Below are 104571 nucleotides of genomic sequence, written 5' to 3'. Positions count from 1 at the left end.
AATTACCAAATGGGTCAAATCCTTCCTGTCAAACCGATCCCAGAAAGTCGCTGTTGATGGTCATTTTTCCAGCGAACTTCCTGTACTGTCTGGAGTTCCCAAGGGGTCTGTTCTTGGACCATGTCTCTTCTTGGTACATATCAGTGACTTGCCAGACTCGGTCAAATGTAATGCAAGATGATACCATAATATACCTTACCATCAACCCCATTTCAGATAGTATATCTCTGCAACAAGACCTTATTAGCTTAGAAACCTGGGAGAAGACATGGTCCATGGATTTCAACCCTGACAAATGTGAAATCCTTAGAATTTTTAGAAAGAAACATCCTGTGGTCTACCCCTACAAACTTCATAACATAGAGCTAAAAACACGTGAGGCAGCTAAATACCTAGGCATAACCATCTCCAAAGATTTAAACTGGTCTAAGCACATTGATAATATTACTTTCAAGCAACTTCCATTCTTCGCTTCATACAACGAAATGCCAAAACAAAACTGACAATTAAAAGGTCAAAATTGCTGCCTACAACACCTATGTTCGCTCACAATTGGAGTACTGTTCAGGTGTCTGGCATCCATGGCAAAAAAACTCTTACTAGCAAAGCGGAAAATGTTCAAAGGTCAGCTGCTAGGTACGTCATGTACGACTACAGTTACACCAGTGGCTTTACACAAATGTTGAAAACCTTAGAATGGAATACACTCCAATACAGAAGGTCATACAACTCACTAGTAATGTTTTACAAAATAAGGGCCCAGACAGTTGCAGTCGACCAATCTCATCTTATCCCAACTAGAAACCTAAATTACTTAATCCCCATGTCTCACACTCAGTACTTTTCTAACTCCTACTTCCCAAGGACCATCCGACTCTGGAACTCCCTACCAACTTATGTCAAATCTAGCCCCAGTCTCAGTATCTTTAGAGAGAGGCTGGCGGTGGTCAATATGTAATTGCATTGCTTCTGTCCTATTTTAACTGTAGCATACTGTCTTTTTTAGCTTTTATTCTCTTAACATTTGTAACATATCATTTCTTTAACAACTGACAGCGCCGCCCAGTGATAGTTGGAAATCGACGGTTGGGTGAAAGATGTAGATGTAGATGCATACTAGAGACACTTGTACATGCATTCAGTCATTTGGGATTTTGTAGACTATTCGCTTGTAATATATATAATTATATAGGTATATTAGGAACGATAACTGTGTATATTTGGTCCGTGTTATTTTTATTTCAGATCTGATTGGAGAATCACTATAATAACCAGAGATAGAATGTACAAGAAAACGAAACAGAGAGGAAATTTGTCACCTTTTAGAAAGTTATAATGATTTTGTTTATAAATGTGGCTACACAAAATATTTGCTCGATGATCACTTTCGTATTTCTTAATAACTAGTTCGACATTAGATTAACTGATCTGGATATTTGATGGACAAGCTTTATCTGTTGTTCCTTTTATGCAGTGACTATGCAAAATATAATATACAACTTTAGGATGTAGATCTAGTATTTAATATATGTTTTACATTACATATAAAGACAATGTTATACAAGTTATGTTTAAGATACTGTTTATGAAATAATATATCTCATTTTGTGATTTGTCGCTGAATAAAATAATTGTTTAGAGTTCAGATGCGAAGGAATTATATCACGAGGGCGCAGTCCTAGTGATATCTAATAATACACATCTGAACGACAATTATTTTATTCAAGAACAAATTACTAAGTGAAATATAGTATTTCGATTCTAACACGTTGCAAAGTACATCCACGACGACATCCTTTAGATATTTGCCAGTTTTCTGCTGTTTTTTTTTCTAGCGTGCCGCTATGCCGTTTGACGCTATGACGTTATAATTGTGACGTCAGAAAAATGAATTGTTGTATAATAACACACAATTTTCAGCCTTCTTTGTTTAATAGGAAAATGAATCTGGTCGTGTTAGAATATTATTTCTTCTACAGATTTAATAGAAGATAAACATACATCTTTGTGTAATATGCCAGTATAAGATGAAAATATTTGTTAATAACGTATGTTTGTCGAAAACAATCATACATAGAGCAAACGTTGTGGTTTAGGAAACAATGAAAAAATTAAGAAGAAGTTTAATTGTTGTTTTCATGAAATTAACATAAATGTTTAATGTTATAACTGATATTATCATAGGCGGTATGATGGTTATTTACACTAAGGCATTATTTAAAGGATACATATGTTGTTTTTTTTTCATTAAAGGAGATTACAATTAGTTTGTGAAATTTTGATTTTTGTGTGCAACTTGTTACATTAAACATAAATTTTGTTTTCCTGTGTTAGTCATACTTGGTATCTTAAACACTAATTACAAAGTTGATGATTTTGTTTAAATTTGTTTTTATTGTTCTTGCAAATGTAGATAGGAATTGGTCTAAAGGGTGGAAAATACTTCTTTTTGCAATAAATGCATATGTACAAAGTCAAAGAAAACATCTGTATATGGGACACAGAGATATAGACATATTTAATATTGTAGACAATAAAAAGAAACGTAGTTATACATGATTAAGTAAAAAATATCCGCCTAACCTCAGTACCAGTGGCGTTGAACTCAAAACAAACAAACAAATATGCACGGTGTACCGCGCTTTATAAAACCTTTATCAATATACCTAAAATCTGTTCGTGAATATTTGGCAGCAGAAAATATTCTTTCTACAGGCACACTGCTGACAATGTATAATTCTTGTTTTTCTAGATGGTATTTCCCTTAATTTTATTTCCATTAATTTTAACTTACGGAAGATCGGTGGTTCTACCCAGGTGCCCGCTCGTGATGAAATAATGCACGGAGGGGCACCTGGGATCTTCCTCCACTATCAAAGCTGGAAAGTCGCCATATGACCTAAAATGTGTCGGTGAGACGTTAAACCCAACCAAAAAAAAAAAAAAAAAATAATAATAATAATTTTAATTAAATTAAATTATAAAGATGATCTTAGTATCTGAAAAGACACGCAGATATAACTATTCCAATAGTTTTGTGAAGTTTAGAATTTATCTCCCTTTCACTGTGAATAAAACCTCTGCATGTTTTCTCGAATGCATAGTGGACGAACTTAGACACGAATGACATTCACAGCAATATCGGATAAAATTAGTCATCAGGTCTCGTTAGCATTATTTGTGTAAAAGGTTTTCCGTCACTATTAATGCTTATATGGATCCTAGCTACAGCTATATTTTTCAACAAAAGTCAAGTTGGAGTAGATAGAAACGAATACACGTACAGATAAGTATGAAATACTATATTACACAGCATGGTGGGTTTTCATTTCATAATATATTGGCTTTCGCTACTATACGTACATTTACATGTATTTGACTGACACTGTTCAAGAGAGTGAATTTAAAATAATAAATCTCACGTTCTAAATTTATATTTTTTGTTATTAAATTACGTTAAATTGACTCTATGATTGACAAGAACCAGAACAACATGGGACATTCAAACCTAGGACGACATTGGGCATTCAAATTCAGAACGACATTGAATATTAGGACCCAGAACGACATTGGACATTCAAATCCAGAACGACATTGGAAATTCAAACCCAGAACGACTTTGGACATTCGAATCCGGAACGACATTAGACATTCAATCCAGAACAACCTTGGATATTCAAATCCAGAACGATAGTGGACGTTCGAAACCAAACCGATATTGGACATTAAAATCCTAAACGACATTGAACATTCGAAACCAAAACGACACTGGACATAAAATTGAGCTGGTTAACCAAAAACCTTCAATCAATACAACTCAAAACTTTCACATGCGAAATTGAAATTAGGATTGTAAAATTATCCGCTTTCCATCTAAGTAATGTTAAATAAATTTGAACCGTTAGCGCTAAAAATTGCCTGTGGCACAAATGAAAGTATACATGTACATATATGTAAGCATGTATGTATTCTGTATTCTCTATTACTGGATTTACTAAAATTTGAATCAATTGTTGCCGTCCCAAAAGTAAATGAAATCAAAACTACTGGACACTAATTTTTGCAAGGGATGGGTATGTTCGCGGAATATAAAAAGGCAGATACATTGATTCATAGCGACAGACAGATTCCAAAATCATAAAAAAACTACAGCGTCCCGGACGTCAACATGTTGGGTATTAAGAATTTACAGCTGTATCAGGTAACTTGGGAATATTTAGTATGAAATAATGATAACAGGTTGTTAGATTACATAATTAAATACACTTTATCTTCTTCTATCACTTGGCGTTGTTTTTAATACTAAAACCTTGCTTACCAACTGGTCCTCCGACGAAACCGTCGGCGGTAAAATTATACAAGTTATATATCTGTTTAGACAATGTTTGAATTTAATTTATAAAAGTTATTTCATTACAATATCTTGTGTTTGGAACATTCTACAATTATTTGAAGTTAATGAAAAACACGGACATTTTCCGTATGGAAAAGTACGGAAATACAGCTTTTATCTTTAATTACGTACAGACGGACGAACAGATGTTGTCTCTTTTGTCACAAACATTCAGATTTTGTCATTTTCTATCAAAACAAGTTTTTATTTGCAGTTATTTACCCAAAATAAATATTTCATATTAAGCACTTTTTCCTTATTTTACTGCTAATAATTTAAGCCAAAAATGACAAAGTTCAGCAAATGTTCCCGACGGCGTGCCCGTCGGGGAAGAACATTGTTTTTAATATTCGATTAGGCAATACTACTTATTAAAGAAATTTCACTTAGATACCTTACTTTTAACGCTTTTAATAATAAAATGAAATTGATGAATTGTTCGAAAAAATGCGACCAAGATTAACCGGTATTTATTCAAGTGAACACCGGTCGACGCATGACAATGCGATACGATATTATGAAAATGTCGCTTCGTATTGTCAAGTGTCACTTCGCGTGTCGTGTATCGTTTGGGATTGTCGCGCGTCGACCCTCACCCAAACCCGCGACACGCGACATACGATACGACATTTGGAAAATGTCGCTTCGCGTTGTAGAGCATCGTTTGTGATTATCGCATGTTGTTTGATAATGTCGCCGTCGCGTTTGCAGGGTCGACACACGACAACGCGAAGTGACATCGCGACATTACGAAGTGACATAGCGACAATGCGATATGACGCTCGACAACGCGAAGTGACATCGCGATAGATCGTGCTTTCGAAAGGCGACATTTCAAAATGGGTATCGCGACATTGTCGTTTGGGATTGTCGCCGTCGTTTGCGATTGTCGGGTGTCACTTCGTAATGTCGCTATGTCACTTGCGCTGTCGTGTGTCGACCCCACAAACGCGACGGCGACATTATAAACGGCCCCAACAGGATTCCGTAGTTAGACCGACAGGAAGGCTACGACAGAGATTGCGTTTTTGCCATAAGCATGTTTTTTTTAGCTCACCTGTCACGTAGTGACAGGGTGAGCTTTTGTGATCGCCCTTCGTCCGTCGTCCGTCCACAATTTCTTGTCTGCACGATAGAGGTTTCATTTATGATTTTATTTTAACCAAACTTGCACACAACTTGTATCACCATAAGATCTCGGTTGCTTTCTTGAACTGGCCAGATCCCATTATGGGTTCCAGAGTTATGGCCGCTGAAAGGGCCAAAATTAGCACTTTTGACCTTGTCTGCACAATAGCAGCTTCATTTATGATTTGATTTTTACCAAACTTGCGCACAACTTGTATCACCATAAGATCTCGGTTCCTTTCTTGAACTGGCCAGATTCCTTTATGGGTTCCAGAGTTATAGCCCCTGAAAGGGCCAAAATTAGCTATTTTGACCTTGTCTGCACAGTAGTGCTCAGCTTTATTTATGATTTTATTTTAACTAAACTGGCATACAACTTGTATCACTATAAGATCTTGGTTCCTTTCTTGAACTGGCGAGATTCCATTATGGGTTCCAGAGTTATGGCCCCTGAAAGGGCCAAAATTAGCTATTTTGACCTTGTCTGCATAGTAGCAGCTTTATTTATGATTTGAATTTTACCAAACTGGAACACAACTTGTATCACCATAAAATCTCAGTTCCTTTCTTGAACTGGCCAGATCCCATTATGGGTTCCAGAGTTATGGCCCCTGAAATGGCCAAAATTGGCTATTTTGACCTTGTCTGCACAATAGCAGCTTCATTTATGATTCGATTTTAACCAAACTTGCACACAGCTTGTATCACCACAAGATCTTGGTTCCTTTTTTGAACTGGCCAGATTTCTTCATGGGTTCCAGAATTATGGCCCCTCAAAGGTCCAAAATTGGCTATTTTGGCTTTTGCAGCCATATAGAGACTTCATTTATGGTTTTATTTGATACAAACTTCCAAAATAACTTCAACAACAATAATTCTTGGATTCCATGACAAATCAGATCCAAGCGTAGGTTCAGAGTTATTTTATATCTGATTACCTCCCCTGATTGTAATCAAAATGGATTTATATCAGTAAGTACTTATAGTACTTATTTGAAATTTCATTATTGTCATTAGTTGGACTGAGCCAATCAGGGTAGATAACTATGGACTGATTTTATGTCAAATTACCTCCCTTTATTTCAAATTAAAATGGATATATCTCCGTAACTAATGAAGATACTGATCTGAAATTTCATTTATGTCAACAGATTTATTTGGCAGATCCTTCTTTTCTTCACTTACAATAATTATTTTTTTAATTACTTCCCTTTTACGTTACTATAAATAGCTTACTTTTAGTAACTTTTTTATTATTGGCCGTAGGGAAAAACCGAGAGCACTTTTCTGTGGTACAACATGGATGGTACCTCCAATTTGTAGGTGTATTTTGACGTATCTGTACCTTGTAAGAATTTATTTTTTCTTTTTGGTTAAATTTCTTCCCTTTGTTGTTACTATCCTTTGGACTTAGATATTTTTTCTGAGGACCTTCTTGTCCTCAAGTGCAATGATAACAGGTGAGCGATATAGGGCCATCATGGCCCTCTTGTTAAAAAAAAACGAACCAGAAACATTACAACTATTGTCAAAATCAAGTGTGAATAGTTCAGCGAAAGCGTATATCCCCTGTATACACCGTTTGTTCTACAATGTGGTATTCAATGGATCTATGGATTTTTAAAATCTCTGTTTAATGTGAAAAAAAACAAAAACAAAGTCATAGAATAGAGTTTCTTATTTATGTTGGTATATGTTAAATGTAAAGGTTATTCTTTCAGGTCAACTGTTTTCATTGATATCCAGTAACCTAGGGCGCTTTTACAATATCATTTTAGATTGTAGCAAATTTATCTTCCAGTCATATGCTTTTATGAGATGTCTGCTTTAGCCTTTAAAAACAAATAGACAACTATATGCCGTGTCCATACGATTTATACAATCGAAACACTGGGTAGCGATTTGTGATTAACAAAAGCAAAACGCAAAAATACTGCACATCCAAACGTTTAGCCCTCGGATTCTGAACAAAATCATTTTCGGCATGTGAAAAATTCAAGTACAAGTATTTGATCAGTAGTAATTACAACAGACAAAAACAATGCCATATGATTGAAAATTCTCAACAAACATATGTGTTACTTGCTAATTTTGTAATGTATATTTCGAAAGACTACTACCACAAGATAGATGTAACATTTTATTAGTAATCACATAACATATGTTGCAGAACAAAGAACTTTAGGCCGACTATGCATTTTCAAAATTATTAAATAATGCTTATATATATATATATATATATATATATATATATATATATATATATATATATATATATATATATATATATATATATATATATATGTCAGTATCTTTGTATCAGGCCAGTGTAGTTGTTTCCATGTGGTATGTCAATACCTAATGGTCTTGCATTGTCCAATTACTATCTTTAAAACGAGATGAAGAGTTTGTTTAGTTATGACAAACAGTCTTAAGTTACCCAGAAATCCCGAAAATAAGCCGCGGCTTATTTTAATTTTTCGTAAGGATTTGGTGGCTTATTAGCGAGACCGGCTTATTTTTGAGTCCGGCGAACTTTTGAGTATATATATTCATTAACGGTTTCAAAACTGGCGTGTTTTCGATTACCGAAAAAATGAAGATACGGATGTCATATTTTGCTTTTTAGTAAAAACATCGACGTCGGTAAATACGTAAATTATATTTCTGACATATCTGTTTTGTTACAATTTGTTACTATTTCTTATTGAAAATAATCCAATGCTAACAGATAATTACCCGTTAAAAACTTTTGTCTGGCCTAACAAACATTATACACCTATGATTTAATCACCCATCAAGTATGAATAACTTACACAATACGTGATAAACACTGCATTGTGTTATAAAGACCGATCATTTTAATTAATAGAACTGACGTGACAAAAATGTGTTTGAGACAGGAATTTTATTGCTTTCAAAGTTTCAATCTGTCCAGGGCTTTAAAAACATTTTTATTCCAAAGTATGTTTTATTGCTATTACATTCGAAAATAAATCTGCTATGTATACGTTGGTAACTTTTGCTATCTTATATGGTGTCCTGACAAAGTCATTGATACTATTACTGATGCAAGAAAAAATTGTACGGCTTATTTTTGAATGCGGCTAATTTACGAGCCCGTTTTGCCTGCAGTTAAATGGTGGCTTATTTTCGAAACCGGCTTATTTTCGGGATTTCAGGGTATTTCAATTAATAGGCTGTATATTTCTTCTTTCATTCTCCTCGAAATATCTTCTACCAGGTCACGGCATCTTAACAAATTTTGAAGCAATAGCTATAAAAAAGTTTTCACGTGCATATTGTAACTATGTGCATTTTACATTATGATAAGATAATTAAAATGTGTATTTCTAATACAGAAAGCTTTAATCTGCATCCACTTCTTCTTGCATCATAAATCAATTTTCTCCATTACACGTTTGCAACCAGTAGTAGACAACAGACGTGTATCGTTTGGAAAGTACAAAAGCTCATTTGCAATAGCCCCAACTGTTTCTTGGTCTACCTGATATTCATACTCATAAAAGCCCTTTGCAAATAGTCCGTCCACGATGCATCTTTCCACGTGCACTCTTTCTAATGGTAAGAAAGGAACATACGCAGTGATGAGGCTGTTCTTTACAATGCTGCTGTGCATCAATCCATCTGAAAAAATATTTGTAAAGAAGTATAAACTTAAAAATAGCAACAAAACACTATAATATATAGGTAATAATTCTCACTCATAATTCTTATCCTTATCTTTTATGATATCATTTTTTCCTACATTGTTGCTTAGGTAATATTGTATAATTATAATTGTTAATATTAAATATATTGATACACATAGAATATTTTTTGTCTGCAAATTCTGATGTGCAATGTCAAATAACAACATGACTTGATTGATGAATTAAAGCTACTTGGGTAAAATATATTGTTTCTATCGAAATTTCTTAACCCTGCGTCACTGCTGTAGTTTTAGAATACATTAAAATATCACAAATAAGTTTGTTTATATTTGAGTTTTTTAAATTCTTATTATTCTATGCATTTCAAAATTAACGAAGAAATTTATGATTTTACTTTCTCTCAGCACTTAAACTTACGGTTCATTGTTTTGTATCACGATGTTGTTTTAATGCCCGAAACGCGTTTAAATCCCAGGTTTACTTCATGCTGATTACTGATTTGCCCCTATATCTTTACTCAAAAAACAATAAATTAAAATATGAATGTCAGTGAAACTGGTTCTTACTTGTGTCATTAAACGAAGCCATCCGAACAACTTCTTCCATTTCCTTCAGGCTTAATTTCCTTCTATCTTTCCCTTGGTCACTGTTTAACAAAACATGTTCTGCAATAGCGTCTCCACCTGTGTTGCTGATATATTTAAAAATTCTCTGTGACTGCTTCTGCTTCATAAAGTCTTGATATTTCAACTGCTGATACAGCTAATACTAACACTACTGTAGCTTGAGTGTTTATGCTATTGCTAATTCTTCTGCTGTTGTTAATACTACCATTACTAGCAACACCATCAGCAGTAATAAGTACTCATGATGATTGTTGAAATGCTACTTGTGCTACTACAACTACTACAAACACTCTATTTCTGCTACCCCAACTACTACACATTCTCTATTGCGGCTATTACAGCTGCTATATATACCCTTATTCTGCTACAACTACTTCTACACGTTATGTATTTCAGCTACTTCAACCTTTACACATAGTTAACATCTATTACTACATCTACTATATACACTCTCTCACTACAATATTACACATAAATTATTTCTGCTACATGTACTACAACTTCTACAAATATTCTTCTTCTGCCACTACACATGCTTTATTCACTCTATTCCTCCTACTACAACTTCTACACGTACTCTACTTCTGCCACTACACATGCTTTATGCACTATAACTCTACTCCTCCTACTACAACTTCTACTCATACTCCACTTCTGCCACTACACTTGCTTTATGCACACTATTTCTCCTACTATAACTTCTACACATATTCTGCTTCTGCCACTACAAATGCTTTATGCACTCTATTCCTCCTACTACAACGTCTACACATATTCTGCTTCTGCAACTACACTTGCTTTATGCACTCTATTTCTCCTACTACAACTTCTATACATACTCTGCTTCTGCCACTACACTTGCTTTATGCACTCTATTCCTCCTACTACAACTTCTACATATACTCAACTTCTGCCATTACAATTGCTTTATGCACTCTATTCCTCCTACTAAAACTTATACACATATTCTACTTCTGCTACTACAACAACTACATACACTATAATGCTGCTACTATAAGTTCTACACCTACCCTGCGTCTGCAACTACAACTGCTACGTACACATTATTTCTGCTTCTGCAGCAGCTACACATACTCTTTCTGCTACTACAACTGTTAAACATAATCAACTAGTGCTACTTCAACTGTTACATATGGTCTACTTCTGCTATTATTACAGCTACAGCCTTTCACTCTACTCCTGTTGCTTCAACTGCACAGCAGCACTGCTACTACAATATACTACACATTACCACTGCTTCTACAATCATTTCTCCCAGCTGACACGAAGCGGGTACAATCATATTCGATTAGCCTCTATATCACGGCTTTTAGTGTAACAAAGGCTTTTGCTGCTTCCTTTACTGCAATCGCTACTATATATCATCTGCTGATGCTACAACAAATCTTTCTTACTGCTTCTTCTCTAAATGATCCAAAACTCGTTTTTCTGAGGCTAGATCATGCTATATTTACATAAAGATTAGATTATTGAGTTTTAAGATACCTTTATATATAAAATGAAAATAATAAAATAATTTATTATGTAAATTACGTTAACATGTCGTTTTTCTTCATAAGATATTGAACATAGTTCACAAACAATCATTCTGTATATACGTACCTCAACAAGAAATACAACACTTGTCTGTAATCTATTCCATCCACATGGTTATAATAGTCAATGTATGGACGGATGGTATCAATTAAACCCGGAAGTAATTTGTCCATTTCATCGACAATGAATAAAGATCTAGGACACTCTTTACCCGCTGTTTCGATCTCTAGTTTTAGTTTTTCCTGTAAAAAATTAAATCGTTTCGAGAGATTACTAGTCATGATATCAGAGAATTCACCTTATTATATGTGAATATATAGAACATTTAGTCTAATCTTGTCCTGTTATATGTACTTTATACGACATAATTTTTTTTATGACTGAAAATTTGAGTCAATTTTCTTTGTCATAGTTATTCAAACGTATTATGTACTCAGAAAGCTGACTCAGTGTTACACAAGCTATCCTGATGAAGCTCTTCAAAATACTTTGAAAGAAAAATGAACAGTGTAAATTATCCTTGTTATATTGAAATGAAATAACAGTTCAGATATATCCTTGTTTCAACATGTCTTGAGAAACATGGAAACTCAAAAATTTGCCACGACATTGTGAATGAACGCTACTTTTTAATATCATACTATTCGGCCGTGCTGATATTTAAACTGTTATTTAATAATAATATTAAACGTATGTTATAAGAGTTTACCAGGCTTTAATATAAACCTACTTTGTATTCTTCAAGCATATTTTCATGAGGAAAGTCTTTTGTTGCTGACAGAATGTGAACATATTTACTGTCCATTCCTTTGACATACATATTTTCTGCCACCATTCTACTCAAGAGGTTTTTCCCGGTTCCCGGAAGTCCGTGTAACGATAACACTGTTGCCTTCTGTGGATGACCTTCAACATGACCTCTAAGGTGTTTCACAACAGGACCAATAACAAGATGTTGACCATACAGTTTCTTATTCAGTTGCAAAGCTAGACCTAAAATTGAAATCTAATTAAACCATTGCTTTTGAAGTTTTATGGTTTACTCTTGCTACAGAAGTTGAAATAAGGATGGGAAATGACAAATAGAGCAAAGTATACTAAACTATTATAATAGTTCTCAATATGCTTTAGTATGGTGGCTGGTGCAATAGATGTGCTGCAGACTCCACATGCATAATTCTTTTTTCCACATTTACAAGATCACTATTTAATGGAATTATTCATAATGGAAATAAAAGAGATTGTGGTTCTACGCAAAATTTGTTGTAGTGATCTAACGTTTAGTAAATTCGAGGCCTATATGACAGAACTTCTCTTACTGAGTAATAACTTCACGTTATCCCATATTAAAGCCCATCTACATTGAGAACACTAATATTTTGGGCTAGTTATTTCGTATTGACCAACTGTGTTTCATACTGTTCAGTTTTCACCATTTATTTAAGACTGTGACGTCGAACAACTCTTGTAGTTCCGTCATGTCGTCTCATTAATATTGCAAAATGTATTAGTAATAAACTTGTATTAATCAAATCACTTCATAGTTGCCAAGATATTGTATCTGAGGACCACCGCCTCGGTAGCCTAGTGGTAGAGCACACGCTTCGGGTGCGGGAGGTCGTAGGTTCGGTCCCTGGCCACGTCATACCAAAGACGTAAAAATGGTACTAGTAGCCTCCTCGCTTGGCACTCAGCATTAAGAGAATAGTGCTAAGGCTGGTCAGCACAGTGTCAGTATAATGTGACTGGGTGGGGTATCATGTCACATGTCTACGGCGTGAACTGATATTCCAGTGAGGCAGCACTATAAAGTTGGGCATTGTGCTCACTGCTACAAGTAGACACCGTCGTGTATATGACTGAAAAAATGTTGAAAAATACGTTAAACCCGAACACACATTTGTCTTTGTATTGGCCAGAGCAAAAGTATGAGGGCCAATACAATTGCCCGAGAACAAATAAGTAGTCCAATATAAAGTTACTTTATTTATCATAAGTTATGCTAGAATACCGCCGCAAGAACACCTTACGGCATTTATGCAATATTAGATCAAATTATTTTAGTAAAAAGTTAAACCAAGATTTTATGCAAAACTAAATGGCGTCATTTAAAAATCTATCGGAAGTAAATTCTCCGTATTGGCACTCTCATTAGAACCAATTAAAATGCTTGAATCCCGTATTGACTCCGTTTTCACGTATTGGCCCTGATTTTCTCACATTGGCTCAGTTGAGATTGGTATTAGCTCAGCCTGTTTCATATTATGTGTATAATTTACTTATATCGTGTCCAACATTTCACTGATGAGTAGTAATACATGTTATTAGCTTTGCATATATATTGCTCATTGCCTTTTGGGTGCACTTGAACTATTATGACAATCTTAATCAAAAGCCAACACATCCCATTAAAATGGATGTATACCGTTCATCTGTAATGTCGCGGTACTTGATATTCGACGTAACGACATTAAACAAGAAACAACACAACAGTGTAGTTCTTGTCTTTACCACAATATTTCTTGTCATATGCATCAATAACTGTTTGAAAATGAATAAGATATCATTCAAGAAACATCCATTTGTACTTCGAACAACAATAGTCAGCCATTGTTATCATGTGACGTCACATCACTAATGTCGCGGTATAGGTCAACAATTGTGTCAATCAAACTATCATAGATTAAAAAACACTAAATATAATTCAAACATTGAAAAGCTATCTAAGTCAAACTAACAGGAACACTCAAAAGTCATTAAACGCCAGTTTAAACGTTTCATATTATCTGTTTACATTGGCACTATCGAAAATATTCACCTCTGGGCAGCGGACACACCAGATAATTTGCAAGTAAATCACAAGGTCGCGGGCGTGGTCATGATGTAGCGGAGCCTAAGAATCGTACTATTACTTAATATTTTCTATTTGATAGTTATCTAACATGTTAAAAATCACTGTTCAGTATCATGGGTGTATTTTGAGGAGATGGTCAGGGGCCCCCATCCCTTCCTCCCCCTTAAACTCCGTCGAGTTAAGACGTTTTGATGTTTCGCCTGATACCGATATTTCATTCATTTTTGTGTAGCTGGGGGTGTTACTTAAAATTTTGTGTCCTCTAACCTATAGGTGGGACTTAATTTGCATAATTAATGAGTACAAATGCCGATCAGCTGGTAGACGAACTTATAAACATTGCAAATATTTGCTTAATTCATGGATTTTTGCAATAGATATATGAAAAATACGATTTTAATAAATATTGACAGATATTTAGCAATGTAACTGCAGGTAGGAACATTTTTCGCCAGCATGAGTAAAATAGGTCACGAACTTCCCCGGTAAACACCACGTAGGTGGCGCAACTCAAATACCGCGAAATTAGTGATGACGCGAGATTAGTGATGTTGAGTATACATTTATCCACAACAAAAACATCATAGAATTAATCAATATTACATGGTTACCAGTGATATTTGGTGATATCCAATTATAATCACAGCACTCGTTGAAATAACATGTTGAAGTAGTGTATCCATATTGTAAACCTGTTGCAATCGCACCAAAAGCAAGCGCACCCGCAGCAGCCAAACAAGAACCGAAAAGCCCACGCCTTAAACAATAGTTGTCATGGCTCGAGTTATCACATATAAAGATAAACAAAAATACAAGAAGTAATCCAGATGAGAGTGTGCACACAAATATTGATGTAAACTTATACAATAAAAACACCATACAGAAGCTGGTTAGCGTCCAGAGTGTATTACAGATACAAATTTCAGCCATTTTGCTATGATATTTTATCAGCTTTAAAACACTAAACGCCCGATAAGAAATCCCACGCTTAAACATTTATTGATAACAATAAGTTCAGGTCGTTCAAATACATTTTTTTTTGAAAATTCTAAATCTCTTCCTTAAAGAGCTAACTTATTCCTAGTTTCACTTTATCGTGTTATAAATACACTTTCCGAAAATGTAAGTTGTATCAGCTTTTTTAGCCTTTGAAGTTTGGAGTATATACTTGTGCATGGAAAAGCGTTTAGACTTGTTATACAACGTACAAAACGGAAATCGATAGTTTTAGTAAACATTTTATAAAATAATTATTTAAAATTTTATATATCGTATTAGAATCTACCAAATCTTTGATAAATATTTTTCAGTTCAATAAGTGTGCATACTAGACACATTTGTACTTAACAGGCATTCATTCATTGGGAATTTTGTAGTTTATTCGCTTGTAATATATATAATTATATCGATATATTAGGAACGATATAACTGTGTATGATTCGTGTACGTTTATCATTCCTGATCTGATTGGAGAATCCCTATAATAACTGGAGATAGGATGTATAAGGAAACGAAACAGAAAGGCAATTTGTCGTTCAATGCATATGTGCACTTCCGTTAGTTTAGATATTTTGTGATTGTAACTGTACTGTAAATTGTAGAGATAGACCATAACATTTTCAGCGATAGAAATACATTAAATAAATTCTAGAAATTGATTTCTAAGTCCTCGAAATAAGCAAACATGATTTTACAAATGAAAAGTTTATGATAATTTTGTTAATATCAATAACAGTTTTAATATTTAATAAAGTTGTGACCCACAAAGAATGACAACTCTTGCCTTAGGCCAGTACTTATAAGCAGAAATATCTATTAGTTTACTTCTCTTGCAATTACACAATTGAGTGAAAAAATGAAAACGGTTTAAGACTAAACGACATACCTTTTTGCACAACACAAACATTTAGAATTGATTCATATGTGTTTGATTTACCATTCAAGGCCTGCATCGTACGATTTTGTCAGCTTACTTACGGTAAAAAATCAACTTTTAATTAGCTGATAATAAAATGAAATACCAGTAAGTATTTTATTGTGAAGATAATACAGTTTTGCTTTTACCAAAATGTCACAATAGAAGCACTTTTGTAATACAGAACAGGTACGATTAGTAATGGTGCAATTATATTGTTCTCTATTTCCTATGCCTATAAATTGCACTAAATTAGTGTAATAAAAATATCAGCAAGGTAATAAGGTGTTGACAAAACTTAAAACATTCAAAATTGCGTTTATTTTTTTTCTGCCCAGAATGGATCCCGATTTGGCTGAACCAATCGGAAGCTGAAATGTTTTCTCCCGAGTCGATTGAATGTAAATGGGAAACTGGTCCAGACATCTCCTTATAACGAAAAAAAAAAAAACAAACAAAAAAAGAAAAAAAACAACAAAAAACGAAAAGAGTACAGAAAAACAGTGTCGTAGAAGTGTATTTACTTTAGAGGAATTCATTCAGCAAAAGCAATTTTGTGCACATTGAAATGTGGTGAATAGCCATTTTGGTCAACATTTATACAAACATAGGCATACATTTTTTGCCATGTTATCTTATAAATAACGAAACATTTCATTTCGTGTTGGCGTGTGCACCATCAACATTAGTTTAGTGTTGGCGCGTTGGCGCACAAACCAAGACGAAATAAAATGTTTCCTTGTCTCACTTTGGCACGTTCACCATAACGACACCACGAATTTTGCTACGTAGCCACGCGCGCACGAGCGCAATATAGCAAAAATACATTTCGTCCTGGCGCGCGCGCAAACACGTCAAAACGAAATCTTTGTTAATGATGCACACGCACAAGTGTAAAATGTTTCGTTCTGTCGCGTTATATGTTCTGTTTTTGTTGCATTGTTAGTTTCGTTCTCTAGCGTTGACGCACAGGCCACATCGACACACAAAAATGTCAAAATTTCATTATGGCGCGTTGGCGCGGGCGCCAGGAGAACACAACGAAATGTGCTACAAAAGCCGCTCATGTGCCAACGCAACATGACGAAATGTTCTTAATCAGTCACCATAGTATTATCATGTATAACAGCTAACATCGGTAGACCACTTTTCCGTTTTGTTGATATAACCTTGACAGGATTCAGATTGAGTTTACTTGAGTAAATTGGGTTTAGTGCAAGTGTCTTAAATATGCACGGAAGCCCGCCCGCTTATATAGCTCTGTGGGGAGAGCGCAGATCTACGGATCACGGGGTAATGAGTTCGATTCCAGGGCGAGGCGTATGTTCTCCGTGACGATTTGATAGATTGTGTTTGAAATCATTCGGCATCCACCTCTGATTCATGTGGAGAAGTTGGCAATTACTTGCGGAGATCAGGTTTGTACTGGTACAGAATCCAGGAACACTTGTTAGGTTAACTGCCCGCCGTTACATAACTGAAATACTGTTGAAAAAACGGCGTTGAACCCAAAACAAACAAACAAATATGCACTGTTGGTAGACGTTTAGCCCTCGCATTCTGAACAAAATCATTTTCGGCATATGAAAAATTCACACTTACTTCTAGATATTTTAAACAAATGCAGAAAAAGTATTTGATCAGTAGTAATTACAACAGGCAAAAACAATGCCATATGACTAAAAACTCTCAGCAAACATATGTGTTACTTGCTAATTCTGCAATGTATATTTCGAAAGATTACTACCACCTGAATATCACACCAGATAGATGTAACATTTTATTAATAATCACATTACATAAGTTGCAGAACAAAGAACTTAAGTCAGACTATGCATTTTCAAAATAAATAATTTTATATATATCAATATCTTTGTATCAGGCCAGTGTAGTTGTTTCAATGTGATATGTCAATACCTAATGGTATTGCATTTTCCAATTGCTATCTTTAAAACAAGATGAAGAGAGCTTGTTAAGGTAGTTCTGCACATTTGGATCGATTTTTTTTCTACAATGTAGAATTTGATTAAACTCTGATTTTTCAAAACTTCAGAATGTTCAGCAAATAAAAACAATAGGGTCGTGTACTTGATTTTTTGCTAGACTGATTAGAAAAATTTGGACCTCACGCAACCTTCATAATGGGAGTCTTTGGGAAAACAGCAACTTTCATAATATTTTCGCGAATAGAAAATTTTCCACAATGTAGATTTTAATGAAACTTATCACAGTCGTATATAAACGTATGGCCTATAATATAGTAAAATAAAATGAATAGGTCCTGTCCTCATTTCTGAGATATTTAGCCATGTTTAAAGTGAACTGTCTATTTGAAGCTAATTTTAAAACATTTTTTTTAATTATTCCACGTGTCAGATGTTTTAATATCATATTTTAACTTTAGAAAGATAGTAACTGTTACAATTTGATATTTTTTTTTCACAGGTTGCCATTAATTCATAAACTGATTTTCATTTCCGTACGCCAAATCCAGGCTTTATTCTACGTTTTCCGGATAAATGACGTTACGCCATCACTTCCGGTTTATCAAACGTGCAGAACTACCTTAAGTTATGACGAACCGTCTTATTTCAATTAATAGGCTGTACGTTTCTTCTTTCGAAATATCTTCTACCATTGCAATGTCAGTATAAAGTTTTCACGTGCATATTTTACAACGTGCGTTTTACATTATGATAAGTTAATCAAAGCGTGTATTCCTTATACAGAAAGCTTCAATCTGCATCCACTTGAAGTCTTATACATCTTCTTGCATTATTAAATCAATTTTCTCCATTACACGTTTGCAACCAGTAGTAGAAAACAGACGTGATTCGTTTGGAAAGTACAAAAGCTCATTTGCAATAGCCCCAACTGTTTCTTGGTCTACCTGATATTCATTTTTATAAAACCCCTTTGCAAATAGTCCGTCCACGATGCATTTTTCTATGTGCACTCTTTCGAGAGGTAAGAACGGAACATATGCGGTTATGAGGCTGTTTTTGCCAATGCTGCTGTGCATTAATCCATCTGAAAAAAGATTTGTAAAATAATATAAACTTAAGAATAGCGACAAAACGCTATATATAGGTAATAATTCTTCCTCATAATTCCTAAGGTTTTCTTGTATTATTTTTTATACATTGTGGCTTAGATCATATTGCATAATTATAATTGTTAATAAATGTATTGATACACATAAAAAAGAAATTTCTGCACATTCTGATGTGCGATGTGACATCGAAATGATATCAATACACAAGCTGCAAGAAAAGTTCTTACTGAATGACATATAAACATTTACAGTTGTCACATAACAACTGGATTGATGAATTAATGTAATGAAGCTACTTGGGTAAAAGATATTGTTTCTATCGAAATTAATTAACCGGCCTGCGTTACTGCTGTAGTTTTATAACATATTAAAATAGGACAAATATGTTTGTTTATATTTGAGCTTTATAAGCTACATATACCACCATTTTTATTATTCTATGCATTTCAAAATTAACGAAGATATTTATTATTTTATTTTCTCTCAGCACTTAAACTTACGGTTCATTGTTTTGTATCACGATGTTGTTTTAATGCCCATAAACGCGTTTAAATCCCCTGTTTACTTTATGTAGATTACTGATTGTGCCCCTATTTTGTTACTCAAATAGAAATAAATTAATATTTGAATGTCAGTGAAACTGGTTCTTACTTGTGTCATTAAACGAAGCCACTCGAACAACATCTTCTACTTTCTTCAGGCTTAATTCCCTTCGATCTTTCCCTTGTTCACTGTTTAACAAAACATGTTCTGCAATAGCGTCTCCACCCGTGTTGCTGATATACAAAGAATGCTCTGTAACTGCTACTGCTTCATCGGTTCTTGATATTTCAACTGCTGATATAACTTATACTTAGTCTAATAGATCTACTACTGTAGCTGTGACTGTTTATGCTATTGCTACTTCTTCTACTGTTGTTAAATACTACCGTTGCTAATGTTTCTGCTGTAACAACATAAATATTTCTGATGTCATTACTATTGGCAATTCTACTTCTGCTACTTCAACTACATATGTACTACAAACACTCTATTTCTGCTAATCCAACTATTACACATTCTCTATTGCTGTATTACAGCTGCTACATATACCCTGAGTCTGCTACTACTACTTCTACACATCATTTATTTCTACTACATTAACGTCTACACATAGTTTATATCTGTTACAGTTAACTACATCCGCTATATACACTCTATTTCTGCCACTACAATCTTTATACAGACATTATTTCTGCTACATGTACTAGCTTCTACACATACTCCCCTTCTGACACTACATATGCTTCATGCACTCTATACCTCCGACTGAAACTTCAACATATACTCTACTTCTGTTACTATGTTACTACAACTACTACATACATTATATTTCTGCCACTACAACTTCTACACATACATTTGTACTCTACTTCTGCAACTACAACTGCTACAGACCCTGTATTACTGCCTCTGTAGCTGCTACACATATTCTTTTGCTACTACAGCTGTTACACATTGCAAATTACTGCTTCAACAACAGTTACTGCTAAACATACTCAGCTTCTTCTACTTTAACTGTTACAAATGTTCTACTTCTGCTATAACACATACAGCCATTCACTCTACTCCTGTTACTTCTGTTGCTACACGTACTCTAGCACTGCTACTACAACATACTACATATTAACACTGCTTCTACAATCATTTCTTCCAGCTGACACAAAGCGAGTACAATAATGTACGATTACCCACTATATCACTGTTGTTAGTGTAACAAAGGCTTTGGCTGCTTCCTTTACTGCAGTCGCTACTATATATCATCTGCTGATGCTAAAACAAATCTTTCTTACTACTACTTCTCTAAATTAATCAAAACTGGTATTTCTGACGCTTCATAAGATATTAAAAAAGTTCACAAACGCTCATTCTGTATATACGTACCTCAAAAAGAAAAACAACAATTTTCTATAATCTATTCCATCCACGTGGTCATAATAGTCAATGAATGGACGGATGGTATCAATTAACCCGGATGTAATTTGTCCATTTCATCGACAATGAATAAATATCGAGGACACTCTTTACCCGCTGTTTCAATCTCTAGTTTTAGTTTTTCCTGTTAAACATTAAGTCGTTTGGAGAGATTACTAGTCTCTTTCCAAGTCATGATAACAGTGCATTCAGCTTATTACATGAGAATACATTGAATATACTTATTGCGCTATAAATGTACTGTGTTTTGCCTGAAAATCTGAGTAAATTTTCTTTGTCACAGTAAGTCAAACTTATTATGTACACATACAACTGAGTGTTATAAAATCTATCCTGTTGGAACTCTTCAAAACCCTTAATCGCATAAATGATATTTCTGAAAAGTTGTCATACTGAAATTTAATATAAGTGCAGGCATCCTTTTGTTTTAACATGTCGCGTGATACTCGGAAACTATAAAACTTGCCACGACATTGTGAATGAACGTTATCTTTTGATATCATGCTGTTCGGCCGTGCTGAAATTTGACCTTTTATTAAAAAGCTTTGATAACCTTTTTGTGCATAAAAATATGTACCACGGGAAGACGTAGCTATATACCCTTGCTTTTGTATCGTTACATTTGTGTTATCAGTTGTCACAAGTCCAAACGAAGATGGAATGTAGACGGAGGGTACCAGTTCGGATGAACATAGTGCGATGTTTATGAAACTTAATGCGACTTTCGTTGAATGTAGCAAGTATCTAGTACGGTAACCATAGATGAGAAGTTATTCATCCAATCTTCTTTGTAAATACATTTTATTTGTTATTTTCATCATATATCATAAAAAAACTCCCTACTTCTGATTTTGTTAATGCACGGGATCCCTCTCGGTCGGTGCAATTTTGCTCCACAGGATCCCTCTTGACTCTTTGCACCCGGCACAGGAACCGTCTCGGACAAAATTTTCTATCGACCCCAGCATCCAGTGTGTTAGAATTTTGAGATGGTTATCTTATTGAAAACAACATCTTTTTCTAAGGGAAATAACTCATGGTGTTTTACCTCCCTTGATATGCCTTTAAATTGAAAATAAATTAGCAGTTTCACATAAAATACATATTCAAATTTTATTACCAAATTTACCTATACCTTAGTGTTACTTAAATCACTTTTAAACTAGAATTCTAGAATTTGTATAATTTGATTTGATACAAAGAGAGGCTATTCATGTATGGCTGGTCTGAAAAGGGGGCATTTCGGCGACACATCTACAGGAACTCCCGTCCGCCTGGGCACACAAGTCTGTACTTTGCTGCTTTTAAATACGAATACCATCTCATAATTCTAACACTGAAGATAAATTGAGAGGGCACCGGTACCGATAGAAAATTGTCCGAGAGGGTTCCTGTGCCGGGTGCAGTCAAGAGGGATCCTTTGAGGCAAAATTGCACCGCCTGAGAGGGATCCCGTGCATTGACGAAATCGAAAGTAGGGCGTTTTTAAGGAAACATGATGAAAATAACCACATAAAGTGTATTTAACAGTCTCCGGATTTAGTTTGCAAATCCGGAATTTTCGCAAACTCAGCTACCTTTTGCCTTTGACTTTTCTCTGATTTCTTTACATTAAACGATAGTTCTAATCCCATAGAGTAAAAATTGGTCGTTTTCTTCTTTATATGTTAAAGAATGAATTCATGGGAGGTTTTCAAAGTCGGTCCTCCCATGGGAGTATTTTTCCTCCCATGGGGTTTTTGCTAACCCATGGGAGTCCCACGGTGGATTTCTCCCACTTAACCAATTACGGGAGAAAAAAACCGTGGGTTTTTTCTAAAATTTTCAAATCAAAATATTTTAACTCAAATTAATAATTTATACAATAAAAAACTGTTGTGACATGATTTCGCGTTGAAAACCGACTTTTGAAAAAAACTCCCATTTTCATTATGGGAGGAAACCCCCCACTGGCGACTCGATGAATTTTTGAAATTGCATTTAATGTTTCACTTTTTGCTTATTAATTATAATTTTATCAATATCAACTCAAATTTAACTTAAAGATGTATTACTGTGCGAAATAAAAAATAATCGTAAACCCCACGGGTGAAAACCTCCCATTGTTTTAAATGGGAGCACAATCCCGTGGGATGTTAGAAAATAAATAACAAAATAAATATTGTGACATTATGACAGAAAACAAGATCAGTTTTTTTATTTTCATACTAAAATTCCATCATAAAGTAACATCTGATTTCTCCTAGCGAAAATATTATACACTGTATCAATATTTAACAATGCCCCCACCGACACGATTAAACACGAGGCCGCTTTGCTGATTCTGACCGTAGCATTGCCGATCTCAACGAATGTCAAACGGGGGTCATAAGAACTTACTGAAGCATATACGATAGTATTTGACCTGACAAATACACCGCGGGGACTTTTTTTATTTAATCCAAAATAAAGGAAACTCTCCTTTTAAATGAAGTTTCCACAAAGAAAAACATATCCAAATCAAACCCGATCTATCCCCTCTGTCATAATGCTAGTGTCCAAAGACTTAAATCATTATTAAGTCTTCCTTTTCTTATTTGAAATGCCTAATATATCTCCATCAAATGTACTAGTAATTGTTTCATATTATTGTTTAAAAATACGATGCAAAGAAATCAATAATTACAATATAATGACATTATTAACAAATAAACCTCTAATTCAAAAGTATAATGACCATCCTCCAACAACCTAAAACATAACCGCAAACCTTCTGGAAAAATTCTCCTCCGTAATTTGACCAGACAAGAACCATTATAGAAATTAAATCAACAGAAAGACGATTAATGAATCAACCGAGAAAATGCACACCCCGTTTTGATAAGAAATTTGAAAAATTAATACTGTAACTTTAACTGTTAAAAACTTACCGAGATCATGAACTGTTTTAATTACTAGTAGTAAAAAACTTAAATCAAGTCCAGAATCAGTTACTAAAATAAACATTTTAAGAAGCAATGTTTCACTTACTTAAGTAAAGCAGGAAAACGCCACTATCTTCTTCTTAAGCAACCGTACATAAAAAGATAACATACTGGGTGGGTGGGGTATAAAGAAATTTCTTAATAGCTACGATTTGCTGTAAAATGAAATTGAAGTAACCACATTGAATGGTTTTTAACCAAGAAACAACTGCATTCGGCGATTATTTTCATTTGATAGTGTTTAAGGCGGCATTTTTCAAAAAAAAAAAATGTTTGGTTCCTCAAATGTTAAAAAGGCATGAAGAACCTCTGAGTCACCGCAACTACTAAAAAATTAATAATTTGTTTTATGTAAGAATTATTTTCTGCTTTGAGACGCGATTCGGGTACGCTCGGCAGCTCAGTGGCATTTGAGGTCAAGATCCTAAAGGCATTATTCTGTCCATTACGAACAATCAAACTCTTAGATGGATTAAAAACACTAGACTTTCGTACCATATTTTGGATTTTAATATCGATTTATATATACCGAACCATTTTATATAGGCTATTTTCTTTCATTTACTATATGTCCGTTTACGATGTTATAAAAAGTGTATTGTACTAATGTTGCAGAAAGCCTACAATATCTGTAAATGTACTAACGTACCATTCGATAAGTGCTTTTATTCCATTAATTGTAGAATAAATGCCATGTTTACTAGCCGATTAAAATATTTTCTTAGTATGACTTTCCAATACATAAGCGGTCGGAGATTGAACCCACGACCTCACATATAAGAAGTGGGTGCGGTTTAGGCTGTCTGCTCTGTAGTGAATACTTTTTTGAAATAAATATTCATCAATCCGAAAATGGAGGGATAAAACTTTAGAGGTGTTTATGTCGTTTTTCGTTTCTAAAATAACAGTACCAAAATTAAATAATCGGGGAAACTAGTGTTTGTTTTACGGTGCAGCAGAGGTCACATAATATAAATATCATAATGGCAGCGGTACGTGTATTGTGTGACGCGTGGTGAATATTGTCAACCCGCAGGCAGAATGTTTACCGCGAGGAGAAATATAGATTATAGTATTTCATACAAATACGTGAGCACATAATAATTAATCGCGGGCGTAATTAGATCTTAAACATCGCACATACTGTAATGAAATACTGCGCACATATCAATAAAAAATATATATGAGCGCGCGCCATGAGAATAAACCAACATAGTGGCTTTTGCGACCATATGATCCAACCGAGCTTGCGCATCCCAACGACTGTGCCAGAGTCTATGCAGTTTCGATTACAAACCCTATAGCATATTAAGAGAAACCATAAGCGAACAACATGGATCCGACCAACTGCGAGTATGCGCAGGCTGGTCTGGATCCAAGCTGTTCGAAAGCCACTAATTTGTTTCTCATGACGCGGCTCAATATATCCTCGCACTATGAAAAATGTATCCCCTCGCCATGTTGGAAAGTACCTTTGTTTTGCATACTGTTGTGGTACGCACTTACCAGCTAATAACATTTACGGGATTAAATTCCTACGTGGACTAGTGAACACCACTGACCGATCGATTTTTCAGGGACCGCGCCAACATGAATAATTTTTAATTTATGTTGGTAGGAAAACATTCAATAATGATGGTAAGGGTCTGGCTTAATATGTCACTGCACAGGATAAAATTTGGAATTTGTCTTTCCGTCCGTCTAGGGTCGCCAAGACATGGTTTGTTATACATATTCTCAAGAAGTAATTTGATCTAGCGTCATAACACTTTCCTGAATGTTCTTCCAATATTATAAGTTGCCGCAAAGATCTGCGACAAAGTTTGAAAAGATGAGCTAGTCTGATCGCAATGTATCCGTAATCCATCGTCGTCGTCGTCCAACATGAAAAAAGCTAAAACTGTGTCAGTTTGGATCAAAATGTAGGACAGCGAGCAAGGTAAAACATTGTGAAAACTGTAGAAAACGTAATATCTTTGCGTCTCCTCTCCATTCCTTTGTTGTTATTATACGCCCAAGGACGTATTTTGGATACCACAGGGTTCATACTGGCTGTCTGTCTGTTGTTTGTCTGTCTGTCCGTCTGTCCGTTAACATTTCGTGTCGACTCCGCTCCTTAAAGGATTATAAACAAACTTGAAACAATTGTTTATCCACATCATGAGGACGTGCAGAGCGCTGTATCAGGTGGTTTGCTTAATGTCTAGGTCACACTTAGGGTCAAGGTCATATGACTTTGTTTCGTGTCCGCCTCTGTAACTCTTGCTCTGTTTGAGGGATTTAAAGAAAACAAGCACAACTGTTCCACCCCATCGATCGACGTGCAGAGCGCATGTTTTGGATGGCTAGATACACGGTTCAATGTCACACCCAAAACTAAGGGTTCAAAATATTACATAGTAACTTTGTGTTCGAGTGCGATGTGTAACTCTTGAACTAGCTTGAAGGTTTTAAAGAACTTGGCACAAATGTTCACTCACATGAGACGACGTGCAAGAGCGCATGGCTCGCTTTCCAGGACCAGGTCACGCTTAGGGGGTCAATGTCCTCATGACTTTGTTTTATGTTTATGTTGCATTCAATGCGTGCTCTTGTTAATTTGGCAAAAGCTCCCAATTTATTGTTCACTTACAATACTTTTTTAATTGAATTACTTCCCTTTATATGTTACATAAAAATAGGATATTTTGTAACATTTTAATTATAGGCCGTAGGAAAAAGCCGATTACCACTTATCTGTGGTACAACATGGATGGTACCTGCAAAGTTAAGGTGTATTTTGACATAACACTGTACTTGGTAATGATTTAAGTGGACATAGAGTATTTTCGGGAATTTCTTCCCTTTGTTGTCCTTTTTCGTTTTGGCCTTCAACAGTAAAGTTCTTTCAAATTTAACTCCCATCCCCTGATATAATCCATCGGGCGTATATTGCCCCGCTTGGCGGAGCACTGTTATTATCTGTATTTATCCGCGTTAAAGACTTTGTATTCGTATAACTTTATTGTTTTAATTTTGTCAGTAGTAGATGGACGAAGAAGATGGGACCCATTTTATCTAGATAAATAACGGAAGATAGAACTTAATTAAAATAAAAAATCTACCGATTTATACGAATTATGGCAATAAACATGAATTAAAAGAAATACATTTCTTGTGACAGTTTTCCATTTATTACACTCAATCCGTTATTTTCTTCTACACCCAAGGATCACAGACATATCGAAAAACTAGGCTTCAACTGTTGAAAAGGTATTTCTATGATATGACCGATCGACTGACTTTTAAATCCCAGATACTGTAATTTAATTTTTTATACATTTAAAAAGAGAAATGTTTGTCTTTTGGACTAAACTTCATAAAGAAAATGTGGCATCTAAGAGTAATATAAAGTTTTTCAAAAAAGGTAGATAATTAAAAAATGGACGACCTAGAGTAATGGTTTCCTTGTCCCTACACTCCTTCTCACTGACTTTCTATCAGTTGAAGTACGTAGTGAAAACTTAACTTGCATAGTATCGAGTTATGCCCCTAAAGTAAGGTTTAAAAATGAGATTATTAAAAATGGGACCACCAACAGTTATGGGTCCTTGCCCAGATTTCCTATCAAATGAGGTCTAACAGTGTAATAAAGTTTCGACTTGATGTAACTTCAATACTTATTTATTTATCACCGGTCAAGAAGTGATTCAAAAGGAGATATATTAAAAGGTGTGACCACATAGAGTTATAATTTTTTGTCAAATCGAGTTATGGGGATTGGTTTTCCTTGTGTAGACTTCGATAGTAAATAACTATTTTAAGTTCAAGTCAAAAGCTTTAATATAACAGAGATGTTTGAAATTTTCAAAAATTTTAACAAAAGATCTAAGTTACAAAAAGGGCATAATTTCTGTCAAATCAATCAGAGTTATGGGATTTGCTTCCTTGGTTGTAGATTTCGATAGTAATAACTAGATTAAAGTTTCAAAATCAAGAGCGTTCGACAGTAAACAAGATTTATGCCTTTTATCAAACATTTTAAACCAAAAATTCTAAGATAAAAAGGGACTATAATTCCCTAACAAAATTCAAACAGAGTTGTGGGGATTGTTTCTTACGCGTGTAGACTTAAATAGTAAATTAGTTTTTTAAGTTACAAGTCACTAATTTTTTATGATAGTAACAAAGATATTTGACCTTTTTTTTTTTGGAACAAAAATTAAACAGAAAAATCTTACTAAAGAAAGGGGCATAAATCTGTCAAATTCCAAATCAGATTATGGGGATGCTTTTCTTGTTGTAGATTCGATAGTAAATTAACTATTTAAAGTTTGCAAGTCAATAGCTTTGATAGTAACAGAGATATTTGACTTTATCCAAAACTTCAACCAAAAATTCTAAAGTTAAAAAGGGGCATAATTATATCAAAATTCAATCAGAGTTTATGCGGATAGTTTCTCCTGGTGAAGCCTTTGAATGTAACACAACTATTTTAAGTTTCAAGTCCAAATGCTTCGATAGTAACAGAGATATTGCCTTTAGCAAAAACTTTAACCAAAAATTCAAGTTAAAAAGGGACATAGTTCTAACAAATTCAAATCAAGTTATCGTGATTGGTTTCTACGCATGTAGACCTTAAATAGTAGCTTATATTTAAGATTCAGTCAATAGGATTGATAGTAACAAAGATAATTGTCTTGATCAAAAAAAAAATTAACAGAAATTCTTAATTAAAAAGGGGCATAATTCTGTAAAAAAAATTCAATCACAGTTATGGGGATATGATTTTCCTTGTGTAGGACTTCGACCAGTAAATAAAGTATTTTAAGTTTCAAGTCCAATTGCATTGATAGTAACAGAGATATTTGACTTCATCAAAAACTTTTTAACCAAAATTCTAAGTTAAAAGGGGACATAATTCTATCAAAATTCAAACAGAGTAACGCAACCTGATTTTTTCCTGGTGTAGACTTCGATAGTAAATCATATATTAAGTTTCAAGTCAGTACTTTGATAGAAACAGAGATATTTGTCTTTATAATAAAATTTAACAGAAGAATCTTAATTAAAAAGGGCATAATTTGTAAAAATTCCAAACAGAGTTATGGGATTGTTCTTCCCTCGTGTAGACTTGGATAGTAAATAACTAGTTAATTTTCAAGTCAATAGCTTTGATAGTAACAGGCAAGATAATGTGACTTTTCACAAACATTAATCAAAAAATTCTAATTAAAAGGGGCAATAATTCTCACAAATTCAATCAGAGTTATGGGGATTATTTCTCCAGTGTAGACTTCGATATAAATAATATTATAAGTTTCAAGGTCAATAGCTTTCATTGATAGTAACAGAGAACATTTAGACTTTATCAAAACTATAACCAAAACAATGCTAAATTAAAAAGTGGCCTAATTCTGTAAAAAAATCAATCAGAGTTACGGTGAAAGTACTTCCTTGTGTAGACATTGATAATGAATAAGTATTTTAAGTTTTTCAAGTCAATAACTTTGACAGTAACAGAGATATTGACTTATCAAAATATTTTAACCCAACGAGACGGCCGACGCCGAGAGAGTGCACTAGCTCTACTATTTCTTCGAAAAGGTCGAGCTAAAAACAGGCACATAGATACCAAATTTATATCACCTACCGTAACAAAAACAACATAGTGATGATATAATACCTCAAACCTATTAAACCGTTATAAAACACTTTTCAATATCGCGCATAAGATAATTTAAACTATGTTGAGACGGTCCCCTTGAAAAATCTATCGCCTTAGGTGTCCACAGTCCACGTAGACTTAATCCGTAAATGTCTATTACCTGCGAACATATTGCTTAATACGTGCGCAGATGCTATCTTTATATCAATACGCGCAGGTATTAGATGGCATGTGAGCACGAAACAAATAAAAACATAAACAGGTAATAAGACATCTATGCCACATCTGTGCTACAGTAGGTAGTACTAGCCTCGCAGTGTATATGTGGTTCCTTCAATGTGAATTATATATACGTCATGAGCATAAACAACACATAGGTTTTGTTTTATGCAAACTTTTAAGTTAATCTTCCAGCAAAGAACCTTAAAAACTATTAACTTAATGTTGTTTACTGTAGCTGTACCTTCTCAATCTGTGTAGAATGTTTAACTTGACTTTTGAGTATGGAAAAGTGGATTCTAGTCAAGTGCAAAGCGGTCGTCTGCTTTTCATTATGAAACCTTGGCCTTTATTTATCATACAAACAATTTATCAATTCCGTCCCGCTGAATGTAATATTCAGTATCATTTTTAGACAAGCTCATAGACTATGATATCTTTCTGCATTTTTTGACAATGTAGTGAATATATCCTATGTTCAATATCCTCTGCAAAATCTCTCAAACAGACTGGCTTTTGTCTATATGGAATTAAATTCGAAAAAAGGGGAATGTAGAAATATATCTATCATCAATCTAGTGGCTAGTCTATATCATTTTAAGAACATAAAGTGATCTATCGTCTTGTGCATATGAAAATATCATTACTTTGGTATATCCCAGGCGGCCTTATAAAACGTATTACCGTCTGAAGGCTATTTAACGCTTCCATAGAATCAACAGGAAATTTCCCTTAATATAAGTTCCAAGTGCATGTATATTAATTCTTACTGATTTTAAAGTACTAGATATCGCGTGAAATGTTTATTTTTTATTTAAAAAGATCAGCTCCGCCACGTGATATATGAGCCGTGCCATGAGAAAATCAACATAGTGGCTTTGCGAGCAGCATGGATCCGGACCAGCCTGCACATCCGCGCAGTCTGGTCAGGATCAACGCTGTTCGATTTTAAAGCCTATTGCAATGAGAGAAACCATTAGTGAACAGCATGTATCCTGACCAGACTGCGCGAATGTTCCATGCTGGTCGAAAAGCCACTGTGTTGGTTTTCTCATGGTGCGGCTCATTTATTTTAGGATATTTCTGAAATATGTAGGTATGCAGCGTTCAAAATATAAAGTATCTGACATCAGAGGTATATGCTAACACTTTTAGACAATATCAGAAAAGATCTTTGGAATGATTTGATGAAGTTTGTGTTATTTCCGAGTGCAAACATTTTTTTCGTAGATGAAAAACTGGCATGTCTTACTAAAGCCCAGTATTTTCAAATCGTTAGAAGAAAAATGAACATTGACCCCATATAATTTAGCAAATAAAAAGAAGTCCACGCTGATACATTTAGACGGCGTAGTAGCCCCTGCGCAAGACAAATGCGACTTACTTTTCCGAGTTTAACCTATGTACTTTCATTTTCACTGCTTCCGCGAAAAGCTGAAGGTCGTCAGACGTCATTTCTTTTGTTGTCAAAGACGTATGTATACCTGGCGAGATTGTTTTAAATAAAAATATGTCGGTCGTCCTAGGATAAAAAGCCGTGAATATTGGAGGAGGTTGTATTGTAACGTTATACTGTTGTTAAAACTTGTTTACAAACAATAACCTCCAAAAGTCAATAATTAAAAATCTCAAAACACTGAAAGTGGCCTTTTATACACCAAACTTATTAAAAACTGTTATCTGATTTTATCAAAAATATGCAACCGCTGAAGTTGAAATATAACAAAATGGGATGAAATCAAATTGTTATGTTTATAAATAGTCAGATTCTTTGCAAGAAAATACCAAATAAAATGAAATTGCTCTTTGTTTCATATAGAATTCTGCTACTTCAGATCCATTTTTTTTTTTTTTGATTTAACGTTGCACCGACACATCATAGGTCATATGGCGACTTCAGATCCAATTTGATACAGTTTCTAGAAAGACGTATTTTCAACAAAATATCGATCAAAGCATTTGCTACATGAAAAACGAAAGAAAAAGGGTAGTGGTAATACGCAGTGAGGAAGTCAGATATCTTCATATTGCCGCTGTCCGCATAATAAAAACCTTTTTGTTTTCAAACAAACAACCGAACGCATGCAAAGTTTCTTATTTATTTAAAATACATTGAATTTCCACGTGTGAAATAATACCCATTTGGCTCCCGGTTTACGCACCAATGCGCTAAAAATGGAACAAATAGATCTATATTATCATAAGGGTCTACTTTCGAACTACAACCACGGAAGTATATATTTGAACGAATTACTTCTTTATAACCTGCAGGAAATAGGGAGCATTTAAGTTTCATGCTAGTCTGGCTACCGGCTAGATAACCATCTTTTTAGAAAAGATTCTGTTGAATATTCTGACTTCATCAGTCTTGTCTCTGATTATCTAGCGTTTTTGAGAAGAAAAGGGACATAATTATAAAAATTTTGAGCAAACTCAGGAGTTATCTCCTGTGAACAAAACACAGGGTCTGAAAACAAACTGTAGTTTCATACAAGCATTTTCGTGGAAAAAACTGAACGCGCCTTTCTTGTCAGTCATTTCATAATAATGTAACAAACGTGCATGTGTTTTTAATAATTCATATTTATGTTATAGAAACGGTTTCGAGTTTAGTCCAGTCAGGTGTACACGAAATCACTATCGAGTCATCGAACTGCTGCGTGCACCTAATGCTCTCACGCTTCCTGTGTATTATCTGCGTAACAAAGGAAATACCATAACCCTCCGTAGTTAATACATTGTTGTTTTTCTTCTTTTTTTTCCTTTTTTTAAGCATGTCCGACAGGAAGGCAATAATAAGATAGATTTATGGCCACCGATCTATCGCTATCAAATAAGGGGCATGCAATGTTCACGACACTTAACTGACGCAACTGGACGGTGAGGGTACGAGTCTAAAATGTGGTGGAATGACCTGTCCATGAAGTATTAACAAAACACTTCAAAACTCTAATTCATGATGAAGCATAAATTATTCTCCAGGAAAATTCTGAAAAAAATCATCCTCAAAATGTTCCTGTTACGTCAGTACTTGCACGAAACGAGCTTAATGATGTTTAAGGTATCCAAGACACTGTCCGAGGTAACAAAAAGTTGCAATTATCAAATAAAACACAGATATGTATAACTTCATTATATTAGATTCATCTATTATATCACAAATGTAAATAATAGTCTTGACAATTAATTTAAAATATCATGTACACATTTATATACATGTATCCTCTTGACAAATTTGCACAAAACATACATAATTTACATTATGGTGGTTTTGTAGTTGTTGTTGTTGTTTGCTCGAATTGAGAAAATCTTAAGTTTTCAAACCCATAGATATTTTAAGAAAATTAGGCAAACGAAAAGGAGAATCCATATGCTGAGTCCAGGTTTTGTGTTATATTTCCGGTTAAATGACGTCATGCCTTTACTTCCGGTTTGTCAGACGTGTAGAAATTCCTATGTCAAAATAACTCTAGGTGAAACATTTTTTATAAATCTTGATAATCATTGTACTTATTGTATTATGCTGCTTTCTGAATTCGGATAACAGCAAAATCCAACTTCGATATCGGTCTATCAACTGATTTATCAATATTTTGTCAAGAAAATGTCAATGTATCGATTACGGAGTCCGCAGAATACCAGTTATAAATCGATAAATATATGATAAATTAAATGGCAATATCGATGCCGTTTACAGAGATGTAAATGCTGACTGAGAGTTCTGTTCTGGTCCGTTCTGTTCTGTTCTGTTCCGTTCTGTTCTAGTTAAATATCCATTAAATGATAGATGGTATTTCATCAGCAAAGGGGAGAATTTCCAAACGATATATCAGATCATGATTTTGAATGTCTAACGACTGACACAACTTGTTAGATTGGGTTCCTTTGGCTTTAAACTGTTGTTGTCTTTTGAATAACACGTATATGAAGCAAAATGCCGTGCCGTATTCTGGTTTACCGCAAGGAGACGTATATTTCTCTTCGACCTGAAATATAAATTATTTAATTCGAACACGTATACAAATACTAATGAAATCATCTAGCAAAACATCTCTATTAAAACACACAAAACACACACATTTTGTGCGCACAGCCACTGTCGCACACACGTGCAACGCACATACATATAAATTATTATTTTGTTGAATACAATTATTATTCATCAGGTGATTTTATGACACAGACATGTACCTTTTTGTGTTCCAATAGTATTTATCAACAAGTAGGATTGATATTAAATTTGATATTTGTTTGCAAACAAATACAATGTTAATTTGTAACAGTGCATTCTTTAAAAACATCTGAAACATGATGAAGACTCATGAAGTTCTCATTCTACAAGCAGGTTTTTGTTTGTTTTTGTTTTTGGGTTTTACGCCATTTTTCAACAGTATTTCAGTCATGTAACGTCGGGCAGTTAACCTAACCAGTGTTCCTGGATTTTGTACCAGTACAAACCTGTTCTCCGCAAGTAACTGCCAATTTCCCCACATGAATCAGAGGTGGAGGACTAATGATTTCAGACACAATGTCGTTTATCAAATAGTCACGGAGAACATACGCCACGCCCGAGGATCGAACTCGCGACACCGCGATCCGTAGACCGACGCTCTACCTACTGAGCTGGTGGGCGGGTCTTTTACAAGCAGGTAGTTGTACACGTTTGATAAACCGGAAGTAATGTTTTAAAGGTGATTAATTAGGAAAACGTGGAATAAAGCAGTATCGGATATAGGATTTGGTGTTAGAGGGGACGTAAATAAGTCGTAGTGTAGAGCAACTTGGGGGGTCTGGGGTCATGCTCCCCCTGAAAATTTTGAAAACAATTGCCCCATCTGGTGCATTCTGTGTGTTCTTAGGTACTTTATCTGGTATTCACAAATCAGTACAAGTAACATATTAATTAAAGTAATGTTTTATGAATTTTCAGACTAATTCTTTCGTATTAGCCAGATTTCTGAGGATTTTTATGGGAGGGTTTTACCTAGGACTAATTCTGTTTTAAATGTGCAAGCAGAGCGAGCGAGAAAACAATGCATTTTTTTTCACCCAGAACAAAAAAATTACCTATGCGACAGAGAAAAAAATACATATGAGCCGCACCATGAGAAAACCAACCTAGTGCGTTTGCGACCTTCATGGATCAAGACCAGCCTGCGCATCCCTACAGTCTGGTAAGGATCCAAGCTGTTCGCTTTCAAAGCCTATTGGAATAACAGAAAACTGTTACGAACATCATGGATCCTGACCAGACTGCAGATGCACAGGCTGGTCTGGATCAATGATGGTCGGAAACGCACTATGTTGGTTTTCTCATGGCGCGGCTCATATTTTATATTTCTAACCCAGAACAGAAGACAAATTACGTATTCGAGTGTAGCGAGCAAGAAAATTGCATATTTTTCACCCATGCGAGCAAAGCGAGCGTGAAAAAAAAACAACATTTTTTTTTATTTTCAGTCAGAACAAAAGACAAATAATGTACGTGAGCGTAGCGAGCGAGAAACGTGTATATTTTTTGCAGTAATTGTACCCAAACAAAAGACAAATTACGTATGCTCCGGCGATTTTAGAAGGGGTGCGCGCCGGGTACGCCCCCCTCTGGATCCGCTAGTGTAAAGCCTGGATGAAAACAACCTTATGAATTAAACGTAATCGATGAGTAAATTTATTATAAGAGCAACGTTTCTATTTTTCTTACACGTTATGTCATTCCGAAAAATGTTTTTAAAATATATAAATTTGCGCGTCTCCAATCGTGGACAAAAGGATCGTGTGAACTAGGTCACAGCCATTCGAAAGCGGAAGTTGAAGATGGTCGAAACTTACTGTGTGTTACGAAGATGGACGAAACGTGTCACGTGACCCAAATTTTTTTCTTATTTTTTTTAAAAAAAAAATGATAATATATATATACAAAAATATAATATTTTATCATTCAAATAAAGTATTAGTGTATCACACATCTACGAATAAAAAAAATCTGTACAGTATCGAAAACCTGTCACGTGACTTGCTCCATGTCCCACACGCGAACAAAAATTAAGCTTATCAATAAAAATTAAGACTTACCCTAATTTTAAGATTTTGACACTTGTGGCCGGAAATTACCATCTTCGTTTTTAGCTTACATCTTGAAGTCGTGCTTTCACCAACTTGAAAGCAGATGTGCAAGTTTTGTCAATCATAGATGAAGCAGACATACCTGAAACAATCACAATTCATTATTATCAATACTAATCGCTTATAGTTTCGATTCATTAAATCGGTAATTTCTTTATAAAATTTACGCAAAAACTGATCTTAACAGATTATGAATTGTCGCGCAAACAGACTGTCTAATCGTTCATCATTTCAAAATCTACACTTCTGAAACATTATCAGCAAGATAATTACAGAAACTGAAAACGTGGCAACATCAGAAAGAGAATGTGTTAACTAATGTAACACAGATGAAGTATAAATGCATGCGTTGTACAGAACTTTAAGAGCAGGCCTTTTCGAGAACCGAGCTTTGCGGTAACGCACATGGTGATGGATTTGAAAAATCCGCCGGAAGATAACAAGGCAAACCTATCGCGAGAACTTTTTTCTCTGCACAGTCGGAAAAGAGGACGTCATTCTATTGCTCTAAATTATCACTCAAGTTTCTAAATGATCATATTCTTCCGATAGATAAACTTTAGAAAGATACTGGAAATACTGGCATTAATATTCCAAAAGTCAGTATAACGTGGCGAATAGGAAATAGAAATAACTTCACCATGACATCGGTTCTTTGGAAAATTTACAAATTAGGGGGACATTTGGCTGAAAACACGCAAATGCCACAAGTCTGCATTGATACAAGTGCGAAAAACGTCATTAAAATACAATTTTGAGAATACTAGGAATTCGAGAGGCGAAGTAGTGCATATAATTAGTACGTCATCTGACGACATTTTAGAGAAAACGTGCATTTATGTACACGATGATAATTGTCGGTAAGGTGTCTGCTTCTGATTACATTTTTTTTTTAAAAAGGCAACTATACATAAGTTCTAACTCAAAAAATATAGTCTATCGGTTATGCTTAACATAGGTGTTCTGTAGCATTTCACACCTGATCAATAAAAGTGTCAAACCACAAAACAAAATTTAATTTAAAAGTCAACTAACCCTTCATTTCTTTATCGTCCGTGTTATCATCTTAGGTAGCAGTTGGAACTGTTTGGACATTTCACAAGTCGGCTGAAGATATTCGCATGCACATAGAGATCTGAAAGTAAATGAAGGATAAATAAAAAATGTATCGTTTTGTTAATTTGCTAAATATGGGTGTTCTGTAGCATTTTATATAAATATGTACCATGTATTAGATACTTCAGTCAATCTTACTGATTGTTCAAGTAGAGCTAGCAGCCGATAGTTTCTGTTTTGAATTTGACTCAAATTTTGAGCCGCTACATAATGTCATTTGAATTTTTTTCAGAAGTTTTACTAATAGCGAGCTCAAAGAATCGAGCTTTACGGTAACGCAAGTATAAATCTTTGTACAGAGAGCTATTGCCCTAGCAACGGGAGACAATTTTCGCGCATGCACAATCTATGTAGGGCAAAAAGACTTGACCGCACAATATAAATTGCGTTAGAGTTATATTGTATTTCAATCTATTCGATCAGTAATGAATTTATTTTATAGTTAATATCCACCACAAGATAAAGAAAAATATCTTTGCAAAACCACACCTGGTATACTTTAATGCGTATTACCATTGATGATTTTGGATTAATAAACTATTTTTTGCAGTAATTTTGATCTCGACAAATTTAGGTTTTAAGAAAAAAAAAGATATTTTCCATGAATTTATAAAGTAATTCTGAAGTTTTTTTTCATTTCCTAACATGATCTCACAGAACTTACCACCTATGGTAATAAGCTTACATGATACTTGCAATATAATTTAAAGATGAAGCTAAAAACGAAATGTTCAATTAACAAAATCCAGTCTTTGATTTTGTATCCAGTTACACTCAAATCGGGATCAATTCATTCCGTATTCAAAAAATATTAATCATCTTATAATTGTTATTTTTTTTATTTCTATTGATTCTTTGAATTCGAAAGTTTTATTTGACAATATCAAAGTAGTTCGGATGGTGAATGCAGCGGTTAGATTTAATAGAGAGGGGGCGGGTAGCGGGGAGGGGTGTTCTACACTTACATTCTTTATCTGTTGTTAACCCTTGCCCTGCTAAATTTCTATAATGATCTTCTCCATCTTTCAATTTGGACAGTACCATTAACTATTAAAAGTGGTGCTTACCAAAAAGATACTGACTGAATGGCGAATAGTGCCGATCATGATCAGACTGCACGGATGTGATAAATGTAAATATCCATAAAGTTCCAAAGTACACAAAGTACATGTATATAAATTCTGATAGATTTTAAAATACTAGATATCAGTTTCTTTTACTTGACATTTGTCGGTAACTAACTGATTATTAAACAATCAGTTCCATGCCGATCATCATTATACCTTGTTAAATAACAAAATAAATTGGTGCATATTATTATGCTTAGCTTTTTTATTTATTTATATTTTTTTGCTGAATTTCAAATAGAATTCATTCAAGGGATAGAGTCATTCCAATGTCACTTTATCAGGTTATTAATATATTTTCCGAAAATGTAAGCTGTGTCAGCTTTGATTTTCGTTGTACATAGGCATGAAGAAAGCAAAATGAAATAATACCGCAAAGTTGTTATACAAAACGGAAATCAATATGCCTTAAGTTACTAATTATTTGAAATTTTATCTCTTGTATTTTAAACCCGACCATATACATTGAGCTAGGAAAATCAATACAACCATTCATTTTTAGCGTCGGCGTCGGCGTCGGTGTCGGCGTCGGCGTCGGCGTCGGCGTCGGCGTCACACCCTGGTTAAGTTTTTCGTACCAGTCCACATTTTGACAAAGTCTTTTGAGATAAAGCTTTGAAACTTTCAACACTTGTTTACCATCACCATGTCCAGTTATAGGCAAGAGTACATAACTCTGTCAAGCATTTTGACTGAATTATGGCCCCTTTTGACTTAGAAATCTTGGTTAAGTTTTTCGTACCAGTTCATATTTTGACAAAGTCTTTTGAGATAAAGCTTTGAAACTTTCAACACTTGTTTACCATCACCATGCTCAGTTGTAGGCAAGAGTACATAACTCTACCAAGCATTTTGGTTGAATTATGGCCCCTTTTTGACTTAGAAATCTTGGTTATGTTTTTCGTACCAGTCCACATTTTGACAAAGTCTTTTGAGATAAAGCTTTGAAACTTTCAACACTTGTTTACCATCACAATGTCCAGTTGTAGGCAAGAGTACATAACTCCATCAAGCATTTTGACTGAATTATGGCCCCTTTTGACTTAGAAATCTTGGTTAAGTTTTTCGTACCAGTTTATATTTTGTGTAAAGTGTTTGACATATGGCTTTGAAACTTTTATATCTTGTTCAGTATAATAGTCTCTATCAATAGGCAAGAGTACGTAGCTCTCTCATCTTTTTTGGCTGAATTATGGCCCTTTTTGAACTTGGAAATTGGTTCTGTTTTGTAAATGTCCATGTTTTGTCAAGACTATTTGACATATGGCTTTTAAACTTTAAACACTTGTTTATCATTATGATTTCCATCTGTAGGCAAGAGTACATAACTCTGACAATTATTTTGACTGAATTATGGCCCTTTTTGAACTTTGAAATTTGTTCAGTTTTTCTTACAAGTCAGCGTTTTGTCAAAACTGTTTGAACTGTGGCTTTGAAACTTTTAACACTAGTTTATCAACATGATTTCCATCTGTAGGCAAGAGTACATAACTCTGTCAACTATTTTGACTGAATTATGGCCCTTTTTGGACTTAGAAATTAGTGATATTTTTCATATAAGTCCATGTTTTGCCTAACATATAACTTAACATATTTGCTATCATGGTCACACATTGCCATTTAGTGCAAGACTAATCGAAATCCACAAATACAGGAACATTTTTTGTTTAATCCATATTTTTGTTTAGTCTGAAAATCTATGGAAATATTTTGACCCCATTCTTCAATCAATTCTTCGAATAGTCGAGCGCGCTGTCATCCGACAGCTCTTGTTTACACAACAATTGCTCGTCCGTGAAAATGTATAAATATAAACAATCAGCTTTAGAATATATCTGACTATTTTATTCAGAAAACGTCAACCGGGCAACAATTCAAAACTTGCCCACGTCTATGATAACCGAGAATATGGCCATGAAGGGAAGAATGAAAAATAGAGAAAACTCTAACAATATTTGTGCCACACTGGACTCCTGCTCATCGCCTGTATGCCATGTTCGGAGTCAATACCTTGCCGTGTTTTTGCGTTATGCTTTGGGCAATCAAACACCAACTGAAATAAGAAAACTGAACAAATGCAAGAGTTATGGTTATTTTGTATCTCTCATTCTGTTATGGTTTAAATTCTAATCGGGTTGGTCTTTAAAGGGACTAACCCAAACATTTTAGGTGAAAAAATAATTTCTCTCAAAATCCATACAAATGAGTTCTCTGAAAGTGACAAGTCTTATAAACTTTAGACATAAGACTTTTGCAAGATATTCTTATAAATAACCAAAACCATCATGCAGAAGGAAGTAAACCGTTGCAACGCTTTTGAAAAAATGCATAAAAGTTACATTCATCTTGCAATTTTACCAATATCTAACTTTTGTTTTCAACCACTTCATCATTTTTCAGTGTGATATATTCATTCTATGCCAATCTTGATGGAAATGAACATGTTAAAAAATTTCACTCAAACCGCGGGCGAGTAGCTTTAATAAAAATCAAGCTCGTTTTCAGAACCTTTGAATTATTTTGATTGTAAACGTGATTGCATGTATGTGATTTATTTACATGATATATCAATAAATACTATTTAAACTAATAATCGAGAAAAACGATCGGCAAAGGAAAACTGAATAAGGAGAATAACTAAAAGCTTATTGAGTCTAGAGTTACGTTTTACCACCACATTCCTCCCTGTGGATGCTTATCTGTATTATTTGAAGTTTGAAGTAAATACCTTGTAGAGTATTCAAGTTGAGCTCCAGACAAGAGGAAACATCTAGTTGAAAAAAAGAAGGGGGAATAATTAGAAAATGCTGCTAGAGCTGTTACAGTGGTACTTTGCTCCTGAAACGCAAAGAGGACACGACTGACGGACATTAGTATGGCCTAATATTTCCACAGTGGTAAGCATTCCAAGTGCTTACTTATACAGTGCTGACATATAATAATACCTATCAAAGTTAGAAGGGGAATTTACCCATAAGTTAGTAACACAAGAAAAAAGAAAGAAAAAAAGAAAAAAAGAACAGCATGAAAACAATCATGAAAAAAAAATGAAGTAGGCCTGATCAGACAAATTACACTTAGTCTATAACTGTAGCTTAATGAGCTAAGTTTACGCTCGTCGGCAATTTCCTATGATTTTCGTTATTTGCCGAGTGGTATTTTGATGATGCAGGTTTACACAGCTGTTTGTAGCAGGTAACTTACAAATGCTTCAAAATAATATCAGCCTGGAATATTGGGATTTCTAATAATGGGTAAATATCTTAAAAATAAACATAGGTACGTATTACACATTTTATTTGACCATAAAACTAATAGTTGATAATGAATATGCAGTATATTAAAATCGACAATGTAGATGTTTTTCTATATGCAAAATTACCATCAACATTGTGCTTTTTCAACAGGCTCTAATTATGGAATATTGCTTGAGATCAAAATTGTTCAAAAACGTGAAAAAAATTAAGCCCACGACCCTATCTTTTTACTAGCTGATTTTTAGTATACCCTGGAGCTCTAAAAATATCATAAACCTGTGGAACGCCGACGGACGTATCCGTGCCTACAGACGACATCGTGAACGCTACGCTAACAATTGCGTTCTGCAGCACAATCCTTACGGTGGGGCGGAGTTACGGTCTGGGCAGCCATCAACCATAGATTTAAGTCCCACTTCGTCGTGTGCCAAGGTAATCTCACAGCCAGGCGTTAAATCGACCAGATATTACGTCCTGTGGTTGTCCCTATATTCCATCAACGTCAAGATTTGGTCTTTCAGCATGACAACGCGCGACCTCACGTTGCACGTGTCACCAGGAACTTGTACAGACTAGCAACATTAACGTTTTGCCTTGGCCGTCGTGCTCACCCGACTGCAGTCCGATTGAACACGCCTGGGATAACCTTGGACGGTGGTTACGTCAACGTCAACCGCAGCGTTCCAACGTCCAGGAACTGATAGTAGCGTTCCACCAGGGGTGTGCCAGAATCCCACGGTATCTGCTACGTAACTGGTGCGGGTCCATGGGGCGACGTCTTGCTACAGTAACTGTGGCTGCCAGTAGAGGTGGCCACACGCGCTACTGATGGTGTCAGTGAAATTCCTCTGACCAGTCTATTGAAATTCAAAATTTGATGCATAATGCGACAATGAAATGCTGTCTAATTAACCAACAATTCTTTTAAATCATTAGATTTGCGATAAATTTACTGATTGTGTCAGTGAAATTCCTCTGACCAGTCTATTGAAATTCAAGCTTTGAAGCATAATGCAACCATAAAATGCTGTCTAATTAACCAACAATTCTTGCGAATTTTTGAATCACGGTTAACAAAATATTGTACAATGAGTTTGAGGCGTTTCTTTTTCTCCTCAGTCTACAAATAAGAATTCAAAGTCCACAGATGATGTGGGTTGCTACAAGACTGATAATGTTTTGTTAGTCTCCGCTAGTAAGATTTTCCAAGAAATTACCATGAAACAAGTCTTCGGAAGGACAGAATTTGACGATGGACGCAAAGAGGGTGTAACTGAAAGAAAAAACAAAGAAGAAAAAACAGAACAGAACAAAACAAAACAAAAAAGCACATCAAAATCGATATCTACGTACGTGGAACTGCCGGTTTTTTCCCAGTCAGTGTTTTATTATAAAAGGTTTATACATGTATGTAATTCTAATCAAGTTTGGTGGTTGATACGATTTTAGAAAAAGTCCAGGAAAAATATGGGTATTCAGATCCGATCTTCTTCAATTTTGTGATAATTAGAATGTTCAAAGTCATCTTCACACTGCCTGTACTTTACAGTGGTTTTATATAAACAAGTATAGTCAACTCTTAAATTAGAAAGCAAGTGTTAAAATGATCAAATTTGACGTTTTCCTGAAAAAAGAAAAGAATGTCATTATAAGTATATATTTTCTATGAAGCATGCAGTTCTGCGTTATTCCCTGTTGTCGCAGAAGAAAAGGCGTCTATGTGAAATGACGACACATGTTTACTATTCGTTGTTCGCCCGGCGGCGGTGATAATATCAAATAACGGCAGTTTTTTTCCAGTATTAATTTGTTGTATGAAAGTTTACGATGCGCAGACCTTAAGAGATGTTGGTTTAAAAATCTAAATATTATCTTATAAGTGTGAATGAAATCTGAATGGAATGCGCACAGAGAAAGTCAATTCGTATGTAATGGGTATTGCAATGTATTTCATGGGCGAGGCGGATAGTTTTCTTCTGCTTTATAAATCTGTATTTTTCACAGAACATGGTGTACTCAAGATTTTCAGGTACGTATTGTAGTTACATTCTAGTTCTTCAACAGTTATCTACATGATACATGACTACCACTGCATAAAATGAAAATATCACAATCATTTTTATAAATATTAGTTACTATATTGTAACTATTGTTTTACCTATTTTCCTGTATCATTCAATCGTTTCATCATACTAAACGAAATGAATACTATGATAGCTATATGTTTGTAGGTTATAGGTTACGTTTATTAGGATCGCCAGTTACGTCGTTTTGCAAATAGTATGAAATATACAAAATCTTATCTGTAGTTAACTGTCAAGCGTACGTGCAGTGTTTAGCTATTTACCGCACGTACTTTGCAGTATATACAACTTACATATCAACAACGGTTAAATCAATACTGTCAAACCTTTTAGTAGCCTATCGAACAGTGGATTATGCATAAATTTGGACCTTTGCCGTGTCTTCATTATTTCACCGTAGGAATCTTATTATTTTTTAAGTGTGTTCTATTATAACATTGGTGTACTTTATGCGAACGAGCATGTGCTATTACATATTCTTCCGAAAAACATACAAAATTCGCGAAGGTTATTTAACCATATGTAGATTGAAGTAATTCCCTCACGGATTTACTGTGATTATTCCATATATAGCTGTTCTAAAGGGGGCAGTAGTCTTCGCCGTAGTCCAGCTACATTCTCACACCTAGTCAGTAACTAGCATTGTAAAGGATTTTGGTAATTTAAAAGACAAATGTCACTAGAATCATCCTGTTACACCATATTACGTGACACCGATTGTGCGGTAATGTAACGTCTAATTGTGGTAATTAGATCTGTGGAATCCGATCTATTTTTGTTTCGAATCTATAAATTATTACGGAACTGTTATCATATCATTTTCACCAGCGATTACCAAGTGACACATAACATTTACGCAGGTATTACTTTCCTTTTCGATACCTACTTTTCCTTACAGTCAGTTTTGGGAGTCTTTGATGGGTTTTAGTTTTAAAGGAGATACAGTCTATCTTAAAGTTTGCTTATTACAAATTGATTTATGCATTTATTATTAATTGTCGTTGTCTAAATTGTAATTCATTGTTGAAAAGCTTTACAAAATTACTAGCTCGTAAATAAAGGTACAATACAGAGTATATAAATCTGACACTTTGAATATATCAGCTAGCAATATTTTTTGTGATTAAGGGTTTTTCTTGTTAGATATTTTGATAAATCAACAATAAAAATCGTTACCTAAAATGAAAAAATAAAATTAAAAAAAAAACAAAAACAAAAAACGAAAAAACACAAAAACACAAAAACAACCCACAGTAATTTCAAGTAATAGTTTGGTACACTTAATGTCCAATATTTATTTCATATAATAAAATGAAAGCGGTTTCAAGCTAACATAACATACTGATATTTCATATAAAAGTCACTTCCCTAAAATTCAGACAATCACATTTCTATTACTATTCAGCGTTAAAGGAAATATAGTTGATGAACACATTAAATTGATCTTTGAAAACAAAATCCTTCTTTTTTTCATTCTGCATAATTATTTCAATAATCTTGCTGTAAAAATATCATTTACAAATATATAGATCAAAAGCAATATTGAAAGAAACTTTTGATGCACCCGTAAAAAAAGAGTACGATCTTGTAGTGACGATATTGTTTCGTAATAAGTGACTTTGTATATTATATAATATATTTTTTTAAATTATACATGGGCCGCCATTTCCTGTACTTAAAATACAGCATTTAGTCCAGGACTTATTTATAATAATTGTTTTACGCAGTAGATATAGAGGCTTTCACATGAGTGTCTTTTCATATAATGGAATTTATTAAACGAGTTGAGTAAAATATTAAAATGTAATATTCTTTTTATCACATGTGTGCTATTCCTGTTGAAACATCAAATTTGTTTCTTTCTTTACCTATTATAAACCAAGTAAATTCGACCAACGTCTCTTATAAATAAACGACGTCAACGTCAAATCGTTATTACACTAGTGTATTATCAAATAATTAATTTATCACATGTGTGACGTCGCGGGAGAGAAATAAAGCCATTACAGCGATAAAAAGAATATTTCCGCACTGAATTTATTAAACTCGTTGAATAAAATTGATAAAATGCTCGGCAGAGCCTCGCATCTTATTATTCTATTCAACTCGTTTAATAAATTCAATATGAACATGTATCCTCTACAATAGCTTTATTACACTCCTGCGGCGTGAAACATGCGATAAAAGGTTTAAATTTATAGCACAATTAAAGACGAGCATTATAGAGCCCATGAAATAGAATATATGATACTTTGCTATTCTGAAGTATAGGCACTGACCCAAATAATATAGACATTGTACGAGCGATGTAATCAATATCTTGCGAATTATAAATCTGGTATTTTTTTACAAATGTATGCCCTATGAAATATCGCACATTAAATTTTACATGCCAAGTTAACTGCCATTTAGACATAATTTGGCGGAACGATGTTTGACTAATAGGCACAGCATAATGCGCTTTCTTAGTCCTACTGTTTCGCTTTTCAGTGATATACGGCATAAATATAAGGTAATCTTACAAGACATTCGTAACAAGACAGATAAAACTTTAAAATGTAAATAAACCGCTGAATGGCGGCAATTTATCAAATGAATATAATCAATATAATAGTTGTATGCATATTCAGTGGAAACGGTTATATTGAAAGATAAGATATAACGCATACGATTACGGGATTAATCATCTATCCAAAGTTATTTTTATTTACAGCTGTCATTTGAAGAAACTCATACAAAAATTAAAAGGTGGTATCGGTTACGTACATACGACGTTTTCGGAAGCTAACTACCTTACGGAAAATTGAATGAATAAACCCGAAATAAACAACGCATATGTCGAATACACTCTTTGTTTAAAGCAACAAGCAGAACACAAAAGGAATTATTGTCTAATGTAGCCGGTCTAAATATGGATGAATGTGAAAATGAAAGTTTACACTCTGACGAAAGTATAGAAGACAGTATAAATGAGAATTCAGATGAAATATCTATTTATTCTAATGCATTTAGCAATGATGAGACCACCTCTGGAGATAGTGATAACGACCCTGAAAAAGATCAATTGAAAGCTCGCCAAATAAAGATAACACATCAAAAATCCGAGTTTGATGTCGCAGAACCTCAATGTTCTCAACCTGACGATGACAGTTATTTATTAGACGATTCCGACACAGGTGAAATATACCCCAACAATGACAGGGAATACCTTGTAGAAAACACAGCAGCTTTTGACACGAATAGTGAAAGAGCCAGGGATACTCATGAATCCATTATTCATTCAAATCAAGATGAAGAAATTCTTTTGACAAAAGCGAACGACATTCAAAGCAGTGAAAGAAAAAGCGCCGCATTTGAAATCAGGCCATATGTGGTAAGTAGAATTGGTTTAAGTAGTTATGTATTATTTTAAAGACTGAAATAGAATATGTTTTAACTTTAAATCTATATAATTGCTTTTAACCAATGTCTGATGCAGGCCTAAGTTTGAATATTAGATGTTTTTATTATAGGGGAAAGTTTCAGACAGAAAAAGTCTACTTTGCTTCATTGCTGTCATCGACTTTGGCAAAACGTACACTTATTTGTCGTTTATCCCTACTGTAAAACTTAAGGAACATTTGAGTGAAACAAATGTTTATGCCAGACAATGGAGCAGTGATTCAGGTGCAATGTGGACAAAAGGTACAAAATGTTAAACACCCATAGTATATTCTTTTCATTTTTATGAATTGTCTGTCCTAGTTAAAGTCACGTATCTTTGATATCGTTTTAATAATCTTACTGAGTAAAAGGGTTTCATTTAATCTTTACACGCCTGTATTTACCTTCCCGACAAAAATGAACAACCATTCTCACAATGTAAATTTGGTTCAAACGATAATTAAACAAGAAGATAATTATTTTTGCAAATTCACTTTGCAGTATAATATCTTTTTTAATGGAAAGTGTTTAGGTATACTCAAACAGTGATACATTATTTCTGTTTTAGCTCCAACGTGTGTTTTGATTGAACCAGACGGTAAGACGTTTAACAGTTTTGGCTTTGAGGCAGAAAGCATCTTTTCAAAACTACCGGTAGATGAACGGGACTCGTGGTATTTTTTCAGATGTATCACACACGTTTTGTTTGAGAATAAGGTATTGATATTTTGTTAATATCAACTTAACTGCTTAATGTCTAGAGTCATTTTTTATTTATTTAACATCTGTTAAAGACCGTCGTGTGGGTTTATTTATTTTATTTATTTTCCTGGGTTTAACGTCGCACCGACACAATTATATGCCATATGGCGACTTTCCAGCTTTGATGGTGGAGGAAGATCTCATGTGCCCCTCCGTGCGTTATTTCATCACGAGCGGGTGCCTGGATAGAACCACCGACCTTCTGAAAGGCAGCTGGATGGCTTCCTCACATGAAGAATTCAACGCCCCGAGTGAGGCTCGAACCAGTCTTGTCTGACTATATAGGGCTGACAAACGCTTAGATGTAACAACACATACACAATCGTCAGTCTAATGTTTGTATGATAATTTGGACATACGTAGATCAACATAACGCATCTAAATTCACAGCTTCCTACACTGCCTACAACTGGACAAAGATTTGGCATATCAAAACCGCGGGGATATAGCAATTAATGCAATTTTCTTGCATACTAATAATAGATATGATGTTTGTATAGTAGATCCTGGTGGTAATGACAAACTAACGCGCTCACCGCGAGCAAACTATTTTTAAGATCTTGGTTAATATGACGGAGTTTCCAAAATTTATGATTCGTCCGAGGGTAAGTAGTTGTTTTGCGCTGCAAAGGAAATTCACCTTTGAATTAAAAGTGTTGGCAACTTTACTTTCTTAAAAAAGACGTGTCTCTATGTCTGTTAAAAAGCAGTTTAAAGAACATGTATTTGGAGAGAAATTAAAAAAGGCTCAAAATTCAATATTTTATTTGAAGATGCATTTCAGGAGAAAATCATCCTTGCAATTCATAAATATAACACTGTTTATGCAAACAAATACATTATCTAACAAACAATAACCGAATGTTTCAGCAGTTTGTTGTTTTCGTTACTCTTATTGCGGTGTAAAATATTCTTATTTTATATCATGATAGTCAAAATGCAATTCATTTTAGCGCTAACCGATTCTTTATCACGTGGTTATTTATAGTATAGATGGTAGATAACGCCACTGTATGACTGATATAGATACATTTTTAGGCTGATAATATCAGTTGAGAAGATAAGCCGAAAAGATGAACATCTACTTTGCAAATTGAATAAAATAATTCAGTTGTTGTTATTATTTAGTTATGGAAATTATAACTCGTCATACTCTTTTTTGTTTATATTATTATTACATACACAAGGGACAAAAACTATGGCTAGATCTGTATTATACTGGCACATATATATGTGTATGATAAACGTTTTTCAAACCATCTTGGGAGCGTGAATATGAAACCTCGTTAACGTCAATCTTTCCATTCCACACTATCCCTCGGGTTGGTAAATCCCTATCATACACAGCCAGACATGTTTTAAAAACCCATACAGTCTAAGTCTATCAGCGACCCGTATCAGTATCATCATTTGGAATTATGCAACTCATAGATACATTCTTTGTGTATGTAGCAATGATGCAAAATGGTCGTTAAAAGCAATTCGACGAGCAAAAAGACAATGTTTTATAATTATACTTCTATAGGTCATAGATGATAATGCCGTGTTAGAAGACGAAAGTGGTAAAATACTATCGACAAAAAGTGTATTCTCAATGGCCATAAGGTACCTAAAAGATGATCTTATCAAAATGGCTAGAGAGCGTTGCAATGAATTTGGATTTATTGAAAATGACGTTTGCTGGGTACTCACACTTCCTGCTATTTGGTATGAAGTCATAAGCCAATTTGTGAAAGAAGCAGCTCTAGAGGTAGTATATTTCCTTGATAAATTAATTCAGCTTATAGTTTATCCTTTTGAGCTGATATTGTAACAGTAACTTAAAAGTAATGATGTTAAAACATTTTCTTACCGCAAAATACATATTAATATAAAATAGGATCATTTGCCTGACAAATTGTACTTCCAGACACAAACATTGTTTTAAGTAAATACTTGCTGCATGTGTCTTGAATAGAAGTATGTCATTTTCAAATTGATACAATACGAGGTTTTCAACTTATAAATGATCAAAATACAAACAGTCTGTGACTGGAGACTTAGGAAAGTATTCCCCGGAAGTTTTAAAGATAGTCCAATATTTGTGTGCACGTACATATTATGTTACTAGATGTGCTGTTTGATTGAACACAACGATCTTTAGTTATTCACGACCAGTGTCACCATTTCTTGTGTAGCACAACCATCTTACGCCCATAGGTTTCATATAAGTATAACAAAGCCTCATCAGAATAAACAAAATTTCTACAACGCCAACTGATTAAAAATACAATCTCTACGAACGCGCCAATCGATTGTTGATTTGTGTTTAGTTTATTTACCTAATTTTGCTCCTAGATCTAAACGTAACACGGTTTTTAGTTCAAGAAAAACTCTTAACTGATGACATCTGTCTTTCTGTCGGTGATGTGACGTTTGAGATAAAACGAGCGATGAAATGTTGCCTGTTCTGTATGTCACGTTTTTATAACGTCAACGTCACACTGACACAGTTATAAGTCTGATGGCGACTTATTTCAGGCCCGAATGGGCACCTGGGTTGAACCACAGACCTTTCGTTAGCCAGCTGAACGGTTTTGTTATTTGCGAGAATTCTACACCAAAAGTGAGATTTCGAAGCCAGAGCGATTCCTAATCAGTGACCATAACCATTCGATCATTGAGACCCTTCTTTTCAAGATGTTTCTTGCATTCTTCAAATACTATGTTTATTGCCAATTTTATGAGAAATATGTCTTATTTAGGAAAAGTAATTTTAAATGTTATATTTAAGGTTATTTAGCATGCTTTTGCTACAATTCATTGAATGGTTAGTCTTCAAATGCCTAAGCAAGATGCCTTCTATTTTCATGCAAATATATTCGCATTTTTCGAAACAAAGAACATGCATCGATAAGATATTAAAATAAGAGAGCACAATATTTTCTTACGGTTATACTGTTTCATTGTAAGCAACATTTCTCGTAAAGTCATTCCATTTACAGTTAACTAAACGGTTGGGATAAATACATACCGCACAGCTTCTTTGTTTTGATATGGTTGTTATTCAGTGTATCAACCTCTAAAACTGGTAAATATTAACCTGACTAGAAGGTTAGTATTTGAATACTAACCTACGCTTGCCCTTTGCAAGAGAGGCACATACAATACATGTATACAAAATCAAAATTGTTTCTTCTTGGCAATTACCTTTAAGTTGATAAGTGCGCTGAAACATTCTTTTTATAATTTCCCTGTTAAAAAACTACAAAAAGTACAGAAAATGGTATGATAACAGAGGTAAACAGACGTACATTGACGAAAAAATATGTATGCTTTGGGTCATTACAGTATTTATCCTACCACTATGCATTTATCGGGCCGATATCTGCCTGCCGTGTAAACTTGAGGTTTATTCAGTCAATGCAGGTTTATACCGTCAATGCAACTAACGGACTACTTTTTCAAGTATATGTGCTATAGACAATGTAAACTGGGCCAAGAGTTCGAAGCTCAAACATTTCATCATTTTATGAGGACAGCCACGGTAAAAAAAATAAAAAAATTGGTTCACTCTGTCCTTGTAAACCTCCATACGGAATGGTACGGTGACGGTTTTTAAAGTCTGTATGAATCGACCTTGACTTTCACTCATTTTTAGTTAGAAATTTACACAAATAACCAGACTTAAGCAGTCGTTTATTGTAATTATTGGATCTAAACTATTCATGGTGGAAGGAATTTCATTATCTCACATTGTCTTGAACGGAAATGGAGTAAATTTAAGACTGCGGGCATTTGAATTCATCTCAAGCGTGGTTTTCGGCTGTATTTTATCCGAGTCAAAACCATTCTGCGAATGCCCTGTTAGCACCGATTATTTATAATACACAGAACTTCAGAAGGCAAAGTATGAGGCATGAAATAATGTTTTATTGTAAGGAATCGTGTGTAACTGGATCAAGCAGACAAGGGGGTTGAAGGGCGTAGGAATTCACAAGTGAGTGAAATTCTGGATTATTTTTGTAGAGAAAATCATTTTGAAAGTAAATATATGTTATACACAGATTTTATTGACTGCAGGATAAATAGAATATTAGGTTACTGTCTTTCTTAACTTAAGTTTATCCACCTCGTCTCCGAAAGATTTATCCCCCTCGGCAAGCCTCGGGTGGATAAACCTTTCTCCAACTCGGTGGATAAACTTAAGTTAAGAAAGACAGTAACCTAATATTCTCTATAACTACCCTTTTTGTAGTTCCATTATATACCAATTAGTTTATTTTGTGAGGTAATTACACTTGCTCAGCTCTGAAAATAAAGTACAATACTTTTGGTCGCGACGACTTCAATCCTCAGGAGCGCTGTATGTTCTCTTTAACAATTTGAGACACGACAGTGCCTAAACATTTTGGTCATATTAATAATTTGTAAATTATTTGTTGGGTTTAACGCCACAAAGACAAATTTAAAGGTCATATGACGATTTTCCGGATTTTGATGGCAGAGAAGACCCCATGTACCTCTCCGGGCATTAGTTGGTATAAAGCGGGCATCTGGGTAGAACAACCGACCTCCCGTAAGCACGTTCGATAGTTTCCTCACATGAAAGAATTCCTAATCCTAAGCGAGATTTCAAACCAAACGATAGGGACAAGAGATTTGAAGCCAACGACCATAACAATTTGACCATGGAGGCCTCATGGCTAGTTATTTTGCGGCGGCCAGGTCAGTACTTGTGCAGACTCCACAAAAACTGGTTAGGTAAATTGACTTACGTTTTGTAATTGAAATAATGTTGACAAATGGCTTAAAACGAAACCCAGTTAAACAAACGAACAATAAAAAAACATTTTATATAAATAAAGTCAGGTTCCGTTTTTTTTTCGAGAGAGAATGTACATATTTGTACCAGTTTTAATTGGTTGTAAATGCAAAATACTAGAATGATGCTGAGTAATTTAGTGATTTTTAACATAATTTGTTTACGAAACGAAGATCGCTTTTGCGATGGTAACGTGGTAACAATGTCATGAAAACTAGGAGAAATTTAAGTGCAATTTATCTCAAAGCCTTATTTTTAAAAAAAAATATCAATTTAGATATGAATTTGCGAATTCGTTTTTTAAGGTAAATATATCTGAAGGCATCTCCTCTGAACAGACACAAAAAATTATCCAAAATGTGTGCTTGAAAGATTTGATTCCCTTAAAGACGAAATATTGTCCTAGCATATACAAATAATTTCTTATGAACATGAAATGTTCGTGTAAAAATACTACAAATTACATGTACCATTTTTGACAAATCCGGAAGCCCAATCCAGATATAAAGAACATTATTTCGAAAATATTTATTGTATTATTTCGTACAAATATTACATGTTTTCCTTTGAAAAAGCTCATGTTCTACGGAATGGTGTCAGGGTGCCGTTACGTACTTACACGTGTTGCGGTCAAATGTCGTGCGTCGTTCGATATTTTGATCATCAAAATGATTATCGAAATGTCACTACCATGCCCCTAACAGAATCCCGAAATGTTGCAACGTCTTCAGTCATATAATAAAGAACACACGCCGCACCCTTGTACCGAACTCGCGATAATTCACACAGCTAACTTTGTTGACTGGCTGTTAAAGCGATTGACGTTGCATTGCCTTTGAATAGTTTCAATTACTTTTTGCATCCATTTACATTGATAAAGTTGTTTTGTTTTCAATTATGTAACGGCAGGCCATTAACCTGGATTCTGGTTTCTGGATTCTGTACCAGTACAAACTGCACTCCGCAAGTAATCGCCAACTTCCCCACACGAATCAGGTGGAGGACGAATGATTTCAGACACAGTGTCTGTTATCAAATATAAAGATTATTGTGTAGGTCACTTACGGGCATCCATATGTTTTAATGAGCTTTTACTCAGGGAGTAACCACATTTGACTGGATCATATTGTCAGATAATTTATCACAACAAGTATATTTCTTTTTATATCAATGTTTCATATCAATTTTAGGCTGGTATATCACCGACACGGCTGACTACAGTTTCAGAGTCTGATGCTGCAAGCTTTTATTTCTGTCAGTATGAACAAAGCAAGAACAGAGATCTGCTGTTAGAGAAAACGGTGTTGGTTTTAAATACAAGAAGTACGCGTATTACCATATTTACAATCGATAATAGAGTTTTAAAAGGTTCTAAATTCAGTGCATATAAAACCAAAATTTAAGTTCCTGTAGTCAAGTCTCTACTGTTGTATCTACTGCGTCATATAACTAATTCGTATTTACATTTTTGTCAACTTTTCCCAATTTTTTAAAACAAATCATTTATATTTTCTTTTCTTATATAGGAGATACTTCTGACATAAGCATTTACAGAATAAAAGATGGTGAAGCAACAGAATTATATGTTTCAAGCAATGAAGAATGTGGAAGTACGCGAGTTGAAGAGTCATTCCTTAATGTCCTCTCCAGTATTGTTGGTATGACGTTTATTTTTTTAACAAGCTCATGTTTACATAGATCTACTAAATAAATGTGTAGGACAAAAGAGAGAAGTGTTACCAAATTTGTTAATTACAAAATATAGAAACAAATTGTTGTTGATACAATATATTTATGCTTATAAGTAACATATGTCATTTAACGCGATTTTTCAACAAAATAAATACATATTATCCGTAATGAACCGCAATAAATCACCCCAATTCTTTGAATATGTACGAATTCATATTGACTGATAAAACATGATGAACAAGAAGGGAAAGACAATTTTCTCCATTCTTTCCTACTGACATAAGAGAAGAGATTAGTTGTATTCACTTAATCTTGAAACAAACACTGTCAAATGATCAGCTAAAATACCTACGAAAAAATTAGGGACATCCTGTAGCTTAAATTGATTAATTTACATGACATACATCTTGTTGATTTAAATTTTATTTGTGATATTTTCTTCCTACATCGTGAAAGTAGATTTTCTTCCTTTATCATGGAAGTGCGTGTATTTATCATTTATTTATATATTTATTTTATTTTAACGTCGCACCGACACAATTATAGGTCATACGGGGTATTTCCAGCTTTAATGATGGAGGAAGACCCCAAGTGCCCCTCCGTGCTTTATTTCATCACCAGCGAGCACCTGGGTAAAACCACCGACCTTCCGTAAGCCAGCTGGATGGCTTCCTCACATGAAGAATTTAACGCCCCGAGTGAGGCTCGAGTGAGGCTCGAACCCACATCCGTGAGGGGTAAGTGATTTGAAGTCAGTGACCTTAACCACTCGGCCACGGAGGCCCCGCATGTATTTATCATATCTTAATGTAGATACATAATTAAACTAAATGATTTTTAACTTGTATTTATATATAATATCTCATACCGGTAGGGTACACTGTGATGGATAGGTTCAAAGAGCAGTATATAACAGAGTACCGAGATCTATTGCTTGCACTTGAGAAAAAGAAAAGCGCTTTTTACTTCGAACGAGATTCAAGATTCAACATTAGGATACCCGCGTCTCTTCAATGCCTTGTACAACAATTAGGCGGTGAAGAGCTAGCGGATGTTGTTAAACAACCTCGATTTTCTGAACAGGTAAAGCTACCATCTTTTGTTCTTAGTAGGTTTGATTGTTTTTGTTGTGTTTCGAGACACGCTGACATGTGTAGGCCATATGGTAACTTTTTTTCAGCGTTTTATTGTGGAGCAAGACCCCGGGCGCCCCTCTGGGCATTGCGTTAGGTATGAATGGGTACCTAGGTAGAACTTACAGGCCTTCCTTAAGCAAGCTGGATGGTTTCTTCACATGATGAAGTCTACACTACAAACGAGGTTTCGAACCGACATAGGTGAGAAACAAGTGATTCGAAGTCAGCGACCTTAAATACTCGGTCACAGATTTTCCTTCTTATGAGTGGAGTGATGCTAAGCATGCATTATAATGTAGGTTTTGCATATCTTGAGCATTTAAACAGAAATATGTCGAAAATAGGAAGTACGTTTGCAACATTTCAAGGGAAATAATGTTTTTTGCCCAAGCAAATGTAACCTTGTGGAAAACCCATAATTCTAAACTGATTAAACTTGAAAGAACACGAAATGTTATTGCAATAATATGGTTAGTTCGCTTCCACATTAAGACACAATATCCAAGTGACATGTGGTATCTCACTCTCTGTTAAGTGTGCTAACCGTGGCCACACAGTGTGAAGTTTAAGAAGTTGTTTAGAATGTAGCGTGGTTCCGAGCATATTTTCTTAATTGAAACAGTTTCTACATCAGTGTTTTTGAAGGACCCTTCAGATATTATTCTATGATAAGAATAACAAATAGTAAGTATGTGTTACATATGTAAAATTTGAATGTAGCTCAATCTAAATATAGAAAAGAAAAAAATTAATGTGAAGTTAGATAAATATTTGAAGTTATGAAATATATATAATAATTGAACATGTTTCTGTTTTACACTAGGTCAAGATGAGGGCCGAAAAAGTGTGCATTGAATCACGAACAGCATACTTATTTCTTGAAGAGGTAGTTGAAAAAATCGTAGACTACATGAACCGTGTACTTAACAAAAAATGGCTAACAGACGTTGATGAAATTGTCATGATGGGGGAATTTTCTCGCTCTACAGTGCTGCAAAGCGCTTTGCGTGACAATTTCCCGAACATTAAAATGTTTGTACCACCAGACGCCGAGTCTGCTGTATCGCAAGGAGCTATTCTCGTTGGTAATCTCAAAGCATCAGCTCTTGAGCCAGTTGGTAAGTAAAACAAATACTGTATATCTATTTCATTCCGGTGATTTTATATACTTAGTCTAATGATTTTCCTATTCTAGCTGTTAAAGAAATTCGCCCTAGCACTTAGGAACATAGACTAATTTGAGAAGACAAACGTCATATTAATATCATCAGCCTTCATGATATGGCTAACAGGTAATCCTCTACAAAAATAGCTTGGAAAAGGTGTATCATTAAATAAAAATAAAGATAAGTTTGCGACCCAGTGAACAATAGTTTGATTGAAAATGATATATAGCAGTAGCATGCTTTAAATATTTAAACACGACGAAACAGTGTGAAACAATTTTACGAGAGATGATCATGCTTTAATAATATTACACGCCCCATGAAATAATTAAGGAGTGTGCAAACGTGTAGGAAATTATTGTTTGTGCCTGATAATCGATTCAGATCCAATATCATTCTGGTATATCATTCCGATTCTGAAATATCTTTGTATATAATAAAGTAGACACAGTATAGTAACACTATTTCTCTGTGACTGTATGGCGCCATATAATACAAATGTATATCGACGTGGCGCCAATGTTGCCGTGTTTTAATGAAAGTATAATGAGTTAAAATAGACACATTCCTCTGTGGTATGAGAGCAACCCATCGATCGCATTTAATATAAAAATTCTCAGTAACGTTATTATATACTCCGAAGAGATGCATTGAACTATATGGCTGAAATGGATAAATGTAATTTCAGTTCCAGATGAAATAGTCCATGACCCATATGCACTGAGCCTGTATTTTCAAGCCCTTCAAAATGGAACAGAGATAGACAACCGCATTAGACTAAACATAGTTGGGAATTTCGCACAGGGTAAAACTACTCTGGCAAGGCGACTCGTTAGCGATAATATTCGAGATGTACAAAGCACAAACAGTATTGAAGTTAGCCACTACAAAGCGTCAGTTGAATGCGACGGAAAAGTTTCGTATACAAAGAATGCTGGAGATTTCTCTTCAGAATTTGTTCAACGTTTATTATCTGTAGTAGAAAGTCAGAAAGGAAGACATCAGATTGCAGGAGATAAAGCACGTATGTTGAAACAGACGTCTTTACATAGACAAACCAAAGATTCATTAGATAGAAAAGAAGCACAAACAGACTATTGTGGACTGAATAAAGCTGCTGAAAAAACTGAAGAAAAATCTATTAGACAGGCCGATTCTCATATTCAAAGAAAGGAAACATCGCTATTGCAGGAAAAAAATAAATTAAAAACTGTTTTATCAAATGATGAACTGAAACGATTTAGTACTAAAGTAAAACAAAATGAAGATACACACAATGACTCTAAAGAGCTGGACATATGGGATTTTGGTGGACAGTATGTTTTCAACGCTACGCATAAACTTTTTCAAAGTAAAAGGGCCATATACATTTTAGTGTTTAATTTGTCAACACCGCTGACAGAAATTGTATGTGATGATGAGTTTCCAGAAGAAACCGGTCGTAGAAATATGGAGTATTTCTTGAAGTTTTGGATAAATTCTATTCATTGTTTTTCTGGAACAGAGGATAGCTCCAAACCTAAAGTCATTTTAGTGGGGACACACAGGGACAAACTTGTTGGAGATGAGTCACAGAAACAAGAAGCAGCAGACGAATATTTCGAAAGGATAAGGGCTCTTTTTGATGATACAGAATTGATAAATCATATATGGCATAACGATTTTGCGATAGATAACACTAATCCAAACGATATTAGTTTACATGCTCTTCGTGAAGAAATCTTCCAAATGGCCAGTACACATTTAGAAAAACTTAATATTCCGGCAAGCTGGATCCCGTTAGAAAGAGCTCTGAAAGAAAATCAACACACTAGAATTGTCCAGTTTGATACTGTCATGGAGATGGATGCTAAAAATCAGTTCCCTCTTTACACAACAGAACAGGTGAAGTTGTTTTTGAAGTACCATCATGCAAATGGTACATTTGTATACTTTGAAGACGATGAGCCGATCTCAAACTATGTTATACTAGATCCTCAATATTTGATTGATGCATTTAAATGTTTCATAACTTCAAAGCGATTTCATCAAAAGAACCCTGCACTTCGAGCCGCAATGCGAAAGTTGTCAAGAGAGGCGAGACTTGAGAACTCTGTAATTGACACCTTTTGGGGCCAGGAAGGAAGCACTTTCCTTGAACACAAAGATATTCTTTTAGAGTTTTTAAAGAAGCATCACATCATTGCTGAGGCATCAGAATACGACGAGGAGAAAAAGGAATCAAAAGGATTAGGTTGGTATGTAGTTCCTTCTTTATTGAAGAATGCTGACACAGAAAATCATCTAGAGAAATTCTTAGCAAATAGAACACAAACACTGATTCGGTTTGTTATTGTTTTCCAAAGTGCAGCAATTGTTCATATGGTATACGACCGACTGCTTGCGGCTTTGCTAGGAAAGTGGGCCATAGCTTCAGTGACGTTCAAAGAAAAGAAACTTCTTCTGTTTGAAAATATTGGACTTTTTCAGATTAACTACGATCATGTAGGAATTGCTGAAATCAGAAGCAATCATATAGAGCTCAGAGTAGTTAACCTCTGCCCGTCCTCAGCTATTGATTCTTCAAAAGCAGACAGTTTTCGTAGATATTCAGAATCTGTGATTCGACATGAATTCAGATCCGTTTGTCGTATATCAGATGTCGAATTTGTTCCGTATACGTCGGCATATCGATGTAACCATATTAGCCATGGCCTTGACGGTAGCCTTGAGATAAAACCATTGCGTGACTTGGAGGATGGCAGGACAGTGATGCCTTGTCCCGATTCTTGTCCACATGAAATAAATGTTAACATTGCTAGATTAGAATGGTTTCCTGATGAAATAGAAGTAACCGCTCTTCCAGACACACAACTGACTGAGAAACAAATAAGTAGAATTGCTCAGGCCATTGGAGAAAACTGGAAATTACTTGGAATTGAACTCGGTGTACCTAGCGTCAAGATGGACCACATTGCAGAGGAATGTCAAGGAAGTTCAACGGCAATTTATAAAATGTTGAAAATCTGGTCCGATAAAGAAGCAGAAATGGCAACTCTGCAGAAACTGATCAATGTGCTAAAGAAATGTAAAAAAGTGAATATTGACTGGGATGCAATCAAGAACATAATTGACGATACTACTAGACATGTTAGAATAATGTAATTAGCTCGCAGAACAACTACATTTGCACTATATGACAACAAACGGAACGCAATAATCAGTTTAGCCTTTAGCCTGCTAGCAAGTGATTCTGCCTTTACAGCCAGTGCAGACCAAGATAAGCCTGCACATCTGTGCAGTCTAATCATGGTCTGCACGGTTCGCTATTAAGTCAGTAAATTTTCAGTGAACACCCCTTCGAATATAAATTGATTGTCCAAATTGAATGATGGACCAGTTCATTATAGAAATTAAGCAGGCTAAAGGTTGAAGTTATATTAAATGTGTTGAATATTTTAAACTTTGAAAAGCAGTGCAATTACTACAAAATCGGCGCTTTTAAGCTGCGTAAACACATTAAGACATGTCGTGTCAATACATGCGTTAATATGTTCTTGTCCTTTTACTTTTAAATTAATATTTTGTAAAGAAACGCATAAGTTAGACTGTGAGAAAATAATATGCAGGTATTTCTTCGCAATCGCGTCTAACAGTTACACAAGTTGATAGTAACATTTAGGGATTATTGTCTGATGTAGCTCTCCTTATTCCTATTATTGTTTATTCATTTGTATCTCTGTGCAGTCGTTGTAGTGGATTATGTCCTTTAGCTGGGATAGAAAACATCTTTTAATTTATTCCCTGGCAGTGTTTGCTTGGACAAATTAAATATACACGAAATTGTATGCATAGGGTAATATCTTCTAAACACTATCTCATATTGTAATTTGCCAAGAGAAATCTTAACAATTTTCAACTAAATTGATTGTTAGTTCTTATTCATATTGATAAATAAGTTGCATCAGGTATGACAGAATTATTATTCCTGCTAGCGCAAAGATCATATAACCCAGCTTTTGTTAAATAAATCTTGATAGTTATTTTCTTCTAAATAATGGCAGATAATTTTGCGTCTTGCTTATGACCGCTGATAAATCCTGTAGTTACCAACTAGAGTTTCATTCAACGACTCATATAAATATATACATAATTCACGTCCGAATAACATATTTATTAATGCCATAAATGAAAGTTTGTCAATTAAATTATTTCCTAATTTATATGTACATTGCTTTATTTGTCTTGCTGTTCCAGCCAAACATTTGCATTATTGTTGATATGGAATTGCATCATGCTCTTGTCAACGCAGTGTACAATAGTCAGCCAGATTTCTGATTCATGACTAAAGTGTTATTGTGACCAAATAATACGATGATATCCAATGATTCAACTTCCCATGTAAACGGAACAAACTACGTGTACATGCACACATGTATCTTATGTAATATTTTTGCCTTGCCAAAGCATCTATAGGTAATTTTATGCACAAAACGTTTTGGTTTTTTTTTCATTATAAATCATGCTTTTGTTACAAGCTATTCAATCATTCAATTTGCAGTTAAGGTAGTTCTGCACATGTGTGCAAAACTTGTCCTTAACAGGAGGAAATGTGACAGTTTTTTTAGTTGCCGGTGAAAGCAAAAATTGAGTTCAAGATACTTTCTTTCATGTATATAGCAGTCACATTGGCAGAGCACCTTTGTACTTAACAGAATTGCTTACAGAGTTTCCTAGTAGACAAAGTTTGAGATCGTCAGAAAATTATGAATATCGTTATGTTGTTCCATAAAACAAGTGCAAAACATTCAATGTGATAGAAGTTTCTATACTATTGGTCCAGAACTGTGGAATGAACTGCCGCTAGAGCTACGCAAATTTAAATAGCTTAAAACATATAAAAAGACCTTAAGACACTGTATTTCAGAGATTTCATGGCATTGTTTTTTTTTGATAACTGCTTTATATGCGATAACAGGTTTTACATTTTAACATTTATAGTTTCAAGGTTTGTTTAATTAAATACGCTTGTTGGTACAGACTCTATGGGCAGGATAGCGTTTAGTATTTCTTTTTCTAAATAGTATGTGTTGGCACCATTAACCAGCGGATTTGACCCTTTATATGCAGCCCGTCTAGGCGTATCAGGTGAGGCTTTAAGCACTGGTATTTGCAATAGGGGTAAAATGACCTCAAGGGGATAGGTGCGGTCATGGCTGTTTGTTAAAATAAAGCTGTTATTATTATTATTATTATTATTTTTGTCGTTATTAATATTGTTATTATTATTATTATTATTATTTTGTACAACGCCATCGAATATGTCATGGTATAAAAACAGGCGTTTAATCAAATTATTCAGTTTCAGCTTCAGTTTCTGCACAATAAAGAATTTTGTTAATAAAAACACTTTTCTGAGCATCGTTGTATCCGACGAAAATCCAGCCATTAAAACTGTTAAGGTAGGGTTGTATGCTTGATTGTTGCTAGACCGATTTGAAAATATTGGTTCTCCAGAATATCACACTTTAAATGATATTTTCGCATATAAAAAATCCACAATGTAGATTTTAACATTTGATAATTGTAGATTTACCTGTTTTCAACAATATGGCTTAATCAAATGTAAAGGTCCAAGTGTTTAGTTTTTCACTATTCGCAAAATATGCACTGGAGTCCTCAAATTTCTACTCGCTTCATTTTATTGTTTTGAAATGTTTTTTTTTTTTTAAATTGACCTTGTGAACGACAGTAGTGCCGACAGTTTAAATTAATACTTAATACACGGGACATGATAGTTTTACGGTAACATTTATGCTACCCGTATACCAGTTACCAGGCATTATTCTAGGTTTTCCTGGTAGATGACTTTAAGCCGTCACTTTCGGTTAATCAAACGTATAGAGCTACATTAAAAGAAAGCTAGTGTTTCGAATAGCAAAATACATCATATGGAGTAATGAGCTAATCAAGGTGTTTGGTCCACAGCTTTGTCATCCGATCTATTTAATATGGGAGTGTACCAAGTAGAATACTTTACTACTTCGGAAACCCTTTATGAAAATATACAGAAGAATGTTCGTGAATATTAGATTAAATTAGTAATGAATATACAGACATATTCCCCGTTAAACCAAAAACATAATGTACGTGATCATGCTTGAATCGTTTTCTATTTTGATTTAATTTAAATCATATAGATGATGTCAAAATATTCTGGTTAAATAACATTATTACTGAAGCGTAAAGGACAGATGTCTTTCAACATCATTGTCATCCGTCAAACATATGGGGAAATCCGAGTTTATTTGATTTGTTTAATGTTGCACCAACACAATTATAGGTCAAGTGGCAATTTTCAGCTTTGATGATTGGGGAAGACCCCAGGTTCCCCTCCGATTATTATTCTTCTGTAAACCAACTGGATATTTCCCTCACATGAAGAAACTACGCCTCAAGTGAAACTCGAACCCACATTGGTGAAGGAAAGTGATTTAAAGTCGGCGACCTAAACCACTCGGCAAAGGATCTGAGATGTGAGAATGCTGAACATAAAGCACAAAAAAGCCAAAATCCATCCCCTGAAGTTACACATGCCTTGCACAAGTGAAGTGGCAAAAGCATTTATTTTTCATTAGTAGGTCGGTGTATTAAGATTTGGGTCGTACCATTGACTGTTAAAAGGGGTACTTACCAAAAAGATACTGACTGAATTGCAAACAATGCAGATCATGATCAGACTGCGTGGATGTGCAGGCTGATCATAATCTACACTGGTCGCAAAGGCAGAATAAATTGTGTCCGGCATGATCAGGGTTAACTGAAATAAATGTGGCAAATAACATTGCCTATATTATGATAAATCAATATCAAAAATGAAATATAAAAAAAATATTACGCACGAAAAAGGTAACCATCTTTCTGACGCATTCCTCAAACTGAAAACGAAAGAAAATTTCCAAGTAATGCTTTCTTTTCTGCTCTTTGATTTCTTTCCCGCTTCTTTTTTTTCTCGTGAAACTTATTTGTTTCGTTAGTGTTTTAAATCTGATGTCATTATTAGAGCCAGATCAGACATTGAAAATAAAAATTTGAAATTCTGCAAATCGAAAGCGTAATATCATTTACGACATACACTGCACACTGCACTCACAAAAAGACAGCACAAATACTCCGCGTCTGTGTGCGCGGAGAAGAATAGACTTCGGATACAGTCTGTATCAGAGGGGCCCCTCTGATACAGACTGTATCCGAAGTCTATTATTCAGGCGTGCTGCATATTTTATTACACCACATACACAGACTCGACTAAAGTTTCTTGGTTGCGATTATTGCTTCAAAATGATCATTTTGTAGATTTTATTCAGTATAAAATGTATGTGCTGAACATTTACAGCAAACATTCACTGAAAAGAACGAGAAAAAAACACTTGCAATAAGTTTATTAATTTAAAATTCTTTGAATAAAAACCATAAAATGATCGTCACTTGCCTAGCATTTTATCATGTTAATTATTTCAGCAAGAAAAGACACTCGGTATGTACGATTTTCCATGTATTTCACCAACGTTCGTACAAATCAGTTATTTCAGATAATTCACTCAACCATGTAATCTGTATTATATTTAAAGAATGTACATACTTTGAAGTCTCTGCCGTTTCACTAAAATCAATTTAAATAGAATTAAAAGTTTATAGTTTACAATATTTTAAATTGATGAATTCTTAGAGGTTTAAGAAGTGAGATTTACAATACTTTGAGAATGTCCGTTTTTATAAAAGTTGGATAAGCACGTAACGTTAATCTTTTGTAAACATAGTTTATAGTACAAATCATTATAGCAGAGTAAACTATGCGAACATTCTAATTAACGTTGCATAGAAGTGTAGTGCATTATGATTATCGCTTGAAGCGTATTTCATTTTTTGACTATCTTGGTTTAAACTTACTTCTAAAAATACTTCTAACCACCGAACCGTGTAGATCTAGTTATTTTACGAACCTGTAAGGCTTAGGCCTGTTGGATAAAAATATTCGTTTCTTAATGTACGATGTATATAGTTTTAATATCTTCATATTTCAAAGTGTTGTTGTTAAAAGAACGTAATAGATTTTTCTATTGAAACGTTCAGGAAATCATTTTTGGTAGATATTTAGCTTAAAAGTGTTTTGGCAACGCTGACGAGAACCTTCGCAAAAGACTCACCATCCGAAAGTAGTAAAAAAAATCTGTTATATTATTGTTTACAAGCAAAGAATACAACTAAGAAGCAGACTCGATTTGATTGAGTCTGATCATGAGAGGTAATGGAAAGTGAAACACGCTCCCTAGCACCGGCTTAAGCGAAAATCTATTGCACAAGTATTTAACGGATTTCACGATCCCAACGGACCATAAAATATAACAGTTCATTGAATTCAAGTGCGGTTTAAGTTAATGTTTATTTTTGCGGCTACAAAATTATTTCACTTGATTTTAATAACAAAAATCACGATTCTCTAGCGTTGTATAGTATTTCCAACATAAATGACGTCATCACTGACACAACTAGAAAAGCAGGTAACGGTCTTTTCACGACGACGTTGGAATATATATTTATATAGATATATTAGCGCTATTATCTACCATTAATGACACTACCGATAAAATTAACAAATCAAAACAACTCAATACTTTCCAAGCTTCTCTCTTCAAATTAGCTGCATGTAAATAACTAATGTCTTACTTTTGTAATGAATTACATAGCTAAACAGATAAAAAATAATCATGTTGGACACGCTTTCTTGTAGCCAGTCTACCAATATGACATTTAACAAAAAAAAAAAATAAAAAAAATAAAAAAATAAAAAATAAAATAAAATGTTTGTAACTACTTTTGATTATTCTAACTACATTGCCAACAGTTTTAACACAGACACTCGTAAATTCGTTTTCGGAAAGTATTATTTTGTGTCAAAAATGAATACAAATGAGGGGGTTATGCCTTTAGAACATCTGATTCAGTAAGCTGACGTCTAACAACACTGACATGTGTTTAAAGCATAAAAAGTGCATGTTTGCAAAGCCAAAAAACATTTAGGATCAGGCCAAAAATTAGGGTAGGTCGGGATTCCGGAAACAAACAAATTTTTAGGCCTTACTGAAAGAGGAAGTTAAATAAATAATCACGAGTATGTTTGTATAAACCGAAAACAGGCTAGCAGTGTTTCATGGTGAGTGTTTAAACTGCATAATTTTAATTTTACAGTTCTATAAGTTTGTACGCTGCTTAACGGTTTAAAATCACTTATTTACAAATTAAGTAAAAATCGATGTTAAATAGTTCGTATGCTTAGATTAACACTGAAGTCAAATAATCAGACCGTGAATGAGTCGCGTATTATTATACATGTATATACAAGTGCATATCCTGACTTCTGATACTCCAGTACAGCCAAATGTGTATATTACTTCGGCTCTAAGGATATATTCGCGGAAGCATAAGATTCAAAAATTGATATTCACTTGAGGGGAGGTAACCAAACACCTTATAATGAATGGTAAATTATCTGTTTTTGAAAAAAAATATTTGATACAGAGTAATACATTATGTATGAGACGCTAGAAACATTGGTTATATCTTCCAGGCTGCCCTTACATTATTAGTCGCTGCAATAGACTTTGGAACTACATACTCTGGATGGGCATTTTCGTTCAGACATGACTTTGAAGTTGAACCAACAAAGATATTTGCAAAGCAATGGACAGGGAGTAATCTTGTTTCTGCTAAAGGTAATTGTATTTCATTGCCAATTCATTTACGTTATCGTTTCCGTTGGCTTAACTCTTGACTTATTCAACCTTTGGTTTACATCCGCTTACAATAAAAGTCTTAGAGTTTTCATTTTACGTAGAATTTCATGTATGCGCATGCATATCAATATAATCATTACTTTGTTATGAATAATCTCGCATAATATAGTTCAATTTTGTTTGTGTAAAAGTCATTTTAGCAGAGGCAGACTCAATGAAACCGATCTTTCTGTCATTTATGTCGTGCTGAGTGACCTGTGCTTTTCCACTTTATTTCTTTACTTAATTAAAGGATTTGTAGCAAGGTCTGTGTCGTTCATATTTTAAAAATAATTGAACGGTCGCTTAAATACTGACATAGTTTGACCATGTTCTATTTTGTGTAATATGAATAAATATGTTGTAACCCTACCGTACACGATATTTATTGTCATATTGATTATAAAACCGACTTAGTTCAATAAGTATAAATATTAGCGCCAATAAAGATATTATCGAAAATTATATCAAATCGATCAATCATGACATACTACATGCCATTACTTTACTTGTTAGGCCCAACATGTGTTTTGATAAAACCCGATGGTCAGACACTACATAGTTTTGGCTTCGAAGCAGAAAATAAATTTGCTGAGCTTGTGGCAGACAACGAACATGAGGACTGGTACTTTTTTCACCGGTTTAAAATGATGCTTTTTGAAAAGGAGGTACATGCTCGACACTTTAACATTTTCCATCTTTGCCTATCATAATAATTATAATGATATGAATCAACTTTATAATTATCATGTTATTGGTTTAAACAATATTTATCGACATAATTGCAATTGTTCAATATTACCAATTTCAACGTACAGGATTGAGCAGGACATTTGAAGCTTTTTTTTATAAGTTTTCTCTATATAGTGACATATTATTTGGAATAGCCGCACTGTTATTTGATAACTGATCACAGAAAAGGTAAGATAAATTGCAGTCAACCTAAAGTTGAAAAAATATTTGCATTTTGACCTCCTGTCGATATCATGTGTGTTGTCATTGCCCTAAAATATAGAGAGGAACCAATGTTTTTTATTCGATATGTTATTATACCGCAGACCCTCCAACGAAATGTCATGCTAGAAGACTCCAGCGGGAAGAAAAAACTGCCAGCTAAAACTGTATTCTCGTTGTCTATACAGTACTTAAAAGATGATCTTATTACGGAGTTACAAAATCGAATATTTGGTTGTGGGATGCAAGATCGTGATATTCAATGGGTTCTTACTGTACCTGCAATCTGGACTGATAGTTCAAAACAGTTCATGAGGGAAGCTGCGCAGGAGGTTTGCGTATAATTTTGAATGATTTAGAAGCACAGGAATTTGTAAATGCATTGTTCTTCAGTTTTACGATTATATTGTCAGTATAAAGAAGTCTTTTAGTAATACCCTTTTTAGACTCTTTTGCGATTGCTTAGATATCAAAACATGTACATGTATTAAAATAAATATCAAAATATAAAATAGTACTAGTAACTTTGTAAAAGATTCCTTACATATTTTCTCGTAAATTATAGATGGCAATACTGTTACCATGAACGATCGTTAATATTCCCCAATATCATGTTAAAAAATATTTATATTGTCTAGGCTGGAATTCCAGGAGACAAATTGAACATTTCCCTTGAGCCCGAAGCAGCAAGCTTATTTTGCCGCCACTATCGCCATTTAGAAAAAAGTGATAAGGATGCAACTTGGATGTCGACATATGGTCCTGGTAGACGATACCTTGTTCTAGATGCTGGAGGCAAGTCATTATATACATCATGATAGAATGTATATATGTTTGTGTGTGTATATGCGTGCGTGTACATGATTGTTACATATCATATACTGATTAAATGGTAAGTGTTCAAAAAAATATTGCGGGAGGTCCGAAGGCGTGACCGACGGGAACGAGGAGGGCAAATGGTTTTACTTAATCATTGGTTAGCCTTTCAAAAAGCGCTATATTGTATAATATTGGAAGTAAATTCTCTTGATCTGGGATATATATAATTGAGCAGACTGTAAACCGGTCATATAGCACTAACTATGAACCACCGATTTATATCAGATATAATGTAATATTGATATCAAATATAGCCAGAGTCTATCAACAATGAATATTAGTGTGTTTTCAGTAGGTTGGTAAGAATATATTTATGTGAAATTATAATAAAAATGATTTATTATTAAAAAAAGTTTCGCAAACAAATGCCCTGTATGACACAGTATTTGCATCAGGTTTTCGCGTAAGTATTTCGTTTGTATCTGTATAATGACAATGTCACGCTAAAAACTTCGATTTTACTCTATTGTTGAATCTTTCTTAAAAGTTTTAAAGTTAATTGTAGACTATCTCATCAGTGAGACAATACATTGTATTAATAATAAAATTGTAAAGTAGAGACAATAGATCAAAGGTTCAAATTGAACTTGATCCTAAATTTAATATCGAAACCCATATCAAGATCTGTTGACAGGAAATCCACGTTATACTCTCTTCCACATACGAACTATATCTCACATGTATTAAATGAGTACCGGTGTTAACAGGTTACTAAGTAAGAGATACAAGAATCGGTATCACGCACATTAAATTTGTCGATCTTTTCATTTGATTCACTACATTTTTCGTGTATAAGGAAACAATCATTCAAAACTGAAATGTAAAAAACATCAGGAAAATGATACAATATACAAATATCAGACAAAAGGAGTTGTTTTTATTCCTACAATTTTCCCGGCCATTTATTCAAAGCTTTTATCAGAACATTGTTGAATGATATCTCGGACCATCCCCATCGGTAAAAACCAGGTATTTAACAGTGTTGCAATAATATCTTGGATTATCCAAATTGATACAATGGTGGGCCGGTGGTCTAGTGGTAACACGCTTGACTGTCAATCCAGAGGTCCAGGTACTGGAAATTTCTGAGATGCTCTTGGGTGTCTCCCACCTTACTAAGAGGCCTGTGCTGGTTCTTCCCAGGAAAAAGGCTTCGCGTGTATCGGTGCTATTAACCGGGCACGTTAAAGAACCAGACTGTCTATTCGCAGATCTAGGCTAAGTTAGCCGGACAGGCCTGTTTCTAAAATGATTTCTCTCTGTCTGTTCTGGGGGCTTTATCTCTCTCTGTCCCTCTGGTCAGATCGCTCTGTGTCTGTACTAGTAGAGGATGAATAAAGCGCCTTTGAACGTGTTTATCACGAAAAGGGCGCTATATAAATCTGGAATAATAATAATAATAATAATAATAATAATAATAATAATACAAGCGAGTATGGAACAATGTTGAAATGATAGTTTGCTTTTTCATTTTGATACAGTAGGGTTATGATCTGAAATACTTTTCGGCTTAAGTAGATTTTGCGAGGTCTGATCACTTGAGGTGTACATCCTTGCAACATCTACCAACATCTACACGACAGCTGAGTACAGAATCCTAGATTGTTATAATTTCACTTTCATTATATACCTTCACCTTTGTATCTGACCAATGAACATTGAATGAAATCGATATTAAAATAGAACTGAATGGGGTTTTCTTGTGCGCTATCTATAGAACTGTGTCAAGTCATAAAAAGTAATCTGGTAACATGCAAAATACAGGATTTACAGTACAATTAGATTTTTTTTTTTTTTTGCACGTTAGCTATCATTTATAACAAACAGCCAATATTTTTACAGAAAATATACAAGTATATAATAAAACCAGGTATTGATCTGTGCTGCAATGATATCTTGGATTATCCCTGTTGATAGGATTATCCCTGTTTGTACAACCGGGTATGGAACATACTTGCAATGATATCTTAGATTATCCTGTTGATACAACCGGGTATGAAACAGATTTGCAATGATATCTCGGATTATCCCTGTTGATACAACAGGGTATGATTATCCCTGTTGATAAACCGAGTATGAAATAGATTTGCAATGATATCGTGGATTATCTCTATTTATACAACTGGTTATTAAGATCATCAATGTTAAAGCTTATACATGTAGCTCAACGGCGATTTTTTCATTTACACTGACTCGTCCAATCATTTTTGAAAACGAACTGTTGGCGAAGTGGAAATGAATTAGATGATAAATCTTGATAAAAAGCAAGTCAGAAGTTGTGTAATGGCAAAAATATTATTACAGGTGGCACGGTTGATGTTACTGTGCACGAAGTAATGTCCGATGAAAAGCTTAAAGAAATTTACAAGGCGAGCGGTGGAGCGTGGGGAGGAACAAAAGTTGATGATGCTTTCTATAACTTTCTGTCAGAAATTGCAGGTACATTCCGTTTTTTTGTATCTTAAGTTTCTTTCCGTTTTTTTCACTTTACACGCATAATTGTAATGCTAATATCTACTGAAAATATAATACGTACCTTGGCATATTGATTAACGTTTTGATCCTCCTTATCTTTTACAGGGACTTTTGCAAATTGCGGTTTTACTTTGCAAGATCCGTGTATCAACTTTATATCATTCTAGCGGCCTCCGAGGCTTGTATTAGGATTTTCTTCTTGTTAAAATATCTTTTATAATATCAATTTCATGGCCAAATATGTACTTTCCCATTGTAAGAATCTGGAAAAAATCAAAATGTTGAAAATAATTTCAAAATTAAAAAAATACAAATATTTTGTATGGAAATGTTGCTTTTATGCTACCTAAGATATCCCGAAAGTTTTGAAATAACCCAACAACATTAAAGTCAAAATTAAAAAAAAAATTATGTGCAAAAAGGTAACCAATATCGGCTTTGAATTGAGCTATTTTTAAAAAAAAGCAAAAAACAAACATCGTACTCACGTCCGCATAATATGAAATTCATTTGCTCGAACAATTATGCTTAATTTGTAGCAATATTTGTAGCAATATTTGCAAATTCAGTATACTGACGAGACGAATCCAAATGTTTATTAATTTTATAAGTAGATTTGCAAATTCATGGAGTATTATTTTGTAAAAGTGTATAAAAGGTATCTTGTAACGTTTCATTTTGTTCTTTTAGTATATACATGACTGTATATAATTACATTGAATTGTGTTTCTATTCGAAACACTTACGAGAAATTCACGCCATTAATATTTCGTTAGTTTCCAATCCTTTCTAGTATTTTGATATTAACTGACCAAAAAGAGTAATAAATACGAGACAAAAGTAGTTTCAGAGTAAAGATAGCGTTAACCATCAATTATTGAGTAATAATATCGTGTCGGCACGTGATATCCTTTGCCCAGTCGATATACCATACACTTTAAATGGGTGGGATAACTTGCAAAAAGTTTATGAGCTCATCACGGCAAAATCAATATACCCACTAAAGTTTGCTTTCTAATTTTCCAACACCTTGTTATTGATCTAATATAGCCAGCTTCTGGCAATTTGTACGTATGAAGTTGATTGTTTTCTGGCAGATTTCCCATTGCCCGAGCGGACTTTGTTCAGTAGCCTCTGACACAGCGACTGTGACTGCAGTGATATGTTAACTTGTAAGGCTATGTTATTTTATCAGCATTTGTAAGTAATGAATAAGTAATATATAAACAATTCACATCCTTTAAATTTGTATCTTAAATAATTTTGTGGTTACTTTTGTTTAGGAACCTCTGTGATGGCGAAATTTAAAGCTGAATACATAGACGATTATCTTGACCTTTTCCGAAGCTTTGAGATAAAGAAAAGAAAAGTAGGACTAAAAACAGAGTCTAGGCTTAATATTGAACTGCCAGTTGCATTAGTCAACTTGGTCAATGAGATGAGGGGCGAACCATTGCAGGAGGCAATGATGAAGACGCATTATTCAAATCAGGTAACATTTTATTTTGTATTGATAATCATTCATTAAAAAATATCATCTAGTATTTCACTTGTTAACAATTAAATAGCAGAACGGACAATTCATATCATCAATAATACTGTTGCTCATTTTTTTCTGGTCTGCCTATTTCTATGTGCAGTGAACAAAACTGTTTGAAGGATATTTAAAAAAAGAGGCCGGCAAAGGTGCTACACACCAATTGTGGTGATTACCAATTGAGCCGTGTCATGAGAAAACCAACATAGTGGCTTTGCGACCAGCATGGATCCAGACCAGCCTGCGCATCCGCGCAGTCTGGTCTAGATCCATGCTGTTCGCTAAGAGTTTCTCTAATAGTAACAGGCTTTGAAAGCAAACAACATGGATCCTGACCAGACTGCGCGGATGAGCAGGCTGGTCTGGATCCATGCTGGTCGCAAAGCCACTATGTTGGTTTTCTCACGGCACGGCTCAATTGTAGATGACACAAAAGCATTAGTACATTTTGTACTATTTATATTTTGAGTTTTTTTACGCAATGTGTACAGTTGAGGAGAAACAATATTGCAATCGGCCAATGACAGATCGCTTTTTGTAAAATCATTCACAGTTTATTTTGTATCCATATTCTTAGCTGTTAGGTTACTTTGAAGTCATGTTAGAAACTTCCATTCAAGAATGCTACAGTACAAGTTCGGTGAAAAGTTTAGAGAAGAAAACGTTTGAATGTTTGTAATCATGCCTTACTGTATTTGTCAAGCATAAATATTTTGAAATAAAGAAAAAGCGGTAAATAATCTTTTTCACTAGATTAAAAATTTTGCATGCTTAAAATTATGAGGATTGTCTCATGGTAAGTTTATCTGACGTTTTAAAATGGTAACAGACAACGGACGCCAGAATACAAACTTATTTTGACAGTTCATCTTTGCAGCGCTTTATAAAAGATATGCGTCTCATAATTTAGTTGCTATGTTCTTAATTTTGATACTACAGGGGTTGCTGCTGTTATTGTAATAGATAATTAAATGTCTACATGAAATCGGAACAGAACAAAGACGACATTTCACCCCGTCTTTCTTCTGAAGACTCAGGTTTAGAAGTATAAGCTTTGTACTTTATTTTAGATACGTATGGTAAACAACAAACTTCGCATCGATTCAAAAATTGCAGAGGGGTTCTTTGAACCGGCGGTAAACAGTATTATCGAACACGTCAAAAGTTTACTCAAAGAACTAACTAACAGTCCAGTGGATGCTATACTCATGGTAGGTGGATTTTCAGAATCCCCGATGCTTCAAGAAACTGTTCAAAGTAATTTCCCTGAACTAAAAGTGATTATTCCATATGAAGCGGGCCTAGCTGTTGTCAAGGGAGCGGTTATTTTTGGCCATAGTCCAACTGCAATTGTTCAGCGGGTCAGTAAGTACACATACGGAACTGACGTTGTAGTAGATTTTGACCCAGACACGCATCCTTTACATAGAAGAAAAGAGACATCCGACGGAGTAATATGTGAAAATGTCTTCTCAAAACTCACAGAAGCTGGTCAGATATTGGTGGTTGGAGAGGCTCAGTATGAACAAACGTATAAAACTATAACCAAAACTCAAAAAGCAATGGGTATGGATATATATGCTTCTATAGAAAAGAACCCAAAATTTATTGATGATGTTGGATGCATCAAAATAGGAACGTTCTCTGTCCCTGTATCTGGAAGTGGTAAAGGTCGGAAAGTTACAGTGAAAATGATTTTTGGGGGTACTGAAAACGATGTTGTGTGCACGGAAGTTGCAACAGGAAAAATAACACACTTAAAAGTTGATTTTTTGACTTAAATTGACCCTATAAAGATTACATTAAACGAATAATGAGGAAACGAATACAAAACGAAAAGTGTTGCTAACTTGACAAGACATATTTCAATATGTTTCTAACTGGCACTGAAAACATTCAAGCATTAAGACACATTCAAAACAGAAATAACCATGCATGGCTGAAAAAAGAAAACATATTTGAAATCATTTTGATGCCTAAATGATATGGCTGGGAGAAATATTGAACTTGTATATATAAACAATGTACATGTAAGGATATTTTCCAGACTTACTGTTAATCTAACTAGAAGCTCCAGAAACACTTGTAAAATGATTTAAATACTAAACACTTATTTTTTTACTAGGTCAGCAATACCTAATGAAAAGTTTTTCAGCTTGGAACGTGTTGCAGTAACATGCTTCAGAGGTATTTTTTGCTTAAATAGCGCAGATACAGAATGTCTTATTTATCAAATGCAGTGAGAATAGTTTGCTTTAATACATGTATGCTTGTATTTTCATGAAAAACATCTCAGTGCTTGTGGCAATTATCATTAGTATAAGAACAGAAAATACCGATGTACATGTATCCTATCCCTTCCCCATTTCCCACACGGAACGTGAACATTTTCTTGCCCATTTCAATTGTGTATTTAACACCTAAAACGCGCAGATCGGTAAATGGGTAAATATGCATATTGAACAAGTGGTAAATTATCTTTTATCGTGCATAGAACACATTTTCTCAATAGTCCATATTGTAGAGACACTCCGCAGATTTTATGCTTTCATTAACGTTAAAGAAAATCTTGGATGCACTTCCCTAATGACTGCCGGTGTAGACGAAACGGCCGTTTGCACTTGTTGAGAGCGAAATGTAAACAAACAAAAACAGAATGTAAAATATATATTCAGATTAGTTTTTATCTAGACCGGAACAATAAGTTTTCTGATTTTTCTGTAACGTTGACGAAATGTCTCTTAATCATTTACATTTCCGTGACTTACAAAGAAAAAATGCTCACTTTGTTAAATTTATTATGACGATTTGGAAGGACAAATCCCTAATGGTACTGAAAATTTGAATTTGAGGCACAGCGAATTTTTATTTATATGAACTACTTGTGTCTTTTCCTCGTGGCTATGATTAGAGTGTACTATACTACTTTTGACACGTTTGTGGTAAGTCTTGAATACATGTTGAAATACTAGTATGCTTCTTCAAATCAAAAGTTCAACTTGCCTTATTACAAGAGTCCTTCATTCTGTACAAAATAATATGTTATTCTATTGTAATGATTTTGAATGCTGTAAGTCTCTTTTATCTTATTCTTTATAAATATTGTAATTTTATGATGTTATATTTGGAAATAAAGTAAAATTGATAAAAAGTATAAATGAGTTCAATGTGAAACCAGGATTTTGACGAATCTCTGAAAGATGAAAATGGTATTTATGTAGCTAGTGTCATTTATATTTCAAGGTGAGTTAAGACTAGATGGCACAAGCCGGTATACTATTCCCCATTTATTTGCTAACATCTGATTATTTCACTGCTCTGTTTGAGATTTTTTATTTCTTACACACATACTGAGGGAACTGCCAAGCTCAATTGTTGGGAAGAATATTCGAATAGTTTTTAACGCTTTTTGTGTGTAACCGACTGGTTGATCCGTCTGCATGCTAAAACAGTTTTTATGATGTTATTCATTGAATAAGTAAACAATCCTGATCATTTTCTTTGAAAATGTTATACACAAATTTAATATGTCTGTCATCATTACTATAATTATTCGTGATTTTTATCATGACATCGACTTTGTTTCGTCAGTAACCAACAGATGATTCTTATTTTAATCTTCTGTAACTGAAAACCATATAGATCTATACTACTAGTGTATGTAGGGTCTACCGGGCATTTGGTGTTTAATTATTAATTTTAGCTTCAGAATAATAATACAACGTATTCACAAACTCACTGTGAAAAATAGAATCGTAACATTTCAGTTGAACGCACTAGTCTGATTATTCACGTTGACATTGATAGTACGTACATTTCAAGTATGGTACTGAGAGCGACTTATGAAATTCATGGGAAAGCGTAATATTTAAAATAAACAGTTGTAGATAAACATGTGTTGGAACAATTGCTCTAACATCCTTGGCTTCCCTCATTAAAACAATTTAAGTTCAAATCGTAGCGGCAGTATTCATAATGAATACCGTGCCACATATAGAATGATCTGGTAAGGTGGGATATTTTTTATTATCCATCGATTGGGTGGTTTACAAAATGTAGTCGTTAAAGAGTTTCCTACATTTAGGTCTTAGGGGCCTTAGCGGAAACATTTGAACGTCGTTTAAAGGTTTTTCTGTTTATAGATTTTGCGGCCCCTGAATGCAGTTCAATCAAACCATACAACAACAACAACAACAACAACAAAAAAAACAATTTAGGTTAATGTCATGCATGCTGTAGACCACATTTGTTGCAATTAAGTCCAGTATTTTCATAGGAAAAGATAATTAAATAAAACTTTTGATGCAAGGTGATGCAATATATTCGGCGGACGTCGTACCATCCACCTATTCTAACAGCTCACTCTTAACGCTGATGAACAGAAAAAAACTAAAGACAATGCGCGATTACTTCATTTCTTTTTATATCTGTTTTATTCTGCAATATTAGATATGGATTAACTATGTTTTTTGCCTACATTTTCGACAATAAGCTAGCAATGAAAAAGTTTGGCCACAAAGGACGATTAATACATTTAGTATTAAACATAAAGTTGTAAGACATCAACACTTGCTGATACTTCCATCTAGTCAAGGTTATCATTGCTTTTATCAGTTCGACAAGACACATCCCAGACTTTCTGTCCATGACAGGTATTAAAACTTTTAATACAAAAACAGATTCTTCCAATATGTACGGTGGTATGTTTAGGACATGCAAAATCATAGGTCACCGGTATCGAAAAAGAGTTATCTACCCTTGAACAGCATTTCCCCCAAAAATGACGTTTTCAAAGGCAGATAACTCTTTTTCGAATCCGGTGACCTATGATTTTTATTGCATTTTTTTGTTTCTTAGATGATTGTCCTTCAATATCCAAAGTTTGAAGAAATTCTGTTATTGGGAAAATTTTCGCCCATCTCATATACAGGGAATTCTAGCGTACGCCTTTAATATCACAACATTGTTAAATGTTATTTTCACTTATAATATACTTACCTATTCCAAGTAAAGAATTGGGACAATTCTTGAAAGCCGGGGGTAGTGCTATGCCGGTTACCCCACCCATTTTGACAAACAACAGCTGACATTTATAATGGCAAAATAACGTCTATAAGCATAATAATTCATGTAAATATTTATGTATATAATGTAATGTTACCTTGTTCATATTATTCCATGTATTTTCTTTTTAAACACTTTTTAATGACTTGGTAATGTTAGATTTAACATTACTATTCCCAATGCACATGAACGCCAAAGTAAGACAGGAAGTGACACTAATTGGTGGATATGTAAAAATTACGGGAAAATCAAAGTTGTTTATAAACGTCATCTATTTTTAGATATAAATAGGGCTATTTACAAATTTGTAAATGACCGTTGCAGATTAAGTCTAGACATTGATAGAAACAGATAGATTCAGGGAAATTCATGATCATCAAGCAGAAAGATAAAAAGAATGGCTCAGGTATTAAATATTTAAATGTCTTAAGTCTAATAATACACAATTTATTCGAAGAGAGAAATAAAAGTATTTAGAAAATCCTGTTTTTTGAGAGGCCTTCTTAACAATATAAAGTAAAACAGATATTGACCATAAAAGTGCTTGCCTGTTGAAGAGTACAGAAAACATGACTATTTACTTAATTTATCCGAGTCTAAAATATTGATATCATTAGCGCCAAACATGTTTTTACTTTTTGTAGATATTTCAAACTGGTTGAAAAAATGAATAAAACTGTCTCTGTTCGACGGAAGAAAAGTTTCATGTGGGTCAAGTTTGCGGGTCTTCTTGGATGTCTTTTAATGTATGATAAAAACTCTTAGCAAACCCACTTGTTACTTGCGATATTCCATTCTTTAGTACCTGGATATCACACAACATTTCATTATTAATCACATTACAAATGTTGCAGAAAACAAAAAATGTAGACATTGTATGCATTTTCAAAATAAATAAGTATAAATATGTCGGTATATAAGTATTAGGTGTCGTTGTTTCCATGTTGATATATCAATACCTTATGGTCTTCTATATGCAAACAATATAAAGAGAGTTCATGAAGCTATGACAAACCGTCTTGTGTCGGGATTAACAGTCTCTACGTTTCTCCTTTAACCTTCCTCGAAATGTCTTCTACCAGGTCACGGCAACAAAGTAAGATTTGTAGCAGCAGCAGAAGTATAAATTTTTCAGTGCATATTTCAATAACGTGCGTTTCCCATAAATTAAATATAAACAGAAAGCTTCAATCTGCATCCTTAAAATCTTACGCATCTTCTTGCATTATCAAATCAATTTTCTCCATCACGCGTTTGCATCCAGTAGTAGAAAACAGACGTGTATCGTTTGGAAAGTACAAAAGCTCATTTGCAATAGTCCCAACTGTTTCTCGGTCTACCTGATATTCATATTCATAAAACCCCTTTGCAAACAGTCCGTCCACGATGCATCTTTCCACGTGCACTCTTTCTAATGGTAAGAACGGAACATAGGCAGTGATAAGGCTGCTCTTCACAATACTGCTGTGAATTAATCCATCTGAAAAAGATTTGTATAACAACTGACGAAATACTCTTATATATACGAATTAATTCTTGCTCTTAATCAAAATATTTTCTTTGCAAACATTTTATACATTTTGGCATAAAGATTTTACCTAATTTCGAGTTTTATGCTTACTTTTAATTGAGATATCTCATAAAAATCTTTTTCGCATATTTTAATGTTAACTGCTAAAATACAGTGATGAGAACTACATTAGATGAAACAGAAAATCTTGATGTATGTATGTGGGAAACTGATTTTTACTTGTGTCATTAAACAAAGATATCCGAACAACTTCTTCCATTTCCTCCAGACTTAATTTCCTTCTATCTCTCCCTTGTTTACTGTTCAACAGAACATATTCTGCAATAGCATCTCCACCTGTGTTGCTGAAATGAAATAATTATTAAATACAAACATGTTCTGTGAATGCTACTCTTCTACAATTCTTCATCCAACGGACAGATAATGTGTCCGGCGGAAAATCACTAGTATGAGATGAAAGTAACGAAGGGATTTGCTGGTTTTTGTTCATGACAGGTATTGTCTAATTTATTTGACCTGTCAAAAAATGGACCCGGCTTTCATTATATTCTGTTCGAGCCTCTATAAGATTAACATGAAAGTCGGGAACATGTTTTGACAGGTCAAATAAATTGGTCAATAATAATATGTATATGGATGTAAACAATGAGGAGAAGTTTGGAATCTGGAGTAGATTTAGGCCTGATAGTATATGAAGGTATTGTTAAATGTCATCAGAAATTTACGAAACTTGTTCATGTTCGTCAGATATGTCTGTGTGATGGTAATATGCGGAAAATTGCTGACCAGTACTAATATAAGTTTGTCTAAGCCCCGTTAGTCTGTTCTACAGCTAACATTATTGTAGCTTTGACCACTGATTTTATTGCTTCTTCCTTTGCTGTTGCTTATAGATTCTACTACCACTGCAGCTTTTGCTGCCGCTACAACAATATCAGCAATCATTTATAACTACATATCTTATTACTTCTGTTTTTTTTTTCTGTTGGCAATGCTACTGCTTCCTCTTCTACAACTACTATGCATACTCTAATTCTGCTATTATAACTGCTACATATACTCAACTTGTACTAGTACTAATATAAGTTTGTCTAAGCCCCGTTAGTCGGTTCTACAGCTAACATTATTGTAGCTATGACCACTGATTTTATTGCTTCTTCCTTTGCTGTTGCTTATAGATTCTACTACCACTGCAGCTTTTGCTGCCGCTACAACAATATCAGCAATCATTTATAACTACATATCTTACTATTTCGGTTTTTTTCTGTTGGCAATGCTACTGCTTCCTCTTCTACAACTACTATGCATACTCTAATTCTGCTATTATAACTGCTACATATACTCAACTTGTACTACCCATGCATTAATTATATTACACGAACTACTACACGCACCCGACTTAACTACTACAACTGCTACATATACTCTAATTTGTTACGCCAACTGCTACACATATTCTACTTCTGCTAATATAAAAGCTGAACATGTTCTTCTACTGTTACTACATCTGCTACACATACTCTACTCCTGTTACTATAACTGATACTCATACTCTCCTCCTTTCTACAACTGCTACACATAATTTACTTTTATGACAGCTTGACAAACTGCTATATTGTCCGAACTTCTGCTACTACAACTGCTTCTATACTGTAACTGTACTACTACAACTGTTACACATACTGTCCTGCTGCTACATCTGCTACACATATGTCATCCTGCTACTAAAACTGCTACACATACTCTACTTATGATACTATAATTGTTACGAATGCTGTCCTTCTAGTGCTTCATCTGATACACATAGTCCACTCTGCTACTGCAAATGCTAAACATTCTGCCACTCTAGCTGCTACACAACTGCTAGGCAGTTTCTACTTCAAATTCAGAACTGATATACACACTCTACTACTGCAACTGACTGTAGCGTTAGCTTAGTGGCAGAGCGCCCACTTAGGTTGCGGGAGTTCGTAGGTTAATTCGCTCCCTGGTCGCGTTAAACCAAAGATATGAAAAATGGTTTTAGTAGCTTCCTTGCTTGAAGCTCAGCATTAAAAGGATAGTACTAGGACTGGCCAGTCCGGTATCTGTATATGTTGACTGCATTTTGTGTGGGGGAGAGGAGGAGGAGGAGGAGGAGCGGCACTGGGAGGGGATCGAACTTACGATGCGTGATCAGTAGTTCTGCGTTCTCCCTATTCAGCTAAGCAGGCGGACTGGGTAGGGTATCATGTCACGTGTATCGGCGTGATTTTCCAGTGAAGGAGCACTATAATATTGGGTATTGCGCTCATTGTTGCAAGTAGACACCGTCATTTAAATGACTGAAACATTTTTGAAAAAGACACTAAACAGGCTATTGCATCTGTTACATATCCTCTTTATCTGCTAATTTAAAATTAAATGCAACTGCTACACATCACTACTGTAACTACAGTATGCTACACATTACTACTGCTTCTGCAACTACTTCTATTTCTTCTATCTGCAAATGTTACAACATCTGTGTCTTAGTACTTATACTCTAAACTAGTTAGGTAATTCTGATGCTAAGATGCCCACCACATCTTACTTTTTACATGCTGCTTTTTCTCCCACATGAGCTTCGTGAAAATCATGCTGATATTACTAGTATAATACGGCTACGTCTACATGATTGCAGGTGTACAATTAAGGCACTCTCTGAATTAATGTGCTTTCACAACTTCGTCTGCAAACTTATTAAGCCAATCTCTTTTCAGTATAGATTTTAAACATACTAGTAGATGAATAACTATCTTACACTGTAGAGAAAAAGTGTGATCTAAACTCAACTGAATACATCGGGTACTATGAGTACTGCTAAAATATTTAGACATTGAATACATTGGCTTTGCCTAATATAGATGTCACTGTCAGTTTGAAACAAGATACCTGTTTTCCTCTTTTTTTCACGCAAATCGTGTATAATTACCAAAATGGAGAAACAAAAAATTACAGATATGTTATGTCGCGTCTTTAATAATGGTATTGTGATGAGATACATATACACACATACAGATAAGACAGATTATATCTATATACGTACCTCAAAAAGAAAATTAACAACTGTCTGTAATCTATTCCATCCACGTGATCATAATAGTCAGTATATGGACGAATGATATCAATTAAACCCGGAAGTAATGACAATGAATAAAGATCTAGGACACCCTTTACTCGCTGTTTCGATCTCTAGTTTTAATTTTTCCTGTAATTATTAAATCGTTTCTAGAGTTTACTAGGCTCTTTCCAAATCACAAGCATTAACTTTACATAGAACATTGAGTTTGATTTTGATCTATGCTTACTACAGTATAATTGTACTGTTTTACATGAAAAGTTGAGTCAATTTTCTTTGTCACAGTGAGTAAAAATATTGGATATGAAAATACGAAACTGAGTCTTATCACATTATAATTCAGACTAGTATATATTACACTTCTGAAGTGTCTAAATTTTAAATGTCATGTTAAAAAGTAATGCAAGTGCAGATATTTGCTTGTTTCAGCACGTCATTTGAAACATGAAAACTAAAAAAATTGCAACAACATTATGAATGAAAATTACTGTTTAATATCATGAAGACTTCAATCTGTGTTACAGCAAAGAATTAAAAAACTGTAATTGAAACCTACTTTGTATTCTTCTAGCATATATTCATGAGGAAAGTCCTTTGTTGCTGACAGAATATGAACATATTTGCTGTCCATTCCTTTGATATACAGATTTTCTGCCACCATTCTACACAAGAAGTTTTTCCCCGTTCCCGAAAGTCCATGTAGCGATAGCACTGTTGCTTTTCGCGGGAGACCTTCAACATGACCCCTCAGGTGTTTCACAACAGGACCAATTACAAGATGTTGACCATACAGTTTCTTATTAAGTTGCAAGGCCAGACCTAAAATATATATGCTCTAATCTGAAATCTAATAAACTACTGCTGTCTTTAGTTTGATTCTGTCACAGCTAAGTTTTCTCTGAGCTTTGGTAACCTATGCTTAAAAAAGGGAAGGGATTGGCATTTACAGATGCGGACAGAAAACTAGTGATCTGGATAATGCGACATTTTGTCTATTTGACAACGATTTTTTTGTAATAAAATTCCGACCCATTTTAAATACATTCATTCAAAGATCTTCCATAGGGAAGTAGATAATATTATAATAATTCATTAAAAATCACTCAGGTGGCCGAAAGTTCAGTAAAAGAGTGATTTTTAATGAATTATCATTTTAAATATTTTAAATACTTACCCATATTGACAAGATTTTCATTAGTTTTAGGTTTTGAATGTTTCTGATCGGAGGTAAAATTTATTTTAAGGGCTGTAGTATTTAATCGATATAATTACGAAACGCCGAGGTTATCTTTGCGGCGACGTTATCTCGCCAACCAGATTAGATATATTAGGAACGATAACTGTGTAAGTTTCGTCTACGTTGATTGGAGAATCTCTATAATAACCGGAGATAGGATGTACAAGGAAAAGAAACAGAAAGGCATTTGTCACTTTTTAAAAAGTTATAATGATTTTGTTATGCTCCCCGAAGGGCGAGCATATAGTTGCCGCTTTGTCCTTCATTCCTTCCGTCCGTCCGTCCGTCCGTCAATCAGTCCGTCCATCACACTTTTGTCTGGAGTATAACTTGAAAACTATTAATGTCATTTGAATGAAACTTCACATGATTATAGAGGCCATTGAGACAAAGTGCAGTGTCAAAGAATCATAATTCCACCTTACTTATCACTTTCGTGTTTCTTAATACATGGTTCGTCATTAGGTCAACTGATTTGGATATAAGATGAACAAGGAAGAAAATGTGCCTATATCTATTGTTCCTTGCAATGACTATGCAAAATATATATACAATTTTATTTTCACATTACATAAAATACATAGTGGTACTTATAAAAACACAAATGTAAAGACAATGTTATACAAGTTATGTTTAAGATATTGCTTAATTTATAGACAATAGCGGTTTATAAGATAATTTCGTTATATGCACACATGCAAAATTTAACTTGTTTTGTTAATTCGACGATTTTATACAATAGTGTGACATTTACAATGTACTTTTGAAAAAGACCTTTTGTATATAATAAATATTTCAAGGCGGCCATTTTAAAATTGCTTAATCTTCTTTGAGGACCCTTTTAAAGTTAAGTACTATGCATACTGTACAATTGTGGAAAGCGTTGTGTTTTTTCTGGCTTGTCTAGATTAGAACTAGAATTCAGGATTTATCCTAGCTTATCATGGAGTCGTCCACCTGTTCAGTGAGACAAAAACAAATTGAATAGTAACTTGACGGTACAAACATGATTAATATTTGCTGGTAAGAACGATAATAGTATTCAGTGTTGTTATATTTTCTGGTCCTTTGGGATCATGGAGTCCATTCAACTTATGTGTAATAGAGTTCCGCTTGGGCCGGTGCTAGGGGACAAGAGAGGTGTTGCACATTTCATTACCTCTCATGAACAATCAAACCGAGTCTGCTATTATTTTGCTTGGTGATTGCATTCCTTGCTTCCAAAGGATCTTTTTACAGATTTTATTGAATGCATGTACCTTGTTAATGCAAAACAAATAAATAAGATACGGATATCATAAATGAGAAAAAAATGTTTCTTACTTTCTTCGGATATATCAAAAATGGTTGGAAATAACCTCAATATTTCAGTTTATATAAAAGATGCATAAAACCATTTCCTTCCGACAGAAGAAAGTATTCATGTATATCAAATATTCGGGTATTTTTAAATGTCTTTTGGTGCATAAAAAATATGTTACAAGTGCTGACAGTTTAATATGCGTGAAAGTCTTGACCAGTAATTGCAACAGGCAAAACAATGCTTCTAAAGGTAGAGTAATGATTGAAAGCTCTCAGCAAACACATGTGTTACTTGATATAATCCTTTTCAATATGCAGCGTATGTTTCGAAAGATATCTACCACCTGGATATAACACAAGATAAATGTAACATTTCAATAGTAATCGCAAAACATATATTGCAGAACACAGAAATTTCGGATGACAATGTATGCATTTTCAGATTGAATAACTATATATATGTCGGTATCTTTGTATCAGGCCAATGTCGTTGTTTCCACATGAACATGTTAATACCTGATAGTCTTTCATTGTCCAACTTCTATCTGTAAAAGGACAGGAAGGGAGTGTGTTAAGTTAAGACAAACCATCTTGGCTTAGATTTATCAAGCCGTAAGTTTCCCCTTTCATCCTACTCAAAATATCTTCTTCAAGATAACATCTAAACAAAATTCGAAGCCGTAGCAGTGTAAAATTTTCACGTGCATATTTTACCAACTTGCGTTTTACATTTATATCTGTTAATCAAAACGTGTGTTTACTAGTACAGAAAGCTCCAGTCTGCATCCACTTGAAGTCTTATGCATCTTCTTGCATTATTAAATCAATTTTCTCCATTACACGTTTGCAACCAGTAGTAGAAAACAGACGTGTATCGTTTGGAAAGTACAAAAGCTCATTTGCAATAGCCCCAACTGTTTCTTGGTCTACCTGATATTCATACTCATAAAACCCTTTTGCAAATAGTCCGTCCACGATGCATTTTTCTACGTGAACTCTTTCTAGAGGTAAGAACGGAACATATGCGCTAATGAGGCTGTTTTTGACAATGCTGCTGTGCATTAATCCATCTGAAAAAAGATTTGTAAAATAATATCAATTCAAAAATAGCAACAAAACACTATATAGGTAATAATTCTCACTCATAATTCTTACCTTTCTCTTGTATCAATTTTTATACATTGTGGCATAGATACTATTGCATAATTATAATTGTTAATAATTGTATTGAAACACATAAAATATTTTCGCACATTCTGATATGCTATGTGACATCGATATCATGAATACACCATGTGCAACAAAACGTCTTTAATAAATACCATATAAACATTTACAGTTGTCATAAATAAAAATTGGATAGAAGAATTAATGTAATAAAGCTACTTAAGTAAAAGATATTGTTTCTATCGAAATTAATTAACCGTTTCACTGTTGTAGTTTCAGAATAAATTAAAATAGGATAAATACGTTTGTTTATATTTGAGCATGTACCACCATTTCTATTATTCTATGCATTTCAAAATTGACGAAGAAAGTTATTATTTTATGTTCTTGTTTTGTATCACGATGTTGTTTTAATGCCCAAAACGCGTTTAAATCCCCTGTTTATTTCATGTAGATTACTGATTGTGCCACTACTTTTTACTCACGACAGATAGCAATAATTAAATATATGAATGTCAGTGAAACTGGTTCTTACTTGTGTCATTAAACGAAGCCATCCGAACAACTTCTTCCATTTCCTTCAGGCTTAATTTCCTTCTGTCTTTCCCTTGTTCACTGTTTAACAAAACATGTTCTGCAATAGCGTCTCCACCCGTGTTGCTGATATATAAAGAATGCTCAGTAACTGTAACATCAGTTCTTGATATTTCAGCTGCTGATACAACTAATGCTAACGCTACTGTGGCTGTGACTGTTTATGCTATTGCTACTTTCTCTTATGTTGTTAATACTACCGTTACTAATGCTTCCGCTGTAACAACATCAGTAGTTATAAATACTTCTCATGTTATTACTGTTGGCAATGCTACTTGTGCTACTACAACTACTACAAACACTCTATTTCTGCTAATCCAACTACTACACATTCTCTATTGTTGCTATCACAGCTGCTACATATACCCTACTTCTGCTACTTCTACTCATCATTTATTTCTGCTACATAAACTTCTATACATTGTTTAAATCTATCACAGTTAGCTACATCATTCTGCTATATACACTCTATTTCTGCCACTACAATTTTTTTTACATACATTATTATTTCTGCTACATGTACTACAACTTCTACACATATTCTGCGTCTGCCACTACACATGCTATATGCACTTTATTCATCCTACTGCAACTTCTACACATACTTCACTTCTGCCACTACACATAAAATCTGTAAAAAAAATCCTTTTGAAGCCAAGAATGCAACCAAGAAGAATTATAGCAGACTCGGTTTGATTTTGTCTGTTCATGAGAGGTAATGAAATGTGCAACACCTCTCACGCCCCCTAGCACCGGCTTAAGCGGAACTCTTTTGCACATATGTTGAATGGACTCCATGATCACAAAGGACTAGAAAATATAACAACATGCTTCATTTACTCTATCCCTCTAAAAACTTCTACACATACTCTACTTCTGTTGCTACAACTACTGCATATACTATATTTCTGCTACTACAACTTCTACACATACTCGATTTCTGCAACTGCAACTGCAACTGCTACAGACACTGTATTACTGCTTCTACAACCACTAACATACTATTTTGCTACTACAACTGCTAAACATACTCTTCTTCTGCTACAACAACTGTTACACATAGTCAACTACTGCTACAACAAGTTACTGCTAAACATACTCCACTTCTGCTACAACTGTTACACATAGTCAACTACTGCTACAACAACAGTTACTGCTAAACATACTCAACTTCTGCTACTTCAACTGTTACTTTTGGTCTAATTCTACTATAACAGCTACACAAAGCGAGTACAATCATATACGATTAGCTACTATAGCACTACTGTTAGTGTAACAAAGGTTTTGGCTGCTTCCTTTACTGCAATCGCTACTATATATCATCTCTGATGCTAAAACAAATCTTGCTTACTACTTCTTCTCTAAATTATTCAAAACTGGTTTTCTGATGCTAGATCATGGTATATCTACATACAGATCAGATTAATGAGTTTTAAGATACCTCTATATAAATTTATGAAAACATTAAAATATGTAAATTACGTTAACATGTCGTTTGTCTTCGTAAGATATTGAACAAAGTTAAAAAAATCATTCTGTATATACGTACCTTAAAAAGAAAAACAAGAATTGTCTGTAATCTATTCCATCCACGTGATTATAATGATGGATCAATAGAAGTTGGACAAGGATGGTTTTTATCTATCCAATTAAACCAGAGAATAGCTTAATATGATATGTAATGTACTTTTGTGAAAATAGTGGGTGTCATTATTTCTTTGTTTGCATAAGTGGTCATATTTGTCACTTGAAGAAAACTGACTCTTAAATTACCGTCTACGCCCTCTAGCCCCGGGTGGAGCAGAACTCAACATTTACACATGTTATAAGTACCAGAATGTAATTAAGAGACATCCGCAGATATATTCATACGGCGTTTCACACGGAACCTTAATGATGCACAGACTGCAATTCCATGAAAAGCGGCGTATGGTCCCCAGATAAAATAATGACTGTGCCCTAAGCGAGAAAACAATGGGCAGAACTAAACACACTAGAATTTAGAGAGGGGATCTGTAGTTAGGGATCCTGCATATCACAGAAACTGCCAAAAGACAAAATGAAAAAGCAGGCACCATATCCAAGGGGTGATTAAACAATACCCAAAGCTTTTGAAGCGGGAGTATTGGACCCACCCAGGCCGAAATGCTCAAGCTGAAAAATTAAACAGAACACTAACACAACATAAATGTCGTGCTGAACGATCTGAAAAGATTGAAAAATAACAGCTCTGTTACGTTTCTCAGTTATGTGTTACACCAAGGAGTTTAAATTCTTTGATTGATACCTACTTTGTATTCTTCTAGCATATTTTCATGAGGAAAGTCTTTTGTTGCCGACAGAATGCGAACATATTTGCTGTCCATTCCTTTAACATACATATTTTCGGCCACCATTCTACTCAAAAAGTTTTTTCCCGTTCCTGGAAGTCCGTGAAGCGATATCACTGTTGCTTTTTGCGGGTTACCTTCAACATGACCCTTCAGGTGTTTCACTACAGGACTTATGACAAGATGCTGACCATACAGTTTCTTATTCAGTTGCAAAGACAGACCTAAAATTCAAATCTAGTTAAATCATTGCTTTCGAAGTTTTATGGTTTAGTCTTGCTACAGACTACTTTATCAATGTCTGTTAACAAATTATTGAATTATAAATTATGATACTATTATTCAACTTTCGAATACTGGCTAGAACACAATACGAACATCTTACGACAGCTATGCAACTTAGATCAAATTATTTTAGTAATTGATTAAACCAGGATTTGATATAATCCAAATGGCATGATTTAAAAATCTAACGGAATTACTGGTCCGTCAGTCAAAATGCTTGAATCCCGTATTAGCTCTGTTTTCACGTATTGGCCCTGTTTTCCCACATTAGTTCAGCTGAGTTTCGTATTAGCTCCTGTTTCATATTATTTGTATAATTTACCTTACAAAACGTATATCGTGCCCAACATTTCATTGATGAGTAATAATACGTTATCAGCCTTGCATATATATGTCATATTGCCTTTTGGGTGCACGTGAACTATAATGAAATAATGTATTACAAAGAGTAATTAAAAGCCAACACTTCCAATTACATTTGGTGTATATTTATCGACTATCCACAACATAAACATCATAGAAACTAGAATATGTCTGTAGGACACAGGGTGTGTTCCCATTGGTGCATTTTTCACAAATAAGGGTCAATAATTCAAATGTTTGCAGTCTGAATGGGGTATAGCCTCAACATACATTTTATATAAAGCATTCATTATTCTAGGCCATACACTTTTTGAGCTATGAGCATCACAAACAAAAACATCAACTATTTTGGCTATTTCAAGGGCGGTAACTATGTAATTAGCACTAACATCTCAAGAAGAATTCCAAGTTGTAAGGTCACATCATGATAAAGACTCACGCAAGGTTTAATCAATTTACAGCGAATACTTTTTGAACTAGGCACGTCATTAGGTACAAATGTGCATTTTGACTATTTCAGGGACCATAACTTTGGAAATAGGTGAATGAGCCAGACGATAAATAAGAGATGCGCAATTTCATATCATGATAAAGGCTCATGCAAGGTTTCATCAATTTATATAAAATACTTTTTAAGCTAGGAGCGTCACAAACATTTTTCGGACGGACGGATACACGCACGCACGCACGTACAATCCCAAATCTATACCCACCAATCATTGAGGAGGCACAAATATCATTATAACACGGTTACCAGTGATATTCGGTGATATCCAATTATTATCACAACACTCGTTGAAATAACATGTTGAAGTAGTGTATCCATACTGCAAACCTGTTGCAATTGTACCTAAAGCTAGCGCACCCGCAGTAGCCAAACAAGAACCAAGAATCCCATGCTTTAAACAATCGTCGTCATGTCTTGGGTTATCAGTTATAGCAATAAACAAAAACAGGAGGAGTAATCCAGACGACAGTGTGCACACAAATATCGATGTAAACTTATACAACAAAAACACCATACATAAGCTGGTTAGCGTCCACAGTATATTACAGACACAAATTTCAGCCATTTTGCTTTAGTTTCCACTTGATAATTAAATGTTGAAAACATAAAGTGCCTAGATAAGAAATCATACGGTTAAACTGGTTTCCGAAAATATATAAAGATATTTTAATAGCTTTAAAACATTCAAAGCCCGGCGCTTAAACTACAACGTAGTTTCCGGTTTTTTAAAAAAAATGATAACAATGAGTTCAGGTCGTTCAAATATACTTTTTGAAAATTCAACATCTGGTCTTTAGAACCTTCCTTAAAGAGTTAATTGATTCCTAGTTTCACTTTATTTTGCTATAAATACATTTTCCGAAAATGTAAATTGTTATTTTGCTATAAATACATTTTCCGAAAATGTAAATTGTGCCTTTTTATATAGCAACTGATGTTTGGCGTGCTTGTGCATGAATACTTTCGCAAAACTTGTAAATTAATCGATAGTTTTAATAAACATTCCCTGTAGTAAATAATTATATGAAGTTTTATAACTTGGATTACTATGTCTTTAAAATACTTTCCAGTTCAATGCGTGTACAGACTAGAGACACTTGATTTGCTTTTATGATACTGAACAGGCATTCACTTATAGTTTATTCGCCCTGTTACTTTTTAATATATATAATTATATAGATATAGTAGGAACGATAACTGTGTATGTTTATAACTGTCTTATTTTCATTTCAGATCTGACTGGTGAATCTCTATAATGATCGGAGATATGGAAGTAAAAGGAAACAAAACTGAAAGGCAATTTGTAACTTAGTAAAAAGTTATAATGGTTTTGTAAACTTTATAATGTGGCTTCACAAAATATGGACTCTATAATCACTTTCGTGTTACTTAACCCTTAACATGCTGAACACGATTGGTTCTGCCTTTGCGACCTATGTAGATCACATGTGATCCCGTGCAGTCTGATCATGATCTGCACTGTTCGCTATTTAGTTAGTATCTTTTAAGTAAGCACCCCTTTAAACAGTTTATGGTACTGTCTTAATTGAAAGATGGACAAGTCCATTATAGAAATGTAGCAAGGTAAGGGTTAATACCTTATTTGAGATTAGATTTTTTAACTGATTTGAATATTTGATGAACCAGGAAGTACCTGTATCAAATATTCCTTTTATGGCAATGACTATGCGAAATATGTACAATTTTAGGTTGTGGTAGTTTAAAGATTTCTTACATTAAATAAAAACATAATGGTACTCTGTAAGAAGATAAATGTAAAAAAAATGTTATACAAATTATGTTTAAAAGTTATTATTATTAATTCTACAGATTTAATAGAAAATAAACATGCATCTAATTTGTTTTAACTGCAGGTGAAATAGGCACAGCAGTGCTAAAACTATTTCAGCATATGGTATTTTCATAATTGATGTATCTTTTCAGTAGTCAGAAAATATGCCAATATAAGGTTGCTCAAAAGGCGAAAAAAGTGTTCATGAAAATATGTTAATAACGCACTCACCGAAAGCAATCCTCAAATGTAGTTTAGGACACAATGAAGAAATTAAAATAAAGTTTAATCGTTGTTTTCATGAAATTTACATAAATGTTTAACTGATATTATCACAGGGAGTATGACGGTTACTTACAATAATGCATTATTAAAAAAATACATATGTTTTTTGCTTTTTGTTTTGTTTTTTTTTTAATGAAAGGTAAAATTAGTTTGTGAAAATTTGATTTTTTAGGTGCAAATTACTACACGAAACATAATTATAGTTTTCCTGTGTGTGTCATACTTTGTATCTTAAACACTAAATCCTGTTCAAATCTATTTTGTTATCTTATTCATTGAATTTGTAAATTTAGATAGAAATTGGTCTTTAGGGTGGCAAATACTTCTTTTTGCAATAAATGCATATGTACAAAAACAATAAAAACATCTGCATATGGAACACAGAGATATAGACATATTGAATATCTTTTATTTTAGACAATAAAAAGAAATATACATGTTTTAGCAAGAATATTAACTTTGACGTGACCTCAATATCAGCGACAATACTGTAAAAAAAAGTCGTAAATGTTTGTTTATTCGCATCGAATTCGACAGGTTTGAAATATCTTTCGACAAGTACCTAACAACTTGCTGATAACCAATCAGCACGGTATTCTCATGCGCTGAAACATTTATAGTCATCATTACTTTCAAAGACGAAACACGCGACCAGACTTATCTTAACGTTAAACCTGTCTACTGTGTGATGAAAAACATCGGCCAGCTAGGCCGAGGTCAAGGCCATTGAAGTTGCAATTATACACTAGTGCATATCAAAGTAAGCGCTATGCCGGGAACAGTTTTAAAGGACAGAGCGCTACTTGAAAACTGAATGCTCGTTAACTAAATTTGCCACCCCGGACAATGTGATTTCGTCGACAGCCTTTTAAAAGTTCATATAATAAAATGGCTAAATAAGTTGGTGAATATCAGTCATTTCAGTGATTATTAATACAAACATATGCATACATTTTGTTGTCATGTTAGCTTTTGAATAACGAAACATTTTATTTCGTGTTGGCGTGTGCACCATCAACAGTAGGTTAGTACTGCACCAGCGCTATATAATAAAACAATACATTTTGTCTTAGAGCGCGCGCCAACCCACCATAACGAAATTTTAGTTAATGGCGCTCACGCCAACGTGTAAAATGTTTCGTCCTGTCGCGTTCTATGATTTTTTTGTCGCATTGTAACTTTCGTTTTGTAACGTTGACTCGCGGTCCAAAACGACACACAAAACAGTCAGAATTCCATTATGGCGCGATTACTTTTCGATTGTATTGATGAAGTTGATAAAGATGTACCGCACTTTATAAAACCTTTATGAAATATACAGAAAATCTGTTCGTGAATATTTGGAAGTAGAATATATTCTGTCTACAGGCACAGTACTCGTTGAACGAAATCATGATGTACATGGCATGGCCATGCATAATTCTTCTTTTTTCAGGTAGTATTTCCATAAATTGTAATAAAATTAAATTATCAAGATGATGTAAGTGTCTGAAAAGACCGAAAAATTTACACCAAAATTTCATTGTGTACCTAACTTCTGCACTAAATACATGCAGAGATAACTATTCCTTTACAATAGCTCTATGTAGTTTAGGATTAATCTCCCTTTGACTGTGAATGCAATCTGAATGCCGAAAACCAGTGCGGTACGACCAGACGGGCTGCATAAAGAGGTTCAAACCCCCTGGTTAATGGTGCCATCACTTATCATTTTAAAACAAAGAAATGCCACACACTACACTACCCGTAGAGCTTGTACCAGCAAGTACATTCAATCTAACATATCATGAAAGTATGTGTTGAAATGTAAAAACTTACAACAAGTTAAAATCTATCACCTGCTGTTGTCGCACATAAAAACAATTATCAAAAAATGTAAAACAATGCCATGAAGTCTCTGAAATATAGTGTATTAAGATTTTCTTTTTAATATATAAGGTGATTTACTTTTAGTAGTTCTAACGGCAGTTCATTCCTTAGTTTTGGACCAATAGTACAGAAACTTCTATCATTCGGCATTCAGATTGTATTTCACAGTCGAAGGGAGATTAATCCTTAACTTCATAGAGTTATTGTAAAGGAATAGTTATATCTGCATATATTCGGCAATAGGGGTAAAATAGCCTTAGGGGGCTGGGTGCGACCATGACTGTTTGTTTAAATAAAGTTATTATCATTATTATCATCATTATTATTATTATTATTATGTACAACGCCATCGAATATGTCATTGTATAGAAATAGGCGTTTAATCAAATTATTCAGTTTCAGTATATGTATGAGTTCTTCTAGACATGTAGATTCAATTGATACAAAGGCAATATTCTTATTAGTTCACAGAGCATATATAATAATTAATTTGGAAAACATGCCAATAGCTTGGCATAGATATATAATGAAAATATCAAATACAAATATATTACAAATGAATAAAAGAATTGAGAGGCCACATCTTGTGCCTTCAGAACTTCAAATGTGTACTTGCTAGATTTTTACCATCCATATCGAAGTTAGGGTATTTGGATCTTCCCATTTGTATTTATATATTCAACTGTGTTATTATGTATGTTTTCCTAGGTATTATCTCAGCAACATCCGCAGTTTTTAGCATGCTTTCAATCGAAATCAAAATTTGGTTTAGTTTCTTCAATGGTACCTTAAACCATGTGTTAACGGCAGGTGACTGTAGGTCAATCATTTGAACCCCTTTGTGTACTTATGACTATAATTGTTAAATATGAATTAAGTCTCCATATATAAGATGTTTAAATATTCATGTGCAGCAATTGATCATAAACACCTGTTTATAAACTTTGACCGGAAACGCTGGTAGAAACTAAAGATAATGGACAGCATAATGCAAGTCGTCCCAGTGATCCCACCGTATAAGACAAACAACCCAATACACTGCAGTCGACATGACAAACTTCTTAGCAGCTTTTCAGTTTGTCACAATGCACGGTCATGCGTGTTACCTCATGACAAATCAATTCAAAATATTGTCCACATCATCAAAGAAATTTGTATTTAAAAATACCTGAGTGTTTCAAAATTATAATTACATAACGTGCTAATAAAGTTCATGTTAAAAGAAAAAATCTAGACATGTCTAAATCTTGAAATTGATGATACGGCTCTGTCAATAAGTGTAGAACAAAATCAAGTATGGTCAGTTAGGCCGGGGCAACAAACAATCGATTAACAACAACGGAAATTGAATTCAACTGTAAGATATTTTTCAACTCTTATTAGGATACTAGATTAATTGTGTACCTACCAATTTCCGATACGTCCAGATTAAATCATTTAGACCTAGGAAAAGTGGGAATGACTGATATGTTAATTCACAATATAAAACCTCACTCAAACTACCGCTGAAGAAGGAAACAAACCAATAAATAGACAGTAGAGAGGTACTTTGATATTGAAAACGTAAATGGTAAACTCAAACAAGTACTTGTTCGAGCCTCACTCGGGACATTGAATTCTTCATGTAGGGAAGCCATCCAGCTGACTTACGGAAGGTCGGTGGTTCTATCCAGGTACCCGTACGTGATGCAATAATGCACGGATGGGGCACCTGGAGTCTTCCTCTACCATCAAAGCTGGATAGTCGCTATATGATCTATAATAAAACAAACAAACAAGTACTAAGATATCTTTCGTATCTCGTGTTTAAAGACAAAACAGACAAGTGTTTGTAAATTTCTCAAATGTAAGATGATCTTTTTAAAGACGACAAGTAAGATTTTCACCTGTCTATTCTGAAAACACAATACATGAAAATAAAGAGCAAAACCATTACCATATCCGAAGATTTAACTTTAATAGAATCAACGAGCTGTCTGCCTGCGCATCCGCTTTCAGAGCCTATAGCAATTAGAGAAACTGTTAGCGAACAGCATGGATCCTGACCAGACTGCGCGGATGCGCAGGCTGGTCTGGATCCATGCTGGTCGCCAACCCACTATGTTGGTTTCTCATGGCACGGATCAAATTTCTTTCACAACAAAAAAGTGAACTAAAACCCTAACTTGTACCATTATAGGTTTCGTAATATTACCGTATATATTCCATGGCTCAACCTCTTAAATGATATGAACATTATTTTCACTCACTTGTACCATTAGACAATTAGGAACATGCTGTATCGACAGTAAGATAAGAAATTTATTTTCTGTTGCACCGAAACATGTAATCAAAACTCATTCCTACTCTAGAAAGCATCTTTTGTTATTGTTATTATATTCTAATTCATCTTTGTACTTAGACTTACGACAAAATAAACGTGAAACATATAGTACCGTTAATAAGCGTCTTAGGTTTATCATAGCAATGATTGATTTTCATACAAAGTATATGATAATGTATAAATCATAACTGTTTCAATCATGTCGTAGTTATTGCAGAAATTTTAAACTAGATAGTTTTACCATTTTTATTTGCCACCCATGTTTTAGAGACTACAGTAGTGCAAGTTTAGCCAAAAAAAAAAAAAACAAACCCAAAAACAACAAACAAACAAAAAAGAAAAAACAAAATTAAAATGTCTCAAAGTTGTTCAAAGTATCTTTTTATTGAATTAAGATTTCACAGGAAAGCTTTTGTCTTGTAACATGTTATTTCATTCTACAGTAACTGGTTTAACTTTGACATTAGGGCTACTCCTTGTATTGCAGATGGTAATCACATTATTCTCGCTGTAAAATTGGCTTACTTAAAGGCTGGATAAGGACCTGCTTTAAACAGCAATTACCGCACTGGCGAGAAATCGTTTCAATTGTGTATAGTTACCATATAAGGAAACGTTTAATTTTTTTTTTGAAGTAGTTTACTCACATTGAGATTTGAAGCTATCACAATCACTACGTCACTCTTATGTGCCGCTGCTGACATAAGAATTAAGTTTTCTTTACTAATATTGCTTGTCACGTCAAGATTTCTTTTATGTGACGAAAACCTTCGGCTGCACTGGTGCTTGTACCTGGTCGCATACTTGTGCCGGAAGAACATCTTGAGAATCTGCCTTTACCATTATGGCTACAAATACATTTTACTTTTATGCAAACTGATGATGTTAATAGTTGAGGTGACTTATAGGTCAATTGAGACCAGGGACCGTATTCTTAAAGCATCTTAAGTATAAGTTTTGACTTAAGTTGAAGATTTTACTTAAGTTTGTGGTGATTTCAGCTTAAGTCTAAGTAAAAAACTTAAGTCCTATTCATAAAACAGCTTAAACTTAAGATATGTAAGAAAAGACTTAAGTCAGAAAAGAAAATAGCGTCGTGAGTACGATTAAAGTTTTGTTTTTTTCAGATAAAAGCGCTTTAAATATAATTGTGCATGTTGTATCTGTCTGAAATTGATGTTGTTTTTTCTAATGTTTTCGTCCACAATAAAAGCCAAGAACTGCTTATTAAGTTGTTTTATGAATAACAAATATACTTAAGTAAAATAAATTTCTAACTTAAGTAATACTTAAGTAAATAATCAATTTCTTATACTTATACTTAAGAGTTTAAATAAAAACAATAGACGGACTCTAGTCAATTGCTTATTTGTAAAACAGATTGAATCTTTCATTTGACTTGTTGAATGAGGCGAAAGAAATCTGATTACAAAGTATATTTATACTGGACGTAAAGACATCATAAGACACATATGAGCCGTGCCATGAGAAAACCAACATAGTGGGTATGCGACCAGCATGGATCCAGACCAGCCTGCGCATCCGCGCAGTCTGGTCAGGCTCCATGCTGTTCGCTTTTAAAGCCTATTGGAATTGGAGAAACTATTAGCGAACAGCATGGATCCTGACCAGACTGCGCGGATGCGCAGGCTGGTCTGGATCCATGCTGGTCGCATACCCACTATGTTGGTTTTCTCATGGCACGGCTCATATTATTTTGGCAAAAGCAATTCAGAATCAATATATCACACATTTAGTTCTTGTTTTATATATCCACGAAGAATAGACGACCATCTTTTAAAACAGCTCAGTCGTTCTTAATAACATATAAAGCCAGATTGCTATCCTGTCAATATTTCATATTGCTGCATGTCAACTCGAAATTTGCTTGCAAAATACAGTAAAATCTATAGCTATGCTAAAGAACACACTCTTATAAATGCCACTATTATCTGTTTCCGTATAACAGTGAGACTGTACCAGTTCTGAGAGGCCAACTGACAACAAAGACCACTTTTTATATCCAAAGAGTGGTCTTTCAAAAGAGGCACGACTGTAATCAATTCTATATCGTTCAAAAGTGTTGTATAAAAACCGGGACTGGTATATTTCTAGTTCCGCTTTGTGGCTCTAACGTATCAGGTAATACATGGGTACTTGTAACCCTTGCTTGTTTTGCTCAATCACTATGGAAAATTCAGAAATCGGTGTCGATTTCTGCAATCCCGCTTTCTAGCGGATTCATTACATAGTTGTTTTGTTAGACACTTGGTTATGTAGTGTCCATCAGAATATATAAAAGGCTTAGCTTGATCAGAATACTATATGAATATGACAAAATATTGTGAATTGGCGTAGTCCCAGTTAATCATTTTACAAGGTGTATATACGATTTGTCGTGTTCAAATATATCAAAACATGGTTCTGTTAATATACTATTTAGATTCTAATAATTACGTCTTTAATGTTAAAAAGTCGACGGAATAGGGAAACGCAATTTCTATGTACAGCTATGGCTACAGAAAGGTGTCGACATGACATCAAGGTTAAGGTCGACGTGACATCAACGTTAAGGTTGACATGACATCAACGTTAAGATCGACGTGCCGTAAACGTCACCGTGTTTAAATCGGTGAATTAAGTGTAAACACCGTATAGTTATATTATTTTGATAATGAAATGTTAATAAATCAATTAGGGTAGCACCTTTTTTCATAGGTTGTATGTCGCTAAACCAAATGTCGACGTGACGTCAATATTACTGTTTTTACGAAATTATACGGGCTAGGTTTCATATTGGAAAACACGTTATTAGACTACTAGGCACCGTGATAAAGATTATGCCATATAAGTAAAATCAGAGACGTCTAAATTACATGATGTTTATTCTGCTTCGTGTTACTGTCTTTCATTTTTGACCGCAAGATTGATTTTTCTAAAATTTACATAATGACTCAGGTTCTACTAGTTGATTGACAGTCAAGTTGAACTCGGACGCCAGTACATGCGTAAAAGGCGTTTTACCGACGTCAGTAGTGAGGCATTTGTCAGATACATTTGGAATTGTATCCTCAATGATTGACATGGTACAACTGGATTCGTATTCCGTCTTTAAAAAAAATATTTCTTTCACAAAGCTTCGGACTTACGGTCTAGCAGTTGCTCAGAAATCGTCGGACCTAGTGCAAAAACTCTGGTCAGGACCAATGACTTTCCAGTAGTCTGTCCCGGCACATAAAGTTTTGCATTGTTTTCTAATACTATATGTACCCATATAATTAAAATTTTGTTGTGCCGTCAAATAATGTTTGGCTGAACATTTTTCGCACATGACTTGTATGATGTCACCCACATGTTGGACTCCCTGGTCTCATATAGTAGTGGTAGAGCAGCGAACAATTGATATTTGTGTAGACTGGTAAGACATCAGCACTTTCCAAGAACAGAATAAAATACAGCAGCTTCATTGTATTAATTTTCCACTGCAGAAATCCCTACCACAAACTACAACAACATAAGGGAGATCACTGGGAAGAAAGGAACTATTATTTTATTTTGGACCAATTTCTGTTTCTAAAGCATCAACTTTAAATACTTAAGCGCCATTATCGTTTATGCCACTTTAAATAAGACACCATGATTTATCTGCTCTGTAATAATATTATACAAGAGTATGTAACTGTATAAAGAGAATTATGTGCATTTTTACTTCATTTTATTAGTGGCTATGCCTATACCTCTTCTTGAAGATGGGTAAAATTTTTAAACGGTTTAGAACTGTTAACATGAATAACCATTTTTTGTATTAAAGGCCAGTTGTCAATTGATTCCATAGCAAAATTCTGGTTTTTCAAGCTGGAAATTATACAAACACTTATAGATGCATGTGTTAAAACTTGACAAGACATTTTCAATTCAAGTTCTTCTATAAAACAGATTTTGAATGTAACAGATTTTAATTTTTCTGTCTGGTATTTATTTTTCACCCACCTAGCATACAAATATAGACATAACCATTTTAATGAAAATGTTAGATAATGTGCAACAATTTTTCTTTTATAAAGCATTGCCTTTGTAGTGTATGAATTCTTAATACACATGTATAACATTTGAAATTATAGTTTTCTGGCATTATATTTTGAAATCAATTTTGGTATCTGGTTTATTTTATAGTATTTTGACTGTTAGGTATTAATAATTGCTTTCAGTTTTAATAGTGCCACAGCAAAATGAAGAGGCTATTTCCTCTATAAAACACCTCCTGAGATCAGGATATTGTATTTGTAAAGGAATTCAGCAAAGGTCCCAGAGGACCCGAAAATGTATAACAACATGTTCCAAGTTTCAAATTGTCTTTATTTCCAGATAATTCTATAGGATTTTGCAAGCAGAAACACACAGCATGTTTACTTTTTCTTTAAAGAAGTCTCCCTCGGTGTCTACATCATAGCTTCAGAGAAACTTCGTACGAATAATGAGAGGCAAACCTAGGTCAACTGTCATGATATTGAACGAATTTTCATTCATTTTTACACATAAATTTTACTTACTTCCATTCATGGCTTTACGGAAGAGCATTAGTGCCAGGTGCATTTAATCTAATAACTCGAAATTTCGAGATACTTAACTCGAAATTTCGAGTTAGTAAGTTGAAATTTCGAGTTAATAAATAAAATGCAGGTGGCACTAATGCTCTTCCGTATGATTTTCATAGTATTCGGTATGTGATTCTTAGAGTAAGTTAACATTGACTTCCCCGTTTTATTTTCTCTGATGAAGGGAGACATTTACCTAAAACAAACGTCTATATATATAGTTAATAAGGATGATTATAGATGGGCCTAGAGTGCAAAACACTTTGTGATCAAGCCCCCGCCCCTACCACTCCCCTGCCTGATGTCAGCCAATGTTTATAGTCTTTTTAAACAGACTGAGCATATGTCTCGATCATTAAATTTGTTAATTTTTTTACAAATTCAACATGTTTTAAAAATTACCATTTACTGCCAATGCGATAACAAGTACTGGCTGACATTTTGTATGGGGAGTGGGCCTTTACTTCAGCGTGTCTGTGGCCCAGAGGTTTGACGAGTATTTTTAATGTTTCAGAGACGATCGTGAAAAGAAGTCAAAAATATTTACTAGACGATTGTTTGTTTAGCCTTACGCAGTTTAAGCACGATATAGCACGATATGTTAGTCACTAAATATAACTGACGGATGCTACAGGTTTCGTCCATCAGGCATAGAAGTTTTGATTAAAGCGAACTAGCTTAAAGTGAATTTCAGTTGATCTTAAGGGTGTCATTTTTCCCTGTGTCAATGCAATTGAAACTATAATCGTATTACTTTAGCATTTCCCACGAAAATACAGTAACGGATGTCTCTTAATTTCCATACATGTAAGTACAACATATGGTCAAAATCAGATGTATAAACTAATACCGGAGTTTCTTTTAAATTTCAAATGTCACAATAATAGCGATTAGCAATCATGAAATAAAATGTTTTGCGACGCGCAAGGTTAAGAAGAGTAACATTGGATCTCACGGATTCATCTGCATCGTTAACAAAATAAACTATCATCTGCTCGATTTAAGAACAATTCATGGTCGTTGATGGATATCAATACTAACACTGTGACATTTAATCTTTACACATACCACCTTGCATTCAACACATTTGGATATAGATATGGATTTGCAATCTAATTTGAATAAAAGAGCCATTTTCTAATATTTCATTACTACCTATGAAAATAAAAGAGTGTTCTATTAAACTAAAGTTAACATGTGTACTGCGCTGTCCAGTTTTACATTTAAATATTCAATTATAGGTCACAGCTTTTCATTATTTATTGATATTTTGGCCTGCATTTCGAGTAAACTCTATTACGTTTCGCTAACGTATTCTAATACTTCATTGGTTGTTCTGCAAATGAGTCCACATCTCATATGAAAATGAGATTTCCAATTTAATCACCGTCAAGTGAGGCCAAGTGCATACAAACTTCCGTATGGCTATCAATGAATCACTTACGACAACAGTCTTATTTGTTTGTCCACGAACAAGTTGTGGGATTATTGATTCCTACACAGGCACATTAATAAATCAGGAGATACTTCTACTCAAAAGACGCATGTAACAGGATCTTTTGCTTACCCTCCGAAAGGTTCTAGAATTTTCGTTTGTTGAAAAGGATGTCACTTGGTGACCCCTCACCTCAAGCGGTTACCCTTATTCTTGTGTAGTGTCAGAAGACGGAAAACGGGAAAGAGTTTCTAAAAAACTTATTAGCTTACTACTCGATCCCATGCTTTTGTAACATATCTTGTAATCACATGCTATTTGTTGAATAAAATATTGTTTAAACCAAGACTTTCCTGTCAGGTAAGACGAATCAATCATCGGGTTTGTGAAAAAATAGAATATATGGTGTCAGTATGCTAAGTATGGGGTTTGGTTAGAGCCTCGCCTCATTATGTATCACTCTGACCCCACAGGAGAGTCACCAACAAGCCTAATAAATAAACATATTAGAATCAGTAAACACCTGTTTAAAATTATTAGCCAGTTTGCCAATAAACAATTATTCCCGAGTTCCACATATAAGTTTATTGGCAACTGACACATAGCAAAAAAGCAAAAACACGAAAGAATAGTTCAATATAGTTAAAAGTATAATTCGTTTTCCGACGCATGTTAACATTTTCCAAAGAACGGCTTGCACTTAGCCATTTTTAAATTAATGTGATTTTAAGAAATGTGCTATTCAGATGCATTGAATTAGCATTTCCAGTTGATGGCACGTAACGAAACGGAAAGGACCCATCATCAGACGGATGTCAAAAGGTTTTGAAAAAGTGCTTAAAATGATATAGAGGATGCATATGTACACACGCATTCATAAAGATGTAAAATGCAAAAATAACATTTTGGGGGGTTAAATAGGTTTCAAAAAGAATCGTATTAAAGTTGGCTTCATTAACTAATGGTGATGAATCTCAGCAATCTTTCTGCTTTATTTCCCATTTCATGTCTATTTAGGATAATCACTGAATAATAGTGTTCATGTTATAAAGACAATGCTAGACAATGCTAATCGCTTAGAATAGCAGGGTCCATTCAATATGCATGTTTAAAAGAGTTCAGCTTAAGGTGGTGCTAGGTGCTTTATGCGTATTGCACATTACATTTCCTCCCATGAACATACTCAATATAAGTGTTATATGGTCAGTAATTGTTATTGAAACTCGGCCTTGGATTGGGTGACAAGAGTGTAGGGAAACCCGTAAGAGTCACTGAGACATAAGTTGATTGGACAACAATCATAAAATTTGTGTCAAAATCAAGCAGTACAATGTTTTCCTTGAAATTTGGAATATTGTCTGACTGAATGCATGACTATTTAATTGTCACTTCAGAATTGTAGATGTCAGTGGGTATATGACCGCTATATGCTATTCAACAAAGAGGATAGTTGTGTTTGAAGCGAAATTGTAAAAGGAAATGGATCTGTTAAACCTATATACAATAATTGTGCTTTGGTGTTGACATGTCATCTTACTTTAATTGTAATCTATCAATGTGAGGAGTCATTTCGTGTAATGAAAGCCTATGGAAAATCAATAGCATATACAGTGCCTGACAATATGCGTCAGAAATTTTCAATTATACATTTTAAATACTTAGTAAAAAGAGGCAGTATTGTTATAATTTCAATACCTTTGGGAACATGCAATGTGAATGTTTGATAACGTTCTGCTTTGACAGGTGCTAGGGGCATCCCATTGCCATTTATGAGCATCCTGAACAGACTCAACAAGTCAAAAGTTTTTCCGCCGCCAGAAATGTATAATGAATGTCCTTTTAACTATCTAAAAAATAATTGGGGTCATCTGCAGGTCATGGCAATCTAAATATATTAAATTATATCATAAAAAAATCTAGTATCTATAGTTTACGCAAACTAACCACACTTTCCTAACCAGAATCCTAACAGAAGTAATGTAAACACATTTCCATTTACTCATCTCATTACTTACTGAACAGCTGATTATTTGTGTACATGTTATGTACGCGGATATTGATGACGCCATACACAACCTGTTTTTACAATTTAATATTAAGAAAAAGCATAATTCCACAAATCTCCGATAATCGTTGTAATCCTACATCACCACCAAATTATAAAATTCTTGTATCTAAGTCAAATGTACCTGTCCACATGAAAGGTGAAAATTGTAGAAATAAAAATGTAAAGAAAAGGATCATGTGAATTAGGTCACGGTCATCCGAGATGGTTGTAACTTACGGTGTGTTACGAAGATGGTCGAAACGTGTCACGTGACCCAAGTTTTTTCCTTATTTAAAATATATATATATATGTATATATATATATATATATATATATATATATATATATATATATATATATATATATATATATATATATATATATATATATAT

General features: G+C 34.3%; 3 protein-coding genes and 1 long non-coding RNA gene across 7 annotated transcripts; 2 read left to right on the top strand and 2 right to left on the bottom strand.

Moving 5' to 3' along the window:
- Window positions 1-7798: 7798 nt before the first annotated feature.
- Window positions 7799-90651, bottom strand: LOC123544545 (torsin-1A-like). 4 transcript variants are annotated; one of them, XR_008371015.1, is made up of 7 exons: window positions 90080-90643; window positions 88639-88901; window positions 86289-86413; window positions 82604-85656; window positions 82015-82176; window positions 79167-79291; window positions 77671-78896 (listed from the first exon to the last, which is right to left on the bottom strand). XR_008371015.1 is itself a non-coding variant. In XM_053543678.1 (5 exons), the coding sequence occupies exons 1-5, from the start codon at window positions 90396-90398 to the stop codon at window positions 8916-8918; spliced, it is 1137 nt and encodes a 378-aa protein (XP_053399653.1). In that variant the 5' UTR covers window positions 90399-90651; the 3' UTR covers window positions 7799-8915. The 4 variants fall into 4 exon arrangements, 2 of the variants coding, with proteins under 2 accessions (XP_053399653.1, XP_045186554.2); XR_008371016.1 differs by lacking the exons at window positions 88639-88901; window positions 90080-90643 and adding an exon at window positions 87897-87965; XM_053543678.1 differs by lacking the exons at window positions 77671-78896; window positions 79167-79291; window positions 82015-82176; window positions 82604-85656; window positions 86289-86413 and adding exons at window positions 7799-9169; window positions 9762-9886; window positions 11445-11620 and having other exon boundaries at window positions 90080-90651.
- On the bottom strand, window positions 33124-36195 carry LOC128557079 (uncharacterized). The gene is made up of 2 exons (XR_008371017.1): window positions 36078-36195; window positions 33124-33991 (listed from the first exon to the last, which is right to left on the bottom strand). It is a non-coding gene; the product is annotated as an uncharacterized LOC128557079 (long non-coding RNA).
- On the top strand, window positions 43956-63796 carry LOC123544548 (uncharacterized). The gene is made up of 10 exons (XM_053543673.1): window positions 43956-44572; window positions 46426-47085; window positions 47225-47396; window positions 47704-47852; window positions 49423-49647; window positions 53892-54024; window positions 54228-54359; window positions 55268-55476; window positions 56353-56647; window positions 57384-63796. Exons 2-10 carry the CDS (start codon window positions 46624-46626, stop codon window positions 59837-59839), a joined length of 4233 nt encoding a protein of 1410 aa, XP_053399648.1. The 5' UTR covers window positions 43956-44572; window positions 46426-46623; the 3' UTR covers window positions 59840-63796.
- On the top strand, window positions 65045-75510 carry LOC123544543 (heat shock 70 kDa protein 12A-like). Its single transcript, XM_053543674.1, has 8 exons — window positions 65045-65888; window positions 66303-66447; window positions 67024-67175; window positions 67566-67793; window positions 68100-68256; window positions 70645-70779; window positions 72099-72307; window positions 73423-75510. The coding sequence occupies exons 1-8, from the start codon at window positions 65886-65888 to the stop codon at window positions 74131-74133; spliced, it is 1740 nt and encodes a 579-aa protein (XP_053399649.1). The 5' UTR covers window positions 65045-65885; the 3' UTR covers window positions 74134-75510.
- Window positions 90652-104571: the final 13920 nt, after the last annotated feature.

The sequence above is a fragment of the Mercenaria mercenaria genome, chromosome 5 (genome assembly GCF_021730395.1).
Source record: "Mercenaria mercenaria strain notata chromosome 5, MADL_Memer_1, whole genome shotgun sequence".
Lineage (NCBI taxonomy): Eukaryota > Metazoa > Mollusca > Bivalvia > Venerida > Veneridae > Mercenaria > Mercenaria mercenaria.
This window is presented reverse-complemented; position numbering and strand designations above follow the sequence as displayed.

What these genes read in the sequence shown, in the direction of transcription:
- LOC123544545 (XM_045330619.2), bottom strand. Translation starts at nt 15,228, where the DNA reads ATGTTTAAGCGTGGGATTTCTTATCGGGCGTTTAGTGTTTTAAAGCTG. An exon ending in GATATCACCAAATATCACTG is followed by an intron (nt 12,372 to 14,843) that starts GTAACCATGTAA and finishes TTTCAATTTTAG; the next exon opens with GTCTAGCTTTGCAACTGAAT. An exon ending in GGCTTCGTTTAATGACACAA is followed by an intron (nt 9,170 to 9,761) that starts GTAAGAACCAGT and finishes ATATTTTTTCAG; the next exon opens with ATGGATTGATGCACAGCAGC.
- LOC123544548 (XM_053543673.1), top strand. Translation starts at nt 46,624, where the DNA reads ATGGATGAATGTGAAAATGAAAGTTTACACTCTGACGAAAGTATAGAA. An exon ending in TGAAAGAAGCAGCTCTAGAG is followed by an intron (nt 49,648 to 53,891) that starts GTAGTATATTTC and finishes TATCAATTTTAG; the next exon opens with GCTGGTATATCACCGACACG. An exon ending in GTTGGTTTTAAATACAAGAA is followed by an intron (nt 54,025 to 54,227) that starts GTACGCGTATTA and finishes TTTCTTATATAG; the next exon opens with GAGATACTTCTGACATAAGC.
- LOC123544543 (XM_053543674.1), top strand. An exon ending in CCTTGTTCTAGATGCTGGAG is followed by an intron (nt 68,257 to 70,644) that starts GCAAGTCATTAT and finishes ATATTATTACAG; the next exon opens with GTGGCACGGTTGATGTTACT. An exon ending in CTTTCTGTCAGAAATTGCAG is followed by an intron (nt 70,780 to 72,098) that starts GTACATTCCGTT and finishes ACTTTTGTTTAG; the next exon opens with GAACCTCTGTGATGGCGAAA.